The 144,179-nt window shown below is 41.8% G+C and overlaps 3 protein-coding genes and 1 long non-coding RNA gene across 5 annotated transcripts; 3 read left to right on the top strand and 1 right to left on the bottom strand.

The window, feature by feature from the left end:
* Positions 1–2,329: 2,329 nt before the first annotated feature.
* On the bottom strand, positions 2,330–105,650 carry hif3a (hypoxia inducible factor 3 subunit alpha). 2 transcript variants are annotated; one of them, XM_062962447.1, is made up of 15 exons: positions 105,423–105,650; positions 46,068–46,258; positions 44,489–44,634; positions 37,451–37,535; positions 35,584–35,693; positions 34,899–35,113; positions 32,870–32,976; positions 30,823–30,970; positions 28,940–29,100; positions 25,609–25,841; positions 22,950–23,045; positions 20,848–21,230; positions 16,911–17,022; positions 14,907–15,000; positions 2,330–13,394 (listed from the first exon to the last, which is right to left on the bottom strand). In XM_062962447.1, exons 1-15 carry the CDS (start codon positions 105,446–105,448, stop codon positions 13,240–13,242), a joined length of 2,262 nt encoding a protein of 753 aa, XP_062818517.1. In that variant the 5' UTR covers positions 105,449–105,650; the 3' UTR covers positions 2,330–13,239. The 2 variants fall into 2 exon arrangements, with proteins under 2 accessions (XP_062818517.1, XP_062818518.1); XM_062962448.1 differs by lacking the exon at positions 105,423–105,650 and adding an exon at positions 99,764–99,892.
* On the top strand, positions 46,133–54,024 carry LOC134293785 (uncharacterized). Its single transcript, XR_010000747.1, has 2 exons — positions 46,133–46,266; positions 49,750–54,024. It is a non-coding gene; the product is annotated as an uncharacterized LOC134293785 (long non-coding RNA).
* A 22,652-nt stretch (positions 105,651–128,302) lies between the features above and the next one.
* Positions 128,303–131,336, top strand: LOC100565140 (forkhead box protein G1-like). Its single transcript, XM_016997744.2, has one exon. It carries the CDS (start codon positions 128,884–128,886, stop codon positions 129,883–129,885), a length of 1,002 nt encoding a protein of 333 aa, XP_016853233.1. The 5' UTR covers positions 128,303–128,883; the 3' UTR covers positions 129,886–131,336.
* A 5,163-nt stretch (positions 131,337–136,499) lies between these two features.
* snrpd2 (small nuclear ribonucleoprotein D2 polypeptide) lies at positions 136,500–140,951 on the top strand. The gene is made up of 3 exons (XM_003228044.4): positions 136,500–136,656; positions 139,029–139,208; positions 140,524–140,951. Coding segments are annotated over exons 1-3 (357 nt in total). The 5' UTR covers positions 136,500–136,654; the 3' UTR covers positions 140,699–140,951.
* The last annotated feature ends 3,228 nt before the right edge of the window (positions 140,952–144,179 follow it).

A 144,179-nucleotide genomic window follows, 5' to 3' on the forward strand; every position in this document is an offset into this window, starting at 1 on the left:
ATTTTGTTTCACAAAATCACAAGTCGAACACTTCCCAAGTGTCTAGGACTGTGTGATGTATTTTCAGATGATGTGTGCAGATCCCAGTAGGGTGACCTTTTTGTAGTTGGCAGATTGTGATTTTGTCAATGTCTATTGTTTCCAAATGCCGGCTGAGATCTTTTGGCACGGCACCCAATGTGCCCATCACCACCGGGACCACCTGCACTGGTTTCTGCCAGAGTCTTTGAAGTTCAGTCTTGAGGTCCTGATAGCGGCTGAGTTTTTCCTGGTGTTTTTTGTCAATGCGACTGTCACCTGGGATGGCGACATCAATGATCCAAACCTTTTTCTTTTCCACAACTGTGATGTCTGGTGTGTTGTGTTCCAGAACTTTGTCAGTCTGGATTCGGAAGTCCCACAGTATCTTTGCGTGCTCATTTTCCAATATTTTTGCAGGTTTGTGATCCCACCAGTTCTTTCCTGCTGGGAGGTGGTACTTGAGGCATAAGTTCCAATGAATCATTTGGGCCACATAGTTGTGCCTCTGTTTGTAGTCTGTCTGTGCAATTTTCTTACAGCAGCTGAGGATACGATCAATGGTTTCGTCGGTTTCCTTGCACAGTCTGCATTTTGGGTCATCAGCTGATTTTTCGATCTTGGCCTTAATTGCCTTTGTTCTGATGGCTTGCTCCTGGGCTGCAAGGATCAGGCCTTCTGTCTCCTTCTTCAGGGTCCCATTCGTGAGCCAGAGCCAGGTCTTCTCCTTATCAGCTTTTCCTTCAATTTTGTCAAGGAACTTTCCATGCAATGTTTTGTTGTGCCAGCTGCCAGCTCTAGTTTGTAGTGTGGCTTTCTTGTACTGTCTTTTTTTTTTTGTCTGCTGTGCTTTGAGGAGTTTCTGATTTTTGACTTCAATCAAAGCAGGTTATTATTATTATTATTATTATTATTATTATTATTATTATTATTATATAATGCACTATATGGGTCAAATTGTTTTATCTGTCAGTTTAGATCCAGTTGAAGTTCGCTTTTGCACATCTGCAGCTTCCATACGGAACATCTCAAGAGATACTGACATCTTCATAAGTTGATATGCAGCTTCTCTAGCTCCTTTCTTAGTTTGTGCATTGGCTCCTCTGTCACTAGTCGGTGCTCTGAGTCTGGTAAATAATGTGTGATCAAAAGCAGCAATTTTCAGACTGAGAAGGCAAGCATAGGATGGAAGCATATGCCCAACTCCTTCTTCCATCTGAACTTCCATAGAAAGGTATACACAGCTGTGGCTGGATCTATACTGCCATATAATACAGTTTTAAACAGCTTTGTATGATCAGTTTAGACCCATACAATCCTGTTTAACTGCATTAGCCTGCATTATATGGGTCTACTACACTGGCCATATAATGCATTCAGTTGCATTAAATGGATCTACACTGATCCTAGGTCAGTTGAACTGCATTATATGGGTCTACACTGGTCATATAATGCATTCAACTGAATTATATGGGTCTACTCTAACACTAAGTCAGTTAAACTGCATTATATGGGTCTACACTGGTCATATAATGCATTCAGTTGCATTAAATGGATCTACACGGATCCTAGGTCAGTTGAACTGCATTATATGGGCCTACACTGGTCATATAATGCATTCAACTGAATTATATGGGTCTACTCTAACCCTAGGTCAGTTAAACTGCATTATATGGGTCTACTCTAACCCTAGGTCAGTTAAACTGCATTATATGGGTCTACACTGGTCATATAATGCATTCAACTGAATTATATGGGTCTACTATAACCCTAGGTCAGTTAAACTTCATTATATGGGTCTACTCTAACCCTAGGTCAGTTAAACTGCATTATATGGGTCTACACTGGTCATATAATGCATTCAACTGAATTATATGGGTCTACTCTAACCCTAGCTCAGTTGAACTGAGTTCTGTAGGTCTACACTGGCCATATAATGCATTCAACTGCATTATATGGGTCTACTCTAACCCTAGCTCTGCTGAACTGAGTTCTACATGTCTACACTGGCCATATAATGCATTCAAAACTGCATTATGCAGCTTTACATTAATCTTAGTGCCACTGATCTGCATTATATGAGTCTACACTGGCCACACAATGCATTCAACTGCATTATATGAGTCTACACTAGCCATATAATGCAATCAACTGCATTGCATGGGTCTACACTGACCCTAGTTCAGTTAAGCTTCATTATATGGTTTAACACTGACATATAATGCAGTTCCAAACTGCATTATATGGCAGTGTAGGTCCAGACTTTATGTTCTTTTTAAATTAAAAAAAACAAACCACACAGAGAGAGAAGTGATGTTACCAGACGTATTTAATGTTCCACAACAGCGATAGATACATACGCAGCGGGGGCCGACTCTGATCCCGCCATACAGAGAAGGAGAGGAGGAAATTAACCGTACACAAGGGTAGAGGAAACAAGATATATAAAAACGATATCATATAAACAGATGCCCAAAGCCTTGAAAAAGAGACACGGCGACCTCCTGCCACCGGCTCCCCTTTGAAAGAGCCAACCCTCAACCCTTTTGCCATTGCCAGCGAGCCCTTCTTCGGCTGATAGCCCAAAAGTTTGATTTGGTGGCCCACTAAACCCATGGCAGATCGATCATTGAAGCTGCCAGGAAAGAGATCCGTTCTTTCATGGAAAAGCTAAGGCTAGGCCAACGCTGCTATATAATGCATTATATGGTCAGTGTGTAGACCTATATATTGGACTCTGAAACTGCATTATATGGTCGTACACCAGGCATGGGCAACTCTGGCCCTCCAGGTGTTTTGGACTTCAACTCCCACAATTCCTAACAGCCTACCGGCTGTTAGGAATTGTGGGAGTTGAAGTCCAAAACACCTGGAGGGCCAAAGTTTGCCCATGCCTTGCCTACACTGACTATATAATGCAGTTTTAAACTCCATTATATGGCAGCGTTGATCCAGCTGGCATTCTCATCCCGAAAATCAGCTTGAGAGGCACTTAAAGGTGCAGTGGGCTTTCATCTCCAAACCTGTAAGGGCCAGGTTTTGTCGTACCTGAGATCAATGGCTTTCAAACATGTTATTAAAAAGTCTGCCTCCGGTGAATTCTTGCATTGCAAAGAGCTTTGTATCTCGCAGTCCTTGGCACACTGTCACACTGCACAATTATAGCACTATGACTTTGCTTTCACAGCCAGTGCAACATCCAAAATCCCAAGTTTTAGAGCAGGCATGGGCTAACTTCGGTCCTCCAGGTATTTTGGACTGTTAGGAATTGTGGGAGTTGAAGTCCAAAACACCTGGAGGGACGAAGTTTGCCCATGCCTGGTTTAGAGTCTGGGAATGTCAAAGAGATAAACAAACACTATAAAGGTTCAAAACATAAAAATATATATTAACCAATATTATTTTGCAAAGGTTGAATGTGTTTATATTATTTTGGTTGCCAAATTCAACTGATGTTTAAATAGTGGAGACTATTACAGTCTGGAAGATACTACTGTGGATTATAACAGTTGACTGTACTTATTATTTTCATTATTGTTGTTTACTCTCAGGTAATATTTTATGTATATGGTGCTCTGAATTACATAGTGCAACCTATGTTTTGAAACTTTATAGTATTCGCTTATCCTTTTTACATAGAAGATAGCTCTATACTCAGAGAGGCCTGACTATTTCTGTGGCCTTTGCAAGTTGCTCTAATATACACATCTCTTTTTATGTTTTGAACCTTTATAGTGTTTATCTCTTCGACATTGTCTAATATAGACATTTGTGTGTATTTATCATTAGAGTCTGGGAAGGCATTAGAACTCTCTTTCTGGGGATTTTAAGTACCACTCCCTAAACAACAAATCCCAGAGGATGATGAAATAGATGCAGACGTCCATAGGAATATAACTGTGTCAATGCATGAAAATTATGCCTGACTCTAGTCAAATCTGACAGCAAAATCGAACCAAATTTACCACTGACTCAACATTTGAATCTCCAAATGTGTTGGACTCCAGCATCCATAATGGATGGACAGAATTAAGAATTGACGCTCCAAACGAGTGTTAGATAAACCACAATTTTGTAGGAAACACAATTTGACACTGAAAAATAGCCATTCTTAACTTTTGATTATCCAGATGTTTTGGACTCCAACACCTATAATCCAGCACATTTAATGGATAAGGATTCCTGAATCGGAGCCCAAAACAGGGTTAAAAAACTCCAATGCTGTAAGAAATATCCACATAGTCCACATCCTTAACATTTGATTCCAAGATGGTAAATGGACAAGGTTTCTGGGAATCAAAGCCAAAAACAGAGTCAAAAACCTCAATGCTGTAGGAAATGCCCACTATTTGCCATAGAAGCATAGTCCCAAAACTTGGATTCTCCATATGTTTTGGATTCCAACAGCCAGAATCCAGAATAATAAATGGACAAGAGTTCTGGGAACTGAAGCCCAAAACCATGGAGATCAAAAAACCTTAAATGTTGAAAGAAAAACTCATAATTTGCCTTTGAAACACAGTTGTCTCTAACCTTTGATTCTCCAAAAGTTTTAGATGGAACCCCCAGAATCCAGAATGATAAATTGTCAGGGATTTAGCCCAAATGTTGTAGGAAACACACGCAATTTCGTGGATATGTTTTCTCCAGGGGACGGTCAGTAACGGTAACCATATTACCTTTGATAATATCTTATCCATCAATACTGGTGACCATGTTTGGGAAACACTTGTCTAACATTACTGATCCCACCGCCCGAAGATGCCTTTTCTCAAGGGCACAGTCAATAACAGTGACCATATTACCTTTGAGAATGACCTATCCATCAATAATGGTGACCTTATTTGGAAACCAATTGTCAAACATTACGCTTTATCCAAAGACGTCTTTTCTTGGGGGTAAAATCTATAATGGTGCTCATATTACTATCCATCGATAATGACCTTTGAGAATAACTCACATAATGGGTACCCTATTTGGGAACCAATTGCCCACCTTTATTGATCCGGAGGCCTTTTGAAAGCCATTGATCTCACCGTTTTGAGCGCTGGCTGGCATGGCAAACGTTTTGGGGCGAGGGAGCAATGTGCGTGTGTAAGCGTGGCCAGAAAGCGGGAGGGTTGTGTCTCTTTAAAACAACCTGTGCTCCTTCTGGAACGAGATGATGGCATATCCCAGCGTCCACCCAGTACCACCAGTGATAGGCAGCACTGGAAAGAAGGAAGAGATCCGCATCCTCTGTTTGGCCCAGCCGCCCCAGCCGCGAAAGGCAGGGACGGAGCACCGGGGCCTCAATAGCGGCACAGTGATTTGCCACTAGAGACAGAGCGATGGGTTCTTTGGTTGCCGTTGTTCTCTACCCCTCCATAGCTGCCTCTTGAAACAACTGCAGAGCTAAGCGCATTTACCATTTGGGGAAAGGGGGTTAAGGGATTCTGGGAGTCGCAGTCTCCAAAAGTCACTCCTATTGAGTTCTGTGGGGCGAATTCATGCACATGCGCTAACTAGGCTTGCCAGATCTGGACCCCAATGTTGACTAAAGCTGCATCTATACCATTGATCCCCAAACTCCTTTGCACTTTAAACTCCCATCAAGCATTCCTGGGAGATGAAGCCCAAAACGCCCAAGGAGCAGAATTTGGGAAACACCGATCTACACCATTGAATGTAAATGCAGTTTGACACTGCTTGAACTTCCATGGCTCGATACAATGGGATCCTGGGAATTTTCATTTTAAGAGTTTTTCTTTTTAATCCAGTGCCTGCCAAACTCCAACTCCTTTGAGCCATGGAAGTTAAAGTTGTATCGAACTGCATTTGTTCTACAGTATAGATGCACCTTAAGGTTGCTGGAGTGAAAACCGGAGAGGGCTACCTATTCCTTTAATATATAATCTATTATCTAAAGCACATATTTCACAACCAGGTAAAAGACCTGTTGAAATTCCCTTTTAGACTCATAGAGATGGAAGAGACTACAAGGGCTATCAGTGCAGTGGCAGGAATACCCAATCCAAGCCCTGCAGACAGATGGCCATCCAGCCTATGCTTTAAAACCTCGACTTCGAGGCAGCATATTCCTGTTAAATAGCTCTGATCTTCAGGAAGTTATTTCTAATGTTTAGATGGCATATCTTTCCCTGCAATTTGACTCCATTGCTCTACTTATGTCATTTCAAGGGACAGGAGATGTTTCCGGCTTTCGTTCTTGCAACCTTAGGCTAGTTCAACATTGACCATTTATTGGGAGTTTGAACTGCATTATATGCTTAGTGTTGAACCATATAATGCAGCATGAACTGTAATGGACTGCATTATATGTAGAGCCATACAATGAGGTTTGAACTGTATTTAACTGCATTATATGATAAGGGTTGGACCGTATAATGCAGTTAGAACTGCACTGGGCTGCATTAAATTATTCGACACAGACAGCAGAATGCAGTTCAAACTCCCATGATATGGACTGTATTATATGCTTAGTGTCAAACCATATAATACAACTTGAGCTATAATTAACTGCATTATATGCAGATCCATATAATGCAGTTTGAACTGTATTCAACAGCATTGTATGATCAATGTCTAACCATATTATGCAGTTAGAACTCACCGGACAGCATTATATTATTTGACACCGACCGCAGAATGCAGTTCAAACTCCATTATATGGACTGCATTATATGGTTAGTGTCGAACCATATAATGCAGCTTGAACTGTAATAAACTGTATTATAGGTATAGTCATATAATGCAATTTGAACTGCATTTAATAGCATTATATGATCACTATCAAACCCTATAATACAGTTAGAACTGCACTGGACTGCATTATATGGTTCAACACTGACGGCAGAATGCAGCTCAAACTCCATTATATGGACTGCATTATATGCTTAGTGTCAAACCATATAATGCAGCTTGAACTGTAATGAACTGCATTTATATGTAGATTCATATAATGTCATTTGAACTGTATTTAACTGCATTATACAATCAATGTAAAACCATATAATGCCGTTAAAGCTACACTGGATTGCATGATATGGTTCAACATTGACCACAGAATGCAGTTCAAACTCTATTATATGGTCAGCATAGATCCAGCCCCACTGTTGACTCTGCCTGGAGTGTCCATCACTGGCCAGCTATCTAAATTTTCGCCTTTCGAGCAGGAAGAAAGTGGGTCCAACCCTCCACTGGACTAGCACCTCAGCCTCTGGGTGGCCTGACGGTTGCCCTTGGGCATATGTATTCAAGAGAGGGATTAATAATAATAATAATCCTGGCACCTGGGTTAGGGCTACCAAACCACTGACCACCGGAGAGGGCTGAATGAGAATAAAAGGTGGGAGGATTGACTGTCACAGTCTCTTAGGTAAGCTAGCCACCGTTGCAGGTATATTGGGGTTCACGCGGGTGGGTGAGAGCACCATGGCCGTAATGGGGCCATAAAGAAACCACCACAACAAGGGACGAGAGCACCACAACTTGAAGGTAGTTTAGCACCTCATGCTCGATTCGCATGACAACATGGCGGAGTTAGCTGCGGCTCGCAATGCATGCCAAAGCGGCGTGCCCACGAAAGAGTTTTCACCCGGGACACGACAAGCACCAAAATGTGTGCGTTGTTTGTTTTTGTTGGGGGGCAGAGAGAACAAGAGACACAACCCTCCCTTGGAAAATTAGCAGGACTGGTTTAAAAAGGAGAGAGGTGGCACAGCGGCCGCCGTGTCAGGCTTTTTTTTTTTTCTGGGGAGGGGGACGAGACGAGAAATAAACAAGCGAACAACCCTACGATAACAAACATCGACAAGAAAGAAAAGTGCGGAATAATGATTTCAAACCACAGTCTCTGGGAAGAATTAAAACAGAACGAAACCGGATAGGAAAAAGGGAAAAAATATTCAAAACACTGGGGAAGAGGGGCACGGTGGCGATTCCGGGTCCTCCTTCCTTAGAAGAAATAATTCAACAACAAAAAGAAAAAAGAGAGAAAGAGACATTAACATCCCGTGTTCTTCACCTGGCTTGGAGATTTCTATTGTTCTGTGCGTGCGAACAAGTGCGGCTTTTTGACAAAAAAGTAAAAGAGAGAGAGAGCTGCCTCGGGTCGAAGGCGACCCAACCTTTGTGTGTGATTGCACATGCTTCCGTAAGGTTGGTGCATTGGTGCATTGGTGTGTGTGTGTACATGTACATAACGTGTGGTGTGTCAACTAGCCTTGTATATTGGGAGACCTCGGCGCCCAACTAAAGGGACTCCTCCTTCCCTCTCCTCCCTCCGTTACCCCTCTTTTTCCTTCCTTTCTTTTCAAACCGAGTGGCTTGGAAAGTGAAGGCAAGGCAAGGGCCAAAAAAGGGGGAAGAGGAAGCATGTTAGGAAACAGGGAGGTAGTTGTAAAAAAAGGGGGGTGCATATGTTCCCCGCCACCTTCGTCTTCCTCGCTTGCCATACTTTGGGGGAAATGCAGCCTGTTTCTCCCCATTCTCCGGTGCCACTGACAATTTTGCGTTGTCTTCCAACCTGGAAAAGATCGGAAGGGGTTGGGTTTTGGACTTTTCTCTTGAAAGAAAAGAACCATGCTATATTTGGTGCTGGTGACGTTGTCAACGTGAAGGCACAGGTGAATGGCGAAGGAGGCAAAAGTGGTGTTAAGGGCAGCGTCGGTCCCTTCTTGGGCTGCAATACTCAACTTGGCTCATAAAATAAACAAGGAAAAGCAGGGTTGATATGCCCGTTTTCCAAAGGATGTTGGTCCCGGCCAAGTTGTGTTGGTACTTCTGTTTTAAAAGGCAGATGGACAGCCCCAGGTTCGGTTGGAAGCAGGGGCTGAAACCCAACCAAAGTTTGGCATTGTAATCGAACCTTCTGAATTTGCTCTTGCCCTTCGAAACACTTTGGGGGGGAACTGGAGGAAAACAGGGACAAGGGGAACCATTCACACTAAGCAATTAGAGCATAACGATCCTACCTACCACAAGATTAGGGAGAATCATCCAGAACTCTCAGAAACTCCGGGTTTCTGCAGGATCTTAGTAACTGAATTGTACACAGTAAGACTTCCAGCAAACTTCAATCCTCCAGGTGTTCTGGACTTCAACTCCCACAATTCCTAAGAGCCAATTGTGGGAGCTGAAGTCCAAAACATCTGGAGGGCTGAAGTTTGCTCTACAGGAATCTGTATGCATGCTTCTGCCAGAATTCAGCTCATTTAATGGCATTCAGTTGCATCCATGATTTGGCTGGGGATGTAATGCCCAAGTAGCGGAGATCTTACAGTAATTGCATAGTGTGAATAGGCCTCAAGTTCAAAGACCTCCATACAAAGTTCCTCCTTTAATGCCCCAGGATTCCCTTTCTTCTATAGGGTCCCTATTACCTAGTTGCCCCGTTGCTTGGGGAAAGAAGGAAGGTGCCAGCAAAGTGGAAAGCTTAGGATGAACCACTGGGTTTCCTTCTTGCTTCCATTGCTAGCAAGTCTGGCTGAAAAGAAGTTGGGATCGCTCAGCTTCCGATGGTGTCCGGGGCTGGCAATTCCCATATGATTACACATACACACACACACCCAAGGAAAGGGTGAGAAACACTGGCTTCGCTTAGACTGTCTCCTAACACTCTGTTTCGCTCTCTGAGAGCTTTGGACAGTTAAGGGATGGGCGGCGAGTGGAAATGACTTAATGGGTGGAAAAATCCCACCTTTAGCTCCCAAAAGATTTGAAGCTAAAAGCTTCCAAAAATACCAAGGGACTACGTAGATTTAAAAACAAAACCGAAATTTGTTTTTAAACCGAGACTATTGGGAGAAATTCGTGTGTCGTCCCCCTGCCCCCTTTCCAAACAAATGGATTGATAACTTGGGTTACCTGCATCCACGCAGGGAAAGTTACCTATGGTTTTAAATGGTTTATCCAATTATACTTCTCCAGTGTCGGGAGAAGCATCATTGTCCAATTGTCTATTTTCTCGAGAAGCCTTTCCCTCCTAGAATTTGGGGCAACCCTACGATGAGCGTCAACTAATACTACGGTGGCCTCATTTATATCAAAGGATATAAAAGAGGTAAGGCAATTTAATTCTTCGACAACTAGTGCAGGTGTATGCAAGGTTTTTTCTCTTCTTTTTTTTTCTCTTTGGGCAGAATGGAAAGGTAGCTCGTTCTTAAGCGCAAGGATTTGGATACGTTTCCGTCACTTCCAGCAATGATGAGTTTCCTGGCACATGTCTTCACAATGGCTAAGAACGAGATACCTTCCTATGCTGAAAATATTCAAATAAGATGCATCAGAGGTTAAAATTTTTCCTAGGCATGCTGACATGGGATAGATTAATCCCATTGAATGTCACCATACGATGTACTTCAGAGTAAACATGCATAGGATCAATTAAATAAAAGGGAGAGCAATAGGCAAAAAACTTCAAGTTACTTCGAAGTGAGTCTCATTGGGTTGCTGTGAGTTTTCCGGGCTGTATGGCCACGCTCCAGAAGCATTCTCTCCTAACATTTCACCCACATCTATAGCAGGCATCCTCAGAGGTTGTGAGGTCTATTGGAAACTAGGCAAGTGGGGTTTATATATCTGTGAAATGTCCAGGGTGGGAGAAAAAATTCTTGTTTGTTTGAGGAAAATGTGAATGTTGCAAATGGCCAGCTTGATTAGCATTGAATGGCCTTATAGATTCAAAGCCTGGCTGTTGTTGCCTGGAGAATCCTTTTTGGGAGGTGTTAGCTGGTTCTGATTGCTTCCTGCCTGGAATACCCTGTTTACTGAGTGTTGTTCTTTACTTACTGTCATGATTTTAGAATTTTTTAAATACTGCTAGCCAGATTTTTTTTAATTTTCATGGTTTCCTCCTTTCTGTTGAAATTGTCCACATACTTGTGGATTTCAATGGCTTCTCTGCATAGTCTGACATCTGAAAGGCACTAATTCAACCAGTGAAGTTAGCCATAGCAGAACACTTGATGAACCAACCTGGACACAGCATATTATCTGAGAACACAGAAATGCTGGACCACTCTCACAACCACCATGTCAGGCTACTCAGAGAAGCTACTGAAATCCACAAGCATATGGACAATTTCAACAGAAAGGAGGAAACTATGAAGATGAACAAAATGTGGCTGCTAATATTAGAAAAACTCTAAAATCAGGACAGTAAATAAATAACATTTGAAAATCAGTGGAATTCCAGACAAAAAACAATCAGGGCCAGCTAACACCTCCCAACAAAGGATTCTCCCAGGCAGGAAGCAGCTAGGCTTTGCAGCTGCAAGGCCATTAAATGCTAATCAAGTTGCCCCTTTACAACATTCACACTTGCCTCCAACAGACAAAGAGTTCTTTCTCCCACCCTAGATATTATTCCACAGATATATAAACCTCACTTACCCTGTTTCGAACAGACTTCACAACCTCTGAGGATGCCTGCCATAGATGTGGGCAAAACGTCAGGAGAGAATGCTTCTGGAACATGGCCATACAGCCCAGAAAACTCACAGCAACTCAGTGATTCCGGCCATGAAAGCCTTCAACAACACATTAGTCTCATTGGTTTTGGAAGGAAATTTGGGATTGGGGTATAAAAAAACCCAAAGAGTTTTCCTCTTCAAAATGCCATTCTCCCAAAATCAGGGAGGAAAATTGGACTGAAAGATTGACTTACGAAAAACCTATTTTCATATTGATGGTTGACGATTTAAATTTAGCATTAAACCTAAGGGAAGTCCGTCTGTTCGGCAACCAAAAGGGCTTAGCCCACCTTGAATTTTTCAAAAACAAGTCAAGGTTTCCTGAACATTCAGGAAAAGTGCCTTTTTAAGATTGTCTTTTCAAGTTTCAGATTGTAAATAACAGGGCTGTTCCTTAACATTGTCTTCTCAATTGGGATTTTTTTTAAATCACGGTCCATTGTCCACAAAACTTTAATGTTTGGTTCAATCAGGTCCAAACTTGGGTTTTGCTTCTGGAACCCAACGATTGTTATTTGAGACCCTGAAAGAACCAAGTAAAATGTTAATTTAAAAATTAGAATTAAGTTAAACATTAAGAATGACTAGAGGGGACTACTGGAGAAGTGTAAATACGTTCAACGAGGGAGCGATGTTCTTTTCAAGCTTTTAAAAAATGATCAAGCTCCCTTTTCTCCAGTGATGCATTTAGACCTCTTTTGGAACGGTCACCATAAAAAGACCATAAATAGGGTCAAAATACCAATGGTTTTCCTTTCTCTGAGGGAAAGAACTTTTGGCCACTTCAGGGATAATATTAATAATAATTATTATTAATAATAATATTAATAATAATAATAATAATAAATCATAATATTAATAATAGAGCACCGGCTGCAATAGCAGTCTATCCTAGTCAAAACTATATTTTTCAGCTTACCCAATCTGCCATTGCAGCTGAGATCTATTCTGGACGGTTCGTGGAAACCAAGGTGAGATGTTTCCCAAGATGCTGGTTGAGGCAAGCTTGTGAAGGAAGTCTCAGACCCTCCCTATTATATATATATTTAAGAATCTCCCAAGATTGTGTGGTCCCAATTCCTTCAGGAATGGATGCATTCATGCCACAAGCTGGGAACTCAGGGACCTTCTTGGCAAGAGCCAAGGGAGTTTGGCGCTAAAGTGAGGTTTGCATCTCTGGTTTCGAAGGACTTGCGTTGTCCTTCGGCACCTATGGCCAACCCGGGAAAGGATGTCCTAAAGTGACCCCAGCTCTTGGGGAGTCTGTAAGAGAATGGATTCTTGCCACTGATAGGGACTAAGTGCTTAAAATGACCCCCACCCCACCCCAACCCTTTTGTTCCTCTTCTAGGAACCGCAGGAGGGTACGTTAGCACCGAATTGGGGCCGCCGGTCTAACGGGAAACCGAGTCCCAATATGAACCAGACTCCTACGTTTGGTGGGGCTTTCCTCCCTCGCCGTCTCCGTCTCCGGAGGGCAATGGGGAGGGAAGGGACTGAGGTAGGAAGGATTTCTGAGGATGCTGGCGGAGGCTCGGGGGCAAAGAGGGACCGGAGGGAGGAAGAGGAGGAGGAGGAGGAGGAGGAGGAGGAAGAAGGAGGCCCCCTCCCCACAAAGCTCTGCCTCTTGTGGATGATTTGGGGGTTGGATTTGGTTCCGTTTGTCCCGGCTGCGGAGCAGGAGTGTGGGGTGAAGGTGCGGCGATGGCTGCCACCTGGTCGCCCGCCTGGTCGCCCGCCTGCCCGCTCAGGTAGCCTGGTCCAGTTCCACCAGGAGCTCCTCCCCGAGCTGGAAGTGCCCTCCGCTCCGCACCAAGGAGCCCTCGTCCTCCCCGTCGTACAGGGCCAGCTGGGAAAGGGCCGGGCCGTCCACCACGAAGGGCAGCATGTCCCCTAAGAGGCCTGGAGGCGAGGAAGGGGCCAAGAGGGCAAGCCAGAGAGAGGGCGAGAGCGAGAGCAAAATAAAATAGGAGAAGAAAGGAAAATCAAAGAAGAGGAGAAGGGAGCGGAGGGGACGAAGGAAGGAAAGAAAGAAAGGAAAAGGATAAGGAGAAGGGGAGGGAAGATAAGAGGAAGGCAAGGGAACCGAAGGGAAAGAAGGAGAAAAAAGAAAGAAGCAAGGAAAGGAAAGGAAAGGAAAGGAGGAAGGAAGGAAGGAAGGAAGGAAGGAAGGAAGGAAGGAAGGAAGGAGGGAAGGAGGGAAGGAGGGAAGGAAGGGAGGGAGGCAAGAAAATAAAGGGAGGGAGAAAGGGGCAAGGGATGAAGGAAGGAAGGAAGAAGAAAAAGAAAAGGAAGGAAGGAAAGAAAGAAGAAGAGGAATGGCAAGAAGAGAGGAAGGGAAGGAAGGAAAGAAAGAAAGGAAAAGGAGAAGGGGAGGGAAGATAAGAGGAAGGCAAGGGAACAGAAGGGAAAGAAGGAGAAAAAAGAAAAGCAAGGAAAGGAAAGGTGGAAGGAAGGAAGGAAGGAAGGAAGGAAGGAAGGAAGGAAGGAAGGAAGGAAAGAAAGAAGGAAAGAAGGAAGGAAGGAAGGAAGGAAGGAAGGAAAGGAGGGAGGCAAGAAAATAAAGGGAGGGAGAAAGGGGCAAGGGATGAATAAAGGAAGGAAGGAAGAAGAAAAAGAAAGGGAAGGGAAGAAAATAAAGAGGAGAGGGAAGGAAAGACGAGGCCAGGGAGAAAAGCGGGAGGGGAGGAAGGAGAAACAAAAAGAAAAGAAAAGAAAGAAGCAAGGAAATAAAAGGGGAAAGGAAGGAAGGGGCAAGGGATGAAGAAAGGAAGGGAAAGAAGGAGAAAAGGAAAAGGGAAGGGAAGAAGGGGAAAATAAGGGGAAAAGGAGATGAAAGGAAAGGAAGAAAAAAGGGAAGAAGAAAGGAAAAGAAGAAAGGAAAGAAAGAAAGAAAGAAAGAAAGAAAGAAAGAAAGAAAGAAAGAAAGAAAGAAAGAAAGAAAGAAAGAAAGGGAAGAGGAAAGGGAAAAAGAGAGGAAGGGAAGGAAGGAAAGGAAGGAGAAAAGAAAGAAGCGAGGAAAAGAAAGAGGAAAGGAAGGAAGGAACAAGGAAAGAAGAAAGGGAGGGAGGGAGGAAGGAAAGGAAGGTAGGAAGCAAGCAAATAAAATGGAGTAGAGAAAGAAAATGAAAGGAAAGAAAGGCTGTTAGGTCTTTTAAAGTAAGGGGCAAGGAATTTCTGAGTCAAACAGCATGAGAAAGCTGTCACTGGAACAAACATGGCAAGCTAACTCAGGCCATTCCCTGAATCAAGCGAGATCCTTCAGACACGATTAAAACAACATGCTAGTCTTGATCCAGATGCTCTCTTCAGGCATTTGGTTTTCAAGCAAACCCATTGAGAAACATGGACTCCAGGATCTGAGACCTAGGATTCCAGGTGCTGAAGCTAGATTATCTCAGGGGCCATACTCACCCATAGGTTCCTCCAAAGAGAGAAGTTTCTTGCCCAGGGCCATGGCACCTCCGGACCTGGCATCCAAACACTCTTCAACGCTCAGAAGGAAACCCTGATGGGACGGGAAGAAGAAACGAGAAAGATGCAAGCAGGCCCAGAAGACATTGTCAGAAATATGAAAAATTAACTAGGTATTTTTAATAAAAAAAATGTGAGTAAAGCACTGAAAGGGTTAAATAAGCTAGTGTTGCATTGAGGAGAGTGAGTAGGCCGAAGCCTGTTAGAATTAGTGGGTCAAAGCTGGTGTCGTTCTGAGGAGAGTGAGTAGGCCGAAGCCTGTTAGAATTAGTGGGTCAAAGCTGGTGTCGTTCTGAGGAGAGTGAGTAGGCCGAAGCCTGTTAGTGGGCCAAAGCTGTTGTCGTCCTGAGGAGCATGAGAATGCCTCAGTGGGAGAAAGGCCTCAGCGTGAGATGGCCTAGAGTAAGAAGCTTTGGTGAGAGAAGCCCCAGGTTGAAGGCCTTGTGTGTGAAGCTCCAGTGTGAAGCTGCGTGTGTAAAGCTACTGTGTGTGAAGCTCTTGTATAAGTTTGGCGTGAGAGGAGGCTCTGTGAGAGCGAAGCTAGAAGGTGAGAAAGAAGCCCAGCGTGGAAGCAAAGAAGGAAGTATAAAGATCTTTGTGTTATGAAAATCTTGTTTATGTAAATAGTGCAACCATATTATTATTATTATTATTATTATTATTATTATTATTATTATTATTATTATTATTATTATTATTATTATTATTTTATTATGACACAGCAAACAAGATAGATATGCTGGATTTCATATCACAAGTCGAACACTTCCTAAGTGTCTAGGACTGTGTGATGTATTTTCGGATGATGCGCGCAGATCCAAGCAGGTGGCCTTTTGCAGTTGGCAGACCGTAATTTTGTCAATGTCTATTGTTTCCAAATGCCGGCTGAGATCTTTTGGCACGGCACCCAGCGTGCCGATCACCACCGGAACCACCTGCACTGGTTTCTGCCAGAGTCTTTGAAGTTCAATCTTGAGGTCCTGATAGCGGCTGAGTTTTTCCTGTTGTTTTTCGTCAATGCGACTGTCACCTGGGATGGCAACATCAATGATCCAAACCTTTTTCTTTTCCACAACTGTGATGTCTGGTGTGTTGTGTTCCAGAACTTTGTCAGTCTGGATTTAGAAGTCCCACAGTATCTTTGCATGTTCATTTTCCAATACTTTTGCAGGTTTGTGATCCCACCAGTTCTTTGCTGCTGCGAGGTGGTACTTGAGGCATAAGTTCCAATGAATCATTTGGGCCACGTAGTTGTGCCTCTGTTTGTAGTCTGTCTGTGCAATTTTCTTACAGCAGCTGAGGAGATGATCAATGGTTTCGTCGGTTTCCTTGCACAGTCTGCATTTTGGGTCATCAGCTGATTTTTCGATCTTGCCCTTAATTGCCTTTGTTCTGATGGCTTGCTCCTGGGCTGCAAGGATCAGGCCTTCTGTCTCCTTCCTTCTTCAGGGTCCCATTTGTGAGCCAGAGCCAGGTTTTCTCCTTATCAGCTTTTCCTTCAATTTTGTCAAGGAACTTTCCATGCAATGTTTTGTTGTGCCAGCTGTCAGCTCTAGTTTGCAGTGCGGTTTTCTTGTACTGGTTTTTTGTCTGCTATTATTATTATTATTATTATTATTATTATTATTATTATTATTATTATTATCTGCATTTCTATACCACTTTTCTCATTTCTGGGGGACTCAAAGTGGTTTACAACATAATAAATGGCAAAATTCAATGCCTTATTTTGCTACAAAAAAAAGCTTCCAAAGGAAGAGATAACACTGGTCTGTGTGTTTTTGTTCTTTTTATCACTTTTGGCTACTGGTGCTCGATCACGCCTCTGCTAATAAGTTACTCTCTGCTGTACATTTATGGGGAGGGTCTTTTGTTAATAAGCCCACTCACCCAACAGGCTTCAGGGAGCTTTGTGAATGCTGAACAGTGAAATTCAGTACGTACCAGGCTGAGGGAGGGCATCAGAAAGGTGTCAGCCTCGTGGCTATGAGCACGCTTGGCAGGGCTGGCTTCCAGGAAGATATCCCTCTCTTCTTCCAAGCTCAGCTCCCGGGACCTGTGAAGGGAGACCATGGGAAGGTCAAGAAATGTCAAGAGGCCTATGGGCGAGCAAGCAAACACAGGTTCAATACTGTCTAGCATGGTTGGGGTGCAGCTATGAGCCAACACTGTGTTGCGGCAGCTAAACAAGCCAATGCAATTCTAGGCTGTCTCAATAGGAGTATAGTGTCTGGATTAAAGGTGGTCATAATCCCACTCTATTCTGCAATGGTCAGATCTCATCTGGAATAGCTGAGAGAACGTGTTTAAATATCTGAAACACATGTTTAAATATCTGAAAGGATGTCATATTGAGGAGGGAACAAGTTCATTTTCTGCTGCTCTAGAAACCAGGACGTGGAGCCATGGGTTCAAATTGCAGGAAAGGAGATTCCAATGAAACGTTAGGAAGATATTCCTGAGTTATTGCGGTTCAACAGTGGAAAATCTGCTTGGTGTGATGTCTTCCTGCCCCCACCCCCCATCCATCCATCCATCCATCCATCCATCTATCCATCTTTACCTTAGACGGTTGAACTGGATGGCCGTTGGGGTCTCTCCCAACTCTAGGACTCCTATCCATCCACCCATCCATCCATATCTCTATCTGTCTGAATATCTATCCATCCATCTTTATCTTAGGGGGTTGAACCGAATGGTCCTTAAGGTCTCTCCCAACTCTGAGACTCTTATCTATCTACTATCCATCCATCCATGCATCCATGCATATTTAACTTGGGAGGTTGAACTGGATGTCCCTTATGGTCTCTCCCAGCTCTAGGACTCCTATCCATCCATCCATCCATTCATCCATATCTGTCTGTTTCTCTCTCTCTCTCTCTCTCTCTCTCTCTGTATGTATGTCTGTCCATCCGTCCATCTGTCCATCCAACTTTATCTTAGGGCAATGATGAGCAACCTTTTGCACTTGGTGTGTCAAATTTCACCAAAAAAATCTAGCATGACTTGGGTGGTATGTCACTTCGAGAAAAAAACATAATTTCACAATATATATAGTTTAAATAACAAAAATATATAATTGTAATATATAACTGTATTTAATAAATCAAAAACTATTTACTACCATTATTTCCATGTACAACAATCTATGGTAACTCTTGCAGTTTCCACGCTGATTTCTCTCTATTGTAGTTTCAATGTAGTCGTGAATAATGAATAATATAATAGTAATATAATAGTAATAATATCTATATATATAAAAGAGTGATGGCATCACGGCAATTCACAAAACAACAAAAGTACAGGCCCCCCAACCTCAAAATTTGACAACACAACCCATCATCCACGCCTCAAGGTTGATACAACAAAAAGAAAAGAAAAATAAAGTCCTAATTAGAGGGAGAGCAATAATTTTTTTTATCCAATTGCTGCCAGTTTAGAGGGCTAATCTCTGTCCACTTGGTTGCCTAGCAACCAAGGGACAGCCAGGTTTCAGTTAGGGGACAGGCAGATTTAGGCCTCACTTAGACTTCTTCCACAGATTATCTAATTTGCACTGGATTATATGGCAGTGTAGACTCAAGGCCCTTCCACACAGCTATATAACCCATTTATAATCTCATATTATCTGCTTTGCACTGGATTATCTTGACTCCACACTGCCATATAATCCACTTCAGTGTGCATTTTATACAGCTGTGAAGAAGGGGCCTCAGATAATCCAGTTCTGAGCAGATAATATAAGATTAGAAATATACAGTAGAGTCTCACTTATCCAACGTAAACAGGCCGGCAGGATAAGTGAATATGTTGGATAATAAGAAGGGATTCAGGAAAAGCCAATTAAACATCAAATTAGGTAATCGTTATACAAATTAAGCACCAAAACATCATATTATACAACAAATTTGACAGAAAAAGTAGTTCCATGCGCAGTAATGCTATGTAGTATTTACAGTAGAGTCTCACTTATCCAACACTCGCTTATCCAACGTTCTGGATTATCCAACGCATTTTTGTAGTCAATGCTTTCAATATATCGTGATATTTTGGTGCTAAATTCATAAATACAGTAATTACTATATAGCATTACTGTGTACTGAACTACTTTTTCTGACAAATTTGTTGTCTAACATGATGTTTTGGTGCTTAATTTGTAAAATCATAACTTAATTTGATGTTTAATAGGGTTATCCTTAATTCCTCATTATCCAACATATTCGCTTATCCAACGTTCTGCCGGCCCGTTTATGTTGGATAAGTGAAACTCTACTGTACTGTATTTACAAATTTACCACTAAAATATCACAATGAATTTTAATAACACTGACTACAAAAACATTGATTATGAAAAGGCAGACTGCGTTGGATAATCCAGAACATTGTATAAGCGAATGTTGGATAAGTGAGATTCTTCTTTAATATGAAATAATTACTGGGATAGAATAATGCAGAACAATATAATCTCTAAAACCAGGACAGTAAATAAACAGGGGAATTCCACACAGGAAACAATCAGGGCCAGCTAACACCTCCCAACAAAGTATTCCCATCATCAAAGTCTGGAAAATCCTCTGTTTTCTCAGGGCCACAGACAGTAGAAGCACATAAAATATCGCAAACAACACCACTCTGAAAACAAGGGAATTCCAGACAGGAAACAATCAGGGCCAGCTAACACCTCCCAACAAAAAATTCACTCAGGGAAGAAACAGCCAGGCTTTAAAGCTGCAAGGCCATTACATCCTAATCATTTTTCCAAATTGCAGCATTCATACTTGCTTCCAACAAACAAAAAAAAACCAATCAGAAATATTGTATATTCACAACCTTTAGGAAATAATATCCCCTGATGGCGCAGCGTGTTAAAGCGCTGAGCTGCTGAACTTCTGGACTGAAAGGCCACAGGTTTGAATTGGGGGAGCGGAGAGAGCCCCCACTGTTAGCTCCAGCTTCTGCCAACCCAGAAGTTCAAAAACATGCAAATGTGAGTGCATCAATAGATACTGCTCCGGCGGGAAGGTAACGCCGCTCCATGTAGTCATCCCACATGACCTTGGAGGAGTCTACGGACAACGCCGGCTCTTCGGCTTAGAAATGGAGATGAGCACCAACCTCCAGAGTAAGACACAACTGGACTTAATGTCTGGGGAAAACCTTTACCCTTGACCTTAACTACCACCAATTCCTCAATACTTTATTTCCCATACCACCATTCTTCGCCACAGCAACGCGTGGCCGGGCACAGCTAGTTATAATATACTACAATAATAATAGAATAATAGAATGATATCTATATATATAAAAGGGTAATGAAATTTCGGCCTAGGACAAAACTACACATCCCAGAAACACTAAACTTGGCAGCACAACCCCTCATCCATGCCTCTATGTTCATACAACAAAAAGCTCCAGCTACTCCAGAAAACAGCCAGGCTTTGAGACTGCAAGGCTATTCACTGCTATTCCATCTGGCCAACAAAGGATTCCCATAAGCCACAGCAACGCGTGGCCGGGCAAAGCTAGTATATATATATATATATATATATAAATTTAATGTGCATAATTCCCATGGAGTAAACAACAAAACCACTGGACCAAATCACACCAAATTTGGTCACAAAAGACATTAGTCATCCAATCAATCTGCATGCGGCAGCATGTCAGCAAAAATGGCTAGGCGTGTCAGTGCTGACACGCGTGTCATAGGTTGGCCATCACTGTCTTAGGGGGTTGAACTGGATGGCCCTTAGGGTCTCTCCCAACCCTAAGATTCCTATCCATCTATCCATCTCTGTCTGTCTGTCTGTCCATTCATCCATCTCTTAGGGGGTTGGACCGAATGGCCCTTGGGGTCTCTCCCAACTCTATGCTTCCTCACCTCTTCCTGCCCCCAGCGAAGGCTCCCTGGCTGCTTGGATTGGTCCCTTCCGGCACGGCCTGGATCTTGACTGAGGCCACCATCTCCACCACCTGCCCTGCCCCGCACTGCCCTCCTCCTGGTGCCTGGGCCGAACGGACGTGGCTCAAGCTGTTGTCGCTGCCCCAACGGGGGAGACTGGCCGGCTCAGGCGGGCGAGGGGAGACACCGTGGAAACTTCGGGAGCGAGGGCGCGGGGGTGGAGAACCCGGCCGGACCCCTGCCCCAGGGTCTCCAGCACGCTTCTCGGCCAGCCACGGAGGGTGGTCAGTGCTGCTGAGCTGGAAGTCGTCGTCCATCGAGATGTACGGAGCCAGCATTTCCAGGTCCAGGCCTTCGTAATCCTGTAAGGACAGCAGAGTCAGCTGATCTCGCAGCGGTCAAGGAATCTACCCCATAGGTGAGAATATTATTGTAAAAAATATATTTCCAGAACCAGTTTCAGCTTTGGATAGTGACCTTTTTATTAAGATATGTTCTTTGTTTGAGGGTTGGAATGGTTGTCGCTTATTATGTAGGACATGCCCTATTAGAAAGCTTTTCCTTTTATACAAGACAAGATGCCCATCTATCTATCTATCTATCTTTGTGTGTGTGCATCATGTAATTTAGGGGCCCCTGGTGGCATAGTGTGTTAAAGCGCTGAGCTGCTGAACTTGCGGATCAAAAGGTCCCAGGTTCAAATCCCGGAAGCAGAATGAGCACCCGCTGTTAGCCCCAGCTTCTGCCAACCTAGCAGTTCGAAAACATGCCAATGTGAGTAGATGAATAGGTACCGCTCCGGCAGGAAGGTAACAGCGCTCCATGCAGTCATGCTGGCCACATGACCTTGGAGGTGTCTACGGACAACGCCGGCTCTTCGGCTTAGAAATGGAGATGAGCACCAACCCCCAGAGTCGGTCACGACTGGACTTAACATCAGGGGAAACCTTTACCTTTACCTTTTATCATGTAATTTATTGATAAACACAATGTGAATTTGTTAGAATTAAGATCGCATATCGCACTCTGCACTTGCCCTATAAGCCTTATATATCACCTGTCACATTAGCACTTTTAATCTTGTACCCATTACTCTGGCCCGGCCCAGTTCTATTGTATTTTAGCGTATTGTTATTGCTTGTGGTTTATACTGTTTTAATTCTTTTAATTTGCCTTTGTTTGTATTGTTATATTGTGTGTTGAGGCCTTGGCCTTTATAAGCCGCATCAAGTCCTTCAGGAGATGCTAGCGGGGTACAAATAAAGTTTTTTAATAATAATAATAATAATAATAATAATAATAATAATAATAATAATGTGTTAAATGTACAGAGAAATGTATGGCTAGATTATCTGAAATCAATTTTTTTCAGCAGAACACACACTTGGCAATTAGTAAACATCTTGACTGCATGTTATGAATTTTGACTGCCCCTTATTCCTGTTTTCAAAATCTGTCAAACTAGGTTTGATGGGGAAGAAAATCCAAATGCCATTTAGGGATGAACCAAAATAGTTTAAGGCAGTGGTTCTCAATCTGTGGGCCACGGACCAGCAGTGGGCCACGAGAATGAAAATCCAGTCCGCAAACCTCCTTATTTATTTATTTATTTATTTATTTATTTATTTTTCCGCTCCTTTCCACAGAGGTGGCCATTGCATTGGATAGACCACATCAGATCTAGATTATCAAATATGGTTTTCTGTGGGCAAGCAGATGGCGACTACTGAATAGCATATGTTCTGTAACAGAAACTAGAGCTGATGTGGTCTATCTAATGCAATTTTCTGAATCAGCATCCCAAATAACCAAACCGAATCTAAAGTTGACCAAAAACAGATTTGTAATCTTTTTGGTACTAATGTTAGAGAGTGGTCCCTGTTCAAGTGGTCCCTGGTCAAAACAAGGTTGGGAACCACTGATTTAGGGGCTTTGGGTGTTGGATTTAAACTCTAACAGACCTAGGTTCAAATCTCTGGTGAGCCATAAGCACTGTGTGACGATTGGCAAGTCACTCTCTCAGAGCGAGGCACCAAGCTAAACACATGCAAGCCCTTTCCCGACCCATAAGTTAGCATTACCTGCAGTGTGGTCTCCATCGGCTGAGGCTCCTTGTTGGAAGCAAAGAGTTTCTGGACATTTTCCATGTCAAAAAGCAGTTCTTCCGGCAGCTCGGCCTAAGGAGAAGTAAAAGATTGGTGGCAGCATTCATCTATTTTGCAATAGATTTATTTAGCAAGATGGCATTCCATCTCTTTTATCTTCTCTTTCTTGTTGGCAAATTAATAACATTATGTAACACGATTTTTGTTCCTGGGTTTTAAATGTCATTTCTGTTGCAATTCAATCCCACACTTCCCAAGTTTGCAGTCCTCAATGAGGAGTAGTTAGCTTAGAATATTTATTTATTTATTTACAGTATTTATATTCCGCCCTTCTCACCCCAAAGGGGACTCAGGGCAGATCACATTATATACATATAGGGCAAACATTCAATGCCCATAAACACATTGAACCGAGACAGAGACAGACAGACGCAGAGGCAATTTAACCTTCTCCTGAGGGGATGTTCGATTCTGGCCACAGGGGCTTCATCATCCACTCTGACGGCACTTCCTCATTCCAATGTCATAAATTAGTTAAACTTACCTCCCCACTTTTATAAGTGGTACCTTATTTCCTACTTGATAGATGCAACTATCATTCGGGTTGCTAGGTCAGCAACGAGCAGGGGCTATTTTTTATTTTTAACTGACGGGTGCTCACCTCGCCAGGGGCTGGCCTCGAACTCATGACCTCATGGTCAGAGTGATTTATTGCAGCAGACTGCTCTCCAGCCTGTGCCACAGCCCGGCCCCTAAGAATAGCTTAGAACTCCTTAATGACAGTTGGAATGTATCTACTTCTTGGGTTGTTGTGAGTTTTCTGGCTGTATGGCCATGTTGCAGAAGCATTCTCTCCTGATGTTTCACCCACATCTATGGCATGCATCCTCAGAGGTTCTGAGGTTCTGCCATAGATGTGGGTGAAATGTCAGGAGAGAATGCTTCTGGAACATGTCCATATAGCCCAGAAAACTCACAACCCAGTGATTCCAGCCAGGAAAGCCTTCGACAACATACGGTATCTATTTCTTCTCTCTTTTCTGTTTCTGCTCTCATTCTGATTGGTTATGTGGAATGGATACTTTGCAGGTGCATGCCTTTTATCTTTGACTTCTACTTTTTTATCTTAGTGTATGCTGTGTGTTTTGAGATCTCTCTCTGCTTGTGTGTCAGGAGAGATGTGTACTTAGAGATTTTTCCCTCTTTTGAACCCTAGAAGAAATGGAGTTATACAGCAGCTCGGACCCAGTTCCTTATTATTAAGAAATATAGTTATTATTTTTGTAAATAAACCTTTTGCAATCTTTGAGATTGAACTCTGGATCTTTGCCTGCTAAGCTCAAAATTATTTTCCAGCCACAACATTTCATGCTCTGCTTGCTGTGAACTGAATGCTCAACTATAAGTACCGTATATACTCGAGTATAAGCCGACCCAAATATAAGCTGAGGCATCTAATTTTACCACAAAAAACTGGGAAAACCTATTGACTCGAATATAAGCCGAGGGTCGGAAATGAAGCAGCTACTGGTAAATTTCAAAAATAAAAATAAAAATAGATAACAATAAAATTACATCAATTGAGGCATCAGTAGGTTAAATGTTTTTGAATATTTACATAAAACTGTAATTGAAGATGAGACTGTCCAACTCTGATTAAATCATTATTTTAACCTTCTTCAATATACATGTGATTACATATCCATCCAATAGTAATAAATGCACTAAAATAATAAATGTAATAATAATGACAATAATAGAGTAAAATAATAAATGTAATAATAATAATACGTCAAGTCAAATAATAAATGGAATAACAACAATAGAGAAAAAATAATAAATTACGTATATACTCGAGTATAAGCCGACCCAATAAATAGAGTAAAATAATAAATATAATAATAATAAGATCAGAGTGAAATAATAAATGTATTAATAATAATAATAATAATAATAATAATAATAATAATAAAAATAGAGTAAAATAAATGTAATAGTAGCAACAATAATAGAGAAAAATAATAAATGTAACAATACCAATAATAATAGAGAAAAATAAGAAATGTACCCTATATTCTCGAGTATAAGACCCAAATATAAGACAACCAGGACCCTCACTCGAGTATAAGCCGAGGGTGGCTTTTTCAGTCCTAAAAAAGGACTGAAAAACTCGGCTTATACTTGAGTATATACGGTATCCTGTTTGCATATTTTGGAAGCTCTGCTGTATTTTTGGAAGTCTTCCCTAACAAAATCCCAACAATTTCTTAATTGGTTTTATCATTTAAAAAACATGGAAAAAGTTTATTAAACTGCAAAAAACTTTGCTTTTGTGGAACATCCTGCAGCACATTTTGCTCTAGGTTTTCAATGAGTATCTCAATTGCGTCTCAATCAATTCAATATATTTCTGGCAGCCACAAAAAGAAAGTTTCTGGAGTATAACAACTACTTTCAAAGTAAGTATTACACAATTTAAACAGGAAATAACATTTTCAAACCAGGTATTTGAAGGTATTTCAAATGTTGTTACATAGTGTAATAGGCAATGTGGCCCGTGGCCCGTGGCCCGTGCCCCGTCCCTGTGCCAGATACGTCCCAAACTACCCATTACCATTGCCCACAGGGTCCTTACTGGGCTGGTGTTTCCAAAAATCTTCTTGACCACGGATGACGGCTTGAGTGGGGCAGCCAGAGGCTTTGCCCGCCCGGTGCCCCCTCCTTGGTTCTGGACCCCCGGTGGGTCGAAAATGGGTCCCAGCAGTTTCTGTAGGTCTGGGCTGCAGAAGCGCTTGGGGTCCATCTCCAGCTCCTCTTCGGTGATGTTGGCAGGACGGAGGAAGGCCAGAATCTTTGGCCCACGAAGCTCTGGGGGAAGTGGAAAAAGCACAGAAGGAGGGCTTTAGACCAGGGTGGGAATTATGGGGTTCTTGAACATTATATGGGCTCTAATTTCCCCATAATAAAAAGGGTATTGACCAGCTGGAAGGTGTCCAGAGAGAGATAGCCAAAATGGCCCAAGATCTGGAATCTAAGCTTATATCATAAGGCTTCAGGGATGTGATAGTTAAAATATTTGAAAGGATGTCACATTGAGGAGGGGGCAAGCTCATTTTCTGCTGCCCTGGAGACTATGGCCACTTCTACACTGCCATATAATCCAGATTATCAAAGAAGATAATCCACATTATCTGCTTTGAACTGGATTATATGAGTCTACACTGCCTAATAATAATAATAATAATCTGGCAGAATATATAAAGCAAAGTGAAGAACCAGCTTTGATTGAAGTCAAAAATCAGAAACTCCTCAAAGAACAGCAGACAAAAAACCAGTACAAGAAAACTGCACTACAAACTAGAGCTGACAGCTGGCACAACAAAACACTGCATGGAAAGTTCCTTGACAAAATGGAAGGAAAAGCTGATAAGGAGAAGACCTGGCTATGGCTCACGAATGGGACCCTGAAGAAGGAGACAGAAGACCTGATCCTTGCAGCCCAGGAGCAAGCCATCAGAACAAATGCAATTTAGGCCAAGATCGAAAAATCAGCTGATGACCCAAAATGCAGACTGTGCAAGGAAACCGATGAAACCATGGATCATATCCTCAGCTGCTGTAAGAAAATCACACAGACAGACTACAAACAGGCACAACTATGTGGCCCAAATGATTCATTGGAACTTATGCCTCAAGTACCACCTTCCAGCAGTAAAGAACTGGTGGGATCACAAACCTGCAAAGGTTATGGAAAATGAACACGCAAAGATACTGTGGGACTTCCAAATCCAGACTGACAAAGTTCTGGAACACAACACACCAGACATCACAGTTGTGGAAAAGAAAAAGGTTTGGATCATGGATGTTGCCATCCCAGGTGACAGTCGCATTGACGAAAAACAACAGGAAAAACTCAGCCGCTGTCAGGACCTCAAGATTGAACTTCAAAGACTCTGGCAGAAACCAGTGCAGGTGGTCCCAGTGGTGATGGGCACACTGGGTGCCGTGCCAAAAGATCTCAGCCGGAATTTGGAAACAATAGACATTGACAAAATTACGATCTGCCAAATGCAAAAGGCCACCCTACTGGGATCTGCACGCATCATCCGAAAATACATCACACAGTCCTAGACACTTGGGAAGTGTTTGACTTGTGATTTTGTGATATGAAATCCAGCATATCTATCTTGTTTGCTGTGTCATGATAAAATAATGGTTTTATTTCTTGCCCGCCTCTCCTTCCGGCTCAAGGCGGGTTACAGTATTACTAAAACAATCAAACACATAATCATTTTAAAACACTCTGTAAAATACGCATATTAAAACATACCTCCATAAAATACATATCAAAATGCACAAAACCAAAATGAGGCACGCAGTGGAGTTTAAAATTCGTAATTAAAACTGTCTGGGTAGGCCTGCCGGAAGATATAGGTAATATCCATATAATCCAGTTCAAGGCACATAATATGGATTTTATATGGCAGTGTAGAAGGGGCCTAGGACACATTGAGTTAAAGTTGTGGGAGAATGGACTCCACCTAAACATCAGGAAGAACATTTTGACCATAAGAGCTGGTTGATAGTTAGATATGTTCCACTGGAGTCTGCTTCTCTGAAGGTTTTCAAACAGAAACTGCATGGCTATCTGTTGGGAGGGATTGGATTGTGTCTTCCTGCCTGGTAGAAGGGGGCTGGACTGGATGACCCCTGGGGTCTCTTCCAATCCTAGAATCAGAATCATAAGAGTTGGAAAAAGACCCCAAGGGGCATCTAGTCCAACCCCCTTCTTCAGTGCAGGAAAACCACAAAGTACAGTAGAGTCTCACTTATCCAAGCCTCTCGATTATCCAAGCCTCTGGATTATCCAAGCCATTTTTGTAGTCAATGTTTTCAATATATCATGATATTTTGGTGCTAAATTCGTAAATACAGTAATTACTACATAGCATTACTGTGTATTGAACTACTTTTTCCATCAAATTTGTTGTATAACATGATGTTTTGGTGCTTAATTTGTAAAATCATAACCTAATTTGATGTTTAATAGGCTTTTCCTTAATCCCTCCTTATTATCCAAGATATTTGCTTATCCAAGTGTCTGCCAGCCCGTTTAGCTTGGATAAGTGAGACTCTACTGTACTCCTGACTGATGGCCATCCAGCCTCTGTTTAAAAGCTTCCGGGCTGTGCTGCAGGCTGGTGAGCAGTCAGCTGCAGCCAGCTGCAACAAATCACTCTGACCAAGAGGTCATGAGTTCGAGGCCATCTCGGAGCTGCGTTTGTCTCTGTCTTTGTTCTATGTTAAGGCATTGAATGTTTGCCTTATATGTGTAATGTGATCCGCCCTGAGTCCCCTTCGGGTTGAGAAGGGCGGAATATAAATACAGTAGAGTCTCACTTATCCAACACTTGCTTATCCAACGTTCTGGATTATCCAACGCATTTTTGTAGTCAATGTTTTCAATACATCGTGATATTTTGGTGCTAAATTCGTAAATACAGTAATTACTACATAGCATTATTGCATATTGAACTACTTTTTCTGTCAAATTTGTTGTATAACATGATGTTTTGGTGCTTAATTTGTAAAATCATAACCTAATTTGATGTTTAATAGGCTTCTCCTTAATCTCTCCTTATTATCCAACATATTCGCTTATCCAACGTTCTGCTGGCCCGTTTATGTTGGATAAGTGAGACTCTACTGTACTGTAAATAAAAAATAAATAAATAAAGGAAGAAACTTCCACTATACTCCAAAGCAGAGAAACCCCAGGATTCTACGTTTTTATTAATGACTTTATAAATAAGCCATTATACTGTTGTACTCCTGATTCCTTGCAGATCATAATATTAGGATTGATTCCATGATTCTAATCTCCATTACAAAACTCTCCTTGGGAACTCTGGCTTTAGATGCTACCCCATCTTTGGCCCAAAAATCTCCCTGCTGTCACTCCATACCGAAGCTGAGGTTGATAATAGTGTCCCCGCCGTTGGGGTCCAGTTCATCGAGCGCCCCATCAGAGTCCAGCCCTTCGAGGCAGGGCGGGGGCAGCCGGCGATGTTCCCCTTGCCGGTCCGTCTGCTCCAAGGAGAGTACCAGCCCCGTCTCTTCCACTTGGCTGTAAAATAAAGAGTTTTGGTAAGACAATATTATTATTATTATTATTATTATTATTATTATTATTATTATTATTATTATTATTATTATTATTCTGCCAACCTAGCAGTTCAAAAACATGCAAATGTGAGTAGATCAATAGGTACCGCTCCGACGGGAAGGTAACGGCACTCCATGCAGTCATGCCAGTGGCCACATGACCTTAGAGGTGTCTATGGACAACACCGGTTCTTCGACTTAGAAATGGAGATGAGCACCAACCCCCAGAGTCAGACAGGACTGGACAATATCAGGGGAAAACCTTTACCTTTATCTATTATTATTATTAATAATAATATAATCTAAGAGGGAGCCATGAAGAGAGTTCCATCTTGTCTCTTTGCAGCAGCTGGAGGCCCCTCCCCGCAATAACATATGTGTGTGTTTGTGTGTGTGTGTATATATATATATATATATATATATATATATATATATATATGCAATATAATTTACAATAATATATAATAATTATAACATATTGTATATACATATAATATTCATAATATTATATTGATATAATATTATAATGATATAATACTAATAATACAGTATAATAATATTAATTATATATTATATTTTACATGTAATATTACTAATAATATTACAATATATTGATACAGTACAATATAGTAATTTATTACCAGTATTGTACTATGCTAATATAATATTGTACGTAAATTTAATTTGTAAGCCGCTCTGAGTCCCCTTCGGGGTGAGAAGGGCGGCATATAAATGTAGCAAATAAATAATTATTAATCAGCTGATGACCCAAAATGCAGACTGTGCAAGGAAACCGACGAAACCATTGATCATATCCTCAGCTGCTGTAAGAAAATCGCACAGACAGACTACAAACAGAGGCACAACTATGTGGCCCAAATGATTCATTGGAACTTATGCCTCAAGTACCACCTCCCAGCAGCAAAGAACTGGTGGGATCACAAACCTGCAAAAGTATTGGAAAATGAGCACACAAAGATACTGTGGGACTTCCAAATCCAGACTGACAAAGTTCTGGAACACAACACACCAGACATCACAGTTGTGGAGAAGAAAAAGGTTTGGATCATTGATGTTGCCATCCCAGGTGACAGTCGCATTGACGAAAAACAACAGGAAAAACTCAGCCGCTCTCAGGACCTCAAGATTGAACTTCAAAGACTCTGGCAGAAACCAGTGCAGGTGGTCCCGGTGGTGATCGGCACATTGGGTGCCGTGCCAAAAGATCTCAGCCGGCATTTGGAAACAATAGACATTGACAAAATCACAATCTGCCAACTGCAAAAGGCCACCCTACTGGGATCTGCACGCATCATCCGAAAATACATCACACAGTCCTAGACACTTGGGAAGTGTTCGAATTGTGATTTTGTGATACGAAATCCAACATATCGATCTTGTTTGCAGTGTCATAATAATAATAATAATTATTATTATTATTATTACCAACCCACAAACATGTACTTTGGCAAAGCAACTGAAAGAGAGTTGTGCTTTCTACTTACACCCAACTCAGGATCAATTGCTCAACCATTCCTAGCAGATGGAAATGCCATCTCTTTTAGGTCTGCAGTTCCCAAAATCTTCCAGCCAATATGGGATCGGTAGTTACAAATGGCTGTATTTAAAAGCTATGGCCATGCTACAAATCCGTGATGTGAAGAGGCCTGCCCTGCCTCCTTACCTGAGAATGTAGTGGACGCAGACAATGCTCTCCGGCTGGGAGTTCTTGCTGCTGGAGATGACAGTAGCCTGGGTCTGGGTCCAGAGGTAGCCGCCCTTCCTGGCCAGGAAGCGATATTGTCCCGTCACGGCCTGCCCTTTGCTCAGCACTAGCAATAGGGAGGGAAAGACAGACAGTCTAGAACAGACAGACAGGTGGATGAGCCGGAGGATGGGAGGAGACCTGGTCATGGACTGTTATAAAGTCTTGTTGTTGTTGGAAGGAGACCGGGACGGCGGGACAGGATTCGCTCGCTGCCTCACAGCTTCGCTCCCCTCCAAAGTTTCCCAAAACTTGTCTTGCTATACACCAGGCATGGGCCAACTTTGGTCCTCCAGGTGTTTTGCACTTCAACTCCCACAATTCCTTTTTTAAAATAATAATATTCATTATAGTTTTACAATAGTTAAAAACCGGTAAGTTTAAAATCATAAAAAATTGAGAGATGAAACAGGATAAATGGTCGAAGAAAGAGAGAGGTAGTAGATGAGAACTGAGAATAAAAAGAGTGAAGAAAATAAAATAAAGTGTGCACAAAGATAAAAAACATAAGAAATAAAGTAGTTAAGTATATACAAGTAAAAGTAGTGAGAGAGTTTGATTTTGTTTGGTGTTGACTTCCCGAGACTCTTCTACGAGGTTTTGATCCTTTTCCATCTTCCATACTATCTCTTAGCCTTTTCTTCTCTTGTCTTCCTTCTATGTTTTGATTCCTTGGGTCTTGTATTCATCTTCATTATCTTTATACTTATCTAAATACTTAATTTGTTTATAGGAGCCTCCGGTGGCCTAGGGGATAAAAGCCTTGTGACTTGAAGGTTGGGTTGCTGACCTGAAGGCTGCCAGGTTCGAATCCCACCCAGGGAGAGTGCGGATGAGCTCCCTCTGTCAACTCCAGCTCCATGCGGGGACATGAGAGAAACCTCCCACAAGGATGGTAAAACATCAAAACATCTGGGTGTCCCCTGGGCAACGTCCTTGCAGACGGCCAATTCTCTCACTCTAGAAGCTACTCCGGTTGCTCCTGACACGAAAAAAAAAATGTTTATCACTTTTTTTCACCTTATCTTCCTCTTCTTTGTACTTAAATTGTTTTTTTATTATGTGTTTAGATCAGTGTCTTATAATTTTTTCCTCTTAGATATTCTGTAACTTTGCTCCAATCTGTCTCTTTCACTGGGGTTCCCTTACTTTTGGATAATAAGGATGTGAGCCTATCCATGTTCCTTATATCTTGGACTTTTTTCAGCCATGCCTCTTCTTCCGGAGTCTCCCTTTGTTTCCATAGTCTGGCATAACATATTTTTGCTACTGTCGTTAAAAGAAAATTTGTCTTTATTTTTATCAATTTTCAAATCGTGTATGCCTATTTATTTATTTATTTACAGTATTTATATTCCGCCCTTCTCACCCCGAAGGGGACTCAGGGTGGATTACAATGAACACATATATGGCAAACATTCAATGCCAACAGACAAACAACATACAGTATAGACACACACAGAGGCATTTTACATTTTTCCAGCTTCACGATTCCGGCCACAGGGGGAGCTGTTGCTTCACTGTCCACTAGTGGCTGTATTTCCGCATTCCTTTCCTCGTGTTTTGCTGGCAGTTTTATGGTGTTGTAAATTAGTTAAATTAGCCTCCCACATAAAGCGTACCTAAATTTCCCTACTTGACAGGTGCAACTGTCTTTCGGGGCTGCATAGGTCAACAGCAAGCCGGGCAATTTAATGGTCGGGGGCTTAACCCGACCCGGGCTTCGAACGCATGACCTCTCGGTCAGTAGTGATTTATTGCAGCTGGTTACTAACCACCTGCGCCACAGCCCGGCCCAGTAAAAATAGTTCTGATTTTCAATTCAGCCACTTAAGGCAAGAGCATGAGACTGTTAGGAACTGTAGGAATTGAAGTCCAAAATAGCCGGAGAGCCAAAGTTGGCCCATGCCTAGTATAGATGCACCTGGGGAAAGTTTTTTTTTTATTATTTATAAGCATGGCTTACGGGTGTTGATGCTCTTGCTGACGGAATCCGAATCCAGGGCGTGGATGTATTCGTACATGGAGCAGCCCAGCAGGTCTTCAGGGGTGTAGCCAGCCACTTCGGCAATCCTGCCCGGAGAATGAGAGACACCCAGAAAGGAGACAATGATACACATCTCTCATGGGTGAGGCTGTTATTTCAGCCTGAATATACATTTAGAGCAAGGTGCAGCCACACATCTGACCCCAGGGCTGCCTTTGTGACACTTGTCTCAACTCCCCAAACACCTCTTTATCCATGCCCTCCAACAGCCAAGCCTTATGAGAAGAGGCTGAGGGACCTGGAGATGTTTAGTTTAGAGAAGAGAAGGTTGAGAGAAAGAGACACGAGAGCCAGGTTTAAATATTTAAATATTGCCTTCTGCTGCTCCGGAGACACAACGGAGCCATGGATTCAAATGGCAAGGAAAAGAGATTCCACCTAAACATTAGGAAGAACTTAGTTAGTTAGTTGTCTGGCAGTGAATCCAAAGAGTTGGAAGAGACCCGAAATTACATCCACTCCAACCCCCTTCTGCCAGGCAGGAAGACACAATCAAAGCCCTCCCGACAGATGGTCATCTAGGCTCTGCTTATAAAACTTCCAGAGAATGAGACCCAACTGAGCTCCTAGATTGCATATTCCACTGTCAAACATCTTTGGGGATGTGTTGTCGAAAGCTTTCATGGCCATTACAGGGTTGCTGTGAGTTTTCCGGGCTGTCTGGTCATGTTCTAGAAGCATTTTCTCCTGACGTTTCACCCACATCTATGGCAGGCATCCTCAGAGCTTGTGAGCTCTGTTGGAAACTAGACAAGTGGGGTTTTATATACAGTAGAGTCTCACTTATCCAACACTCGCTTATCCAACTTCTGGATTATCCAACGCATTTTTGTAGTCAATGTTTTCAATATTTCATGATATTTTGGCGCTAAATTCGTAAATACAGTAATTACTACGTAGCATTACTGCGTATTGAACTAATTTTTCTGTCAAATTTGTTGTATAACATGGTGCTTAATTTGTAAAATCATAACCTAATTTGATGTTTAATAGGCTTCTCCTTAATCTCTCCTTATTATCCAACATATTCGCTTATCCAATGTCCTGCTGGCCCATTTATGTTGGATAAGTGAGACTCTACTGTACTAGAATCCTATTTGTGCTGTTGCACCTGGGGCTATAACTCTTAGTGAAAGAGGCACGGACGTGACATCTTTCCCCAGGGGATTGTTTCTTGCCCTCCTTTAGGGAAACTGGAACTCCCAAGGACCAAAGCGCTGTAGATAACTCAAAAACTGGTTTTATTGTTCACAAAAGCTGGAGGTTTCAAAGGGGTAAAGGAAAATATACATTACAGTTTTTGGTTGTTTTAAGTCCAAGGAGCTCTGTAGCTGAGAAGCTTTTCCAGGTTCCTCTTTCTCAATGGCTGAGAATGCCGGAGCATACTTCAGCCTCAGTCCAATGGCCTATGTTTGAAGACACAGTCTTCCTCTAATGCCAAAGGACTGATTTGAAGGTGCTTGAGACTCCTCAACGTTGTTCAGGTTGGCCCTGAACATGAAGCGTAAGTCTCAAGGGTAAGAACCTCAGAATTGGTGCTGAGAGGTAACTTAATCAAGGGCTTTTAGAGCCAAGTCTCTTTCTCACGTCCATCTGGTAAAAAGCTTAATGGTGGAATGAAAGAAGGAAACACTGTCCTACTCCAGGAAGAGGTGGAGCCAAACAACTGAGCTGAGTGAGCAATATAACAGGTGCAAACAACATTGATTGACAGATATAAATAACCAATCCAACTACACTTACAGGGTAAGGGCAAAATCAGGCATGATACAATTCAAATCTTACAACTTACAGTTTGACATATAGATGGCGCCACTCGCGCCGTCACACTATTGATGCAGACTAGAATCGCATTGGCCTTTTTTGCCGCTACATCACACTGTTGACCCATGTTCAGCTTGTGATCTACTGAATGAAATTTTAAAATAAATAGTCTCCTTCTGCCAACCTGTCGTCGCAGTAGGTAAACTTCATGTCCATCGTATGGCGGCTGAGGAAGGTGCCGCTGTCCAGCGGGGTCTCAATGTTGGCCGGGTGCGGGATGGCCTCGCAGATCAGCACCAGGCACCGCAAAGGGGGCTCCGTAAAGCCCCCCTCCGTCTCCTTCCCGGCCGCGGGCTTGGCAGGCGCATAGGTGCGCATGTGCCCGGCGCAATGCAGCACCTATGAAGATAAGACAAAAGGAGATGTGAGCAAGCAATGAATGGAAAGCTGTACTGCTTTCCTCCCACAACCAAAATGAGTGTGTCTATACCAGGTATGGTCAAACTTTGGCCCTCCGGGTGTTTTGGACTTCCAGAATTCCTAACAGCCTCGGGCCCCTTCCTTTTCCCCCTCAGCCGCTTAAGCGGCTGAGGGGGAAAAGGAAAGGGCCCGAGGCTGTTAGGAATTCTGGGAGTTGAAGTCCAAAACACCTGGAGGGCCAAAGTTTGACCATTGATACTACTTTGGCTACTATGGTTCAAGGCTATGGAATCATCGAGTTGCAATTTTGCAAAGTCTTGAGCCTTCTCCGCCAAAGAGTGCCGGAGCCGCATCAAACCACATCTCCCAGGATCCCATAGTCATGGCAGTTAAACTGGCACCAAACTGGAGCAATTCCGCATGCAGACGCGCTCTCCTCGGCCACTCACTTTCCAGGTGGCGGACTTGAGGTTGACGGTGCGCCCCCTGGTGGTGAGAGTGCTCTTCATGCGCACCGAAAAACTGCGCTCCGTCTTGACTTCTTTCTTCTTCGAGAAACCTGGAAGGATCAAACACCCATTAGTCCTCCATCGGGATGCCAAACTCATTTCCATACCTCACAACCTCTGAGGATGCCTGCCATAGATGTGGGCGAAACATCAGGAGAGAATACTTCTGGAACATGGCCACACAGCCCAAAAGACATACAACAACCCTGTGATCCCGGCCATGAAAGCCTTCGACAACACATTAAATGACAGTTGCATCTGTCAAGTAGGAAATTTAGGTACCACTTTATGCAGGGAGGCTAGTTTAACTAATATTCGACACCATAAAAACATCCAGCAGTGTGCAGAAGAATGGGGAAGTACTATCATCAAGGACTCGGTGTCACAAGTGGACGGTGAAGCGGCAGCTCCCCCTGTGGCCAGAATCAAGCAACCCTCATGAAGCTGGAAAATGTTAAATTGCCTCTGTGTCTGTCTATACATGTCGTATGTCTAATAGCATCGAATATTTGCCATGTATATGTGTGCTTTGTGATCCGCCCTGAGTCCCCTTTGGGGTGAGAAGGGCGGAATATAAATACTGTAAATAAATAAATCTGGAGGAGGGCTACATAAAAGGACATAGAGGACTGCATTCGGCCCGCAGGCCTTGCGTTGGATGCATACATCATACTTCATCTGCATTTACCTTGTGTGCTGGTACAGCTGTACCAGAAATTTCAACTTTATTTTCTTGTTGCAAATGTTTGCATTCATAGGACAGGCCACCTGTCAATCACCATTAAGTTTGGTTCCGCCCCTTGTTCAGGGCTCTGGGAGGGAAGGAGCCATTTTTAAGTTTTGTTTTTTTTTTCGTGTCAGGAGCAACTGGAGTTGCTTCTGGAGTGAGAGAATTGGCCGTCTGCAAGGACGTTGCCCAGGGAACGCCCGGATGTTTTGATTTTTTACCATCCTTGTGGGAGCCTTCTCTCATGTCCCCGCATGGAGCTGGAGCTGATAGAGGGAGCTCAACCGCACTCTCCCCGGGTGGGATTCGAACCTGGCAGCTTTCAGGTCAGCAACCCAACCTTCAAGTCATGAGGCTTTTATCCCCTTGGCCACCGGAGGCTCAGATTTTTAAGTTAGTCTCACTTATGAAGCTCAGCTATAGGACGTAGACCAGCTCGTCCCGTAAAAAGCTTCATATTTCAAGAATACCAGGGATATTGACTGTCCGAGGATACAGAACAACAGCACAGAAACATCTGCAAGCCTTGGCTGGTAGGTCCACTCGACAACCAGACGCACTTGGGAGTTGGCAGTGGGTCCCAGACCAGCTAGGCCCAGATAATAGATAGCCTGGGAGAGGTTATAAGAGGGTTTCCACAGTTATTCAAAGCCAATCGCCTGTCCTGTGGGGACAAGACTCCTTGAAGATTTATTATTTGTTCGTCAATAAAGACTTTGTTTTTTCTTTAAAGACTTCAAGGCCATCTTTTCAGGGAAATTCCTCAACAACCTTTCTTTAGGCACCCTGGCTTCCCGCTGGGCGTAAAGTGTACGTCCTACATAGTAGACAATCAGTCACAGGCCCAGCGCGTGACAGAACACCTTGCATGACTTCTTTCAACTATTGCAAACCCAGGGGAAATTCTTCTTAATATGGGCACATTAAGTGGCCTTGCCCTGCGCTGTTTTGTTTATGCATTTGATTTACTTTTTTATTATTTTGATCAAGGCAGCGAACTGCAAAGACGGACACCGTGCAATTAAAAACTGCTCCGCAACCCATGAAGACCCAAGAGGAGGACGCAGAACGCCTTCCCACCTTGCCTGGGGCTTAATACGTCTTGCAGCTCCTCCTGGTCACAGGGATGGATGAAGTCAAAGACGCTGTGGCCAATGAGCTCCAGCTAGTAGAGAGAGAGAAAGAAAGACGGAGAAAAAAAGATCAGAAATATCAAAAAGCGTAGGCTGGAAGCAGCGCATAAGCCCTGCATGAGCACAACACCAGATGCTGCAACACGTGCCCTGAAAATAAACCGGATTCTGCCCAGAGCGATCTGATTGGCTAGGACTCCTTGGAGCCAGCCAATCCGGAGCCACCCTGGCCCCTCCTTGTGTTCCCGAGCTTCCCACGTATTGCCATTAAGAAATTCGGAGCCAGCGCTGCTTTTCCTGCAGGTTTTTGACCTCCCCGCATATGAGATATTTCTCTCTTTTGCGCCATCAACTCTGGGTTTGTTTGTTTTTTTTTCTCTCAAGGATTTAAATAGATGCTTACGGCTGGCGGCAAACGGTTCTCGCAATCGGTACATAATCTTAAATTGTCCTTCCCGATTGCCAAGATTTCTACGTGCGTTTCGGCAATAAATCAAACACGTTCGTTCGAAATTGGCTTTCGTCACTCGCAGGAGCAGGTTTTGCTTCAAAAATAAAGAGGACAATGCCAAAAAATTATTTCCTAAATTATGTTGTCGGAAGCTTTTATGGCCGGAATCACTGGGTTGCTGTACGGCCATGCTCCAGAAGCATTCTCTCCTGACGTTTCGCCCACATCTATGGCAGGCATCCTCAGAGGTTGTGAGGTCTGTTGGAAACTAGGCAAATGGGGTTTATATATCTGTGGCGCAGGCTGGAGAGCAGCTGCAATGAATCACTGCAATGAATTACTCTGACCAGGAGGTCATGAGTTCGAGGCCCGCTCGGAGCCTATGTTTGTTTGTCTTTGTTCTATGTTAAAAGGCATTGAATGTTTGCCTATATGTGTAATGTGATCCGCCCTGAGTCCCCTTCGGGGTGAGAAGGGCGGAATATAAATGCTGCAAATAAATAAAATAAATAAATAAACTCTTGTCTGTTGGAGGCAAATGTGAATGCTGCCATTGCCCACCTTGATTAGCACTGAATGGCCTAGCAGCTTCAAAGCCTGGCTGCTTCCTGCCTGGGGGAATCCTTTGTTGGGAGTTGTTAGCTGGCCCTAATTGCTTCCTGTCTGGAATTCCACTGTATTCTGAGTGCTCTTTATTCACTGTCCTAATTTTAAAAGGTAAAGGCTTCCCCTGATGTTAAATCCAGTCATTTCTGACTCTGGGGGGTTGGTGCTCATCTCCATTTCTAAGCCAAAGAGCCAGAGTTGTCCGTAGACACCTCCAAGGTCATGTGGCCGGCATGACTGCATGGAGCGCAGTTACCTTCCCACCGGAGCAGTACCTATTGATCTACTGTATAAAACTATTTGCACTTTTCTGGCCCACTACTCTTTTTAGGAGCCAACCCAGGTTTTTATCAAAGTGTATTTATTGTTTATTGATATATGTGATTTTATTTGTTTATGATTTGTTTTTTTATTGCTGAATTTTATATTGTTTGTTGCTTGGGCTTGGCCCCATGTAAGCCGCCCCAAGTCCCCTTGGGGAGATGGGGTGGGGGTATAAAAATAATAATAATAATAATAATTATTATTATTATTATTATTATTATTATTATTATTATTACTCACATTTGCATGTTTTCGAACTGCTAGGTTGGCAGGAGCTGGGGCTAACAGCAGGTGCTCATTCCACTCCCAGGATTTGAACCTGGGACCTTTCGGTCTGCAAGTTCAGCAGCTCAGCACTTTAACACCCTGTGCCACCAGGGTCCCCTGGGAGTTGTTAGCTGGCCCTAATTGCTTCCTGTCTGGAATTCCACTGTATTCTGAGTGCTCTTTATTCACTGTCCTAATTTTAGAGTTTTTTAATACCGGTAGTCAGATTTTGTTCATGTTCATGGTTTCCTCCTTACTGCTGAAATTGTCCACATGCTTGTGGATTTCAATGGCTTCTCTGTGTCATCTGATTATTATTATTATTATTATTATTATTATTATTATTAAACTTTATTTGTACCCCGCTAGCATCTCCCGAAGGACTCGATGCGGCTTACAAAGGCCAAGGCCTCAACACACAATATAACAATACAAAACAAAAGGCAAATTAAAAACAATTAAAACAGTATAAACAACAAGCAATAAACAATACGCTAAAACACAATAAAACTGGGCCGGGCCAGAGTAATGGGTACAAGATTAAAAGTGCTGATGTGACAGGTGATATATAATATATGGTGATATAATATATATGGTGATATGGTGGTTGTGAGAGTGGTGCAGCATTTCTGTGTTCTCTAATAATATGCCATGTCGAGGTTAGTTCAAAAGGTGCTCTGCTATTGCCGACTTCTCTGGTTGGCTTAGTCTGCAGGGCCTTTCATGTTCATTGATTCGTGTCTGGGCAATGCTTCATTTGATGGTCCCTATGTAGACTTGTCCACAGCTGCATGGTATACGGTAGACCCTTGCAGAGATGAGAGCATCCCTCTTGTCCTTTGCTGAATGTAGCATTTCTTGGATTTCCGTAGTGGGTCTGTAGTTAGTTTATAGGTTGTGTTTCTTCATCAGCTTCCCTATGCATGCCATTTCAAAATGTCCTAGACATCCGCAAACCCAATCAACAATTGGGCCACACAGTTTACAGAAAACCTACACACATGGATAGATACCTACATAAAAACTCCAATCATCACTCAAGTCAAGAAAAGAAGCACAATTAAAGCCCTTGCAGACCGTGCAAAAAGGGTCTGTGAACCCCACCTCCTCCAAAGTGAACTAAACCCCCTAAACTGGGCTCTCCAGGCCAATGGAGATTCCACCACAGACATCAGAAGAGCTGCGAGGCCAAGAACATGCCACAAGAGGAAAGACAAAGATCCATCCAGAGGAAGAGTGTTCTTGCCACACATCAAGGGAAGCACTGACCGCAGAGGGAAGCTGATGAAGAAACACAACCTACAAATTAATCAAGGTGGCCAACTGGAACAACAGACAAGGGTTCTTTTTCCCACCCTGGAAATTATTCCACAGATATAAAAGCCGCAATTGCCCAGTTTCAAACAGACCTCACAACCTTGCCTGCAAAATGTCAGGAGAGAATGCTTCTGGAACATGGCCATAAAACCTGGAAAACTCACAGCAACCCATTTCCTAAATTGTCTCTTCAAGAGAGAAACAGCAGCATATAAATATTTTATTATTATTTACAGTATTTATATTCCGCTCTTCTCACCCCGAAGGGGACTCAGGGCGGATCACATTACACATATAAGGCAAACATTCAATGCCTTAACATAGAACAAAGACAAAGACAAACGCAGGCTCCGAGCTGGCCTCGAACTCATGACCTCTTGGTCAGAGTGATCTGATGCAGCTGGCTGCAGGTGGCTGCTCACCAGCCTGCGCCACAGCCCGGGCCTGTTGTTGTTATTATTATTATTATTATTAATAACAACAACAATAATAAAATGTGTTCAAGAATAATGAATGCACATTCATTCACGATCAACGGTCCTCATTCACAGGAGCACATTTTGGAGAGCAAAATAGGAAACATAAGGTGCATCTACCCTGTCAGGGTCCCCTCGTGGCGCAGCGAGTTAAACCGCTGTGCTGCTGAACGTGCTGACCAAAAGGTTGGTGGTTTGAATTTGGGGAATGGGGTGAGCTCCCGCTGTTAGCCCCAGCTTCTGCCGACCTAGCAGTTCAAAAACATGCAAATGTGAGTAGATCAATAGATACGCGCTCTGGCAGGAAGTTTTTTTTTTTTTTTTTTTGGTGTCAGGAGCAACCGGAGTTGCTTCTGGAGTGAGAGAATTGGCCGTCTGCAAGGACGTTGCCCAGGGGATGCCCGGATGTTTTGATTTTTTACCATCCTTGTGGGAGGCTTCTCTCATGTCCCTGCATGGAGCTGGAGCTGATAGAGGGAGCTCATCCTCGCTCTCCCCAGGTGGGATTCGAACCTGGCAGCCTTCAGGTCAGAAACCCAACCTTCAAGTCACAAGGCTTTAACCCCCTAGGCCACCGGAGGCTCCTGGCGGGAAGGTAACGGAGCTCCATGCAGTCATGCTGGCCACATGACCTTGGAGGTGTCTATGGACAACGCTGGCTCTTCGGTTTAGAAATGGAGATGAGCACCAACCCCCAGAATTGGATATGACTGGACTTAACGTCAGGGGAAACTTTTACCTTTGCTACACTGTGAAATGAATGCAGTTTGACACCATATGAACTGTCACAGCTCTATGCTTTGAAATCCAGGGATTTATAGTTTGGTGAGAAGGCTAAAGGCTTCTACAACACCCATGATTCCATAGTACTGAGCAATGGCATTTGAAGTGGTCTCAAACGGGATTAATTCTACAGTGTAGATCAACCCAATGGCTCCATCTACGCTGCCAGGGGTCTAAGTTGGGCATATTTAATAGCATCTTAAAGCATGCACTAGGGCTTTTACTGATAGTATTTCCCCGTTATCACCAAACCAATTTGCAAGGATGAATGAAGCCAGTAAAGGTAAATGTAAAGGTTTTCCCCTGACATTAAGTCCAGTCGTGTACAACTCTGAGGGTTGGTGCTCATCTCCATTTTTAAACCAAAGAGCCGGCGTTGTCCGTAGACACCTCCAAGGTCATGTGGCCACTGGCATGACTGCATGGAGCGCCGTTACTTTCCCGCCGGAGCAGTACCTATTGATCGACTAAAATAATAATAATAATAATAATAATAATAATAATAATAATAACTTTATTCTTGTATCCCGCCACCATCTCGGAGCGGCTTACAACAGGGAAATGCACAGCATAACAACATAAGATCATAAAAACAGTGATTTAAAACAGTAGTTAACACAATACAGAAATAAAATATGCACATTAAATATTTATTTATTTGTTTACTACATTTATATGCCGCCCTTCTCACCCCAAAGGAACTCAGAGCGGCTTACAAATTACATTCACATAAAATACATTATATTATTAGCATAGTACAATGCTAGAATTAAATTACTATATTGTACTATATCATTACATTGTAATATTATTAGTAATATTACATTTAATATATAATATATAATTAATATTATTAAATTGTATTATTATCAGTATTATATCATAATACATTATCTATATATATAAAAGGGTAATGAAATTTTTGCCTAGGACAAAACAACAAAACTACACATCCCAGAAACACTAAACTTGGCAGTACAACCCCTCATCCATTCCTCTATGTTCGTACAACAAAAAGAAAAGAAAAATAAAGTCCTAATTAGAGGGAGAGGGATAATTGTTTTTATCCAATTGATGCTAGTTAGAAGGCTAAGCTCCGCCCACTTGGTCTCCTAGTAACCCACTCATCCCAGGGGACAGGCAGAGTTAGGCCTCACTTAGGCCTCTTCCACACTGCCTATAAAATACAGATTATCAGATTTTAACTGGATTATAAGGTAGTGTAGACTCAATGCCCTTCCACACAGCTATATAACCCATTTATAATGGACTTAATGTAAGGTAAAACCTTTACCCTTTACCTTAACTACCACCAATTCCTCAATACAGTAGAGTCTCACTAATCCAAGCCTCGCTTATCCAAGCCTCTGGATAATCCAAGCCATTTTTGTAGTCAATATTTTCAATACATCATGATATTTTGGTGCTAAATTCGTAAATACAGTAATTACAACATAACGTTACTGCGTATTGAACTACTTTTTCTGTCAAATTTGTTGTATAACATGAAGTTTTGGTGCTTAATTTGTAAAATCATAACCTAATTTGATGTTTAATAGGCTTTTCCTTAATCCCTCCTTATTATCCAAGATATTCGCTTATCCAAGCTTCTGCCGGCCCGTTTAGCTTGGATAAGTGAGACTCTACTGTATATTGTACTATACCATTACATTGTAATATTATTAGTAATATTACCTTTAATATATAATATATAATTAATATTATTAAATTGTATTATTATCAGTATTATATCGTAATCTATATGCATAAAAGGGTAATGGAATCACGGCACCGAACAAAACAACTAAACTAAACGTCCCACAACCTCGAAAATTGACAGCACAACCTCTCATCCACGTCTCTATGTTCATACAACAAAAAGAAAAGCAAAATTAAGTCCTAGCCACAGCAACGCATGGCCGGGCACAGCTAGTACATTATAATATTATAAATAAATAAATAAACACCTTAAAACTCAACATTTGCATGTTTTCGAACTGCTAGGTTTGCAGAAGCTGGAGCTAGCAGCAGGCGCTCACTCCGCTCCCTGGATTCGAACCTGCAACCTTTCGGTCTGCAAGTTCAGCAAGCAGCTCAGTGCTTTAATAACACGCTGCGCCATAGAGACCACAATAATTAAGCACAATAATCCATTGAGAAATTAAGCTGCAGTTGGTGGAAAATTGGTATTTTCCAAACTCAGCCATGGATGATTGAAAGAGACACGTTGTTTTCTTATTTATTTATTTATTTATTTTTTAAAAATCCAGGCACAAAGCAAGGTCTTTGTTTTTGGGCTGAAAAATTGCCCAATCCGATGAACCAGTTCTGCAAGGAAAACTCCGTCATAAGGGGCCACTGTTTCCCGTTGCAGATAGCGAGAGATAAAGAGCCTGCATTCATCTTTCCATCAGGAGACATGGGTAAAGCATCGGCATGTGATTTTACGCCCAATTTCCTCCTTCAGCAGAGTTATACAATGATCGGAGATGTCTTTTCGCTTCTTTTTAGATTAAGTTTAGTATTTCATCTTAAACGAGTGCACCTACATGTTAGAATTAATGCGGTTTGATACCACTTTAACCGCCATGTCTCAATGCTATGAGCAGGCATGGGCAAACTTCGGCCCTCCGGGTGTTCTGGACTTCAACTCCCACAATTCCTAACAGCCTACCGGCTGTTAGGAATTGTGGGAGTTGAAGTCCAGAACACCCGGAGGGCCGAAGTTTGCCCATGCCTGTTATAGTTGCATGTCTCTTACCTGGCTGAGTCCCAGGTGTTTGTTGACATTCTCCGAAAGGTAGATCATGTCTCCTTCCTCGGTCAGGACCATCAGGAAGCCATCCAAGGCCTTCAGGTAATAAGCATCCACCTGTTCTTCTGCTTCCACTTCGTCCCGCCATTCACCTGTTTTGTACGGAGAGAACAACAGAACTCTTTTAGAACAAAGATGAACTATATTTATTTATTTGCAACATTTTATATTTTGATGTTTAATAAGCTTTTTAATGTTGTAATTACTGTATGTACAAATTTAGCACCAAAATATCACGATATATTGAAAACATTGACTACAAAAATGCGTTGAATAATCCAGAACATTGGATAAGCGAGTGTTGGATAAGTGAGACTCTACTGTATTTACTTTCATTAAATAAGTCAATTTGTCATTATCATAAATTTTGTTCATTTTTTCCAACCAAAATTCTTTTGTTGGAGTTTCTTCTGTTTTCCATTGTCTGGCAAAGGTTAATCTTGCAGCCATAGTTATAAAGTAGAGTCTCACTTATCCAAGCTAAACGGGCCGGCAGAAGCTTGGATAAGTGAATATCTTGGATAATAAGGAGGGATTAAGGAAAAGCCTATTAAACATCAAATTAGGTTATGATTTTACAAATTAAGCACCAAAACATCATGTTTAACAACAAATTTGACAGAAAAAGTAGCTCAATACACAGTAATGCTATGTAGTAATTACTGTATTTACGAATTTAGCACCAAAATATCATGATATATTGAAAACATTGACTACAAAAATGCATTGGATAATCCAGAACGTTGGATAAGCGAGTGTTGGATAAGTGAGACTCTACTTTATTTAAAAGGTAAAGGTTTCCCCTGACGTTAAGTCCAGTCGTGTCCGAATCTGGGGTTGATGCTCATCTCCATTTCTAAGCCGAAGAGCCGGCGTTGTCCGTAGACACCTCCAAGGTCATGTGGCCGGCATGACTGCATGGAGAGCCCTTACCTTCCCGCCGGAGCGGTACCTATTGATTTGCATGTTTTCGAACTGCTAGGTCAGCAGGAGCTGGAGCTAACAGCAGGCACTCAAGCTGCTCCCGGGATTTGAACCTATTTACTTTCATTAAATAAATCTATTTGTCCATATCATAAATTTTGTTTATTTTTTCCAACCAAAATTCTTTTGTTGGAGTTTCTTCTGTTTTCCATTGTCTGGCAAAGGTTAATCTTGCAGCCGTAGTTATATATGTAAAAATTATGTGCCAAACAACGAAATTTTGGAATATGATACATCAAGAAACCCAAAAATATATTTCCAACGTGACCAGAATTTTATCTCCTAGGCTTAACAGAAAATATAACAAACCTTAATAAAAACGATGACATAATTTTTACATAAGGTAAAGGTTTAAGTCCAGTCATTTCTGACTCTGGGGGTTGGTGCTCATCTCCATTTCTAAGCCGAAGAGCCGGCGTTGTCCGTAGACACCTCCAAGGTCATGTGGCCGGCATGACTGCATGGAGCACCGTTTTTTACATATATTGAGTTATTTTCCATCCGGAAAGGAGGCAAGCGGAAGTGGAGACCCGTCACTCACCGGAGTTCAACATTTTGTGCATCCGCAGGTAGCTGATGGTCAAGCGCATGATGGACGCCTTGTCTAGGTGGGCGCTGACCCCCCGGGCAAAGGGCAAGGTGTGTGCCAGCTGGTAGAAGACCTCCGTCTCTTTGCTGCGCCGGCATCGTGCCGCGTCCCGCGACTTCTCCTTCCGGATTTCGGTGGTTGACCTGCAAAGGTAAAAGGAGAATGCGAAATGTTACGCTTTGGCGTCACTGTGACAACACCAGCACGGCTTAATGGCAAAGCAGACCTTGATCTATGGCAGATCTGGGAATTGCACTTTAATTTAACTGCCATGGCTCAATGTTATGGAATCCCAGGAGTTGTAGTTTAACAAGGTCTCACTTTCACCGGCAAAGAGGGCTGGTGCCTCACACAACTACAACTCCCTTAATTCTATAGAATTGAGCAGTGGTGACTAAAGTGGCATCAAACTGCATTAACTCTACAATGTAGATGCTCCTTACGTCCAAAGTGACTTCACAAAATTTGAAAAATGTTCTGCTCCTGGTTTGCAAGTGTCATTTCCTGTTTCATTATGTGGTACTTACTTTGGAAGTAGTTGTTCTACTCCAAAAACGTTATTTCTGTGGTTGCCACAAACCACAGGATGAGACCCTATGATGAGATATTCATTGAAAATCTAGAGCAAAATATGGTGCAAGATGTCCCTCCCACAAAAAACAAAGCTTGGGCAGTTTAATAAACTTTCCCCATGTTTTTATGACAGAACCAATTAGGAAATGACATTTATAACCCAGGAACAAAAACAGTGTTACATAGTGTAATAGCAAATATAATAATGCAGACTGTGCAAGGAAACCGACGAAACCATTGATCATATCCTCAGCTGCTGTAAGAAAACCGCACAGACAGACTACAAACAGAGGCACAACTATGTGGCCCAAATGATTCATTGGAACTTATGCCTCAAGTACCACCTCCCTGCAGCAAAGAACTGGTGGGATCACAAACCTGCAAAAGTATTGGAGAATGAGCACGCAAAGATACTGTGGGACTTCCGAATCCAGACTGATAAAGTTCTGGAACACAACACACCAGACCTCACGGTTGTGGAATAGAAAAAAGTTTGGATTATTGATGTCGCCATCCCAGGTGACAGTCGAATTGACGAAAAACAACAGGAAAAACTCAGCCGCTATCAGGACCTCAAGATTGAACTTCAAAGACTCTGGCAGAAACCAGTGCAGGTGGTCCTGGTGGTGATCGGCACATTGGGTGCCGTGCCAAAAGATCTCAGCTGGCATTTTGAAACAATAGATATTGACAAAATTACGATCTGCCAACTCCTGGGATCTGCACGCATCATCCGAAAATACATCACACAGTCTTAAACGCTTGGGAAGTGTTTGACTTGTGATTTTGTAATACGAAATCCAGCATATCTATCTTATTTGCTGTGTCATACTATGTCTTTATGTCAATAATAATAATAATAATAATAATAATAATAATAATAGATTATCTGCCTCTCCTAGGGTTTTGGAGTTGTGTTCCAAAATGAACACTCTTCCTAGCTTTGCGCCACAGAGAAGTAAACCATAGCTTTACTTATAAAAATATAAAGTAATTGCCACCCAAAATATTATTATTCATGATATGCCTATTAGAAGCTCCTCTGTTGACAGAACCCATTGAAAAACACATGGCATGCTTTTAAAGCAATCTTGACATGGAGCCATGGGTTGCTCAATGGCATACCTACCAGGAGGGGAAAATGCAGGCATTGCCACCCAGATATGAATTCTGCACCCACGCTCATGAAATTTCCTTTATTTCCCAAATTCCTAGCATTGCAAAAAGAGAGTCTGGTAAGCATACACATCCACAACTTTTCTATTTGCTGCGTTCACTTTTCCATGGGTCACTTTGCCTGGTCCTTTCCTGGAGACGCCAAAAGTTTTGTTTGGAAATTATCAAAAACGAAGCTTGAAGTGACCGCAAAGCTAGAAATTTCGGATAAACCCTAAACAGGATTCCAAAAGTTCAAAAACCAGACTTCTCACCCATCAGCCCTATGCCATTTTACTCCATAGCTCTTCCATCTGATGTCCTTTGAGGCTCTGGACTTTATCTTAACTATATATTCTTGATTATGTTGAGTTTTCACAAGTTTGGCAGGACATCCCCGACCCAAAGACACCCCAGAATATAACCTGCAGGAACATGTTCCCATAACTTGCAGGCAACGTTCGGTAAATGATACAATCACACGCTCCATGCTCTGCAGAGAGAACGCCCATAGGTTTCCAGCAAAGGCATTGCCGCCTCCACAACTCAGAGAAAAGACAAAACAAAAAATAGGAAACGATACAGAATGTCTTTGCAGCAACAGTAACCCTACAAAACAGAGAAACTTCCCCACCTCTTGTGACGTGAAAGGCAAGAAATAATGTTGCAAAGTATCCCTTCCTCTGGGTTTATATATCTGTGGAATGTGGTGGGAGAAAGAACTCTTGTTTGTTGGAGGCAAGTGTGAATCAGAGCCAGTCCCAGGCAGGAAGCAGCCAGACTTTGAAGCTCCAGGCTATTCAATGATAATCAAGGTTGATAATTGCTACATTCACACTTGCCCCAAACAGACAAGAGTTCTTTCTCCCACAGAAATATAAACCTCACTTACCTAGTTTCCAACAGACCTCACAACCTCTGAGGATGCCTGCCATAGACGTGGGTGAAACAACAGGAGAGAATGCTTCTAGAACATGACCGTATAGTCCGGAAAACTCAGAGCAACCCAGTGATTCCGGCCATGAAAGCCTTTGACAACATATCCCTTCCTCTGTTCTCGGAACTAGCCTTATTTATTATCATTATTATTATTATTATAAGTATGAGACAGCAAACAAGATAGACATGCTGGATTTCGTTTCACAAAATCACAAGTCGAACACTTCCCAAGTGTCTAGGACTGTGTGATGCATTTTCGGATGATGCGCACAGATCCCAGTCGGGTGGCCTTTTGCAGTTGGCAGATCGTAATTTTGTCAATGTCTATTGTTTCCAAATGCCGGCTGAGTTCTTTTGGCATGGCACCCAATGTGCCGATCACCACCGGGACCACCTGCACTGGTTTCTGCCAGAGTCTTTGAAGTTCAATCTTGAGGTCCTGATAGCGGCTGAGTTTTTCCTTTTGTTTTTCGTCAATGCGACTGTCACCTGGGATGGCAACATCAATGATCCAAACCTTTTTCTTTTCCACAACTGTGATGTCTGGTGTGTTGTGTTCCAGAACTTTGTCAGTCTGGATTCGGAAGTCCCACAGTATCTTTGCGTGCTCATTTTCCAATACTTTTGCAGGTTTGTGATCCCCCCAGTTCTTTGCTGCTGGCAGGTGGTACTTGAGGCATAAGTTCCAATGAATAATTTGGGCCACATAGTTGTGCCTCTGTTTGTAGTCTGTCTGTGCAATTTTCTTACAGCAGCTGAGGATATGATCAATGGTTTCGTCGGTTTCCTTGCACAGTCTGTATTTTGGGTCGTCAGCTGAGCGGCTGAGTTTTTCCTATTGTTTTTCGTCAATGCGAATGTTATTATTATTATTATTATTATTATTATTATTATTATTATTATTATTATTATTATTAATCTTATTATCCTTCCTCCATCTTTCTGTAACATTTAAACACCGGAAAAGGATGCAGGCAATGCTATACAACTTTTAGAGACCACCAGCAACCATAAGACAAAATTGGGAAGCCTTGAGGTTGCAATGCTTTTAAAAACTCATCCAGTGCTATATACAAAGCCCCACAAATATACAAGAAAGATCCAAAAGAAATCTGTGCGTTTTGAAGCAATGAAACACACTAGCAACACAGGAAGGGGCCATTGGACAAAATTGGGAAGCCTTGAGGTTGCAATGCTTTTAAAGACTCATCCAATGCTATAACAAAGCCCCACAAGTTTACAAGAAAGATCCAAAAGAAATCTGTGCGTTTTGAAGCAATGCAACACACTAGCAACACAGGAAGGGGCCATTGGACAAAATTGGGAAGCCTTGAGGTTGCAATGCTTTTAAAGACTCATCCAATGCTATAACAAAGCCCCACAAGTTTACAAGAAAGATCCAAAAGAAATCTGTGCGTTTTGAAGCAATGCAACACACTAGCAACACAGGAAGGGGCCATTGGACAAAATTGGGAAGCCTTGAGGTTGCAATGCTTTTAAAGACTCATCCAATGCTATAACAAAGCCCCACAAGTTTACAAGAAAGATCCAAAAGAAATCTGTGCGTTTTGAAGCAATGCAACACACTAGCAACACAGGAAGGGGCCATTGGACAAAATTGGGAAGCCTTGAGGTTGCAATGCTTTTAAAGACTCATCCAATGCTATAACAAAGCCCCACAAGTTTACAAGAAAGATCCAAAAGAAATCTGTGCATTTTGAAGCAATAAAACAAACTACCAACACAGGAAGGGGCCATTGGACAAAATTGGGAAGCCTTGAGGTTGCAATGCTTTTAAAGACTCATCCAATGCTATAACAAAGCCCCACAAGTTTACAAGAAAGATTCAAAAGAAATCCGTAAGTTCTTAAGTACCGAAACACACCAGATTCTACAAGATCCCGTCTCAAATGTTTCCAGAAAGAACTCCAATGTCTATCCAGATCCAGGCAGATCCCAAATGCTTGCCCCGATCTTGCCTGGATCTAGCTGTTAGGAATTGTGGGAGTTGAAGTCCAAAACACTTGGAGGGCCCAAGTTTGCCCATGCCTGATGCTAGACCCTCCCCAACCCTATATACAATGCCACACAGGTTGAAAAGAAAGATCCAAAAATAAATCCGCATGCTTGGAAGCACCAAAACGCACCAAATTCCAGAAGACACTTTCCTAGAAATGTCTGCGATCTATCGAGATGTTCCAATTCCAAACCCCAAAGCATGCCGGGAGCGCACCTGTAGCACCTCCTGCTCCTCTGCCGCCTCTGTCTCCGTCTCATGCCGGGCACCGAGCTCTCTCTGGGCCCGGAGAGAGCCCCACCAGCCCCCCGAGGGCTCCTTCCCACTGTCCCTCCCTCTCTTCCCGGTCCCGTTACGGGTACAGGCTGTTCCATTTCTGTCCCTTGGCTGCCTGCCCATCTCTCCGGGGCTCCGGGTTGCAGCGTGCCTTTTTGGCCCCGAGGTATGACACGGTTCCTTATCTGCTCTCCATTGACTCCTGGGGAAAAGTTCACCCAGAAGTCATGGCCAAGGTCCAGGTGGGCCACCGGGTCAGCAGACGTGGCTGGCAGAAAAGGAGACGCACTGGGAGCCACGTGCGTGGAGCCAGGGCACATGCGCAAAGGCAGGAGCGCCGCTGTAAACCATCCCACATGAAGAACCGGAGCCACAGAATCCTAGAATCCTACAGCTGGAATCCACCATCCAACCCCTTTGTGCCATGAAGGAGAACATCATCAAATCACTCCCAACTGATGACCATGCACTCCAGAGACTCCAACACAATCAAGTAAGATCCCTTGGCTCATAGATACATAATTAGATGATACAATTGATAGAAACTCATAGATTGAGTTGGAAGGGGACTCTAAAGGTCACCCATTCCAACCCTGAAGACACCGGCAAAACCCTCCCGACAGATGACCATCTAGTCTCTGCTTCTAAACCTCCAGAGATTCCACCACAATCAAGTAAGATCTCTTGGCTCATAGATACATAAATAGATGATACATAAATAGAAGAGCTGAAAAGGAGACTCCAAAGGTCACCCATTCCAACCCTAAAGACACCAGCAAAACCCTCCTGACAGATGACCATCCAGTCTCTGCTTCTAAACCCCCAGAGACTCCACCACAATCAAGTAAGACCCCTTGGCTCATAGGTACATAAATAGATGATACAATTGATAGAAACTCAGATTGAGCTGAAAATGAGACTCCAAAGGTCACCCATTCCAACCCTGAAGACACCGGCAAAACCCTCCCGACAGATGACCATCCACCCTCTGCTTTTAAACCTCCAGAGGAGACTCCACCACAATCAAGTAAGATCCCTTGACTCATAGATACATAAAAAGATGATACAATTGATAGAAACTCAGATTGAGCTGAAAAGGAGACTCCAAAGATCACCCATTCCAACCCTCAAGACACAAGTAAAACCTTCCCAACAGATGGCCATGCAGCCTCTGCTTAAAAACATCCAGAGAAATAGACTCCATTGGACTTGCAGGCGGCATATTCCACTGCCAAACAATGGAAGCCGTTGAGGGCTTTCATGGCCGGAATCACTGGGTTGCTGTGAGTTTTTCGGGTTGTATGGCCATGTTTCAGTAGCATTCTCTCCTGACGTTTTGCCTGCATCTATGGCAGGCATCCTCAGGGGTTTGTGAGAGCAACCCCTTGTGAGAGTAACCAATGTGCGAAAAGGTCAGAAAGACAAATATCCCCCATGGAGTTGTCATAAAGCAATGGCAGCCAGGCAAAAAAGGAGCTCATATTGATCAACATCCCAAAATATGCAGGACTCCAAAACGCACTATGCAACATGATTTTTGTTCCCAAGTTATGCATGTAATTTCCTAATTGGTACTATCATAAAAACATGGGAAAAGTGGATTAAACCGTGAAAACTTTGTTTTTTGTGGGACATCCTACAGCGCATTTTGATCTAGTTTTTCAATGAACTAGTCTCAACCCGTTCAACATACTTTGTGGCCGCCACAAAAAAAAAGTATATGGAATAGAACAACTACTTTCAAAGTAAGTACCGCACAATTAAACAGGAAATAACACTTTCAAACCAGGAACAGAATTTTGTTACATAGTGTTCTACAAAGCCCCATGGTGTCCATTGAACGGATCCTGTCTTTATCTGGAAGAAAGACAGCTCATTATTATATGCATCATTTTCTCAAACTCAGGTTCAAAATGTTTGGGATCAACAGCGTTTGTATTTAATGTGTTGCTGAAGGCTTTCATGGCCGGAATCACTGGGCTGCTGTATGGCTATGTTCCAGAAGCATTCTCTCCTGACGTTTTGCCCACATCTATGGCAGGCATCCTGAGAGGTTGTGAGGTCTGTTGAAAACTAGGCAAGTGGGGTTTATATATCTCTGGAAGGTACAGGGTGGGCGAAAAAACTCTTGTCTGTTTGAGGCAAGTGTTGCAATTGGCCACCTTGAATAGTATTGAATGGCTTTGCAGCTTCAAAGTCTGGCTGTTTCCTGGCTGGGGGAATCCTATCAGTCTGATATAGCTACCAGGTCCATCCCAAGTTACTCTCTCATTGACACTTTAGCCAACTACAGTAGAGTCTCAGTTATCCAACATAAACGGGCCGGCAGAACGTTGGATGAGCGAATATGTTGGATAATAAGGAGAGATTAAGGAGAAGCCTATTAAACATCAAATTAAGTTATGATTTTACAAATTAAGCACCAAAACATCATGTTATACAACAAAACTGGCAGAAAAAGTAGTTCAATACACATTAATGCTATGTAGTAATTACTGTATTTACGAATTTTGCACCAAAATATCATGATATATTGAAAACATTGACTACAAAAATGCGTTGGATAATCCAGAACGTTGGATAAGCGAGTGTTGGATATTGTACCTCCTTTTTACAAAACTCACTCGGTGCAGTTTGCCCAGTTCGTTTTTATGACTTTTACTCAGATGTTGAATTTATGTTTTATCATGGTCACCATTTTAATTTCATTACGTCAATGTGCAAAATTTTATTTTATGTCTGTATTTCTTTGCCCAGCTCATTTTATGTTTTTATTGCTGTGTTTTTCATGTGTTTTATAATTATCGTGATTTTAATGCCTTTTAAATTTACTTGTGTGTTTTTGTAAAACCGTAAACTGTATGCTGGTTTTATATCTGTAAGCCGCCCCGAGTCCCTCTGGGGAGATGCAGGCGGGGTACAAAAATAAAATGATTATTATTATTATTATTTTGATGTGCTTTACCTTGTTTGCTGTTTCATCTGGGCTTGGAGGTAGGTGTACAAGAATAAAGTTGTTGTTGTTCTTGTTGTTGTTATCCTTTGTTGGGAGGTGTTAACTGGCCCTGTCTGGAATTATGTGGCACATATACTTTTTAAAAATATAATTTTAATATAATTATTAAAAATAGTGCATAAATAATAATCTTCAGGTTGTGTGCATATATGTTATGCACACAACCTGAAGATTATTATTATATGCACTATTTTAAATAATGTTGTGCATGGGACAAAATATGTGAAAGCAAAGGTATCACTGTCTCAGCCACCAATGCAGATGATTTGGGAGAAGTCGGATTTTTACATCAGGGATGTTCAGCCTGTATTGTCTGCACTGACTCATGGCAGTGCCTCGGTGCCTTTATCCAGGACTTTCCCAGGGACCTAAATTTAGGCGAAATCTTTTCCTCAAAGCATCTTCGGAGTCAGCGGCTGAGAAAGAAGATGCAGATGAAGTACTTAACCCAATTTCCCCTGACCCAAATTCTTCCTGTGCTTTTCAAGGCCTGATCTTAAAATGAAACTGCAACGTACCTAATAGTAAGGTAAGTGATAAGACACACTCACTGCATACAGTCGGGTTTCGTAGTTAACTCCCATTAAAATCCAAATTCTTGGAAACGGTTTGAGTCATAGAATCCTAGACCCCAAACGCCATCCAGTCCAACCCCAGGCAGGAAGACACCATCAAAGCTCTCCCAACAGATGGCCAGCCAGCGTCTGCTTAAAAACCTCCAGAGAAGGAGACTCGACTACACTCCAAGGCAGCAGCGTTCTTCATGATGTTTAGGTGGGGTCCCTTTTTCTTGCAATTTGTGCAGGAATATTTGTTTCCATTACATTATGAAACAACAATAATTTTGCTTCAGAAAGCAGGCCTTATGAATACAGTATGTTCATATTCATTCATATGGCTTACGGTATGTTTGGTCAATGTGAGTCTCCTTTATAGAGAGAATATAAATAAACATCTCTGCTGTTTCAAAGACTAGAATACAATGGAGCCATGGATTCAAATTGCAGGAAAAGAGAATTCTCCTAAACATTAGGAATAACTTCCTGATAGTAAAGCTGTTTCATAGGAGAATATTCCACCTAGGAGTCCGGTGAAGTTTCCTTTTATGTAGGTTTTTAAACAGAAGCTGGATGGCCATCTGTCAGGAAGGATCAGATGGTATCTTCCTGCTTGGCAGAATGGGGTTGGACTGGATGGCCTTTGGGGTCTCATCCAATGGTAGGATTCCATGCAACGCCCTTGTATTCCACTCTCTATCACCCAATAAATAGTTTTACTATACTGCCATGAAGGGAATGCATGTACCATGATGATGATGATGATGATGATGATGACTATTATTATTATTATCTGTCTGGAGCAGAGGTCCCCAAACTATGGCTCGCGGGCCACATGTAGCCCAGCCATTTATCCGGCCCGCACGGCACAAAGGTAGAAGGGGGTTGGACTCAATGGCCCAAGGTGTCTCTTCCAACCATTATTATTATTATTACTATTATTATTATTATTATTATTATTATTATTATTATTATTAACATTGAGGCTAGGAGGCCATTTGTCAGGGGTGCTTTGCTTGTGCTTTTGGTGCACAAAGGTAGAAGGGGGTTGAACTCAATGGCCCAAGGGGTCTCTTCCAACCCTCTTTATTATTATTATTATTATTATTATTATTATTATTATTATTATTATTATTATTATTAACACTGAGGCTGGGAGGCCATCTGTCAGGGGTGCTTTGCTTGTGCCTTTGGTGCACAAAGGCAGGAGGGGGTTGGACTCAATGGCCCAAGGGGTCTCTTCCAACCATCTTTGTTGTTATTATTATTATTATTATTATTATTATTATTATTATTATTATTATTAACATTGAGGCTGGGTGGCCATCTGCCAGGGGTGCTTTGCTTGTACTTTTGGTGCACAAAGGCAGAAGGGGATTGGACTAAATGGCCCAAGGGATCTCTTCCAACCCTCTTTATATTATTATTATTATTATTATTATTATTATTATTATTATTATTAACATTGAGGCTGGGTGGCCATCTGCCAGGGGTGCTTTGCTTGTACTTTTGGTGCACAGAGGCAGAAGGGGATTGGACTAAATGGCCCAAGGGATCTCTTCCAACCCTCTTTATATTATTATTATTATTAGCCCTAGGGGTCTCTTCCAACCCTCATCATTATTACTATTATTATTAATAATAATAATATTGAGGCTGGGTGGCCATCTGTCAGGGGTGCTTTGCTTGTGCTTTCAGTGCACAAAGGCACAAGGGGATTGGACTCTATGGCCCAAAGGGTCTCTTCCAACACTCTTTGTTGTTGTTGTTGTTGTTGTTGTTGTTGTTTTTATTATTGCTCGGTGGCCAACTATAGTCCGGCCCTTCAATGGTCCAAAGGATCGTGAACTGGCCCCCTGTTTAAAAGGTTTGGGGACCCCTGGTCTGGAGGATGAGGTTGGACTGGGTGGCCCTTTGGGTCTCTTCCAACTCTTAGGATTCTAATCAGAAGAAAGGGAATGCATGTACCATATTGTTATTACTTTTTATTTTAATTATTCAATTTAAGAATAATAAATTATTACCATATTACCAAATCATAAAGATAACTTTGAGGGCGGACAAAGAGAGACCTGTACGGGATATATTGAGCATGGTGATCAGATCATGATATGAATAAACACAACAGTTTAAATGATAAATGTAACAAATCCAAGGCGGGGGGTGGCCGTGTGTGTTCACTCTGTCGCACCGCTCTGATAAGAGCCGACGACGCACAAGCGCACGTGCGCCACCAAGCCTCTTGCTCCGAATCAAGCCTCTCTGACGTCAGTTTCCTTCCTCCACTGAGAATATCTTGGCTCCACACACGCGGCGTGTTACCAGCCGGCGACTTGATGCGACATGCACAAACCGCCCACTTGCTCCCATTGCGAGCGCAAAACTGGGAAGATGCGGCGGGGGCGGCAGTGGCAGAGAGACCGTGGAAAAGGGCCATGCGATTTTCTCTTGCAGCCCTCCGCCATCAGGCAGCTTCATTCAAACTAGCTTGAGTTTCTCAACAAGACTCGGTTATTATGATGTCAAACCCGGGCAAGCCTATTCAACAAGGACAGTGAGAGGTCCTGAAAAAATTCTAGCAAGCATCAGAATATCTGAAGGCAATACCAAAGCCCATCCAGTCCAACCCCCGTCTACCATCTGAATCTTATGTTTCACATTCTAGTCTGCATTCTGTGCTTATCAAACGTTTTGAGTTTGGGACTGGCAATTATTTTTTTTTTTACCAATGTGTTGGAGTCTGGCAACAACTAGCATTTAGAGCAGGGGTCCTCAAACTTTTAAAGCAGAGGGCCGGTCCACAATCCTTCAGACTGTTGAGGGGCCGAATTATCATTTGGAAAAAAAACAAAAGCGAACAAATTCCTATGCACACTGCACATACCTTATTTGTAGTGCAAAACAACAACAATAGCAATGAAAGACCAATACAATATTTAAAAATGAAAATACTTTTTAACCAACATAAACCTATCAGGATTTCAATAGGAAGTGTGGGCCTGCTTCTGGCCAATGAGATAGTCAGGTTAATTAGGATTGTTGTTGTTGTTGTGTGTCTTCAAGTCAATCCAGACTTTGGGCGAGCCTAAGTCCAAAGTTATTTATTTATTCATTTACTACATTTATTTACTACATTTATATCCCACCTTTCTCACCCCAAAGGGAACTCAGAGCAGCTGTATGTACATACAATATATTATATTATTAGCATAGCAAAACATTAGCATTATATATTACTATATTGAACTATACCACTATACTGTAATATTATATGTAATATATAACATATAATTAATATTATTATATGGTATTATTATTAGTATTATATTGTATAAAATGATAATATTATCAGCAATATCATATGTATATACAATATATTATATTATTAAAACTGATATAAAAATATTATATTATAAATGAGGGCGGGGGCCAGGAAAATGACCTTGGAGGGCCGCATCCAGCCCCCGGGCCTTAGTTTGGGGACCCCTGATTTAGAGCAATGATGGGCAACCTTTTGCGCTTGGTGTGTCAAAATTCACCAAAAAAACCTAGCATGACTTGGGTGGTCTGTCACTTTGAGAAAAAAAAAACATAATTGTGCAATATGTATAGTTTAAATAACAAAAATATATAATTGTAATATATAACTGTATTTAATAAATCAAAAACTATTTACTACCATTATTTCCATGTACAACAATCTATGGGACCTCTTGCAATTTCCACACTGATTTCTCTCTATTGTAGTTTCAATGTAGTCATGAATAATGAATAATATAATAATAATAATATTATAGTAATCTATATATATATAAAAGGGTAATAAAATTTCGGCCTAGGACAAAACAACAAAACTACACATCCCAGAAACACTAAACTTGGCAGCATAATCCCTCATCCATGCCTCTACGTACATACAACAAAAAGATAAGAAAAATAAAGTCCTAATTAGAGGGAGAGGAATAATTGTTTTTATCCAATTGCTGCCAGTTAGAAGGCTAAGCTCCGCCCACTTGATCTCCTAGCAACCCACTCAGCCCAGGGGACAGGCAGAGTTAGGCCTCCCTTAGGCCTCTAAGATACATATTATCTGATTTAAACTGGATTATATGGCAGTGTAGACTCAAGGCCCTTCCACACAGCTATATTTATAATGGACTTAATGTCAGGGGAAAACCTTTACCCTTTACCTTAACTACCACCAATTCTTCAATACTTTATTTCCCATACCACCATACTTCGCCACAGCAACGCGTGGCCAGGCACAGCTAGTAATATAATAATATACTGCAATAATAATAGAATAATAATAGAATGATTATATATGTGTGTGTGTGTAATGTGCATAATTCCCATGGAGTAAACAACAAAACCACTGCACCAAATCACACCAAATTTGGCCACAAATGACATTAGTCATCCAATCAATCTGCATGCGGCAGCATGTCAGCAAAAATGACTAGCCGTGTCAGTGCTGACACGCGTGTCATAGGTTGGCCATCACTGATTTAGAGGATCATTGTTCTAGTAAAGGTAAAGGTTTCCCCTGACGTTAAGTCCAGTCATGTCTGACTCTGGGGGTTGGTGCTCATCTCCATTTCTAAGCCAAAGAGCCGGCGTTGTCCGTAGACACCTCCAAGATCATGTGGCTGGCATGACTGCATGGAACGCTGTTACTGTTTCTTTTGGAGCCAACCCAAGATTTTATCATTACATTTTTTTGTATGTGATCTTTTATGACTTGTTTTTATTGTTGATTGACTTGTTTTATTGCTTTGTTTTTATATTGTTGATGTCCGGGCTTGGCCCCATGTAAGCCGCCAACCGTGTCCATTTGGGGAGATGGGGCGGGGTATAAAAATAAAATTATTATATTATTACCTTCCCGACAGAGCGGTACCTATTGATCTACTCACACTTGCATGTTTTCGAACTATTAGGTTGGCAGAAGCTGGAGCTAACAGCGGGCGCTCACTCCGCTCTCGGGATTTGAACCTGGGACCTTTCAGTCAGCAGCTCAGCACTTTAACACACCGAGCCACCGGAGGCTCCAATGTTGTTCTACGTGACAGATATTTAAAGAAGCCTCCCGTATCATCTCTCAATCCCTTAAGACACTAAGTAGCTAATCCATCTTTCTATCTTTCCACAAGGCAAGGTTGGCATAAACTTCAGGGCGTTGACTGACATCTATCCCACTCCACCTATTCGCCGAAAGGTCTGTCACCAAAATGAGGCCAATACAAGGAGGGTTATTTGGATGGCGTATATGGGCCTTCAAATTGTCTGTCGATCTATGGCAACCCCATGAATCCAAAGGGTTTTCTTAAGCAAGGCATCTTCAGAGATGGTTTTGCCAGTTTGTCCTCTGAAATAGAGTCTACAGCACCTGCAATTCGTTGTTGGTCTCCCATCCAAGTACTACCCAGAGTTGATCCTGCTTAGCTTCGGACATCAGACAGGATCTAGTATCTTTAAGTAAAGGTAAAGGTTTCCCTGACATTAAGTCCAGTTGTGTCTACTCTGGGGGTTGGTGCTCATCTCCATTTCTAAGCCAAAGAACCGGCGTTGTCCATAGACACCTCCAAGGTCATGTGGCCAGCATGACTGCATGGAGCGCCGTTACCTTCCTGCAGAAGTGGCACCTATTGATCTACTCACATTTGCATATTTTCGAACTGCTAGGTTGGCAGAAGCTGGAGCTAACAGCAAGAGCTCATTTCGCTCCCCAGATTCAAGCCGGCAACCTTTTGGTCAGCAAGTTCAGCAGCTCAGTGGTTTAAACCACTGTGCCACCGTGGGTATCTTTAGCGGCCTGATAAAACATTGCATGATGCACTCCTCAGTTAGTATCTGGATGATCATACAATGTGGACACTAGGAAAGACTTACTCTTTTTCTGCCCTTTTGTTGGGTATTATTACTGTATTATTATTGTATGACACAGCAAACTAGATAGATATGCTGGATTTCGTATCACAAAATCACAAGTCGAACACTTCCCAAGTGTCTAGGACTGTGTGATGTATTTTCGGATGATGTGTGCAGATCCCAGTCGGATGGCCTTTTACAGTTGGCAGATCGTGATTTTGTCAATGTCTATTGTTTCCAAATGCCGGCTGAGATCTTTTGGCACGGCACCCAATGTGCCCATCACCACCAGGACCAACTGCACTGGTTTCTGCCAGAGTCTTTGAAGTTCAATCTTGAGGTCCTGATAGCGGCTGAGTTTTTCCTGTTGTTTTTCGTCAATACGACTGTCACCTGGGATGGCGACATCAATGATCCAAACCTTTTTCTTTTCCATAACTGTGATGTCTGGTGTGTTGTGTTCCAGAACTTTGTCAGTCTGGATTCGGAAGTCCCACAGTATCTTTGCGTGCTCATTTTCCACAACCTTTGCAGGTTTGTGATCCCACCAGTTCTTTACTGCTGGGAGGTGGTACTTGAGGCATAAGTTCCAATGAATCATTTGGGCCACATAGTTGTGCCTCTGTTTGTAGTCTGTCTGTGAGATTTTCTTACAGCAGCTGAGGAGATGATCCATGGTTTCGTCGGTTTCCTTGCACAGTCTGCATTTTGGGTCATCAGCTGATTTTTCGATCTTGGCCTTGATTGCCTTTGTCCTGATGTCTTGCTCCTGGGCTGCAAGGATCAGTCCTTCTGTCTCCTTCTTCAGGGTCCCATTTGTGAGCCAGAGCCAGGTCTTCTCCTTATCAACTTTTCCTTTAATTTTGTCAAGGAACTTTCCATGCAATGTTTTGTTGTGCCAGCTGTCAGCTCTAGTTTGTAGTGCGGTTTTCTTGCACTGGTTTTTTGTCTGCTGTGCTTTGAGAAGTTTCTGATTTTTGACTTCAATCAAAGCAGGTTCTTCACTTTGCTTTACATCTTCTGCCAGGGCATGTTCTTCTTCTTTGACTGCTTGTTTTACTTGCAAGAGTCCTCTGCCCCCTGATCTTCTAGGCAGATATAGCCGGTCAGCATCACTGCAGGGGTGCAGTGAATGACGAATGGTCATGAGTTTTCTTGTATTTCTGTCCAAATTGTCCAGTTTATTATTATTATTATTATTATTATTATTATTATTATTATTATTATTATTATGTTCTAAAAAGGACGGCAAAGAGGTTAGCTTTTCTAAAAATGCCATGGTCACGCAGTTGGAGTTACTTGAAGTTTTGGGCAACATAAATTCCCCCGGTTCCAGGAACTTTGGGAAGCCACTGAGCCATGTGTTAAATGCCTTTATTTCATTGCGCTTCGGGACTGCCCATGGATAATCTGCAAGTGAAGATAGTGGGGCATTTGGAGGAGAAGGTGTGACCCATCACCAAGTGAGATTAAGCTTTGCAGATGACGTGAGGCCAGTTGTGTACAGTCAGGGTGGGTCTGGGCATTGTTAAGGGGTCCAAAGGATCACCAGTCCAACCCATTGCTGCTTTGTATGTGCAGACGTGCCTTCATGTCTCCTGTTGACTTAAGGCGATGGCCATTAATTTCATAGGTTTTCCTTTGAACCATAGCCAACAGCACCTAGCATTCATTGATGGTCTTCCGTGCAAGTCCTAACAAGGGCTGGCCCTTCCTAACCTCCAAGATATGGTGGGATTTGGTGCCTTTTGGCTAGACATACCGTATAGACAGACTGGGCTGTGGCGCAGGCTGGAAAGCAAGCCAGCTGCAACAAATCAACAAATCACTCTGACCAAGAGGTCATGAGTTCGAGGCCAGCCTTCAGGGTGAGAAGGGCGGAATATAAATGCTGTAAATAAATAAATAAACATACTCGAGTATAAGCCGAGTTTTTCAGACCTTTTTTAGAACTAAAAAAGCCCACCTTGGCTTATGCTCGAGTGAGAGTTCCGGTTGGCTTATATTTGAGTCCGCTTATACTCAAGTATATATGGTACATTTATTATTTTTCTCTATTATTATTGATATTACAGTAGAGTCTCACTTATCCAACATAAATGGGCCGGCAGAACGTTGGATAAGCGAATATGTTGGATAATAAGGGGAGATTAAGGAGAAGCCTATTAAACACCAAATTAGGTTATGATTTTACAAATTAAGCACCAAAACATCATGTTAGACAACAAATTTGACAGAAAAAGTAGCTCAATACGCAGTAATGCTATGTAGTAATTACTGTATTTACGAATTTAGCACCAAAATATCATGATATAGAGTCTCACTTATCCAACATAAACGGGCCAGCAGAACATTGGATAAGCGAATATGTTGGATAATAAGGAAAGATTAAGGAGAAGCCTATTAAACATCAAATTAGGTTATGATTTTATAAATTAAGCACCAAAACATCATGTTATACAACACATTTGACAGAAAAAGTAGTTCAATATGCAGTAATGCTACGTAGTAATTACTGTATTTGCGAATTTAGCACCAAAATATCACGATGTATTGAAAACATTGTCTACAAAAATGCGTTGGATAATCCAGAACGTTGGATAAGCGAATGTTGGATAAGTGAGACTCTACTGTATTGAAAACATTGACTACAAAAAAAAAGGCTCGGGCTGTGGCGCAGGCTGGAGAGCAGCTGCAATGATTCACTGCAATGAATCACTCTGACCAGGAGGTCATGAGTTTGAGGCCCGCTTGGAGCCTATGTTTGTTTGTCTTTGTTCTATGTTAAAAGGCATTGAATGTTTGCCTATATGTGTAATGTGATCCGCCCTGAGTCCCCTTTGGGGTGAGAAGGGCGGAATATAAATGCTGTAAATAAATAAAAAATAAATACAAAAATGCCTTGGATAATCCAGAACCTTGGATAAGCGAGACTCTACTGTAGTAGTAGAACTCGTCAGTTTAAAATGATGGTTCCCCAAAAGCTTGGTAACTCCAATTGCACCAAGATGGCATTTCTCAAAACCTTATTGCCAAATGATTTATTTGCACTCTTAGCACTTTGGCCTAGATTCTTTGAACCTAATCCATGATTTTAACATTTTATCTTGTATGTGGTTTTTATACTTGTTTTATGGTTTGATTATTGGTTACATTGGTTTTCTTGTCTTGTTTTTATTGTTCTGTTCGGGCTTGGCCCCATGTAAGCCGCCCCGAGTCCCTTTGGGGAGATGGGGCGGGGTATAAGAATAAAATTATTATCATCATCATCATCATTATTATTATTATTATTATTATTATTATTATTATTATTATTATTATTATTATCTCTTCTGAAAATATATTCTCTCCCAAGGACCCAGGTTCCCATTGCCACCAACTGCCTGCATTCCCAAGGCATCTCAGCTTGGCACAGCCGGCTTGGCTTCCTTCTCTTCCGGCATCCAGCCCGCCGAGCTCTCCCCGCCTACCCATTCACAGATGGAAACCCCTTCACACTGCTGTTGTGTATGTGTGTGTGTGTGTGTGTGTCACTCTTTCCCCTCCCAAGCAGGAACCGCACGTGCTCCTGGCAATGCCTTTGGCTGTTCCGTCCATCTCCGTCCAGGACACCGTGTACTGTAGACGGGCCCGGTGCCAAGAGCTCATCGCTGGAGGAGAAGGAGGAGGAGGAGGGCGGCCGGGGAAAGGCAAGGCAGAGAAGGAAAAAGGCCTCCGGCTATAGGATCCAGCCTTCCTCAAACCCATCTTTGGCATCGTGCCCCAAAACAAAGGGGGTGCCAACCTTTGAGACTGTCGGGGACGCACTTGCATTCCAATAAATAGTTTTACTGTACCGCTAAGCCCTATCAGGAGCAGGTATTAATTTAGCTTGGAGAAGCAAAGGTTCAGAGAGGACATCTGCAAGGCATGTTTAAAATATTTAGGAGGATTCCTATTGAGGGAGGGGTTGTTCTAGAGCAGGGGTCCCCAAACTACAGCCCGCGGGCCACATGCGGCCCATCGAAGGCATTTATCCGGCCCCCACGGCACAAAGGCAAAAGGCCTAAGGGTCTCTTCCAAACCTCTTTTTTATTACAGTAGAGTCTCACTTATCCAAGCTAAACGGGCCGGCAGAAGCTTGGATAAGTGATTATCTTGGATAATAAGGAGGGATTAAGGAGAAGCCTATTAAACATCTAATTAGGTTATGATTTTACAAATTAAGCACCAAAACATCATGTTTTACAACAAATTTGACAGAAAAAGCAGTTCAATACGAAATAATGTTATGTTGTAATTACTGTACAGTAGAGTCTCACTTATCCAAGCTAAACGGGATGTCAGAAGCTTGGATAAGCGATTATCTTGGATAATAAGGAGGGATTAAGGAGAAGCCTATTAAACATCTAATTAGGTTATGATTTTACAAATTAAGCACCAAAACATCATATTTAACAACAAATTTGACAGAAAAAGCAGTTCAATACGAAATAATGTTATGTTGTAATTACTGTACAGTAGAGTCTCACTTATCCAAGCTAAACGGGATGTCAGAAGCTTGGATAAGCGATTATCTTGGATAATAAGGAGGGATTAAGGAGAAGCCTATTAAACATCTAATTAGGTTATGATTTTACAAATTAAGCACCAAAACATCATATTTAACAACAAATTTGACAGAAAAAGCAGTTCAATACGAAATAATGTTATGTTGTAATTACTGTACAGTAGAGTCTCACTTATCCAAGCTAAACGGGATGTCAGAAGCTTGGATAAGCGATTATCTTGGATAATAAGGAGGGATTAAGGAGAAGCCTATTAAACATCTAATTAGGTTATGATTTTACAAATTAAGCACCAAAACATGTTTTACAACAAATTTGACAGAAAAAGCAGTTCAATACGCAGTAATGTTACGTTGTAATTACTGTATTTACAAATTTAACACCAAAATATCACGATATATTGAAAACATTCACTACAAAAATGGCTTGGATAATCCAGAAACTTGGATAAGCGAGGCTTGGATAAGTGAGACTCTACTGTATTATTATATTGTATGACACGGCAAACAAGATAGATATGATGGATTTCGTATCACAAAATCACAAGTCAAACACTTCCCAAGTGTCTAGGACTGTGTGATGTATTTTCGGATGATGTGCGCAGATCCCAGTAGGGTGGCCTTTTGCAGTTGGCAGATCGTAATTTTGTCAATGCCTATTGTTTCCAAATGCCAGCTGAGATCTTTTGGCACGGCATCCAATGTGCCGATCACCACCGGGACCACCTGCACTGGTTTCTGCCAGAGTCTTTGAAGTTCAATCTTGAGGTCCTGATAGCGGCTGAGTTTTTCCTGTTGTTTTTCGTCAATGCGACTGTCACCTGGGATGGCAACATCAATGATCCAAACCTTTTTCTTTTACACAACTGTGATGTCTGGTGTGTTGTGTTCCAGAACTTTGTCAGTCTGGATTCGGAAGTCCCACAGTATCTTTGCGTGTTCATTTTCCATAACCTTTGCAGGTTTGTGATCCCACCAGTTCTTTACTGCAGGGAGGTGGTACTTGAGGCTTAAGTTCCAATGGATCATTTGGGCCACATAGTTGTGCCTCTGTTTGTAGTCTGTCTGTGCGATTTTCTTACAACAGCTGAGGATATGATCAATGGTTTCATCAGTTTCCTTGCACAGTCTGCATTTTAGGTCATCAGCTGATTTTTCGATCTTGGCCTGAATGGCCATTGTCCTGATGTCTTGCTCCTGGGCTGCAAGGATCCGGCCTTGTTTCTCCTTCTTCAGGGTCCCATTCGTGAGCCAGAGCCAGGTCTTCTCCTTCTCAGCTTTTCCTTCAATTTTGTCAAGGAACTTTCCATGCAATGTTTTGTTGTGCCAGCTGTCAGCTCTAGTTTGTAGTGCTGTTTTCTTGTACTGGTTTTTTTGTCTGCTGTGCTTTGAGGAGTTTCTGATTTTTGACTTCAATCAAAGCAGGTTCTTCACTTTGCTTTACATATTATTATTATTATTGTTATTAATAATAATAATAATTTAATATTATTATTAACTTTAATATTAATTTAATATTTATTACTATTATTATTATTATTACTAGAGATCCCAAGGGCCATCCAATCCAACTCCGTGCAGGAAGACACAATCAAAGCACCCCCGACAGATGGCCATCCACTCTTTCATCCATTGAATTCAATGGGGCTTGACACCAGAATGGAGCCAGGGAAATGGGAGAAACAGGAGAGCAAATGGGGAGCGTCTACCAAGCCAGCCCCATTCTGTTTGCTTCCCTCCCACGCCAGGGCCTCTTTCCCTCTGGGACGGGTGGGAACGCGATGTTCCTGGCCAAGTGCCAGCTTCCCCACCCCATAGCTTTACATCGGTATATTATTTATTGTGTACATAAAGGGGAGGGGCGAGCCACCTTTTTTTCACCTGGTGCACAAAAGCACACCGTTCCTTTCCCCGCTGCTTTTGCAGATCCGCCGGATAGGATTTCAACCCTTGAATCCCAGCATTGACGTTTGCAAAAATCTCACCGTTGCGCCCATTTCACAGGTGGCAAAGGAATAATAATAAATGCAGTCCTAAAACTCAACGGCATAGCAACTACACACAAACTCAAATCGCCTTCCCTTTGAAGGTGCACATCTGCACTTTTTTCATGTGAATTCTCGCTCTGAAAGAGACCCCAAAGTGGTGAACAATAAAAACAATGCAATATATTATTTAAAATCTGGAAAAAAAACATAAATAGGGAGTGCTATTGCCACTAGTTTAGCAATACAGTGCATCTTCCCCAGTGAGTGAAGGTGACGCAATGCATATCCAGCTGTCCTAATTTAGCAGAGAAATGTTCAATGAATCCTCCGTCATCCCGTTATTATTATTATTATTATTATTATTATTATTATTATTGTATGACACTGCAAACAAGATAGATATGCTGGATTTCGTTGTTGTTGTTGTTGTTGTTGTTGTTGTTGTTATTATTATTATTATTATTATTTCCCCTATTTTGCAATGTCTCGGTTTCATTCTCCGGCTTTCCTATTTTAGGTGCATCTACACTCTGGAACGAATGTGGCTTGATACCGCTTTGACTGCTATGGGATCCTGGGAGTTGTAGTTTTCCAAGGATCTTCTCTGCTATAAAACCCTGGTGCCTTGCAAAACTACAACTCTTGTGCTCCCTTAGCATTGAGTCATGGCAGCCAAAGTGGTGTCAAACCCCATTCATTCCACAGTGTAGATGTACCCATTTGACTGCCACGGGATTCTGGGAGTTGTAGTTTTCCAAGGATCTTCTCCGCTATAAAATGCTAGTGTCTTGCCAAATGACCACTCCCAGGATCCCTTAGTGATGAATCATGGCAGTGAAAGTGGTGTCAAACCGCATTCATTCCACAGGGTCCTGGGAATTGTAGTTTTCCAAGGATCTTCTCTGCTATAAAATGCTAGTGTCTTGCCAAATGACAACTCCCAGGATCCCTTAGCATTGAGCCATGGCAGTCAAAGTGGTGTCAGACCGCATTCATTCCACAGTGGAGATGCACCCCTTTGACTGCCATGGGATTCTGGGAGTTGTAGTTTTCCAAGGGTCTTCCCTGCTATAAAACGCTGATGATTCACCAAACGTCTCATAATTCCTTAGCATTGAGCCATGGCAGTCAAAGTGGTGTCAAACCACATTTATTCCACAGTGTAGACGCCCCCCTCTGACTGCCATGGAATCCTGGAAGTTGTAGTTTCCCAAGGGTCTTCTGGTGCCTCACCAAATTACAACTCTCATGTTCCTTTAGCATTGAGCCATGGCAGTCAAAGTGGTGTCAGACCGCATTCATTTCACAGGGTCCTGGGAATTGTAGTTTTCCAAGGATCTTCTCTGCTATAAAATGCTAGTGTCTTGCCAAATGACAACTGCCAGGATCCTTTAGCATTGAGCCGTGGCAGTCAAAGTGGTGTCAAACCACATTCATTCCACAGTGTAGACACCCCCCTCTGACTGCCATGGAATCCTGGAAGTTGTAGTTTCCCAAGGGTCTTCTGGTGCCTCACCAAATTACAACTCTCATGTCCCCTTGGCATTGAGCCGTGGCAGTCAAAGTGGTGTCAGACCACATTCATTCCACAGGGTCCTGGGAATTGTAGTTTTCCAAGGATCTTCTCTGCTATAAAATGCTAGTGTCTTGCCAAATGACAACTCCCAGGATCCTTTAGCATTGAGCCATGGCAGTCAAAGTGGTGTCAAACCACATTCATTCCACAGTGTAGACACCCCCCTCTGACTGCCATGGAATCCTGGGAGCTGTAGTTTCCCAAGGGTCTTCTGGTGCCTCACCAAATTACAACTCTCATGTCCCCTTGGCATTGAGCCGTGGCAGTCAAAGTGGTGTCAGACCACATTCATTCCACAGGGTCCTGGGAATTGTAGTTTTCCAAGGATCTTCTCTGCTATAAAATGCTAGTGTCTTGCCAAATGACAACTCCCAGGATCCTTTAGCATTGAGCCATGGCAGTCAAAGTGGTGTCAAACCACATTCATTCCACAGTGTAGACACCCCCCTCTGACTGCCATGGAATCCTGGGAGCTGTAGTTTCCCAAGGGTCTTCTGGTGCCTCACCAAATTACAACTCTCATGTTCCCTTAGCATTGAGCCATGGCAGTCAAAGTGGTGTCAAACCACATTCATTCCACAGTGTAGACACCCCCCTCTGACTGCCATGGAATCCTGGAAGTTGTAGTTTCCCAAGGGTCTTCTGGTGCCTCACCAAATTACAACTCTCATGTCCCCTTGGCATTGAGCCGTGGCAGTCAAAGTGGTGTCAGACCACATTCATTCCACAGGGTCCTGGGAATTGTAGTTTTCCAAGGATCTTCTCTGCTATAAAATGCTAGTGTCTTGCCAAATGACAACTCCCAGGATCCTTTAGCATTGAGCCATGGCAGTCAAAGTGGTGTCAAACCACATTCATTCCACAGTGTAGACACCCCCCTCTGACTGCCATGGAATCCTGGGAGCTGTAGTTTCCCAAGGGTCTTCTGGTGCCTCACCAAATTACAACTCTCATGTTCCCTTAGCATTGAGCCATGGCAGTCAAAGTGGTGTCAAACCACATTCATTCCACAGTGTAGACACCCCCCTCTGACTGCCATGGAATCCTGGGAGCTGTAGTTTCCCAAGGGTCTTCTGGTGCCTCACCAAATTACAACTCTCATGTTCCCTTAGCATTGAGCCATGGCAGTCAAAGTGGTGTCAAACCACATTCATTCCACAGTGTAGACACCCCCCTCTGACTGCCATGGAATCCTGGGAGCTGTAGTTTCCCAAGGGTCTTCTGGTGCCTCACCAAATTACAACTCTCATGTTCCCTTAGCATTGAGCCGTGGCAGTCAAAGTGGTGTCAGACCGCATTCATTCCACATTGGAGATGCACCCCTGCTATGGGATCCTGGGAATTGTAGTTTTCCAAGGCTCTTCCCTGCTATAAAACGCTCATAATTCCTTAGTATTGAGCCATGGCAGTCAAAGTCGTATCAAACCACATTCATTCCACAGTGTAGATGCCCCCCTCTGACTACCATGGAATCCTGGGAGTTGTAGTTTCCCAAGGGTCTTCTGGTGCCTCACCAAATCACAACTCTCATGTTCCCTTGGCATTGAGCTGTGGCAGTCAAAGTGGTGTCAAACCGCATTCATTCCACAGTGTAGACGCCCCCCTCTGACTGCCATGGAATCCTGGGAGTTGTAGTTTCCCAAGGATCTTCTGGTGCCTTCACATTTCAACTCTCATGTTCCCTTAGCATTGAGCCGTGGCAAAGTGGTGTCAAACTGCATTCATTCCACAGTGTAGACGCCCCCCTCTGGCTGCCATGGAATCCTGGGAGCTGTAGTTTCCCAAAGGTCTTCTGGTGCCTCACCACATTACAACTCTCATGTCCCCTTGGCATTGAGCCGTGGCAGTCAAAGTGGTGTCAGACCGCATTCATTCCACAGTGGAGATGCACCCCTGCTATGGGATCCTGGGAATTGTAGTTTTCCAAGGGTCTTCCCTGCTATAAAACGCTCATAATTCCTTAGCATTGAGCCATGGCAGTCAAAGTGGTGTCAAACCACATTCATTCCACAGTGTAGATGCACCCCTGTGACTGCCGTGTCTCCGTGCTAAGAGTTGTAGTATGGCGAGGCAATAGAAGACCACTGGAAAATGACAACTCCCAGGATCCCATGGCAGTCAAAAGTGGTGCCAAACTGCATTCATTCCACAGTGTAGATGCAATCCCTGATGTTGCTTGACCTCATGTGTCCCGGTGGGTACGGATGAGTGTGTAATGGAAAGAAAGATGCATTGCATAGCCTGAAGGATCTGCGACCCATTAGCGGCTGCATTCCCAAAACAGACGGAGCGCCTCTCTGGCATTCCTCGGGAGGGAGCGAGGATGCTAAATCCGGCCTGCCTTTGGCCCCTTTCCACGGCCTGTTCTCGGGCCGCGCCAAGGGACGGAGCCAAGAACATACATAGCGTGTGAATAAACACAGGGAGTCGGAACAAACCTCCGAGCAGCGGACGGAGACGTTCCTCGCAAGCGGCGCCAAGGTTGCCGACTCTCACCCACTGCCCTATAAAACCGAGACGGGACCCAAGGATCCGGACAGCTGGCTGCAAACCAGGCCTGGGCAAACTTTGGCCCTCCAGGTGTTTTGGACTTCAACTCACACAATTCCTAACAGCCGGTAGGCTGTTAGGAATTGTGTGAGTTGAAGTCCAAAACACCTGGAGGGCCAAAGTTTGCCCAGGGCTGCTGTAAGAATTCAATGATTGCAAGTTTCTTCGATGGCAAAGACACAATCGATTGCAAGAGGCACAATCATTTCAGTCCCAACAACAAGATATAGGTATCATTTAAAGCCATATAATATAATATATATATATATATGGAGCCCCGGTGGCGAAGTGTGTTAAAGCACTGAGCTGCCGAACTTGCAGACCGAAAGGTCCCAGGTTCAAACACCGGCGATATTGCCATATAAAATCCATATTGTCTGCTTTGAACTGGATTATATGAGTCTACACTATCATATAGGAGCCCCTGTAGCGCAGCGTGTGAAAGCTGAGCTGCTGAATTTGTGGACCGAAAGGTCGCAGGTTCGAATCCAGGGAGTGGAGTGAGCTCCTGCTGTTAGCCCCAGCTTCTGCCAACCTAGCAGTTCAAAAAACATGCCAATGTGAGTAGATCAATAGGTACCGCTCCGGCGGGAAGGTGCCGGCCACATGACCTTGGAGGTGTCTACGGACAACGCTGGCTCTTCGGCTTAGAAATGGAGTTGAGCACCAACCCCCAGAGTCAGACATGCCTGGACTTAACGTCAGGGGAAACCTTTACGTATATATATATATATATGTATATATACAGTAGAGTCTCACTTATCCAACATAAACGGGCCGGCAGAATGTTGGATAAACAAATATGTTGGATAATAAGGAGGCATTAAGGAAAAGCCTATTAAATATCAAATTAGGTTATGATTTTACATATGAAGCACCAAAACATCATGTCAGACAACAAATTTGGCAGAAAAAGTAGTTCAATACGCAGTAATGCTATATAGTAATTACTGTATTTATGAATTTAGCACCAAAATATCACGATAAATTGAAAACATTGACTACAAAAATGCATTGGATAATCCAGAACGCTGGATAAGTGAGTGTTGGATAAGTGAGACTCTACTGTGTGTGTGTGTGTGTGTGTGTGTGTGTGTGTGTGTGTATATATATATATATATATATATATATATATATATATATATATAGTATAATATATACTGGCATATAATGCAATTTGAACTGGATTATCAGTGCAGACCTTGGTCCCTTCTACACTGCCATATAAAATCCATCTTATCTGCTTTGAACTGGATTATATGGCTGTGTAAAGGTAAAGGTTTCCCCTGACGTTAAGTACAGTCGAGTCCGACTCTGGGGGTTGGTGCTCATCTCCATTTCTAAGCCGAAGAGCCAGCGTTGTCCGTAGACACCTCCAAGGTCATGTGGCTGGCATGACTGCATGGAGCGCCCTTACCTTCCCACTGGAGCAATATCTATTGATCTAATCACATTTGCATGTTTTCGAACCGCTAGGTTGGCAGAAGCTGGGGCTAACAGCAGGAGCTCTCTCCACTCCCCAGATTCGAACCTGCGACCTTTCAGTCCACAAGTTCAGCAGCTCAGTGCTTTCACACACTGCGCCACTGGGAGCTCCTATATGACAGTGTAGACTCATATAATCCAGTTCAAAGCAGACAATATGGATTTTATATGGCAATATCCTCCCCTTCTACACTGCCATATAAAATCCCGATTATCTACCTTGAACTGGATTATATGGCAGTGTAAACTCATACAATCCAGTGCAAATCGGATAATCTGGATTCAGAAACTGGATTATACGGCAGTGTAGATCCAGCCTAAGGTCCTTTGTACACTGCCATATAATCCAGACTATCAAATCCAGACTATTAACACACTATGGCACCGGGGGCTCTCTGCTTTGATAGTCTGGATTATATGAATCTAGATTATCTGCTTTGAACTGGATTGTATGAGTCTAAAGGTAAGGTAAAGGTTTCCCCCTGATGTTAAATCCAGTCGAGTCCGACTCTGGGGGTTGTTGCTCATCTCCATTTCTAAGCCGAAGAGCCGGCGTTGTCCGTAGACACCTCCAGGTCATGTGGCCGGCATGACTGCATGGAGCGCCGTTACCTTCCCGCCGGAGCTGTACCTATTTATCTACTCACATTTGCATGTTTTCGAACTGCTAGGTTGGCAGAAGCTGAAGCTAACAGCGGGCACTCACTCCGCTCCCGGGATTTGAACCTGGCACCTTTTGGTCCGCAATTCAGCAGCTCAGCGCTTTAACACACTGTGCCACCAGGGGCCCCTTGTATGAGTCTACACTGCCCTATAATCCAGTTCAATGCAGATAATCTGGATTTTATATGGCAGTATTGAGAAAATCCAGCACACATCCCTAGCTCAATCTACGCACTTTAATAGTGTTCTGCATGAAGCAAATTTTGTACGCAACGAACAACCAGTAAGTAAAGTTGTCACTCTCTAATGAATCCATATGGGCAATTTTGGATTTTGGAGTATTTTGGAGCTTTAGATCAGGGATGCCCACCCTGCGTTGTACGGCTTGGCTCCAAATCTAATCCGAAAGTGAGAAAACAGCACAGATGTCCGGATTCCTCCGTCGTTCCACTCTTCTCTTGGCAGGAAACCAAGCGTGCCTTCCAACACACACACACAAACACCTTGTGCCACATTCATTCCATTCATCTCCATAGAAGCACAAATACATATTTTAACTATGCACAAAAAGAATAATAATTTGAGCTCTTGCAGAACAGAGGTTCAAAGCATGGAATTGCAAAGAGGCAGGTTCTTCTCTGCTCTGTTTAAAGGTATTTGGCAGGGAAGCAACCGGGCTTTGAATCTGCAAGGCTAATCAATACTAATCAAGCTGGCCACACTCATACTTGCCTCCAAGAGACAAGAATTCCTTCTCTCACCCTGGACATTAGTCCACAGATATATAAACCCCACTTGCCTAGTTTCCAACAGACCTCACAACCTCTGAGGATGCCTGCCATAGATGCGGGCAAAATGACAGGAGAGAATGCTTCTGGAACATGGCCATGGGTGGAAAACTCACAGCAACCTAGTGATTCCGGCCATGAAAGCCTTCAACAACACAACAATAATAATAAAAAATAATAATAATTGTTAATAATAATAATAATAATTGTTAATAACAATAATAATAATACTCGAGTATAGGTAAAGGTAAAGGTTTCCCCTGACGTTAAGTCCAGTCATGTCTGATTCTGGGGGTTGATGCTCATCTCCATTTCTAAGCCGAAGAGCTGGCGTTGTCCGTAGACACCTCCAAGGTCATGACTGCATGGAGCGCTGTTACCTTCCCGCCGGAGCAGTACCTATTGATCTACTCACATTGGCATTTTTCGAACTGCTAAGTTGGCAGGAGCTGGAGCTAACAGCAGGCGCTCACGCCGCTCCCGGGATTTGAACCTGGGACCTTTCGGTCTGCAAGTTCAACAGCTCAGTGTTTGAACACACTTCACCACTGGGGCTCCTATACTCGAGTATAGGTAAGGTAAAGGTTTCCCCTGACGTTAAGTCCAGTTGTGTCCGACTCTAGGGGTTGGTGCTCATCTCCATTTCTAAGCTAAAGAGCTGGCGTTGTCCGTAGACACCTCCAAGGTCATGTGGCCGGCATGACTGCATATACCAGGGGTCCCCAAACTAAGGCCCGGGGGCCAGATGCGGACCATCGAAGCTATTTATCCGGCCCCCACGGCACAAGGGCAGAAGGGGGTTGGGCTAAATGACCCAAGGGGTCTCTTCTTCTCTTACAACCCTTATTATTATTATTATTATTATTAGTAGTAGTAGTAGTAGTAGTAGTAGTAGTAGTATTATTAAACATTGAGGCTGGGTGGCCATCTGTCAGGGGTGCTTTGCTTGTGCTTTCGGTGCACAAGGGCAGAAGGGGATTGGACTAAATGGCCCAAGGGTTGTCTTCCAGCCCTCTTTTTATTATTATTATTATTATTATTATTATTATTATTATTATTATTTATTATTATTAACATTGAGGCTGGGAGGCCATCTGTCAGGGGTGCTTTGCTTGTGCTTTTGGCGCGCAAAGGCAGAAGGGGATTGGACTCAATGGCCCAAAGGGTCTCTTCCAACCCTCTTTATTATTGTTGTTGTTGTTGTTGTTATTAATTATTATTGCTCGGTGGCCAACTATAGTCCGGCCCTCCAACGGTCCGAAGGATCGTGAACCGGCCTCCTGTTTAAAAAGTTTGGGGACCCCTGGCATATACGGTAAATAATAACAGTGTAAAAACATTATTAAAATACAGCAAATACATTAATCCGCTTGCCTAATTTACAGCAGACTTCACAACCTCTGAGGATACCTGCCAAAACGTCACGAGATAATGCTTCTGGAACATGGCTATACACCCCAGAAAACTCACAGCAAACTAGTGATTCTGGCCATGAAAGCCTTCAACAACACCTATCATACAGCTTGGCAACAGATGTGGGTTTGGATGCCCCTGTTTGCCCTTTACGGGGTGCCATGTATATGGTGTCCAAACCAAGGAATGTAGTGTTTATAGCAGGGGTCCTCAAACTTTTTAAGTGGAGGGCTGGTTCATGGTCCCTCAAGCTGTTGAGGGGCCGAATTATCTTTTGAAAAAAAAATATGAACAAATTCCTATGCACACTGCACATGTCTTATTTGTAGTGCAAAAAAACAAAACAAAACCAACAACTATTTATTTACTACATTTATACCCCACCCTCTCTCACTCCGAAGAGGACTCAGAGTGGTTTACAAGTTGTATGTACATCTATATATATATAAAAGAGTGATGGCATCACGGCAACCCACAAAACAACAAAACTACAGGCCCCCCAACCTCGAAATTTGACAACACAACCCATCATCCACACCTCTAGGTTGTTACAACAAAAAGAAAAGAAAAATAAAGTCGTAATTAGAGAGAGAGGAATAATTGCTTTTATCCAATTGCTGCCATTTAGAAGGCTCTAAGCTCTGCCCACTTGGTCTCCTAGCACCCCAATAATAAATAATAAAAAACACTAAAAAATTAATACAATAAAATACTATAATAACAGAAAATAACTAAAAATGATACAAGAAAATAATAAAATATAATAAATAAAAATATAACTTACAATAAAATTAATTAAAAAATGCAAATAACGTCAAATAAAAATTACACAACAATTTTTAACCAATACCACCACCATTTTGCCACAGCAACGCGTGGCCGGGCACAGCTAGTACAATATATTATATTATTGGCATAGCACAATATTAGCATTATATATTACTATATTGTCCTATACTACTACCATAATATTATTAGTAATATTACATTTAATATACAATGTATAATTAATATTATTATATTGTACAGTTATTAGTATTGTATTGCATTATAATATTAGTATCAATATTATATGTATACACAATATATTCAATTATTACCATAGCACAATATTAGTAAATGACAGAATACAATATTTAAAAATAAAAACAATTTTAACCAACATAAACCTATCAGGATTTCAGTGGGAAGTATGGTCCTGCTTCTGGCCAATGAAATAGTCAAGTTAAGTAGGATTGTTGGTATTGTGTGCCTTCAAGTCATTTCAGACTTTGGGCGACGCGAAGTCTAAAACTGAGGGCGGGGGCCAGGTAAATGACCTTGGAGGGCCGCATCCGGCCCCCGGGCCTTAGTTTGGGGACCCCTGGTTTATAGACTTGGGCCACATCTCCAGGACGTGTCACTTCTGTATACGCAAGTATTGCGAAACCCAGAAATAAAAATACAAAAGACTGTGGGTCCCATGCAAGACTTTGGCAAGAGATGTGGGTCTGGATGCCCCTTTCCCGGTGCGAACCCCATGCCCCCTGAAGGAGCCCTTAGGACAGGGGTCCCCAAATATTTAAAGAGGGAGCCAGTTTATGATCCTTCGGACTGTTGGAGGGCCGGACTATAGTTGGCCACCGAGCAATAATAATTAATAATAGTAATAATAATAACAAAATAATAATAACAACAATAATAATAATAAAAAGAGGGTTGGAAGAGACCCTTTGGGCCATTCAGTCCAATCTCTTTCTGCCTTTGTGCACCAAAAGTACAAGCAAAGCACCCCTGACAGATGACCACCCAGCCTCAATGTTAATAATAATAATAATAATAATAATAATAATAATAATAAAAAGAGGGTTGGAAGAGACCCTTTGGGCCATTCAGTCCAATCTCTTTCTGCCTTTGTGCACCAAAAGTACAAGCAAAGCACCCCTGACAGATGACCACCCAGCCTCAATGTTAATAATAATAATAATAATAATAATAATAATAATAATAATAAAAAGAGGGTTGGAAGAGACCCCTTGGGCCATTCAGTCCAATCTCTTTCTGCCTTTGTGCACCAAAAGTACAAGCAAAGCACCCCTGACAGATGACCACCCAGCCTCAATGTTAATAATAATAATAATAATAATAATAATAATAATAATAATAATAATAATAAAAAGAGGGTTGGAAGAGACCCCTTGGGCCATTCAGTCCAATCTCTTTCTGCCTTTGTGCACCAAAAGTACAAGCAAAGCACCCCTGACAGATGACCACCCAGCCTCAATGTTAATAATAATAATAATAATAATAATAATAATAATAATAATAATAATAATAATAAAAAAAGAGGGTTGGAAGAGACCCTTTGGGCCATTCAGTCCAATCTCTTTCTGCCTTTGTGCACCAAAAGTACAAGCAAAGCACCCCTGACAGATGACCACCCAGCCTCAATGTTAATAATAATAATAATAATAATAATAATAATAATAATAATAATAAAAAGAGGGTTGGAAGAGACCCTTTGGGCCATTCAGTCCAATCTCTTTCTGCCTTTGTGCACCAAAAGTACAAGCAAAGCACCCCTGACAGATGACCACCCAGCCTCAATGTTAATAATAATAATAATAATAATAATAATAATAATAATAAAAAGAGGGTTGGAAGAGACCCTTTGGGCCATTCAGTCCAATCTCTTTCTGCCTTTGTGCACCAAAAGTACAAGCAAAGCACCCCTGACAGATGACCACCCAGCCTCAATGTTAATAATAATAATAATAATAATAATAATAATAATAATAATAAAAAGAGGGTTGGAAGAGACCCTTTGGGCCATTCAGTCCAATCTCTTTCTGCCTTTGTGCACCAAAAGTACAAGCAAAGCACCCCTGACAGATGACCACCCAGCCTCAATGTTAATAATAATAATAATAATAATAATAATAATAATAATAAAAAGAGGGTTGGAAGAGACCCCTTGGGCCATTCAGTCCAATCTCTTTCTGCCTTTGTGCACCAAAAGTACAAGCAAAGCACCCCTGACAGATGACCACCCAGCCTCAATGTTAATAATAATAATAATAATAATAATAATAATAATAATAATAATAATAATAAAAAGAGGGTTGGAAGAGACCCCTTGGGCCATTCAGTCCAATCTCTTTCTGCCTTTGTGCACCAAAAGTACAAGCAAAGCACCCCTGACAGATGACCACCCAGCCTCAATGTTAATAATAATAATAATAATAATAATAATAATAATAATAATAATAATAATAATAAAAAAAGAGGGTTGGAAGAGACCCTTTGGGCCATTCAGTCCAATCTCTTTCTGCCTTTGTGCACCAAAAGTACAAGCAAAGCACCCCTGACAGATGACCACCCAGCCTCAATGTTAATAATAATAATAATAATAATAATAATAATAATAATAATAATAATAATAAAAAGAGGGTTGGAAGAGACCCTTTGGGCCATTCAGTCCAATCTCTTTCTGCCTTTGTGCACCAAAAGTACAAGCAAAGCACCCCTGACAGATGACCACCCAGCCTCAATGTTAATAATAATAATAATAATAATAATAATAATAATAATAAAAAGAGGGTTGGAAGAGACCCTTTGGGCCATTCAGTCCAATCTCTTTCTGCCTTTGTGCACCAAAAGTACAAGCAAAGCACCCCTGACAGATGACCACCCAGCCTCAATGTTAATAATAATAATAATAATAATAATAATAATAATAATAATAAAAAGAGGGTTGGAAGAGACCCTTTGGGCCATTCAGTCCAATCTCTTTCTGCCTTTGTGCACCAAAAGTACAAGCAAAGCACCCCTGACAGATGACCACCCAGCCTCAATGTTAATAATAATAATAATAATAATAATAATAATAATAATAAAAAGAGGGTTGGAAGAGACCCCTTGGGCCATTCAGTCCAATCTCTTTCTGCCTTTGTGCACCAAAAGTACAAGCAAAGCACCCCTGACAGATGACCACCCAGCCTCAATGTTAATAATAATAATAATAATAATAATAATAATAATAATAAAAAGAGGGTTGGAAGAAACCCCTTGGGCCATTGAGTCCAATCCCCTTCTGCCTTTGTGCACCAAAAGCACAAGCAAAGCACCCCTGACAGAAGACCACCCAGCCTCAATGTTAATAATAATAACAACAACAACAACAACAACAACAACAACAACAACAAAGAGGGTTGGAAGAGACCCCTTGGGCCATTTAGTCCAATCCCCTTCTGCCTTTGTGCACCAAAAGCCGTTAGTATTACCCCTGACAGATATCCACCCAGCCTCAATGTTAATAGTAATAATAATAATAATAATAATAATGGTTGTAAGAGGCCCCTTGGGTCATTTAGTCCAACCCCCTTCTGCTCTTGTGCCATGGGGGCCGGATAAATGGCTTCGATGGGCCGCATTCGGCCCCCGGGCCTTAGTTTGGGGACCCCTGCCTTAGGACTCTGGATGGTTTTCCAACCTCCTTGCAAAGCGGCAGCAAAGCAGCGCCGTCTGCTCCCTCCCTGCCCCACGGCTTGCCTGCTTCCTCCCACGGCCCCCCTTCCCGAAACCCTTGGCTTGGAAGGCAGCCCAGAGGCCCCTTGGCTCAGGCCGGGCTACGTGAGCCCCACGACGGGAGGGGGCTGCGCAGAGGCCCCAGCAGCCAACCAGCGGCCGGCCTTTTTCCTGTTTGCCTGGCTAATTTCAGCTGGGAACACTGCGCTGCCATTGGGCGCCGGGCTCTCCGTGCGCAATGCTCGGCCCCTCGCCAGATGGGCAGGCGTTGGCAGCAGATCTCCACGCTGCTCATGGGCCGAGGGGCACTGAGGACACCGTGGAGGGCGGGAAAGAAGATCCGGCCCAGTGGGCTCCGTGCAAAGGCAAACACAAAGCGACATTTTGAAAGTCAAAGGCAGGGGTCCTCAAACTTTTAAAGCAGAGGGCCGGTCCACAATCCTTCAGACCAGGGGTCCCCAAACTTTTTAAACGAGGGGCCAGTTCACGGTCTCTCAGACCGGTGGAGGGCCAGACTATAGTTGAAAAAAAAAACTATAAACAAATTCCTATGCACACTGCACATCTCTTATTTTGAAGTAAAAAAACCCAAACGGGAACAAATACAGTCTCAATGTTAATAATCATAATAAAAATAATAAAGAGGGTTGGAAGAGACCCCTTGGGCCACTTAGTCCACCCCCTTCTGCCTTTGTGCATCAAAAGCACAAGCAAAGCACCCCTGACAGATGGCCACCCAGCCATAATAATAATAATAATAATAATAATAATAATAATAATAATAATAAAAAAAAATAATAATAATAAAACCGCACTACAAACTAGAGCTGACAGCTGGCACAACAAAACACTGCATGGAAAGTTCCTTGACAAAATTGAAGGAAAAGCTGATAAGGAGAAGACCTGGCTATGGCTCATGAATGGGACCCTGAAGAAGGAGACAGAAGGCCTGATCCTTGCAGCCCAGGAGCAAGACATCAGAACAAATGCAATTAAGGCCAAGATTGAAAAATCAGCTGATGACCCAAAATGCAGACTGTGCAAGGAAACCGACGAAACCATTGATCATATCCTCAGCTGCTGTAAGAAAATCGCACAGACAGACTACAAACAGAGGCACAACTATGTGGCCCAAATGATTCATTGGAACTTATGCCTCAAGTACCACCTCCCAGCAGGAAAGAACTGGTGGGATCACAAACCTGCAAAAGTATTGGAAAATGAACATGCAAAGATACTGTGGGACTTCCAAATCCAGACTGACAAAGTTCTGGAACACAACACACCAGACATCACAGTTGTGGAAAAGAACAAGGTTTGGATCATTGATGTTGCCATCCCAGGTGACAGTCGCATAGATGAAAAACAACAGGAAAAACTCAGCCGCTATCAGGACCTCAAGATCGAACTGCAAAGACTCTGGCAGAAACCAGTACAGGTGGTCCCGGTGGTGATGGGCACACTGGGTGCTGTGCCAAAAGATCTCAGCCGGCATTTGGAAACAATAGACATTGACAAAATCACCATCTGCCAACTGCAAAAGGCCACCCTACTGGGATCTGCACACATCATCAGAAAATACATCACACAGTCCTAGACACTTGGGAAGTGTTCGACTTGTGGTTTTGCGAAACGAAATCCAGCATATCTATCTTGTTTGCTGTGCCATACAACGTCGTTGTGTTGATAATAATAATAATAATAATAATAATAATAATAATAATAATAATAAATCACACAGCCCTAAACGCTTAGGAGCTTGTGATTTTGTGATACGAAATCCAGCATATCTATCTTGTTTGCTGTGCTATACTGTGCCTTTGTGTCAATAAGAAGAAGAAGAAGAATAAAGAGGATTGGAAGAGACCCCTTGGACCATTTAGTCCAGCTCCCTTCTGCCTTTGTGCACCAAAAGCACTAGCAAAGCATCCCCTTGATAATTAATTATTAATGAAATAATAATTAAAATGCCATTATAAACAAACAAAGCTCTGGAAGCTCTGGAAGGTGAGGCAGGAGGCAGGAAAGGCATGCGCTGCAGGGGCCGAATAAATGGCTTTGATGGGCCACATGTGGCCCCCGGGCCTTAGTTTGGGGACCCTTGCTTCAGACTGTGGAGGGGCTGAATTATCATTTGGGAAAAAAAACGAACAAATTCCTATGCACACTGCACATGTCTTATTTGTAGTGCAAAACAACAACAACAACAATGAAAGTACAATACAATATTTAAAAATGAAAACAATTGTAACCAACATAAACCTATCAGGATTTCAATGGGAAGTGTGGGCCTGCTTCTGGCCAATGAGATAGTCAAGTTAATTAGGATTGTTGTTGTTGTTGTGTGCCTTCAAGTCATTTCAGACTTTGGCCGAGCCTAAGTCTAAATTTATTTATTCATTTACTGCATTTATTTATTACATTTATATCGCGCCCTTCTCACCCTGAAGGGGACTCTGAGCAGCTGTATGCACATACAGTATATTATATTATTAGCATAGCACAATATTAGCATTATATATTACTATATTGAACTATTCCACTATACTGTAATATTATATGTATTATATATCATATAATTAATATTATTATATGGTATTATTAGTATTATATTGTATAACATTATATTATTATAATATTATATGTATATACAATATATTATATTATTTAAAATGATATAAAAATATTATATTATAAAACTGAGGGCGGGGGCCAGGTAAATGACCTTGGAGGGCCGCATCCGGCCCCCGGGCCTTAGTTTGGGGACCCCTGGTCAAAGGCAATGGAAAAACCTCCCCGAGATAAATATACATTCTCCACTCTCTGAACAATCAAAATGCAATCTGCAAACCACTTTGGAGATGTGGGCGAAACATCAGGAGAGAATACTTCTAGAACATGGCCATACAGCCCGCAAAAACATACAACAACATGATCCCGGCCATGAAAGCCTTCGACAAGACTTTGGAGATGATCCCCCAAAAAATAAATATTTCATGAATTTTAGACTTGAAGGGTGTGTCTTAGGCCCCTTCTAACTGCCATATACAATCCAGATTATCTGCTTTGAACTGGATTATATGAGTCTAAGGAGCCCCGGTGGCGAAGTGTGTTAAAGCACTGAGCTGCTGAACTTGCAGACCGAAAGGTCCCAGGTTCAAATCCAGGGAGCGGAGTGAGCAGCCGCTGTTAGCTCCAGCTTCTGCCAACCTAGCAGTTCAAAAACATGCCAATGTGAGTAGATCAATAGGTACTGCTCCAGCAGGAAGGTAACGGCGCTCCATGCAGTCATGCCAGTGGCCACATGACCTTGGAGGTGTCTATGGACAACGCTGGCTCTTTGGCTTAGAAATGGAGATGAGCACCAACAACTAGACTTAATGTCAGGGGAAAACCTTTACCTTTACCTAGACTCATATAATCCAGTTCAAAGCAGATAATCTGGATTGTATATGGCAGTGTTGAAGGGGCTTATACTGCCATATAAAATCCATTTTGCCTGCTTTGTGTCCCCGATGGCGAGCTGCTGCACTTGCTGACCGAAAGGTCGGCAGTTCGAATCCAAAGTGTGGGGTGAGCTTCTGCTTTTAGCCCCAGCTTCTTCCAACCCAGTAGTTCGAAAACATGCCAATGTGAGTAGATCAATATGTACCGCTCCGGTGGGAAGGTAACAGCGCTCCATGCAATCATGCCAGCCACATGACCTTGGAGGTGTCTATGGACAACGCCGGCTCTTCGGCTTAGAATTGGAGATGAGCACCAACCCCCAGAGTCGGACACGACTGGACTTAACGTCAAGGGAAACCTTTACCTTACCTTTAGACTTGAAGGGTGTGTCTTAGGCCCCTTCTAACTGCCATATACAATCCAGATTATCTGCTTTGAACTGGATTATATGAGTCCAGGTAAAGGTTCTCCCCTGACATTAAGTCTAGTTGTTGGTGCTCATCTCCATTTCTAAGCTGAAGAGCCGGCGTTGTCCGTAGACACCTCCATGGTCATGTGGCCATTGCCATGACTGCATGGAGCGCCGTTACCTTCCCACCGGTGCAGTACCTATTGATCTACTCACATATGCATATTTTCAAACTGCTAGGTTGGCAGAAGCTGGGGCTAACAGCAGGAGCTCACCCCACACTTTGGATTCAAACCGCCGACCTTTCGGTCAGCAAGTGCAGCAGCTCGCCATCAGGGACACAAAGCAGGCAAGATGGATTTTATATGGCAGTATAAGCCCCTTCAACACTGCCATATACAATCCAGATTATCTGCTTTGAACTGGATTATATGAGTCTAGGTAAAGGTTTTCCCCTGACATTAAGTCTAGTTGTTAGAGCTCATCTCCATTTTTAAGCTGAAGAGCCGGCGTTGTCCATAGACACCTCCATGGCCATGTGGCCACTGGCATGACTGCATGGGACGCAGTTACCTTCCCATCGGTGCAGTACCTACTGATCTACTCACATTTGAATATTTTCAAACTGCTAGGTTGGCAGAAGCTGGGGCTAACAGCAGGAGCTCACCCCACACTTTGGATTCGAACCGCCAACCTTTCGGTCAGCAAGTGCAGCAGCTCGGCGGTTTAACCCATTGTGCCATCAGAGACACAAAACAGGCAATATGGATTTTATCTGGCAGTATAGGCCCCTTCAGCACTGCCATATACAATCCAGATTATCCGATTTGGATTATATGGCAGTGTTGACTCATATAATCCAGTTCAAAGCAGACAATATGGATTTTATATGGCAGTGTACACTGTCATATAAAATCCAGATTATCTGTTCTGAACTGGATTATATGGCATTGTAGACACATATAATCCAGTTCCAAACAAATAATCTGGATTTTATATGGCAGTATAGAAGGGGCCACTGTCTGCTCAAGAGTGAGCAAACTACAAGATCCTGCTTTCGAAGATAATGCGAATATATATATGATTCAGAGCCATTCGTCGAAGGGCGTAACATGACATAACACACACAAAAGAGAGGCAAAATGTAGAGCAAACATAAAAAGGCTTTCACATCAAGAAGAGATGAGGAAATAGGGTGGAAAAAAGGACTTTCCCACTGCATGTGCTTTGGCCCATCCCAAAAGTTATTTTGAGAACACTGCTGCACATTTATACATGAATGCACTATCTCTTTTAATTTCTGCCACATCTACAATGTTGCAGCCATATACTCTCTTTTTTCTTTCGTAATCATCACAGTGTTTTATCCAAGACCACACATTGAGAACATTTTATTTTCAAAGCATGCAACTCAAAGGAAAAGCAACCAACCAACTTTATACTATTATCATTATTATTGTTATTATGTGTATTTATATCCCGCTTCCTCCTTTTCAAAGGAGACCCAAAGAAGCAGCTATATTATTATTATTATTATTATTATTATTATTATTATTTTATTGTATGACACAGCAAACAAGATAGACATGCTGGATTTCATATCACAAAATCACAAGTCGAACACTTCCCAAGTGTCTAGGAGTGTGTGATGTATTATTATTATTATTATTATTATTATTATTATTATTATTATATTATTATTATTATTAATTATGACACCGCAAACAAGATAGATATGCTGGATTTCGTATCACAAAATCACTAGTCGAACACTTCCCAAGTGTCCAGGACTGTGTGATGTATTTTCGGATGATGCGTGCAGATCCCAGTAGGGTGGCCTTTTGCAGTTGGCAGATCGTGATTTTTGTCAATATCTATTGTTTCCAAATGCCGGCTGAGATCTTTTGGCACAGCACCCAATGTGCCAATCACCACCGGGACCACCTGCACTGGTTTCTACCAGGGTCTTTGAAGTTCAATCTTGAGGTCCTGATAGCGGCTGAGTTTTTTCTGTTGTTTTTCGTCTATTATTATTATTATTATTATTATTATTATTATTATTATTATTATTATTATTATTATTATTAGCATTTGAATTGTGTTACAAATGTTAAGCAGTATTATAAGTGCCACTGAGCACCTTACCCATAACACAATGATTTTATTCTACAGATTTTAATATTTGTGTATCTTTTGTATATTTTAAAATTGTATTGAAATGTTTTACAATGTAAGCCGCTTTGAATATCTTTGTGGAGAGAAAAAGCGGGATATTATTATTATTAATAATAATAATAATAGATCAGAAACTGAACATACTGGAGGAGCTTGGGGAAAATTCACCATAATTTATAGGAGTTGTAGGTACTGGGATGTATAGTTCATCTGCAATATTAGAGCACTCTGAGGTCCATCAAAGATGGAATTGGACCACACTTGGCACACAGAGCCTCCATGACCAGCAAAAAATACTGGAAGTCTTTGGGGAAAATTCACTTGATTTGTGGGAGTTGTAGTTCACCCACATCCAGAGAGCACTGTGAATCCAAACACCGATGGATCTGAACCAAACTTGGCACACAGACCTGATATGCCGTAATTTGATTACTGGAGGGGTTTGGAGGAAACTGACCTTCCTTTCTGGGAGTTGTAGTTCACTCACAACCAGGGAAACTGTGACCTCTACCGATGATAGACATGGACTAAACTTGGCACACAGAACCCCCAGGACTAACTCAACCTACTGGAGGTGTTTAAGGGGACTGACTCACCATTGTGGGAGTTGTAGTTTACCCTGCAGTTAGACAGAACACTGAACCCCACTGATGTTGCATCTAGAGCAAACTTGCCCAACATAACAAACTTTAAGTACTGGTGGAGTTTCTCCTGGCATGATGTGAGTTGTAATTCACCCACCACCTTATGCATTTTGGACAAGTTTAAAAAATGACTTTTTCAAATAACCCGGGAAACGCCAGGTACCCAAGCTAGTGTGAATTAAAACCCAGAGCCTACAAACATTGAAACAGTATTATTTTATTGTATTGTATGACACAGCAAACAAGATAGATATGCTGGATTTCGTTTCACAAAATCACAAGTCGAACACGTCCCAAGTGTCTAGGACTGTGTGACGTATTTTCGGATGATGCGTGCAGATCCCAGCAGGGTGGCCTTTTGCAGTTGACAGATTGTAATTTTGTCAATGTCTATTGTTTCCAAATGCTGACTGAGATCTTTGGGCACGGCACCCAGTGTGCCCATCACCACCGGGACCACCTGCACTGGTTTCTGCCAGAGTCTTTGAAGTTCATTACAGTAGAGCCTCACTTATCCAACACTCGCTTATCCAATGTTCTGGATTATCCAACACATTTTTGTAGTCAATGTTTTCAATACATCATGATATTTTGGTGCTAAATTCATAAATACAGTAATTACTACATAGCATTATTGTGTATTGAACTACTTTTTCTGTCAAATTTGTTGTATAACATCATGTTTTGGTGCTTAATTTGTAAAATCATAACCTAATTTGATGTTTAATAGGCTTTTCCTTAATCTCTCCTTATTATCCAACATATTCGCTTATCCAACGTTCTGCCGGCCCGTTTACGTTGGATAAGTGAGACTCTACTGTGTTGTTGTTGTTGTTGTTGTTGTTGTTATTATTATTATTATTATTATTATTATTATTATTATTATTATTATATTTATACCCCACTTTATCTCCCCAAAGGGGACTCAAACAGCTGAAAAACAGGATGTATAAAAAATAACCAATAAAACTATTTAAAAACTGTAACTTTTTAAAAGCATATAATAGGACAGCGATATAAATAATCTGCTTTTATGGTGAAATAATAACATAGCATTGCAGATATTTTTCCTGGCCTTTATGTATATCAAACCATTGGGTCTCAGTAAGCCATTTCCCTTAAGCATCATTGGACTCCATGCCCCAGAATCTCCAAGCAGCATGACCAAGATTGGGGGCAATGGGAGTTGATGTACTAAATAAATGCCAACCCAAAATTTGGCAACTCATTGCCTTTGGAAATGGACCTGTTTGGCTGTGTTTTCGACATGCCAAAAACCCAAAGGTGCTCGCACTCTCTTGGGTATCATCCCTGATCACGCGTTTCTAAACCTACAAATTGGCAGCTTCGTGCGGGTCAAGGATAAGACTAAGTCTCCTCTCCGTTTTCAAGATGAGACAAGCGATATTTCCAGCCGGTTTTTTGTGTCACTGGATGGGAACGCTGCCAACGTCAAGGGCACGGCTAAAGAACCACGCATGCCTTCGCCTCCAGAAACATGCCTCATCATAATCACATTTAATACCTGTTCCCTGGGCGCATTTTAAAACAAAACTTGGCCACGTTTAGCCAGCCACTAAAGCTGCGCCTTACATCTTCCCTTAGAAAAATACACATGCCATAGGGTCTGCTTATGTGCAAGGTTTCCAGAATATTACTGCCAATGCGGAATTGGTGCACTTTTGACACTGCTTTAAAGGGAAGCATGGGACTTGCACTTTGGTGAAGACTAAAGACCTTGCAATACTACAATGGTTAGGATTCCATACAGTTAAAAAGTGGGGAAGTACTGCATTGATCCTGCAGTGTAGATACACCCTTGGTGTGTAGCCATTAGCGGAGGGGTCCCCAAACTACAGCCCGCGGGCCACATGCGGCCCATCGAAGCCATTTATCCGGCCCCTGCAGTGGTGGCTCCCTCCTTCTCTTCTGAGGAAGGCGCATGCTTTTCCCGTCTCCTCGCTCGCCCGATGCGTGCCTTCCAAAGCTTTGCTTGTGCTTATAACAGTATTTTAATTATTATTTAATTAATAATTAAATATTAAGGTGTGCTTTGCTAGTGGTTTTGGTGCACAAAGGCAAAAGGGGGTTGGACTAAATGGCCCAAGGGGTCTCTTCCAATCTTCATTATTATTGTTATTATTATTAACATTGAGGCTGAGTGGCCATCTGTCAGGGGTGCTTTGCTTGTGCTTTTGGTGCACAAGGGCAGAAGGGGGTTGGACTAAATGGCCAAAGGGGTCTCTTCCAATCTTCATTATTATTATTATTATTATTATTATTATTATTATTATTATTATTATTTTATTATGACACAGCAAACAAGATAGACATGTTGGATTTCGTATCACAAAACCACAAGTCGAACACTTCCCAAGTGTCTAGGACTGTGTGATGTATTTTCGGATGATGCGTGCAGATCCCAGTCAGGTGGCCTTTTGCATTTGGCAGATCGTAGTTTTGTAAACGTCTATTTATTTATGTATTTATTTATTTACAACATTTATACCCCGCCCTTCTCACCCGAGGGGACTCAGGGCGGCTTACAAAAATTGGCAAAATTTAATGCCCAAAATGCAATCATAAAAACAAAACAATATAGACAAATCCATTAATAACATTGTTAAAACACATTATAAAAATCTTAAAAATGTATATATAATTAATTCCATTTGTCCGAGATCCTCATGCTTCATCCTTAAATCAGGCCATGTCAACTTTGTCATTTACTCATCAAAAGCTTGAGCACATAACCATGTCTATTATTTCCAAATGCCGGCTGAGACCTTTTGGCACGGCACCCAATGTGCCCATCACCACCGGGACCACCTGCACTGGTTTCTGCCAGAGTCTTTGAAGTTCAATCTTGAGGTCCCAATAGCGGCTGAGTTTCTCCTATTGCTTTTCGTCAATGCGACTGTCATTATTATTATTATTATTATTATTATTAACATTGAGGCTGGGTGGCCAACTGTCAGGGGTGCTTTGCTAGTGGTTTTGGTGCACAAAGGCAGAAGGGGGTTGGACTAAATGGCCCAAGGGGTCTCTTCCAATCTTTATTATTATTATTGTTATTATTATTACAGTACAGTCTCACTTATCCAACATAAATGGGCTGGCAGAACGTTGGATAAGCGAATATGTTGGATAATAAGGAGAGATTAAGAAGCCTATTAAGCATCAAATTAGGTTATTATTTTACAAATTAAGCACCAAAACATGATGTTATACAACAAATTTGACAGAAAAAGTAGACTCATATAATCCAGTTCAAGGAGGGATAATATGGATTATTTGATAATTTGGATTATATGGCAGTGTAGAAGGGGCCTATGATTCTGGAAGCCAAGGAAGGTCCCAAACCAGCTGAGTTATGAAAAGGGTGACTTTGGAGCAAGTCACACTCTCTCAGCCTCAAAGGAAGACTTCTGAACACAACTTGCCAGGTTTGTCTTAGGCCCCTTCTACACTGCCATATAATCCAGATTAGATGACCCACATTGTCTGCTTTGAACTGGATTATTTGAGTCTACACTGATGTAGTTCAAAACAGGCAATCTGGATTTTATATGGCAGTCTAGAAGAGCTTCCGAGTGTAGCCTTAATAACTTTTAATAATAACTTTATTTTTATACCCCGCCCCATCTCCCCGAAGGGACTCGGGGCGGCTTACATGGGGCCAGGCCCGATAAAACAAACAAAACAGTAACAAAGCAATAAAACAATTATCCCAGTAAAAAACATCAATATCAATAAAAACAATCATTAAAATCAACAAGCAGGATACAGTGTTAAAAACAGGAGACTAATTCGTAGATCCCAGGCGAAATGCAGAGTGATACGAAATGGGAAAAGGAAATTTCACAGTTGGACAATAAACAACAGCCTTAACAACAAGAAGGCAGGGAACTGATTTCCATTCGGAGAAAATTCTAAAAACACATCTGGATTCTATAGCATTGAGCCATAGCAGTTAAGAGGTGCAAACTGCATTAATTAGACAGTGTAGATACAACCAAACACAAATGTGGATAAATAAGCACAGATCATGACATGGGTCAAGGAGGCAACATGGAAGGCCAACTCTAATTTCAAGACCATAGTAAACTAAAACATCTCAGCCTAATTCCGATTTAGCATAAAGTCACAGTTTGACATTATATGAATTGGGAATGAAGAGTTTCTGACTTATGGGTGCCTTACGTAGGAAAGAAATTTGTTGTTGTTATTGTTATAATTATTTTCATCATCTCTCTGCACACATACGCAACACTCTCCATCTTTTATTCTGAAACATCTAAACCAGTGATTCCCAACCTGTGGGTCCCCAGATGTTTTGGCCTTCAACTCCCAGAAATACTAACAACTGGTAAACTGGCTGGGATTTCTGGGAGTTGTAGGTCACCTGGGGACCCACAGGTTGAGAACCACTGGGTTAAACCTTTCATCATCAAACCAGTTTGTACAGAAAGAACAAATCCTTGTTTGTCAGTAGAGTAGAAACAAACATTATTATTATTATTATTATTATTATTATTATTATTATTATTATTACACAGCAAACAAGATAGATATGCTGGATTTCATATCACAAAATCACAAGTCGAACACTTCCCAAGTGTCTAGGACTGTGTGATGTATTTTCGGATGATGTGTGCAGATCCCAGTAGGGTGGCCTTTTGCAGTTGGCAGATCGTAATTTTGTCAATGTCTATTGTTTCCAAATGCCGGCTGAGATCTTTTGGCACGGCACCCAATGTGCCCATCACCACCGGGACCACCTGCACTGGTTTCTGCCAGAGTCTTTGAAGTTCAATCTTGAGGTCCTGATAGCGGCTGAGTTTTTCCTGTTGTCTTTCGTCAATGCGACTGTCCCCTGGGATGGCGACATCAATGATCCAAACCTTTTTCTTTTCCACAACTGTGATGTCTGGTGTGTTGTGTTCCAGAACTTTGTCAGTCTGGATTCGGAAGTCCCACAGTATCTTTGCGTGTTCATTTTCCACAACCTTTGCAGGTTTGTGATCCTACCAGTTTTTTGCTGCTGGGAGGTGGTACTTGAGGCATAAGTTCCAATGAATAATTTGGGCCACATAGTTGTGCCTCTGTTTGTAGTGTGTCTGTGCGATTTTCTTACAGCAGCTGAGGAGATGATCAATGGTTTCGTCGGTTTCCTTGCACAGTCTGCATTTTGGGTCATCAGCTGATTTTTCGATCTTGGCCTTAATTGCATTTGTTCTGATGGCTTGCAAGGATTATTATTATTATTATTATTATTATTATTATTATTATTATTATTATTATTATTATTATTATTAGTTTGGGTACCTAGCGTTGCCAGGGTTATTTGAAAAAGTCTATTTTGTAATTGTACAAAATGAATAAGGTTGTGGGTGAACTACAATTGACATCATGCCAGGTTAACTCCGAAAAAAAACTCCATCAGTACTTCAAATCTGCTGTTTGTTATCTTTGTTATGTTGGGCAAGTTTGCTCTAGATGCATCATTGGAGGGGTTCAGTGTGCTCTCTGGCAGTAGGATAAACTACAACTCCCACTATGGTGACTCAATCCCCTCAAACCCCTCCAGTAGGTTGGGTTAGTCATGGGGGTTCTATGTGCCAAGTTTGGTTCAGGTCCATCATTGGTAAGGTCACAGTTTCCTGGTTGTGGATGAACTACAACTCCCAGAAAGGAAGGTCAGTTCTCCCCAAACCCCTCCAGTAATCAAATTGTGGCATATCAGGTATGTGTGCCCAGTTTGGTCCAGATCCATCGGTGTTTGGGTTCACAGTGCTCTTTGGATGTAGGTGGACTACAACTCCCCCAAATGAAGGTGAATTTCCCCCCAAAGACCTGCAGTATGATTTGCTGGTCATGGGAACTCTGTGTGCCAAGTGGGGTCCAATTCCATCTTTGGCGGAGTTCGGAGTGCTCATTGATTGCAGGTGAACTATACATGTATGTATAACTGCAAAATGTCCACGCCAATTCCGCTCAAAACCCACCAGGATTCAGATGTGGGCATATCGGGTATGCATGCCAAGTTTGGTCCAGATCCATCATTGTTTGGGTTCCTAGTGAGCTCTGGATGTAGGTGAACTACAACTCCTATAAATCCCACCAAAGCCTTCCAATATTTTTTGCTAGTCATGGGGGTTCTGTGTGCCAAGAGTTCCAGGTCCATCATTGGTGGAGTTCAGAGTGCTCTTAGATTGCAGGTGAACTATACATCCCAGTACCATGGTGAATTCTCCCCAGCCCCCGCCATTATAATGTTCAATTACCGATCAATTCCTCTGTTTGCTCTGTGCCGTAGAAAATAATAGGAAAGGGTTAAGGGACAGGGAGTAGGCGGGGTTATGCAAATTCCACACCAATGGGGAGAAGAACACTGGGGTGTCTGTGGTGGAGGAAAAACAAAAATCTAGTCTGAAATTGTCCCTGTATGAAAACCTTCACTTGGGTGGTGGGCAGTGTGGTTGGCAAGGCTCTTGAGCCTGTTCATGGTGCTCACTATAACCTGCAATGTCATTGGAAGGAGGGCCTTTGGTGACTCCTAAGCCGTGGGAACAACAACAATAATAATAATAATAATAATAATAATACTTTATTTATACCCCGCCACCATCTCCCCAACGGGGACGCGGGGCGGCTTACATGGGGCCATGCCCAGAACAATACAATATAACAAAATATAAAAGAACAACACATCATAACACATTGAACAATACAATAAATAATAATATACATTACAATGCAAAATCAGGGAAACAATAAAAACAATAGCTGTTTGTGAAGGCAGGAGCTTGTCTGTGTAAGTGGACACCTCAGGCACACACACACACACTTTTACTTTTATTGTGTGGATAAATTAGTGATAAAGTCTCCTTATCTGAAGGTTTTCAAGCAGTGATCGGATGGCTATCTGTCGGGAGTGCTTTAATTGTGTCTTCCGACACGACAGAACAGGGTTGGATTGAATGACCTTTGGAGTTCCCTTCCAACTCTATGATTCTATAATTCAATCCACTGCTAAGAAAAGAATCTGGGGCACTTCCTTTGTGTCAACAAAAACGAAGCAAAACACGAATACATGAAATACTGACACCGTGCCTATTCCAACAGTGCCCTTCTTCCCCTTTAAAAGCAGGGAAGGGAGTTTAGCAAACTATAAAGGGATGGTGGTGTTGAAAGATTCGTAGTTAATCTTCACGACTGCAAGTACACTATATCAGTTACCGGCTGACCTGCCTAATTTTAAATCCATGCGAAAGAAGGAGAGTCATGCGCAAGGCGTATTTGCTGATTCTGGAAAGCAAGCAAACCCAGGCGAAAAAAATGTGCAATTTCCGCTCCAAATACTGTATATACTCGAGTATAAGTCTAGTTTTTCAGCCCTTTTTTTAAGACTGAAAAAGCCCCCCTCGGCTTATACTCGGGGTGAGGGTCCTGGTTGGCTTATATTTGGGTCAGTTTATACTCGAGAATATATGGTACATTTATTATTTTTCTCTATTATTATTGGTATTATTACATGTATTATTTTACTCTATTTATTATTACATGTATTGTTTTCCTATACAGTAGAGTCTCACTTATCCAACATAAATGGGCCGGCAGAATGTTGGATAAGCGAATATCTTGGATAATAAGGAGGCATTAAGGAAAAGCCTATTAAACATCAAATTAGGGTATGATTTTACAAATGAAGCACCAAAACATCATGTTAGACAACAAATTTGGCAGAAAAAGTAGCTCAATACGCAGTAATGTTATGTAGTACAGTAGAGTCTCACTTATCCAAGCTAAACGGGCCGGCAGAACCTTGGATAAGCGAATATCTTGGATAATAAGGAGGGATTAAGGAAAAGCCTATTAAACATCAAATGAGGTTATGATTTTACAAATTAAGCACCAACACATCATGTTATACAACAAATTTGACAGAAAAAGTAGTTCAATACGCAGTAATGTTATGTTGTAATTACTGCATTTATGAATTTAGCACCAAAATATCACGATATATTGAAAACATTGACTACAAAAATGGCTTGGATTATCCAGAGGCTTGGATAAGCGAGGCTTGGATTAGTGAGACTCTACTGTAATTACTGTATTTATGAATTTAGCACCAAAATATCACAATATATTGAAAACATTGACTATAAAAATGCGTTGGATAATCCAGAACGTTGGATAAGCGAGTGTTGGATAAGTGAGACTCTACTGTATTTATGATTATTATTACATGTATTATTTTACTCTATCATTATTAAAAGGATACATAAGCACATTTACATTGAAGAAGATGAGAATAATGATTTGATCAGAGTTGGACTGTCTTACCTTAAATTTGAGCTTTATGTAAATATTCAAAAATATTTAACCTACTGATGCCTCAATTAATGTAATTTTATTGGTATCTATTTTTATTTCTGAAATTTCCCAAACTCGGCTTATACTCGAGTCAATGTTTTCCCAGGTTTTTTGTGGTAAAATTAGCTGCCTCGGCTTATATTTGAGTCGGCTTATACTCGAGTATATATGGTACATTGAAAACCATCACCATCATTCACAGGTGATAGCAGATGCAGGCTGAATCTGAACTGCAATATAATGTGGATTGAAACTGAATTAAATTATTAACGCAAACTGCACCAAATGGCAGTGTAGACCCTTCCACACAGCCATATAACCCAGAATATCAAGACAGACAAATCCCACATTATCTGCTTTGAACTGGATTGTGAGAGTCTACACACTGCCATATAATCCCATTCAAAGCAGATAATCTGGATTTTAGATGATAATGTAGAATAGGCCTCAATCAAGAAATAAAAGCATAAACACAATGATAGGAATAATAATCATAGGATCTAAAGTTTTCCCAGACTTTGATTTAGGAGGACTAGAAACTTGGCTCAACTTAAAAGCATGCATTAAAAGAATAGCAAATAAACATTAACTCCCGGGCCTCCCTGCTTTGAAGTACAAAAAAAGGGAGCAAAGTCCTAAGGAGCAACATATACAGCTTTATAAAGATCCTTTATTGGACTATGGATGCTTCTACACTGTAGAATTAAAGCAGTTTGATACCACTTTGACTGCCATGGCTCAACGCTAGGGAATTACAGGAGTTTTACAAAGTCTCTCGCCTTTTCATCCAAAGACTGTTGGTGCCTCACCAAACTGCAACTCCCAGGATTCAACAATGTTGAGCCATGGCAGTCAAAATGGTATCAAACTGCATTAATTCTACAGTGTAGATGGCCTCTGTGACAAAAATGGATATTTCCAAAACTTCCATGAAAATTATTAATACAGACTGGGAGCCCCTTATCACTATATCACTAGATGACACTATGGTTTATTGGCACTGTTCTGAATTCAAATTGACTACAGTAGAGTCTCACTTATCCAAGTCTCGCTTATCCAAGCCTCTGGATAATCCAAGCCATTTTTGTAGTCAATGTTTTCAATATATCGTGATATTTTGGTGCTAAATTCGTAAATACAGTAATTACAATATAACATTACTGCGTCTTGAACTACTTTTTCTGTCAAATTTGTTGTATAACATGAAGTTTTGGTGCTTAATTTGTAAAATCATAACCTAATTTGATGTTTAATAGGCTTTTCCTTAACCCCTTCTTATTATCCAAGATATTCACTTATCCAAGCTTCTGCCAGCCCGTTTAGCTTGGATAAGTGAGACTCTACTGTAGTAGTTTTATTTTGTATTTTACTGTGTGTTTATTTTATGCGTATTGTACTGTGTTATTATTTTATTTTTAGGCACCTCGTGCCATATGTAAGCCGCCCCAAGTCCCTTCGGGGAGATGGAGGCGGGCTACAAAAATAAAATTGTAGTTATTATTATTATTATTATTATCATCATCATCATCATCATCCAGAATGCTTGGCACCAGAATACCTGTATTCGCGTAAACTTATGTAATGAGATATGTTGGAGATGGGACCCAAGTCTAAACACGAAGTTTATTCATGTTTAATATATACCTTAGACACATCGCCTGAAGGTGATTTTATACAATATTTTAAATAATTTGGGGCATGAAACAGAGCCTGTGTTCATCAAACCATGAGAAAGCAAAGGTGTTTGTATATTAGCCACCTCTGTGGACAATTCTGGATTTATGATCTTTTCAGATTGTAGAATTCTAGATAAGTGATACTCTACAGTTATTATTATTAGTAATAGTAGTAGTAGTGCAGAGGATTAAACCGCTGAGCTGTTGAACTTGTTGACCGAAAGGTCAGCAGTTCGAATTTGGGGAGGAGGGTGAGCTCCTGCTGTTAGCCCCAGCTTCTGCCAACCTAGCAGTTCGAAAACATGCAAATGTGAGTAGATCAATAGGTACTGCACCAGCAGGAAGGTAACAACGCTCCATGCAGTCATGCCGGCCACATGACCTTGGAGGTGTCTGTGGACAACGCTGGCTCTTTGGCTTAGAAATGGAGATGAGCACCAATCCCCAGAGTCGGACACGACGACTTAATGTCAGGGGAAACCTTTACCTTTACCTATTCTTAAGACAGTATGCTTGTATTAAAAAGTATTTTCTTTACAGTCCCAACTTAACGTCAGGGGAAACCTTTACCTTTACTAGAACAACGTTCCTCTAAATGCTGGTTGTTGAGCCGTTGGCTGCCAGACTGGTAAAAAAAAAAAAACTGCAAGTCCCAAACTCAAAATGTTTGATAAGCATAGAATGCAGACTAGAATTAACGTCAGGGGAAACTTTTACCTAGTAGTAGTAGTAGTAGTATTACTATCAGTCTCAGTCAAGAGATAAAATAGTAAATAACAACAACAGTCCTGCAGGCTGGGCAGAATATTTTCTTTCATGGCTGCTCAATTTGGCTTGGCCTACCTTGCAAGGCTGTTGTCAGGACAAAACCAAACAAACTCATCCCAAATTGCTGGGGGGAAAAGTGAGGAATTCTCAATGAGAGACTGAGATGAAGATGGAAAAACAATGCCTTTGAAACAGAACATGTAGTACCATTTTTTATGCATCTGATCAATATAATTTCCAAGTTAAGGAAGGCATTGCTTAGAGACGTAGACTGAATATGTTATTCCTAAAGCTTCTTGCAAGATATAAAATACAGTAGAGTCTCACTTATCCAACACTCGCTTATCCAACGTTCTGGATTATCCAACGCATTTTTGTAGTCAATGTTTTCAATACATCGTGATATTTTGGTGCTAAATTCGTAAATACAATAATTATTACATAGCATTACTGTGTATTGAACTACTTATTCTGTCACATTTGTTGTATAACACGATGTTTGGGTGCTTAATTTGCAAAATCATAACCTAATTTGATGTGTAATAGGCTGTTCCTTAATCTCTCCTTATTATCCAACATATTCGCTTATCCAACGTTCTGCCGGCCCGTTTATGTTGGATAAGTGAGACTCTACTGTACCACTGTTTCTCTTAATGCGCTGAATACGGGCCTCATTCATATTGACCCAGCCCTGGGATACACAATTCCATGATAATAATGCATCTGAGCATGTACAGATAACATGAGCAATCACATTCAGCCGCTATCCAGACAAACACCTGGAACACAAGATTAGAGAGGATGGTCCTTTTTAAGGTTAGAACGACACCAGATATTATTGCTGAAAAATAAACACTGACCGTCCAATAATAACAAGGTTGGAAAGATCTTGAAAACAGCAAGAATTTCTGTACAATGAGAATATACTTTCTTTCACTATTGGACTTGCTAATTTAAGGCACTTCTGGCCCTGTTTGCTCAATCCGGATTTTGTCTGATGAAGCCGATCGCAATGCAAAAGGCGCAATTCTTACGTCCAAAAGAACTAAAAAGCCACATTTGTCCCAGTACCTTCCATCACCAATTCCCAGTACAAGACCGAACTAGAAATCTCCAACATTGCTAATACAGAAACATGTGCAAAATTAAGAAATGCAAAACTGCATCCAGTTAATGTCCGTGGTTCAATTTACGGGAGGGTAAAATGAGGCACGTTTTCAACACTGTGAAACTCAGGAAGAAAAATCGAGAAGCGGGAGAATATCTCAAATGCCGGACACAACTATTTTTTCAGGCCCAGAAATTCCAGGAAGTCTGAACCCATCCTCCAGGACAATATAATCCGCCAAATAAAGAATATATTTAACTCTTTGTCCACCTTCCCAAATTATTGCCTGACCGTCTCCATCGCCGCAAACAAAAAAAATCCTGTAATAACAACACCACTCCACACACAACATGTTTCGCACATGGATTAGCAAAAGGCGACTCAGAGAGAAGGTAATAAACTCACTCACCCCAAAGTTTTGCATCCAAAACCATCAACCAAGCAGTTTTACATGTTCAGTTTTACATGTTTTACTCCAGGAAAGTTTGGGTAAGCTGGGCCTGGATGTTCCAGATCTTGAAACAAACCCTCATAGTTGGAAAAGAAAAGTCAATTCACTATGGCATAGTGGTTGAGAAAAAAGACAGTACGGAGCCAGACCAAATGCAAAATATTCAGAATTCTGAGAGATTCTGAGTCGGAATGAAAGGGCTGAAATTATCCAAAGTGCAAATTTTCCAAAGATATACCGTAGATGAGCAAACACGTAGAGAGTGACACCAAGCATGTGCTAAAGGGAGGATTTGTGAAAAGGAAAGGAAAGGAATAAACTATTGTGGGTACGTAAGTATGGAGGAAAGAGAAAACAAGAACGGACAAAACGGGTTACGTGGAAATGGGAAAACATTTAGAAAAGAAAAGGAGAGGAAAGGGAAAACCACAAAGATAGGAAAGTAACGGAACAGAGAAAAGGATAAAGTCAAGAGCGGCCGAGAGAGAGAGAGAAAGAGAGATCCTATCAAGAGAAAAGGGCAGCCAAGTGCCGAGGCGAGAGAAGAACGTGAACGAGAGAGAAAGGAGATGGTTTGAAAAAGGGAAAGAACCAAGGACAGAAAGAAAGAGATAACTGGGAGGGGAGCCAATGCAAGAATGCAGCTGCTCCAGCTGCAGTGCCCACACTTACCACCGTCAAGGGGCTTTCCACGGGCATCGTGCCCACGGGGCCTGCTTCCTGCCCAGTCACCCTGCGGGCCCCCATCTTCCTTCGGCACCCAACTGGCTGCCAACTCCAAGCCGAGAAGGCTCCTCTCCATATAGGAACTGCCCCCTACCTCCGCCCCCCGCGTCACGGCCTGGCACGGGCCCGGGAACACGTGATGTACACAAGACCCGTCATGTGTTCGTCCTCCGGCACACGAGGGCCACCGGCTTCCCTGCCTGGAGGAAAACAGTCCACAGCGAAGGCTGAGGAGGAGGAAGGAGGACACGTGCGAGGAGAAGGAGGCTGGGTTGGGAGAGGTGCCAGTCCGTCCGTCTGTACAGGGAGAAACGCCGGAGCAGAAAGCGGAGAGTGAGCAGGATCCGGGAGTGCCGCGAGAGGGTGCTGCTGGCAAGCCGGGGAAGCGACGCCCGAGCGGGACACCCAACTCCGGAAGAGTTTGCCGGGCATCCAGGATCCGTGCCAGGTACCCACATCTTGCCAGCCAGAAATGGGTGGACCAAGATAAAAAGTCACACAAACATAAGCAGTTTTTGTAAGGCATAACCAAAGGTTGTACATTCCCAATGGACACCACAAAGACCTGGTACACAGAATCAACAAGGGACGGACAGGTTTAGCACTTAATGATCTGACACAAAGTGTGCTTCCTTTGCAAAAAGTTTGATCGTGACAGAGTAAGTTTGAACAACGACTGGTGGTGCTGCTTTACAGACTTACAGCATGAGCTTTCGTGGATGACAGCCCACTTTGTCAGATGCAGAGTTAGCTTGCAATTCACTATGTAACCCGATTTTTGTTCCTGACTTATAAATGTCACTTCCTAATTGGTTCTATCATAAAAACATAGACAAAGTATATTAAACTGTGAAAAATTTACTTTTGCACATATTTTCATTAAGAAAAATTACAAAATTTTGAGTTTCAGATGATAGAAGGGAAAAACCCGAAGGTTCTGGAGTATAACAACGACTTTTAAAGATAGTACAGCACAATTAATTGGGAAATAACACCTTCAAACCAGAAACTATTTCTTTCAAACGTTGTTACATAGTGATTTGATTCTAAATGTGGTATCTTTTAAAAAGAAGAAATGGACAACCTCAACCCCAGCCGGCAGTGCCGAGGAATCAAGAAAGGCAAGGCATAAAATTGGAACCGGAATCTGACATACTAAACTTCTGGATTTAATAATGAGCAAAGATTTCACAGATCACAGAAACTGCTTTTTGAGTACTGGCAAGGAACCAAGGCACTAAAAACTGCAAATAAGAATTTAAGATCTTAGGCTTATTTCTCTGACTTTTTAGAAGTGACAACAGTTTGAAGCATTTCAAAATTGAGGTTCCTAGGGACAGAAAGAATATTCACAAAAAATTTGGAAAAGGGTCAGAAAATGTGTTTCTCAAGTGTCGTAGAAATCCCCATAGGAAGAATCCCAAAAGAACTAGAATTTTCAGAGTTTGGGACATACTTGGGTCAAATTTGCATTTGGCAACTGTATGCAGAAAACAGCATTTTCTGCACAATTTTCTGTGCAGAAAATGCTGTTTCCTGCATTAAAATACCACATGTGAATTTTGTGCAGAATAAATCCCGAATTGCAAATAGTTTACAAAATCTGTAGTTTTCAAAACTTTTTCACAGTGGGAATAGTTAAACGCAATGAAAAACGTCATCCCTGGTCTTTTCTTCCAGAACACTGCTGTTTCAAAGGACCCTTCTTTTAGAATACCAAACTTTCCCCTTATTGGGTTGTTGTATGTCTTTCGGGCTGTGTGGCCATGTTCCAGAAGCATTCTCTCCTGACGTTTCGCCCACATCTATGGCAGGCATCCTCAGAGGTTGTGAGGCACAACCTCTGAGGATGCCTGCCATAGATGTGGGCGAAACGTCAGGAGAGAATGCTTCTGGAACATGGCCACACAGCCCAAAAGACATACAACAACCCTGTGATCCCGGTCATGAAAGCCTTCGACAACACATTTCCCCTTATTGTTGACATTTAAAGAAGACATTTCTAATTTGGGGGGGGGGGTGTGGAGAGACCTAGCTAAGACCTAGAGACCTAGATCAATACTTGTTATCATAACTGCAGGCTGCAAAGTAAAAAAATAATAGAAATTTAAAAGTAGCCAGTTGAAGGTCTTTTGTTGGCCTCATGCCCTTGTTACTGGTGGAACAATGCCAGTTTTATTATACCCAGCAACAGACTCTGAGGTCCTCCATAGGGACATCCGGCGTGGCATATTCCGCAGCCCAAAAACCAAGGAGAGCTACGAAACAACACACCCACCTGAGCACACTGGCACCGCGATGTCCGCCCACCTTGTCCTCTCCAGTTAAAACACACCGCAATGAGCGACCCATCTCCCAGAACTCATGTCAGCTCCACTTAGAAACCACGCACCACGAAACCCTATGCCTGGTTCCTCCTCATCCATACCTTTCCATCTCTCCCAAAAGCTCTGTCACTCTGCTCCTGGTTGTCCTGACCCAATTCTGGGACGCTCCCGGCAGATTTGACCTACATCCCAATCGGTTCTTGCCTGCCTGCCGCCAGAGCTGGAGCAGCGGTTCTGTGCCAGGATCTCCCGTCTCTACTTTTAAAATCCCTTTCAAGCGCAAAAGCTTCCCATGCCTATTCTGATCAACCAAATAAACGACCCATCGGTTCCTTAAAACTCCCATTCAGAAAGAAATGGCAAACCACCTCTGAGTATTCCTAGCCTATAAAATTCATGTTGTCACTGTAAGTCAACTGGCAACTTATCTATATATATAAAAGGGTAATGGAATCACGGCACCGGACAAAACAACTAAATGCCCCACAACCTCGAAAATGGACAGCACAACCTCTCATCCACGCCTCTACGTTCATACAACAAAAAGAAAAGAAAAATTAAGTCCTAGCCACAGCAACGTGTGGCTGGGCACAGCTAGTATACATATAGACAGATGGAAAGACAAGCACAAACAGCCCCACTACTGTTCCCAAATTTTTCTTGCTCCAACAAAGTATTTGGGACTTTAATGATTATTTTTAAAATAAATCTGAATCCTCCGCCTCCGTTGCCAACATTTTTATCCCCAAGAGGCTGAAATGCCCTTGGCTGCCCACTTCTCCGCCCCACATTTCCCTTCCCAAGCTTCCTCCCCTCCGCTACTGTACAAAAATTCCTGCCAACTTGCTTGTGCCAAAAGCGTACGGATCAGCAAACACCGAACCGTAGGCACTTGTCCGGGTCTTTTTTTCCTCCTTCTTTGCAAGTGGCTTTTAAATAGCGCTAGAAAGAAAACCAGGGAATGCTGCAAAAGGATGAAAGTAGAGCAAAGGTGGTTCGGAAATGCAGAATATTTGGACAACTTTCCCTCGTTTCCCTGAAGTTATTCTTCCCCCCCACCATTTCCCCCCACCCCCCTCTAATCCATAAGATTAGATTACCCAGCCAGGGTCTAAAGGCATGCAAGAGGAAGAGGCCATGATAGAAGATTTCAGCTCTGTAAACAAGGTTATGCGGAGAGCTTAAGATGCATCTACACCATTTGGGGAGAAAAGATGTCCCTTAGGGGCCTGTTCCAGATCCTATGCTTCGACTGCTCTGTCTGGCAAGCGGTTTGTGTGGCAAGTGGCCAAACCAGGATTAAACTCTCCCTTTTCCTCCCTGCCCCACTGCCTCTCCATCCCTGCAACACTCTAATTCCCAATTTGCATTTGGCACAGATCCCCACTGTAATCTACTGGCTCTTCTGTACAATCAAAGAGGGCATTTCTTTGCTGTGCTCTGCAGGGAAACCAACTCCAGGCAGGCAAGACATGGATGCGATCCTTTCCCTGTGACATTGGCACAACCTGGCCACTATATTATTAAAAAAAAAATAGAATCTATTTTTTCCCTCCAAACAAAGCAAACACAGGGTTGCTGTGAGTTTTCCGGGCTGTATAGCCATGTTTCAGAAGCATTCTCTCCTGACGTTTCGCCTGCAACTATGGCAGGCATCCTTAGAGGTTGTGAGGTCTGTTAAAAACTAGGCAAGAGGAGTTTATATATCTGTGGAAAGTCCAGGGTGGGAGAAAGAACTATTGACTGTTTGAGGCAAGTGTGAATGTAGCAGTTGGCCACCTTAGTTAGCATTTAATGGCCTTGCAGCTTCAAGGGATGGCGACTTCCTGCCTGGGGGAATACAGTAGAGTCTCACTTATCCATGCTAAATGGGCCGGCAGAAGCTTGGATAAGCGAATATCTTGGATAATAAGGAGACATTAAGGAAAAGCCTATTAAGCATCAAATTAGGTTATGATTTTACAAATTAAGCACCAAAACATCATGTTATACAACAAATTTGATATAAAAAGTAGTTCAATATGCAGTAATGTTATGTTTTAATTACCGTATTTACGAATTTAGCACCAAAATATCATGATATATTGAAAACATTGACTACAAAAATGGCTTGGATAATCCAGAGGCTTGGATAAGCGAGGCTTGGATAAGTGAGCCTCTACTGTACTTTGTTAGGAGGTGTTAGCTGGCCCTGATTTGTTTCCTGTCTGGAATTCTCCTGTTTTCTGAGTGTCGTTCTTTATTTACACCTCCTAAGAAAGGATTTCCTCAGGCAGTAAGCAGCCAGTCCTTGAAGCTGCAAGGCCATTCAATGCTAATCAAGGTGGCCAACTGCTACATTCACACTTGCCTCCAACAGACAAGAGTTCTTTTTCCCACCCTGGCCATTATTCTACAGATATATAAACCCCACTTGCCTAGTTTCCACCAGCCCTCCCAACCTCTGAGGGTGCCTGCCACAGATGCAGGCGAAACGTCAGGAGAGAATGCTTATGGAACATAGCCATACAGCCCGGGGAAACAGCAACCCAGTGATTCCGGCCATGAAAGCCTTCGACAACACAAGGCAAACACAGTCCTTCCAACACACCACAAACAAACACAAGGCTTTTCAAAATGGTGCACAGCAGATGGAAGAAGATCCTTAGAAATCTAGTACTGGGGGAAGAAGGGGCAAGTGTCCTTTCTCTGCACAAACCGACAGGCGTGACATCTTTTTTGTGGAGATGGGACAAACAGTTTGCAAAATATGGCCAGCTCCCTTCCAGTGGGAAGAAGACAGTTTGGGGGATTTTTGCTGAGGTTGCAAACTTTCCCCATTCACAAGAAAAAATAGCCCCAGGAGATGGCATTGCAGGAGGAAACCCAAGAGGGGTTTCTCTGCAATCTTTTCTTTGCAAGTCCCTTTTCCCATAAAGTGAATCTATCTGGGCACCTTTTGCACCTGGTTTTGGAGGCGAGAAAAAAAGCCCTGTGCAGAACAAACCCCAAGGGAGACAATCCTCATTTTGGTGGTCTTTGCATGACCCCCATTCTATGCTTTTGCACCCCAAATATTTCTATACAGACACGCTGAGAGCAAGCCTTGCTTGGTTTGGCCACTGCAGAAGGCGCAAAATCGAGGTGCGCCTTTTGCGCGCAAAGGCAAAGCAAGGGGTCTTTTTGATGCCCAAAAAGGTACCCTATGGAAGGCTTTCTGGGGCATTTAAAGAAGCCATAACAATCCCCAATCGTCCCCAAATTAAAGCACCACAGATGAGTCTTCGCCAGGCATTTACCTTGGGCATTGCAACCCATTCTCCATGGCTTGGGTGGCTCTCCTCCTTGCCTCCTCTTTGCGCAAGCCTTGGGCGGTGCGTGCGCTCTGCTCGCCTGCTGCCCTTCTCCTTCTCGCTCCTTCCCTTCTTCGCTCCTTCTCTCTCCCTCTCCGCCTGCGATCCGTCCGAGGGCCCCCTCCCTGCGAAGCCCACTCCCCTCCGGGGCGACTGCCACCGCCCTCCCCCTCCTCGCGCCCTCGCAGCCCCCGCCCACCCCGCCGAGGTAAGGTCCCCCCCCCCCCCCACGTCTCCAAAGCGCACTGGCTGCCCCTTTGGCACGCCTCCCGTCCCTTTGCGTGCGCGCCCATTGGGCGGAGGGGCGTCACTCCAAGACCCTGGTTGGGGGGGATCATGAAGTCTCCTCCTCTGCAACCCCCCCTCTGCAACCCCCACCCCCAACTCAAATCTATTGGCTGTGGGAAAGGAGGAAAAAGAGGGGAAGGGGATTGGCCTGAGTTTGGAGATCCTTAGTGCAAGAAATAGATGGAGAGTGAGGGCGCATTCAGCCCAGGTTTAGGGCAAAATCCGGAGTCAAAGCAGGCAAGCTTTGAAGCTGCGAGGCTATTCAGTGTTGATCAAGGTGACCAATTGCAACAGTCACACTTGCCTCCAACAGACAAGAGTTCTTTCTCCCACCCTGTACCTTCCAGAGATATAGAAACTCCACTTGCCTAGTTTCCAAGAGACCTCACAACCTCTGAGGATGCCTGTCCTAGATCTGGGTGAAACGTCAGGAGAGAAAGCTTCTGGAACATACCCCGTGTTTTCCCGAAAATAAGACAGTGTCTTATACAGTAGAGTCTCGCTTATCCAACGTAAATGGGCTGACAGAAGGTTGGATAAGCGATTACAGTAGAGTCTCACTTATCCAACACTCGTTTATCCAACATTCTGGATTATCCAACGCATTTTTGTAGTCAATGTTTTCAATATATCGTGATATTTTGGTGCTAAATTCATAAATACAGTAATTACTACATAGAATTACTGCATATTGAACTACTTTTTCTGCCAAATTTGTTGTCTAACATGATGTTTTGGTGCTTAATTTGTAAAATCATAACCTAATTTGATGTTTAATAGGCTTTTCCTTAATGCCTCCTTATTATCCAACATATTCGCTTATCCAACATTCTACCGGCCCGTTTATGTTGGATAAGTGAGACTCTACTGTATGTTGGATAATAAGGAGAGATTAAGGAAAAGCCTATTAAACATCAAATTAGGTTATGATTTTACAAATTAAGCACCAGAACATCATGTTATACAACAAATTTTACAGAAAAAGTAATTCAATACACAGTAATGCTATGTAGTAATTACTGTATTTACGAATTTAGCACCAAAATATCATGATACCCTGTTTCCCCGAAAATAAGACAGCGTCTTATATTAATTTTTGCTCCCAAAGATGCACTAGGTCTTATTTTCAGGGGATGTCTTATTTTTCCACAAAGACGAATTCACAGAATGGTTGAATTTTTTAAAAAATGAAAATTTGTTATCTACTGTACAGTAGTTGTCATCTCAAACCAGTACAACCAAACTGTGAATCCTTTCAAGAATTTCTATATTATATTTTATTGCTATACTGTTTTTAAATTACTGTTTTAAATTTCTGTTCGTATGTAAATTTATGTTGTTGTTGGGCTTGTCCATGTGTAAGCTGCCCTGAGTCCTTTCTGGGAGATGGAGGTGGGATACAGGAATAAAGTTATTATAATATTATTATTATTTCTTGTTACTACCTTTATTTCCATGTACAACGATCTATGGTATGTACATTTACCGATCCTGCATGCTTCCACACAAAAACTTTACTAGGTCTTACTTTCGAGGGAGGCCTTATATTTAGCAATTCAGCAAAACCTCTACTAGGTCTTATTTTCTGGGGATGTCTTATTTTCAGGGAAACAGGGTATATTGAAAACATTGACTACAAAAATGCGTTGGATAATCCAGAACGTTGGATAAGTGAGACTCTACTGTATTAATTTTTGCTCCCAAAGATGCTCTAGGTCTTATTTTCAGGGGATGTCTTATTTTTCCATGAAGAAAAATTGACATTTATTGTTGAACAAAAAAATGAACATTTATTATATACTGGTGGCACAGTGTGTTAAAAGCACTGAGCTGCTGAACTTGCAGACCGAAAGATCCCAGATTCAAATCCGGAGTGAGCACCCGCTGTTGCTCCAGCTTCTGCCAACCTAGCAGTTCGAAAACATGCTAATGTGAGTAGATCAATAGGTACTGCTCCTGCGGGAAGGTAACGGCATTCCATGCAGTGATGCCTATGGCCACATGACCTTGGAGGTGTCTACGGACAACGCCGGCTCTTTGGCTTAGAAATGGAGATGAGCACCAACCCCCAGAGTCAGACATGACTGGACTTAACGTCAGGGGAAAACCTTTACCTTTGCTTCTATTAGCAAGGATAGATAAATTGGCTTAAAAGCGTCATAGTGCTTCAGAGTTGGAAGCCATGGTGAAGGGTACATGGGTGTGGGGAAGGGGTTTTATTTTGTGTGGGGCACGTGCAGGGTCTGTTGTGTGTAGTACGTTGTATGTCTTTGTTTGAATGTTAGGGTGAACTCTTATATTTAATTTTTTAAAAAATGAGTAGAAACCTGCCATGTAATGCAGTTTGAATCCATATAGTGTGGTCAGTGTAGACCCATATAATTCAGTGACACGGACCATATAATGCAGATTAATAGAATCATAGAATCATAGAGTTGGAAGAGACCACGTGGGCCATTCAGTCCAACCCACTGCCTTGCAGAAAAAGCACAAAGGAGCTCTGACAGATTCAAACTGCATTATATGAGAGTGTACATCCAGATCAAGTTGTTTATGACTTTTGCTGACCCTTCGACCCGCTGGCAAAGTGCGTTAAAGCACTGAGCTGCTGAACTTGCAGACCGAAAGGTCCCAGGTTCAAACTCCGGGAGCGGCATAAGCAGCCGCTGTTAGCTCCAGCTCCTGCCAACCTAGCAGTTCGAAAACATGCCAATGTGAGTAGATCAATAGGTACCACTCCGGCGGGAAGGTAACGGTGCTCCATGCAGTCATGCCAGTGGCCACATGACCTTGGAGGTGTCTATGGACAACACCGGCTCTTTGGCTTAGAAATGGAGATCAGCACCAACCCCCAGAGTCGGACACAACTGGACTTAACGTCAGGGGAAACCTTTACCTCTACCTATTAACAAGGATAGATAAATTGGCTTAAAGGCTTCATAGTGCTTCAGAGTTGGAAGTCATGGTGAAGGGTGCACGGGTGTGGGGAAGGGGTTTTATTTTGTGTGGAGCCCCGGTGGCGAAGTGTGTTAAAGCACTGAGCTGCTGAACTTGCAGACTGAAAGATTCCAAGCTACATCTACACTGTAGGAATGGTACAGCTTGACATCACTTTAGCTGCCATGGCTTAATGCTATGAAATCCTAGGAATTGTAGTTTGGTAAAGCACCTGCACACTTTGGTGGAGAAGGCTGAAGACCTTGTAAAACTACAGCTCCCATTATTCCATGGCATTTAGCCATCGCAGTTATAATGTAGATATATATTATATATACCCCCACCTGGACATGAAAAGCGCCTTAAATGTATATTTAAATGTATAATTATGTAGGTTTTTAATGTATATTTTAATTTTGAAAGACTTTTAATCTGATGTAAACTGTTTTTCTGATATATATGTTTATATTGTAAGCTGCCCTGAGTCCCCTGATGGGTGAGAAGGGCGGGGTAGAAGTGATGTAAAAAATAAATAAAGGTCCCAGGTTCAAATCCCGGGAGCAGAATGAGCGCCTGCTGTTAGCTCCAGCTTCTGCCAACCTAGCAGTTCAAAAGCATGCCAATGTGAGTAGATCAATAGGTACCTTTCCGGCGGGAAGGTAACGGTGCTCCATGCAGTCATGCCTGTGGCCACATGACCTTGGAGGTGTCTACGGACAACGCTGGCTCTTTGGCTTAGAAATGGAGATGAGCACCAACCCCCAGAGTCGGACACGACTGGACTTAACGTCAGGGGAAAACCTTTACCTTTTTAAGGGTTTGTGGTGCGTGCAGGGTCTGTTGTGTGTAATACATTGTATGTCTTTGTTTGAATGTTAGGGTGAACTCTTATATATTTTTTTTAATGAATAGAAACCTAGATTGAAAATAGTAGATAACATGTAAAAAGAGCAATTCTATATGTTTTGAGTTACTGATAATAATATGTAATCAATGGTAGAATTAACCGGTTGATTGACTAGTGTAGATATGCATGTACATTTCAAAAGGATTGTTATCTGACTTTATCTGCTATAATTTGTTGTTTTGTTATATAACATATCACTAATAAACTGTTTACCCACCAAAAGAGAGAGAGAGAGAGAGAGAGAGAGAGAGAGAGAGAGAGACTGAGGGTGCATTCTTCCCAGGTTTAGGGGCAAAATCTGGAGTCAAAGCAGGCAAGCTTTGAAGCTGCAAGGCTATTCAATGCTGATCAAGGTGGCCAATTGCGACATTCACACCTGCCTCCAACAGACAAGAGTTCTTTCTCCCACCCTGGACTTTCCACAGATATATAAACCCCACTTGCCTAGTTTCCAACAGACCTCACAACCTCTGAGGATGCCTGCCATAGATGTGGGTGAAACGTCAAGAGAGAAAACTTCTGGAATGTGGCCAGACAGCCCGGAAAACTCAGAGCAACCCAGTCACACCTATTTGGCTTTTTTGGGGGAGGGGGTGAATGGCTATCTGTCGGGAGTGCTTTGATTGGGTGTTCCTGAATGGCAGAGAACTGGATAATCCTTGGGGTGTCTTCCAACTCTAGGATTCTATTCATGATCCATCTTGTACAGTTAATGTCTTTTGGCACTACCTTAACTGCCATAGAATCCTGGCTGTTGTAGTTTTCCAAGGTCTTCAAACTACTCTGCCCAAGAGTTCTGGTACCACACAGGTGCATCTACACCGTGGAATGAATGCAGATATTTGGCAGCACTTTCACTGCCATGGCTGAGTCCTATGGGATCCTGGGAGTTGTAGTTTCCAAGATCTTCAGCATCCTCTGCCCAAGAGTTCTTGTGCCGCACCAAACTAGAGGTGCATCTACACTGCATAATGAACAGAGTTTGGCAGCATTTTCGTTGCCATGGTTCAATGCTATGGGATCCTGGGAGTTGTAGTTTTCCAAGGTCTTTAGCATCCTTTACCCAAAAGTTCTAGTGCCCCACAAACTACAGGTGCATCTACACTGCCAGAATGAATGCAGTTTTTTGGCAATATTTTTGCTGCCAGGGCTCAATGCTATGGGATCCTGGGAGTTGTAGTTTTCCAAGGTCTTCAGCATCCTTTGCCCAAAAGTTCTAGTGCCCCACAAACTAGAGATGCATCTACACTGCCAGAATGAATGCAGTTTTTTGGCAGCACTTTCGCTGCCAGGGCTCAATGCTATGGGATCCTAGGAGTTGTAGTTTTCCAAGGTCTTTGGCCTTCTCTGCCAAAGAGTGCAAGCAACAACTCTCCAAATTCCATTACATGGTTGTTAAAGTGCTGTCCAACTGCATCCATTCTGCTGTAAAGATGCAACCTAGTTGATCCAGGAATGATGGAAGTTGCATCTAGAATAGAACCCTCCTCCCAGGTAAGTTAATGGAGCGGCTCTAAAAGCTCTGCTTTAGGGGACGCATTGGTTGTGTCAATGCGCTCCCAAGTGGTCAGACAATGTTACCACGACCATCTTACGTTCTATTTTAATCACTGCAGCTATATTATTATAGTGATTATTCCGACAATTAGAATTATTAGTAAAGGTAAATGTTTCCCTTGACGTTAAGTCCAGTCATGTCTGACTCTGGAAGTTGGTGCTCATCTCCATTTCTAAGCCGAAGAGCCGGCATTGTCCGTAGACACCTCCAAGGTCATGTGGCCATAGGCATGACTGCATGGAGCGCCGTTACCTTCCCGCCGGAGTGGTACCTATTGATCTACTCACATTGGCATGTTTTCGAACTGCTAGGTTGGCAGAAGCTAGGGCTAACAATGGGAGCTCACCCCACTCCCCAGATTAGAACCACCGACATTTTGGTCAGCAAGTTCAGGAGCTCAACAGTTTAACCCGCTGGGCCACCGGTGGCTCCAGCCCCCCCCCCCCCCCCAAACTTCACTTCACTTCACTTTATTTCAAAATTAGTTGCTCTCCACCAGAGTGCTCAGAGCGACTTACAATTTAAAATATCATTCCACAACATAAAAACATTCAACATAAAAACATTCAACCTAAAAATATTCAACAGTGACTATTTGGCAACTTAGATCTGATTTACTTAAACGCACAGCCAAACAGGCAAGTCTTGAGCGCTTTTCCAAAAGGTCGCAACTCCGACATTGCTCTAAGATATGGAGGCAATGAGTTCCACAGAATTGGAGCATAGATCGAAAAGGCTCTCCGCCTTGTAGCTTCCAGGTGTACCTCCCTAGGGCCCAGTATGTATAGGAGGTTTTCCTGGGAGGATCAAGGTGACCACTGATGGAAAAAAGGAATGAGGCGGTCCCCAAGTTATAATGGTCCTTGGCTATTTCGAGCTCTAAATGTCAGGATCAGTATCTTGTAAGAGAGCCAATGTTCTATTGGTAGCCAATGCAGTTGTTTCAGAATCGGTGTAATATGGGATCTTATAAATGATCCCGCTAGCAGCCTAGCCGCTGCATTTTGGACCATTCGGATCTTCTGGGTTTTTGTCTTCGGAAGGCCAGTGTATAAGGCGTTACAATAATCCAACCTAGTGGTGACTGTTGCATGGATTACCGTTGCCAATGCTTCTGTCGAAAGGTAGGATGCCAATTTCCTTGCCTGACGAAGATGAAAAAAGGCCTGCTTACTTATGGCAGTGATCTGGGCCTCCATCGTCAGAGATGAGTCCAACACAACCCCAAGGCTTTGAACAGTAGCAGACGGAACCAGAACTTCCCCATCAAAGTCAAACTACAGTAGAGTCTCACTTATCCAACATTCGCTTATCTAACGTTCTGGATTATCCAACGCATTTTTGTAGTCAATGTTTTCAATATATTGTGATTTTTTGGTGCTAAATTCATAAATACAGTAATTGCTACATAGCATTACTGCGTATTGAACTACTTTTTCTGCCAAATTTGTTGTATAACATAATGTTTTGGTGCTTAATTTGTAAAATCATAACCTAATTTAATGTTTAATAGGCTTCTCCTTCATCTCTCCTTATTATCCAACATATTCGCTTATCCAACGTTCTGCCGGCCAGTTTATGTTGGATAAGTGAGACTCTACTGTACTCCAATAAACAAATTTTGGCATATCATGTGTGCCAAATTTGGTCCAGATCCATCAATGTTTGGGTTCACAGTGCTCTTTGGGTGTAGGTGGACTACAACTCCCCCAAATGAAGGTGAATTTTCCCCAAACATGTCCTATATTTTTTGCTGGTCGTGGGGGCTCTGTGTGCAAAGTTTGGTCCAATTCTGTTTTTGGTGGAGTTCAGAGTGCTCATTGATGGCAGGTGAGCTATACATCCCAGTACCTAGGTTAAGGTAAAGTCCTGACGTTAAGTCCAGTCATGTCTGACTCTGGGGGTTGGTGCTCATCTCCATTTCTAAATCAAAGAGCCGGCGTTGTCTGTAGACACCTCCAAGATCATGTGGCTGGCATGACTGCATGGAGCGCCGTTACCTTCCTGCTGGAGCGGTACCTATTGCTCTACTCACATTGGCATGTTTTCAAACTGCTAGGTTGGCAGAAGCTGGGGTTAACAGCGGGCGCTCACTCCACTCCCGGGGTTTGAACCTGGGACCTTTCAGTCTGCAAGTTCAGCAGCTTTAACACACTTCGCCACCAGGGCGAAGGATCAGCAAAAGTCATAAACAACTTGAGCTGGATCTACACTCGCATATAATGCTATTTGAATCTGTCAGAGTTACTTTGTGCTTTTTCTGCAAGGCAGTGGGTTGGACTGAATGGCCCACGTGGTCTCTTCCGTTATTCTATGATTCTATTAATCTGCATTATATGGTCCATGTCACTGCATTATATGGGTCTACACTTATTTATTTATTTCGTGTCAAAAGCACTGCATAATAAATAAGTTTAAAAGTGATAAAATAAAGGAATCACAAACAGCTAAATAGTTTTGGACCAAAAGCGGGCAACAGCAATTGCACTGTCCGTAGCTATACGGACACTATACGGATTCAAATGGCATTACATGGCAGTGTAGATCCAGCCTTGAAGGCACCCAACCAATATCATCCAGGGATGGTATTGCTTGGTGGACCCTTGCCCGCCAGAGGGCACTCCTGCTTCACTCTTTTCCCCAATCTCAAAATGGGTTGGACTACAAATCCCTCCTTAGCAAGGACTGTGTCTCCACCTGTGTCTGATGTGAGGAGTCCATTCAATGGGTAACTCACAATTAAGAATATTTTTTCTTACACAGCCTTGCAAATAACACAATATTGTCTCTGCGTGAGCCTTCAAGTCATGTTATGTTAATCCAGAGGGGATCTGCCTTTGCCTCCCTCGAAGGCTGAGAGAGTGTGACTTGCCCATAGTCGGCCACTGCATTGCCACAGTTAAACAGGATTCAAACCCAGGTCTTCTAGTCTCAGGCCCCTTTGACACTACCATATAAAAACCACATGATCTGCTTTGAACTGGATTCAGATAATCCAATTCAAAGCAGATAATGTTGATTATCGGTTTGGATAATCTGGATTTTATGACACTGTAGAAGGGTCCTAAGGCTGGATCTACACTGCCATATAAAATATGGGTTATCTGCTTTGAACTGGGTTATAAAGCAGTGTAGACTCATATAATCCAGTTCAAAGAAGATAATCTGGATTGTTTTAGTAAAACTGGATTATATGGCAGTGTAGAACTCTGGAAAGAAGAATCCAATTCAACATCTAAGGCCTCTTCTAAACTGCCATATAATCCAGATTATCAAAGCAGATAATCCACATTATCAACTTTGAACTGGATTATGAGTCTGCACTGCCATATAATCCAGTTCAAAGTAGATAATCTAGATTTTATATAGCAGTATAGAAGGCGCCTAAGAATATATCCCTCCCCCCCAATTGGTTATACATGTGGAACTCTGCTTAAGCAATTTAGATTGTATCTACACGGTAGAATTAATGCAGTTTGACACCACTTTTACTGCTATGGCGCCAAGCTATGGGATCGTGGGAGATGTAGTTTTACAAGGTCTTTCGCCTTCCCTGCCAAAGAGGGCTGGTGCCTCACCAAACAATAAATTTCAGGATTCCATAGCATTGAACCATAGCAGTTAAAGTGGTGTTAAATCGTATTTATTCTACAGTACAGGTGAATCTCTCATCTTGATATTTCATACCATGGAAGGCCTGCAAGCATTTTGTTTTCTGCTTCGAATCTGGTGCTGAGATGTTCATCTTGAGCTACCCTGCAGCCCGGCTACATTTTTGTCGCTCTTACGGGATTGATTTTGTGGATGGGAAAACCTTATCTGTCCGCACCAGGCGGGAATAAGGCAGCTGGACCCTCTCTTGCTTCAGCTGCTGTTGAAAGCAGGCGATGAAAGCAATGTCTGGATGGCCCTTGGGGTCTCTTCCAACTCTATAGCTCTATTTCTCCATAAACCTGGTATTGTTTATAAGGCTGAATGGCCATCCGTCGGGAGGGCTTTGATTGAGCCTTCCTTTGTGGCAGAAGGGGGTTGGACTGGATGGCCTTTGGGGAGCTCTTCCAACTCTAGGATTCCAAGCTTTTATGAAATCTATCTACCAGATGCGATTGTCTAAGGAAATATACTTTCCTGAGCTTTGCTATCTATGATTGGATCTATACTGCCATATAATGGCTTGTCAAACGACAGCTCCCAGGATTCCATAGCATTGAGCCATGGCAGTTAAAGCACAAGGGAGAAGTTGTTTGCAGTGCCTTATTTATTTTTTATTTACAGTATTTATATTCCGCCCTTCTCACCCCGAAGGGGACTCACATCACACATATGAGGCAAACATTCAATGCCTTAACATAGAACAAAGACAGAGACAAACGCAGCTCCGAGCTGGCCTCGAACTCATGACCTCTTGGTCAAGAGTGATTTGTTGCAGCTGACTGCTTTATCAGCCTGTGCCACAGCCCAGGCTTTCATGTTCCATGCTTCCTGTCGGGCAATGCTGGGCTTGGTGGTCCCTGTATCAAACTGCAGTATCAAATGCAGTATCAAACTGCATTCATTCTCATAAAAGAATGCACATATACTCACAAAAGGTAGTATAATTATACTCAATAAAGCTAATATAATATAATTTAAGCTAATACACCATCAGAGAAATTATACTGTTTAGCCGGTATTGCACCACCTGATATCTGTTGGGAAGTAGCAACCAGTAAAGAAAGGACCAAGGCATTGACATCTCCAGCCCATCCTCTGTTTGGATATCAGCCAGCAAGCCAATGCCTTAAATCAAGAAATAGCTTGATCTACAGAGATACTCACAGGAACACCTCAGCAAGCGAGAGTCCAAAAGTGGCAGGCTAAAACCTGGAACCTCAATCAGTGGCTGACACCAGATGAGAAACTCCCCCCTGGGCATACAGAAGACTGGGCAACTTGGAAGGTACTGAACAGACTGCGCTCTGGCAGCACGAGATGCAGAGCCAATCTCCAGAAATGGGCTATAAAGTGGAGTCTGTGGAGAAAAGCAAACCACAGACTGCCTACTACAATGCAGCCTGAGCCCTGCCACATGCACAAGGGAGGACTTTCTAACAGCCACACCAGAGGCAGTCCAAGTGGACAGCTTCTGGTCAAAGAAAATGTAATATAATGCCAAGTTTTTAATGTTGTCTGTAGTTTTTCTATACATTATAACTGTATTCTCTCTCTTTTTTTAAAAAAAAAACACTTAGTTGGGTCTTATTTAATACAGTACTAAATTTATCAAAACAAACTGCAAGTTCAGTTTACTATGCTGATGCCTTTATCATTGTCTTCTAGTATATTAGTTTTTATCTCAAGGCTCAGTTCCTGCATTAGTTTGGAAACTGAATCTTCTCCGTCTCCTGCTGCAGCACTTCCCACTGTTCCTTCAGTTGTGACACCAAGCTGTTCAGAAGGCTTAAAAATAGTCATTGTTACTGTGGATATGATTGTTTTTCATCCTTAACTTTGGAGAAGGAACTACCTTAATGTTAATCCCACCAAGACTACCACGTGAGGAGTCAATAGTTCTAAAGTTGTTGCAGTGATGAATTTTATTACCCTCCAAAATAGCTGAGCTTCCTGGATATAACTCAACTCCAGCACCCTGTGCTCCAGTAATCTCACTGTTTATAACTGTCAAAGAAGCTCCAATAAGTACACAGATGCCAGTTCCTTCACATTTCAGAACACAATTCTCCAAAATTGTGTGTCCGGATTCAACTACAACAATACCATCAACAGTCTCTTCCTTTAGTAAGGTAATATTCATTAATTGCACATTTTGGGCCCTGGATACTACAAAGCTCTAGTGGGCAGGCTCTGAAACAATTACTGTTTCCTCTGGTCTTCCAACTCCTTTAATAATGCTATCTTCAGTTAGCATTGAAAGGTTTTCAATTATAACTGTATTCTCAATTTGCTTCGGACACAATAAATAAAATCATCGTCATCATCTCTGGGCCATGGTGGTGGACAATTATGGTTCGGATCTCATCCAGCGACGAGTCTGAGAATCCATCCATCCATCTATCCATCCATCCAAGAATGGAATGGTGATCACATTACCCTCAAAACAGAAATAGGGTTGAATATCCGGACTTAGTCATAACACTCCGGCCCGCTTGTCTCTCTTTGTCTGGGCAAATAAAAACACATGCCCTCTCCCGTCTCGCATACCAGCCTTGCTGTCTCCTTGCCACCTTTGTCCACGTCAATCCCTTGTCTTTTAGGGCCCATTTTCCCCCTTCCAGACCTTGGAAACATTATTCGTTGGGACTACCACTGCCACAATCCCCTATGTAGCCTATGAGTTGGGGTTATGGGACTTGCAGTCCTCCCCAAGGAACATCTCTAAGCTTTGCCACTTGTATCCCAGCTTCAGTTGGACCCAAACCAACTTGTATGGACGGGTGATGTTTTTGGAAGTCTCTGAAACAGTTTTCCATATGGAGAACGGTAAGGGAGGCAGGTGCAGCTACACTGCAAAGTTAATGCAGGTTAACGGCACTTTGACTGACATGGCTTCAACACAATCGAATCGTGGGAGTTGTAGTTTGGCAAAGCATCCTCAGAGAAGGACAATCCTTGCAAAATGACAACTCCCGCAATTCCATCACATTGAGCCAGGGCAGTGCAAGTGGTGCCAAACTGCATTAATTCAACAGTGTAGAGGCACCCATAGCATTCTCTTTCAGAAAGGTCTAACAGATGGCATTTGAGACTTCTAAGAACCTGCCACAGCTATAGAAATCAGGACTGTGTACAAAGCAATTAAAGTGGTGTCGAAGCGTTACAATTGTGCAATGTAGCCATAGCAATTAAAGTGGAGTTGAACTGCTAGAATTGTGCAGCATAACCACAATGAATAAAGTGGTATAGAAGTGCTAGAATTATGCAATGTAGCCATAGTAACAAAACTGATATCGAAGTACAGTAGTCTTGCTTATCCAACGTTCTGGATTATCCAACACATTTTTGTAGTCAATGTTTTCAATACATCGTGATATTTTGGTGCTAAATTTGTAAATACAGTAATTACTACATAGCATTACTGTGTATTGAATTACCTTTTCTGTCAAATTTGTTATATAACATGATGTTTTGGTGCTTAATTTGTAAAATCATAACCTAATTTAATGTTTAATAGGCTTTTGCTTAATCTCTCCTTATTATCCAACATATTCGCTTATCCAACGTTCTGCCGGCCCGTTTACGTTGGATAAGTGAGACTCTACTGTACTAGTATTGTGCAACGTAGTCATAGCAACTAAAGTGGCATCGAAGTGCTAGAACTGTGCAATGCAGCTATAGCGATTAAACTGGTATCAAAGGGCTAGCATTCTGCAATGTAGCCATAGTAACTAAACTGGCATCGAAGCCCTAGTATTGTGCAACGTAATAGCAACTAAACTGGAAGTGAAGTGTTACAATTGTACAACGTAGCCATACCAATTATACTGGCATTTAAGTCTTAGTATTGTGCAACGTAATAGCAACTAAACTGGAGGTGAAGTGTTACAATTGTACAACGTAGCCATACCAATTAAACTGGCATTGAAGTCCTAATATTGTGCAACGTAATAGCAACTAAACTGGAAGTGAAGTGTTACAATTGTGCAACGTAGCCATACCAATTAAACTGGTATTGAAGTCTTAGTATTGTGCAACGTAATAGCAACTAAACTGGAGGTGAAGCGTTACAATTGTGCAACGTAGCCATACCAATTAAACTGGTATTGAAGCCCTAGTATTGTGCAACGTAATAGCAACTAAACTGGAAGTGAAGTGTTACAATTGTGCAACGTAGCCATACCAATTAAACTAGCATTGAAGCCCTAGTATTGTGCAACGTAATAGCAACTAAACTGGAAGTGAAGTGTTACAATTGTGCAATGTAGCCATACCAATTAAACTGGCATTGAAGCCCTAGTATTGTGCAACATAATAGCAACTAAACTGGAAGTATTACAATTGTGCAATGTAGCCATACCAATTAAACTGGTATTGAAGTCCTAGTATTGTGCAACGTAATAGCAACTAAACTGGAAGTGAAGTGTTACAATTGTGCAACGTAGCCATACCAATTAAACTGGCATTGAAGCCCTAGTATTGTGCAACGTAATAGCAACTAAACTGGAAGTGAAGTGTTACAATTGTGCAACGTAGCCATACCAATTAAACTGGTATTGAAGCCTTAGTACTGTGCAACGTAATAGCAACTAAACTGGAAGTGAAGCGTTACAATTGTGCAACTTAGCCATACCAATTAAACTGGTATTGAAGTCTTAGTATTGTGCAACATAATAGCAACTAAACTGGAAGTGAAGTGTTACAATTGTGCAACGTAGCCATACCAATTAAACTGGTATTGAAGCCTTAGTACTGTGCAACGTAATAGCAACTAAACTGGAAGTGAAGCGTTACAATTGTGCAACTTAGCCATACCAATTAAACTGGTATTGAAGCCTTAGTACTGTGCAACGTAATAGCAACTAAACTGGAAGTGAAGCGTTACAATTGTGCAACGTAGCCATACCAATTAAACTGGTATTGAAGTCTTAGTATTGTGCAACATAATAGCAACTAAACTGGAAGTGAAGTGTTACAATTGTGCAACGTAGCCATACCAATTAAACTGGTATTGAAGTCTTAGTATTGTGCAACGTAATAGCAACTAAACTGGAAGTGAAGTGTTACAATTGTGTAACGTAGCCATACCAATTAAACTGGTATTGAAGTCTTAGTATTGTGCAACATAATAGCAACTAAACTGGAAGTGAAGTGTTACAATTGTGCAACTTAGCCATACCAATTAAACTGGTATTGAAGTCTTAGTATTGTGCAACGTAATAGCAACTAAACTGGAAGTGAAGTGTTACAATTGTGCAACGTAGCCATACCAATTAAACTGGTATTGAAGCCCTAGTATTGTGCAACATAATAGCAACTAAACTGGAAGTATTACAATTGTGCAACTTAGCCATACCAATTAAACTGGTATTGAAGCCCTAGAATTGTGCAACATAGTCATAGCAAATAAACTGGTACAGTAGAGTCTCGCTTATCCAACATAAACGGGCCGGCAGAACGTTAGATAATCGAAAATGTTGGATAATAAGGAGGGATTAAGGAAAAGCCTATTAAACGTCAAATTACATTATGATTTTACAAATTAAGCACCAAAACATCACGTTATACAACAAACTGACAGAAAAAGCAGTTCAATACACAGTAACGTTATGCAGTAATTTCTGTATTTATGAATTTAGCACCAAAACATCGCAATGTATTGAAAACATTGATTACAAAAACACTGACTACTAAAAGGCAGACGACGTTCGATAATACAGAACGTTGGATAAGCGAAGGTTGGATAAGCAAGACTCTACTGTATAGAAGGAGCTAGAATTGTGCGATGTAGACATAGTAACTATGCTGGTATTGAAGCCCTAGTATTGTGCAACGTAAACGCAACTAAACTGGTAGTGAAGTGCTATAATTGTGAAATGTTGCTACCCTGTTTCCCCTAAAATAAGACATCTCCAGAAAATAATACCTAGTAGAGGTTTTGCTGAATTGCTAAATATAAGGCCTCACCTGAAAGTAAGACCTAGCAAAGTTTGTATTTGAAAGCATGCCCGCTGAACAGAACACCAGAGCATGCAGGATCGGTAAATGTACGTACCATAGAGTGTTGTACATGGAAATAATGGTAGTAACAAGAAATTCTTGATAGGATTCACAGTTTGTCTGGTTATGCTGGTTTGTGATGACAACTACTGTACAGTATCTAATGTTGATTTTTTTGTTCAACAATAAATGTGAATTCTTCTTCATGGAAAAATAAGACATCCCCTGAAAATAAGACCTAGAGCATCTTTGGGAGCAAAAATTAATATAAGACACTGTCTTATTTTCAGGGAAACATGGTATAGCAGTTAAAGTGGTGTCAAAGCACTAGAATTGTGCAATGTAGCCATAGCAATTAAAGTGGTATCGAAAGATTGTGTGACATTTTCCAAAACTTCTCCAGCTGCTTTAATGCTGAGAGATGGGACGGAAAGGGCAAAGGGGTTATGGCCGAGTGCAGAGAGATGGCCAAGGTCTGGAGCAGGGAATGGAGGGGCCAAAAGAAAGAAAGAAAGAAAGAAAGAAAGAAAGAAAGAAAGAAAGAAAGAAGCGCAAAGGGAGCAATTAGACAAGTGACAAAGTGGATCCCTTCCTGGAAGTGAAAGGAGATGACAAAACAAGATGATGGATGAATATCGGTCTCAAGACTGGCATCGCACCCATCGCTTGCCAAAATATAATATCATTATAATAATAATTACACCATGTAACAAAATTTGAAAAATGTTCTGTTCCTGATTTGAAAGTGTTCTTTCCTGCTTAATGTTCCTGTTCCTTACTTTGAAAGTACAGTAGAGTCTCACTTATCCAACATAAACGGGCCAGCAGAACGTTGGATAAGCAGATATCTTGGATAATAAGGAGGGATTAAGGAAAAGCCTATTAAACATCAAATTAGGTTATGATTTTACAAATTAAGCACCAAAACATCATACAACAAATTTGACAGAAAAAGTAGTTCAATACACAGTAATGCTATGTAGTAATTACTGTATTTACGAATTTAGCACCAAAATATCATGATGTATTGAAAACATTGACTACAAAAATGCGTTGGATAATCCAGAACGTTGGATAAGTGAAACTCTACTGTAATTGCTTTACTCCAGAAACTTTGTTTTTGTGGCTGCCACAAACTCTATTGAAACAAATGCAATTAGTTGCCTTGTATTGTTCAAAGTATTGTTCCAAACAGCCAAAATCTGAAGAAACATTGAAGACACATAAATAAAAATACGTTTTGCAAAAAAAAACCAACAACAACAACCCCAGATTATCAAAGCAAATAATCGAGACTATCTACTTTGAACTGGATTATATGAGAATTCACGATCATACAATCCAGTTCAAAGCAGATAATCTGGATTTTACATGGCAGTGCCGATGGGGTTAGATTAATCACATTTGCCTGGTTTTATTTCTAGAAAATAGAAATAAATTAATAGATTTAAGTTGTTCTATCAAAAGGTATTGTTATTAGCAATTGGTCATTATCTTCTTCTTCTATACACATAATAAAAGTGAAATTCTGTATGTGTGTATGTGGCTGGGGTGCCCACTTACACAGACAAGCTCCTGCCTCCACAAACAGCTATTGCTCCCACTACTCAGGAGACACCAATGATCCTCCTTCCAGTGACATTGCAGGTTATAGTGAGCACCATGAATATGTCCAAGAGCCCTGCCAATGTCCTCCACAAACACCATCCTGCCCACCACCCAAGAGAAGGCTTTCATATAGGGATAATTTCCTCCTAGAGTGTATGTGTTTCCTCCACCACAGACATCCCAGTGCTTCTTCCTCTCTCCATTGGTGTGGAATTTGCATAACCCTGCCCATTGCCTCTCCCATAACCCTTTCCTACTCTTTTCTATGGCACACGGCAAACAGAGGAATTGATCAGCAACTGAACATACTGGAGAGTTTTGGGGAGAATTCACTATGATTCATAGCAGTTGTAGGTACTGGGATGTATAGTTCACTACAATCTAAGAGCACTCTGAACTCCACCAACAATGGACCTGGGACTCACTTGGCACACAGAACCCCCATGAACAACAAAAATACTGGAGGTCTTTGGAGGGATTTATAAGAGTTGTAGTTCACCTACATCCAGAGCACACTTGTTACGCCCAAGCACCGAAAACCAACACAAAGACCTATAACAATATAATATCTTTATTAAAGCAAATAAAGTTCCAAAAGGAAATAAGCAGCAAAGTTGTAGACGCAATTGACCTTTCAGGAAAGATCAGTTTTTGTCCAATAAGTATGAGCCTTATGTCCAGTATTAGAGTTTAAAATCCAGAAACCGAAACACACTCAAACTCCACCTGAGTTTTGAGTGGGGAAAAGAGCAAGTAGCAAGAAGAGTTCTCTCGAATAAATGTCCAAAAACAGGATTTCAGGGCAAGACAGGAACTAGATGTTCTGGATCTGAAACTCAGTCCAAACTTGGCAAGGAGGTAGACCAGCGCCTGGTCTACTCAAGAGTAAGCGCACCATCAGGCCGCTTGGAAACCAGGATCTGGAGATGATTATGTTTCTCAGTGAGATGTAAAGTTGTCACCGCAAAGGCAAGTTCTCAACACAACACTTTTATTGAAGTTCATAAGCTCCCCCAAACCAGGTGCCTAACTCCCTAAAACTTCCCAAGAGAACTGAACTTGTTACAGTTATTACACCAGGTGTCTAACTCCCCAATTCTTCCCAAGAGAACTGGGCTTAACCATAGTCACCACGCTCCGCTAATCTGGCGCTTCTCCGGAGGCTCTGTCTGTTTGATCTGTCTGTATTTACAAATGCCCTATGATCAAACGCTAAGTTTTCCAGAGAATCTGGGAGAGCCGGCATTGTTTCAAGGGCATCCTTAATTGGCTCTGGTTTGGAAATGTCAACATGAGGCATCTGGAAGGGTGTCGAATCTTGCTGGCTTGGAAGAAAACCCAAATCTTCTTCATCCGGGTCCAGAAAGGGCACAGGGTCCAGGGTCAAAGGTGCCCTAGGCATCACAACACTAGGAACCCAAACAATGATGGATCTGGGCCAAACTTGGCATGCATACCCAATATGCCCACACTTGAATAGTGGTGGGTTTCGAGGGGACCTGTCCTGGACATTTTGGAGTTGTAGGTACTGGGATGTATAGTTCACCTGCAATCAACAAGCACTCTCAACTCCACCAAAGATGGAATTGTCACAAAGTGCTCCCATGACCAGCCAAAAATACTGGATGTCTTTGGGGAAATTCACCTTGATTTGGGGGAGGTCTAGTTCACATACATCCAGGGAGCACTGTGAACCCAAACACCAATAAATCTGGACCAAACCTGGCACATAGACCTGATATGCTGAAATTTGATTACTGGAGGGGTTTTGGGGGGACTGACCTTCCTTTCTGGGAGTTGTAGTTCACCCACAATCAGAGAAACTGTGACCTCCACTGATAATGGACCTGGACCAAACTTGGCACACAGAACCCCATGATTAACTCAACCTACTGGAGGGATTTGAGGGGACTGGTTTACCATAGTGGGAATTGTAGTTTACCCTGCAGCTAGAGAGCATAGTGAATCCCACTGAGCAAACCTGTCCAACATAACAAACTTTAAGCTCTGATGGAGTTTCTTGGGGTTCACCTGGCATGATGTCAGTTGTAGTTAATCCACAACCTTAAGCATTTTGTACAAAATACTGACTTTTTCAAATAACCTAGGCAAAGTCGATTACCCAAGCTAGTATATAGATACAGTAGAGTCTCACTTATACAACATAAACGGGCCGGCAGAATGTTGGAAAAGCGAATATGTTGGATAATAAGGAGGCATTAAGGAAAAGCCTATTAAACATCAAATTAGGTTATGATTTTACAAATTAAGCATCAAAACATCATGTTATACAACAAATTTGACAGAAAAAGTAGTTCAATACGCAGTAATTCTATGTAGTAATTCCTGTATTTACGAATTTAGCACCAAAATATCATGATGTATTGAAAACATTAACTACAAAAATGCATTGGATAATCCAGAACGTTGGATAAGCGAATGTTGGATAAGTGAGATTCTACTGTATATTGCCAGCATATGGCCAGATGGGTATCTTCTTGCATCATATAGGAAGTGCATGAAAAGGAGCCATCCCGAATCCCTTAAGGAATATCCATCGCCTCTCCTCTTTCACTCTTTGCTCTTTCTTTTCTCATCCATTTCTCCTCTATTTTGTTGTCCAGCCAATGCAATTCTCCCCGAATATATCTATATCCCTTTTCTTTCAAGCAGTTTTTCTTCAGCTGCTGATAGGAGATTGTCATCGAAATAATGGGACCGATTTGTAATGGAATTCTTCACTCTTCATTTGAGTCGAAAACGGGACTTTTTTATAATGTCATTTGATACCAACGAGCAATTAATCCTCGTTAACAAGATTATTCCTTTATCCGTCTTGTTACTCGTTGATAACAGGTATTACAAATTGTCATTTAAAATGTGTTATAAAAATAACTTATAATATGAAATTATACTTTTTAAAAAGTTACTTTAAAACAAATGTTGTTGTTCTTATTATTATATTTGTTCAGTCCTATTTCTTTTTGGAAAAATATATTTTATAAAGGTATTACAATAGCTGAATAAAGGCTATATAACTTCCAAAAAGTCTATTATATACCTGTAATCAATTTTAAATGCTGTTTATGTCCCTTGAAATAACATAAAAAATATACTTGCAGTATTTTTTAAACGTAACTTTGGAAGTAATGCTGTTCAATAGTTGCTTTTTAAATAGCACTTTTAGAAAAAAAATATATTGCCATTAATTATTGACTATCTGCACAATTGATTCAATCGGACCCTTGAGACTTGGTTTGAAGAAATGATGAAACATTTTCTAAAAAATGTGATTTGTTCCCCATTATGTAACTTACAAAATATTACCATTTTGTATGCAGATATATTTCTATGTATGTTTAATTATGACATTAAGCTTCGAACCAAAGTAATTGTATTGTATATATTCATATGCCTTTTGAGCTTTTTGATTTGGAAGGTACTATTCTAATGAAATCTCTTGTTTATCCCAAGTTGCATTTAAAATGTCCTGGTTTCTCCTTCCAAATTGTAATTTTAGGTGTTTTATGTAGATTTTTTAAATGGTTTCATTGGTTTCAACTATGTATTTTTAATAAGTCCTGTGTTTAATTCTATTTTGATGTTTATATGCTTTAGGATTGACTTTACGTATTGCATGATTTTTAGTATGAGCTGCTTTGAGTCTCCTTTGAGAGACAAAAAGGAGGATATAAATACTACTAATAATGCTAATAATTTATTTATTTATCTATTATTTACTATATTTATACCCTGTTCTTCTCACCTTGAAGGGGGCTCAGAGCAGCTTACATTATGGCAAAATTCAATGCTGCATTATACATACAATACACAAATATAACATTTCGAATTATAAAACAGTCAAAACATATGAATACAATAAAATATATATATAGATACAATAATGCTAATAATAATCTTCAATTCTCCTATTGGTTTATGGCAAGCCATGAAAGGGTTTCCTTAGGGAAGGAATACTCAGAGGTGGTTTTGCCATTTCTGGTGCCTTTAGGTTTGGATTCAAAAAGGAAATGCTTATGTTGGGGAGACCTTGATTTTAAATCTCCGTCCAGCCTAGAATTTCAGAATTGTAAGGTGGGAAAAAATGTATTGGGTGCATCCATATACTGTGGAATTAATATAGCGACACGGAGTCGCCGTCTTACAAGTCTTTTGCCTTTTAAACGATGAAAGTTTTGAAGATTGAGCCGGGGTTGCTGTGAAGGGCTTTAGGCATGAATTGACTGGAATATTTTAGTTGTTTATTTTTAATAGTGTCAGCATTTAATTCTGTTTTAATGTTTGCATGTTTCCTGGCTTTAAAATTATATGTCGCTTGCTTGGTTACCTGCTTGCGGTCTCTTTTTAAGACAGATGAAGCAGGATGGAAATAAAGATGATGATAATAATCATCAATCAAATGCTACCAGTGTCTTCCAACTCCCATTACTTCATATTCCCATTACTACAACTCCCGTTACTTCCCATTCCTACAATTCCCGTTACTTCCTATTTCCATTAATACAACTCCCGTTACTTCCTATTCCCATTACTATAACTCCAGTTACTTCATATTCCCATTACTACAAGTCCCATTACTTCCTATTTCTATAACTACAACTCCTATCACTTCCTGTTCCCATTACTACAATTCCCATTACTTCCTATTTCCATAACTACAACTCCCGTTACATCCTATTCCCATTACTACAACTCCCATTACTTTATATTCCCATTACTACAACTCCCATTACTTCCTATTTCCATAACTACAACTCCTGTCACTTCCTATTCCCATTACTGTAACTCCCGTTATTTCCTATTCCCATTACTACAATTCTCGTTACTTCCTATTCCCACTACTACAACTCGCGTTACTTCCTATCCCATTACTACAACTCCTGTCACTTCCTATTCCCACTACTACAACTCCCGTTACTTCCTATCCTCACTACCGCAACTCCTGTCACTTCCTATTCCCACTACTACAACTCCCATTACTTCCTATCCCCACTACTACAACTCCTGTCACTTCCTATTCCCATTACTACAACTCCCATTACTTCCTAATCCCACTACCGCAACTCCTGTCACTTCCTATTCCCACTACTACAACTCCCATTACTTCCTATCCCCACTACTACAACTCCTGTCACTTCCTATTCCCACTACTACAACTCCCGTTACTTCCTATCCCCACTACCGCAACTCCTGTCACTTCCTATTCCCACTACTACAGCTCCCATTACTTCCTATCCCCACTACTACAACTCCTGTCACTTCCTATTCCCACTACTACAACGCCCATTACTTCCTATCCCCACTACTACAACTCCTGTCATTTCCTATTCCCATTACTACAACTCCCATTACTTCCTATTCCCATTACTACAACTCCCATTACTTCCTATTCCCATTACTACAACTCCCATTACTGTATATTCCCATTACTACAACTCCCATTACTTCCTATTTCTACAACTACAACTCCTGTCACTTCCTATTCCCATTACTACAACTCCCGTTACTTCGTATTTCCATAACTACAACTCCTGCCACTTCCTATTCCCATTACTACAACTGTTAGTTCCTATTTCCATTACTACAACTCCCGTTACTTCCAATTCCCATTACTACAACTCCCATTACTTCATAGCATTGAGCCACTACAGTTAAAGTGGTATCAAAGTGTGTTGATTCCACAGTACAGATGCACCTGTCGTTACCATAAACCAATAGTGTTCCAGAGATGGCATTCAATTGTAATATACTTTTGGGGTTCCCAAGAAGGATAGATGCCCATCTCCATTATGTCAAAGTCTGGTTTGCACACTTCACCCTGAATTAGGTCTAATAATAATAATTTTTAAAAAACTTTATTTATACCCCGCCACCATCTCCCCAACGGGAACTCGGGGCGGCTTACATGGGGCCATGCCCAAAACCATACAATATGACAGAATATAAAACAACATATCATAAACAATTTAACAATACAATAAATAATAACATACATTACAACCCAAAATTCAGAAAAAGCAATAAAAACCAGGGCAGGCCACATGAACACTAAGTTAAAACTCGGTGAGAAAGACATATGAATAAAACCACGGGGAGCAGGGACATAAAATAGTGGAAACAGTCTAGAGGATAGATGTCTATGTTAATGTCGCCCGAATGCGATGTTCTCCTTGGCCAGAGAGCAATGCGCTCCATGCCATGACTCCTGAACAAATATGAAGAAAAGAAGGCGTGGATAAGGATAGGATTGGCTAGACAGCGAGACGGCCGACCAGTTTATTGGCTATACAGAGAGGGAACCTCATAGTGGAAATAGCTGTGGCCTGTCCCAAAAAAGTATATCTCTAGTGGATCTGCTGGACAGCTTAGCTGCGACGATTGAGTCTTGCCCTGACCCACGACGACGCAGCTCCATACGTCCTCTGTCGTCAGCGATGGAAGGGTTAAACGCCAACAGCTGGGTCCTGAAATCTCCTTTCAGCATCACCAACCTCCTCCAAGATGTGGCCTCAAGCGATGTTCCCCGGGGACCTCTATCCTCCTCCTCATCATCATCACCTTCGTCAATGGGGGACGAGGCCGTTGAAGGACACCCGAAGACGAGACCGGGGGAACGGCGTCAAGGGAAAGAGGAAAAGCCACCGTTCAGTTACAACGCCTTGATCATGATGGCCATCCGCCAGAGCCCTGGGAAGCGGCTCACGCTCAACGGCATCTACGAGTTCATCATGAGGAGCTTCCCCTACTACAAGGAGAACAAGCAAGGCTGGCAGAACTCCATCCGGCACAACCTCAGCCTCAACAAGTGCTTCGTCAAGGTGCCCCGGCACTACGACGACCCCGGCAAAGGCAACTACTGGATGCTGGACCCTTCCAGCGAAGAGGACGTCTTCATCGGAGGGGCCACCGGCAAGCTGAGGAGGAGGTCCCCAAGCTCTCAGGCCAAGCTGGCATTCAGGAGAGGACAAAGGTTATCCTCAGCCGGGGTGACCCTCTCAGGGTCCTTCTACTGGCCCTTCCCCCCTTTTTATGGGACATCCTCAGCTTTCCTGGGTCACCACCAACCTGGTTCCTTCTCGTCTACGTTCCCCCATCAGGTCCCAACTCCTTCGGGGATCCAGAGACAAATGGACGGAGCAGAAGACCCTTACGGGAGTCACCAACACGTCGCCGCAACCATGTTGGCCTCGGCCGTACCCCGCTGCCTCTCTGCAGCCGAACCTTTGGACTCCTATTCAGTGAACTTTGTGGCCGGCCAAACGAGTTACGTTTTGTCTCCGAGGCACACTTTGCCATTCGGGTTTCAAGCCGGCCTTCTGTCAAAATCCACTGGAAGTGTCTTCCACGGTGGTCCTCTGGCTTTCCCTGGACAACTTTCCCCCGAAGCCCCAAGCTATTTCCCTTTTCAGAACCACGGCGCTCCATTTCATCCTTGATTATATTGCCTTCCTTTAGAGCCGCCCGGCAGTCTTCAAATCTATGCGTTGAAAATCAGAACAACCAGACTATATTGATGAGAATCCTCTTGAGAAATTTGGACTCGTGCATAATCCTATCTTTTTTCTATATTTTTTTAGGATGGAAGCAGAGCATCATTCTTTGTGTGCTTCTTCTTCTAATTCAGCTTCGGGATCACAAAGAAGTCAGCAACCTTCTCACTTGGATTCAGTACCCACTTTCCCATTTTTTTTTTTTGGACTGGTGCTATTTGGTTAAAGGGAGACAGAATTGCCCCAGCAGAATTATTTCCGTACTTTCTTCAAATTTTCCTTTCTAGCACTATTGATTAGCAATCTGATTGGTAAACCATCCCTTTTACAGGCACAAATTTACAGTGGAGAGGAAGTTTGTTGTATCGCTCTGTCTATTGAATATTTGCTTTTTTATCATTTTGGATGCAGGTTGGTGGGATTGGAACATGAAATGCTTAAATCATCATCCTGTAAAATGTTAATTTTGCTTGGTTGTGCTGTGAAGTTATTCTTCGTAAAAGGATTTCCGCTGCTTGGTTTGTAATCCGAAGAGTTCTGAGTTTGCCGCTCAACCTTCAAGCGAGGCTCGTATCGAAATCAACTGGAAATCTCTCCCTCAAATTGCATCCTCCATTCATGTTGGACTATAACTTTTGTAAGATCTCTGAGTTCTTAGAAGTCCCATTTGTTCTTCCAGTCTGCCCAGTCAAGAAGTTGAGGCTAAGCCATGGCTAGGAAGGTGAGCCCAAATTCTGATTTTAGCTTTACAAGAACGACCAACGGGAAAGATGTCATCCTAGGAAAAGGCCATCAAACATATAACAATAGCACTCTAGGAAATTGAGATGTCTTCATTCCTCAAAACAATCCCTGCTTATAGTGTAGGGACCGGAACTCAGAGCGTGGGTTGGTCTACAAATCCCAACAACTGGCCTCAAAAGGAAGAATCATATTATCATGAATATTATTTTGTTATGGATTATCTGGCAATGAGAACCAGCCAGACTTTGCTTGGTCCATTGGATCAAACATTTCGTCTACATCAACAGTCATAGGGAGCTGCGGTGGAGCAATGGGTTAAACCCTTGTGCTGGCTGAACTACTGACCTCAAAGTCAGTGTTTCGAATCCGTGAGACGGGGTTAGCTCCCATCTGTCAGCCCCAGCTTCCCATGCAGGACATGAGAGAAGCCTCCCAGTAGGATGGTAACACATCTGGGCGTCCTCTAGGCAACATCCTTGCAGACAGCCGATTTTCTCACACCAGAAGTGACTTGCACTATGTTCACTTCTGACACAATTAAAAAAAAACAGTCATATTCAAGATACTCCAAGGAAGCTCACAACGTAATAATACAAAGTGATCTACAATATCCCATAATCAAAGGGATGCTTTTTTATATAAGAAAGAACATGTTATGGTTAATGTGTCTATTGAATAGAGTTATCCTTGAATTTAACTAGCAATCATTTAAATCCAACACAGCGGGTGGCTGTTGCTGTAACTTGCATCAATGAATAGTTTCTTTTGTCATGAATCTGCCAAACAACTTTCACAGGAAGAGCCTGAAATCTTGTGTTTCAACAAAAGGATAATTGTTCTTTATTCACCGGCCGAAAAACAGTTCATTTAGCCCAAAGTGTAAGAACTGATGCATGAAAGTCTGCAAAGCATCAGAAAGCAAGTTCTATCAAACTGGTTCAACGGGATTGATTTTATAAAAACAAACGAATTGGCTTAACTGATTTGTGACTCCACCGATTTCTGATGGGACTTCTTTCGGAGTAAGCATGCTTTCCATCGTTTTGTTTTTCCAATATGCCAAATTTGAATTTAAGTTCAATTGAGTATGTTTGGGATTGAGAAGCAGTTGACATATACCGTATTTATACCCAGTTTTTTTTTTTTTTTGCAGTGAGAATTTTTTAGTCTTGCCTTTCATGAATTGCTATGGAGTGCGATTGCGTGCGTTTGTGTGTCGATTGTGTGACTTTGATCTCATTTGGAGAAAGAAAAAGCCATTTTAACTTGGAGTCCAAATATAAGCCGATATAAAAATTGAGATATAAAATATTCTTGATATTTGGGAAACAATGCTTTGAGGGATCAAAGTGCAATTTGTATTAGTCAACCGTTCTTATTAAATGTGTATTTTTGTTCAAGAATTGTCTGAGAGAATAGTGCATGACATATCCAAGAAAGGAAATTCTCTGTATTGCTGATACCTGAATGGGAAATCTCAACTGTTTTGGCTAAATATTACGATGCTATATTACAGCAGAGTCTCACTTATCCAACGTAAACGGGCCGGCAGAATGTTGGATAAGCGAATATGTTGGATAATAAGGAGAGATTAAGGAAAAGCCTATTAAACATTAAAACATCATGTTATACAACAAATTTGACAGAAAAAGTAGTTCAATACGCAGTAATGCTATGTAGTAATTACTGTATTTACAAATTTAGCACCAAAATATCACGATGTATTGAAAACATAGACTACAAAAATGTGTTGGATAATCCAGAACGTTGGATAAGTGAGACTCTACTGTATTTCCAAATTCCAATTGTAAACATAAAACTAAAGAAGCAAACAAAATCAAATATGCATCCAACACAAAATAAGTATCAATATTTACGGCATAGGAACCATTTTGACATGAATTATATTTGAAATGAATCACAAAACTCTGCTAACATAAACGTTGTATTAAATTTTGCCGTGCGAATAGTTTCCAGTTAAATAAAGGTACTTTACTGACCTTTTTGACATAATTGGTGTTGAGTTTTTTTTCAAACTAGCTCAGGTACACGGCGTTTCACGGGTTATTTGAAAAAGTCAATTTTAATTGTACAAAATGCAACTGACATCATGCCAAGTTAACCCTGAAAAACTCCATCTGCATAATCCGTGGGGCTCTGTGTGCTCTCTGGCTGTAGGTTAAACTACAACTCCCACTATTATGAGTCAGTAAGTTGGGTTAATCATGGGGGTTCTGTGTGCCAAGTTTGGTCCAGGTCCATTATCAGTGGAGGTCACAGTTTATCTGGTTGTGGGTGAACTACAACTCCCAGAAAAGAAAGTCAGTTCCCTCCAAACCCCTACAGTAATCAAATTTAGGCACATCAGGTATGTGTGCCAAGTTTGGTCCAGATCCATCATTGTTTGGGTTCACAGTGCTCTCTGGATGTAGGTGAACTACAACTCCTATAAATCCCTCTAAAACCCTTCAGTATTTTTTGTTGGTCATGGGTGTTCTGTGTGCCAAATTAGTTTCAGGTCCTTAATTGGTGGAGTTCAGAGTGCTCTTAGATTGCAGGTGAACTATACACCCCAATACCTACAACTCCTATAAATCATAGTGAATTCTCCCCAAAGATAGAAGATATATAATGATGATTATGCCATGACATGAATCATGAACTGATGATAATTATGATGGTGACTCGATGACAGCATTAGTAAGTACTAATGCATTCATTTACATGAATAAATATCTTACCTATTTGAAACTTCCAAGGCAAAATATATGAAATCACCATCAAATAAAAATCTCTGTAATGTGAAAAATAATAACTTGCTATGTATGATTCACAATATTAAATGGTATAGGTTTTTATTATGCTTTCGAGCTCAAAGAGTCATTACCACAAGGATATGTGATAGTGACTCTTTGGCTCCATTCACAGTTACAGTAGAGTCTCACTTATCCAAGCTAAACGGGTCGGCAGGAGCTTGGATAAGCAAATATCTTGGATAATAAGGAGGGATTAAGGAAAAGCCTATTAAGCATCAAATTTAGAAAATTAAGCACCAAAACATCATGTTTTACAACATGACAGAAAAAGCAGTTCAATACGCAGTAATGTTATGTTGCAATTACTGTATTTACGAATTTAGCACCAAAATATCACGATATATTGAAAGCATTGACTACAAAAATGGCTTGAATAACCCAGAAACTTGGATAAGTGAGGCTTGGATAAGTGAGACTCTACTGTATATAATGCAGTTTGAAACTACATTATATGGTCAGTGTAGACGCATATACAGTAGAGTCTCACTTATCCAACATAAACGGGCCGGCAGAATGTTGGATAAGCGAATATGTTGGATAATAATGAGGGATTAAGGAAAAGCCTATTACACCTCAAATTAGGTTATGATTTTACAAATTAAGCACCAAAACATCATGTTATACAACAAATTTGACAGAAAAAGTAGTTCAATACGCAGTAATGCTATGTTTTAATTACTATATTTACGAATTTAGCACCAAAATATCACGATGTATTGAAAACATTGACTACAAAAATGCGTTGGATAATCCAGAACGTTGGATAAGCAAGTGTTGGATAAGTGAGACTCTATTGTAATGCAGTTTAATTGCATTGAAGTTTAAAAGATGAAGGTTTTTAAGATCAAGTCAGGGGGTGCTATGGTTTTAATTAGAATACGTTTTTATGGTTTTTAACTGTGAATTTTTAAATACTGTTTATATTTAATTCTGTTTTAATGTTTGCATATTTGTGTATTTTAAACTGTGTGATGATGCTTTTATGTTAAGCTGCTTTGAGAATCCTTCGGGAAAGATAAAGCGGGATTGAAATAAATATAATAATAATACAGTCATAATAATAATTGAACTGCATTATATGAGGCTACATTGAGTATATAGCACTGTCTGAAACAGCATTATATGGCAATGTAGATAGGGACTTTGAGCCTTCTTTGGCAGAGATATATATAAATAATAATAATAATAATAATAATAATAATAATAATAATAATAATCATAACAATAAATGATTGCAGTGATATAGAATTTTCTGTCCGGGATCCGCACAGGACAACCAAACTCCAGAAGACAAAATAATAATTATGATGATGATGATGGAGCAGACAAACAAAACAGAAGCAACTGGAAGCTAATTATTTTCTTATAAGAAGAGGCACTTCAATAGGGAATCTTTCTTTTTCTGATGGTTCACTGTACCCACATTTCATTTCATGAGCAAAATGACTTAAAATTTATATAATTCAGGCCCTGTATAATAGATGCATGAGAAATAGCCATGAATCCAGTGGTTTAAGTCCCACCTCCAAGATATTTCATTAAATATAAGCATATATATCACACACACACATATATATAATATCAGACACTATTGGGTCTTGGCTTAATTAATACTAGTAATAATAATAATAATAATAATAATAATAATAATAATAATAATTCAAGATAATAATTCTAGACTATAAAAGTAATAATATAATAATGTTCAAGGAAGTTATTATTAAGTTATTCTCCCCATAGGGATTCAAGGTGGTGAAAAACCACACAATCAAATTACAAAATTTAAAACAAATACAAATACAAATAAAAATAATTAATTATTAATGCATGGCTATACATGCATGATTATGGCTGAAATGAATTGATACTGAATGGAATTTTTAATTTACTGAATGTTTGTGTTCTTTTGTTAGTCGCTAATTACATTGATGTCGGTTTTTCTAATTTTTATTAGATATGTCTGTGTTGATGATAGTAATGTCTACTTTTATTGATAGAAATAAATAAAAATAATACAGTAGCGTCTCGCTTATCCAACATAAACGGGCCGGCAGAATGTTGGATAAGCGAATATGTTGGATAATAAGGAGAGATTAAGGAAAAGCCTATTAAACATTAAATTAGGTTATGATTTTACAAATTAAGCACCAAAACATCATGTTATACAACAATTTGAGAGAAAAAGTAGTTCAATACACAGTAATGCTATGTAGTAATTACTGTATTTACGAATTAAGCACCAAAATATCATGATATATTGAAAACATTGACTACAAAAATGCGTTGGATAATCCAGAATGTTGGATAAGTGAGACTCTACTGTACATAAAGTTAAAATGCAATAAAATACAATAAAATTACTTTTAAAACTCACCATGCAAACCATGAACTCTTATTCCAGTTTGGCTGCATCTACACTGCCGAATTAACGCAGTTTGACACCACTTTTAACTGCCATGAAGCTCAATGCTATGAGATGTTGGGATTTGTAGTTTGGGGAGCACTCTTTGGTAGAGAGAAAAGACTTTGTAAAACTACAACTCCTTGGATTCAACAGCCTTTAAGCCTTGGCAGTTAAAGTGGGATCAAACTGCATTAATCCTGCATCTACACCAGGCATGGGCCAACTTTGGTCCTCCAGGTGTTTTGAACTTCAACTCCCACAATTCCTAATAGTCGGTAGGATATGAGGAATTGTGGGAGTTGAAGTCCAAAACACCTGGAGGGCCCCAAGTTGGCTCAGGCCTTATCTACACTGTAGGATTAATGCAGCTCGATCCCACTTTAACTGTCATTGCTTTAAAACGATGGGATCCAGGGAGGTGTAGTTTTACATGTGATCGAGGAAATCCTGAATTCATTTTTTTGGGGAGGATCTGGAATGCCCAATGCATTTAAAACCAATGGAAGTCAAAAAGAAGAGAGAGAGCAAGGCAAAGAGAGGTAGAAAACGCGTCGCGAAGTCTTTTGACTCCTCCCGCTCTCCGTAGCCTTGGAAAGCGAAATGCGGGAGGCTGTGCGCGCTCTTCTCAAATGGGAAAATACGGGCACGACGCATGCGCGGCGCGTATCACCCGGAAGTGGAAGGCGACCATTTTTTTTCGACGCCGCTGAGGAGAAGTTCTCCACGCTGGTCTCCGGTGTCTTGAGAAATCATGTAAGAAAGCAAACTTTTTTTTTTTGGGTGGTGGTGGTTTTAAGTAAGGGAGGCTTCACTCCATTTGTCGCATGCATATCCCTATGGAAAAGGCCTTGGCTTCCGGGTCCTTTCTTTGAATAGTTGACTTGGGTTAATGAATGGAAAAGAGAACAGGGTTTCTGGGTTGCTATGAGTTTTCCGGGCTGTTTGGCCATGTTCCAGAAGCATTCTCTCCTGACGTTTCGCCCGCATCTATGGAAGGCATCCTCAGAGGTTGTGAGGTCTATTGGAAACTAGGCAAGTAGACTGTATATATATCTGGAATAATGTCCAGAGTGGGAGAAAGAACTCTTGTCAGAGGCAAGTGTGAATGTTGGAATTAGCCACCTTTATTACCCTGTTTCCCTGAAAATAAGACATCCCCTGAAAATAAGACCTAGCAAAGTTTTTATTTGGAAGCATGCCCGCCAAACAGAACACCAGAGCATGCAGAATTAGTAAATGTACATACCATAGAGTGTTGTACATGGAAATAATGGTAGTAACAAGAAATTCTTGATAGGATTCACAGTTTGTCTGGTTATGCTGGTTTGTGATGACAACTACTGTACAGTATATAATAAATGTTCATTTTTTGTTCAGCAATAAACGTGAATTCTTCTTCATAGAAAAATAAGACATCCTCTGAAAATAAGACCTAGCACACAATGCCCCTATTAAAGCAGCTCCACTGGCTGCCGATAAACTGCCGGGCCCAATTCAAGGTGCAGGTTTTGGCCTATAAAGCCCTATACGGCTCAGGCCCTACCTATCTCCATGATCGCATCTCCTCCTATGAGCCAGTGCAGACCTTGAGATCATCCGGGGAGGCTCTTCTCGCGCTCCCACCACCGTCTCAAGTACGGCTGGTGGGGACGAGGGAACGAGCCTTCTCGGCAGTGGCCCTCCGGCTCTGGAATGCATTGCCAAAAGAGATCAGGCAATCCCCTACATTATCCAATTTCCGTAAGGAACTGAAGACCTGGTGGTGTCGGCAGGTTTTTCAGTAATTACATTGGAATACCGCCTATTTCTGGGCCTGAATATATTGCACAAGATTTCTCTAACTTAAAATGATATATTTTAATATATTGGGTTTATGGTTCCCGTCCCCTTGATCAGGTCATGTAAGTGTTATTTATTTCTATAATTGTATTTTTACTTTGCTTAATAATGTGTTATTATGTTTGTTATGTAATGTTTGTGTTGTTTTTATGATTGGAAACCGCCCTGAGTCCCATCCGGGAGATAGGGTGGTATATAAATAAAGTTTTATTATTGTTATTATTATCTTTGGGAGCAAAAATTAATATAAGACATTGTCTTATTTTCGGGGAAACACGATAACACTGAAATAGCCTGGCAGCTAGAAAGCCTGGTTACTTCCTTCCTGGGGGAATCCTTTGTTGGGAGGTGTTTGCTGGCTCCGATTGTTTCATGCCTGGAATTCCCCTGTTTCACCAAACGCAGTGTTGGCCAGACACGAATCAAAGAACATGAACAGCACTGCAGACTAATCCAACCAGAGAAGCCAGCCACAGCTGAGCACTTGATGAACCAACCTGGACACAGACATTATTTGAGAACACAGAAATGCTGGATCACTCCCAACAACCACCATGTCAGACTACACAGAGAAGCCATTGAAATCCACAAGCATTTGAACAATTTCAACAGAAAGGAGGAAACCATGAAAATGAAAAAAATCTGGCTAACAGTGTCAGAAAATTCTAAAATCATGACAGTAAATAAAGAGCAACACTCTGAAAATAGGGGAATAGAGACAAACAATTACAGAAAATGCAATAACTATCAAAACACACATTATAATATCCTAACAAACCCTTTCCCTCCTTTTTCTCACTTCTGTCACTACTCCCTGTGAATCTTAGACCTAATGAAACCTACCCTTATAACTTCTTTAATAAATTTCTCTTGTTTCTACTTTAAAATCTACATTTTTCTTTCTTTCTAGATATACCTATACCAGCCTCCATTTTTTGTTGAACTTCATTATTTCCTCCTCATATACCATTATATAGCTAGGCCATTTGTATATAATCTAATAACTTTTCTCTCCAGTTCTTTTTAGATAATTCTTTTCCCCCTTCCAAGATTTTGCTGTTATCAGTCTGGCTGCTATAAAGCTGTACTGACAAATTTCTTCATCTCATTTTCTAATTTCCTCCCTAAATAATCCTAAAAGACTCATTTCTGGGTTTTTCTTTATTTTCTTATTTTATTGGTAATTGTGTAATTTTCATTAATTCTCCAGTGTAGTTGCAATTAGCTGAGGGTCTGTTGTCTTGTGTTCGATACCTGTAGAATAATTCTGCCTTCCTGTTTTCCAGGAGTCTCTTAAACAAACCCAAGAGTGAAATGACCCCAGAGGAGCTGCAGAAGCGAGAAGAAGAGGAGTTCAACACCGGGCCCCTCTCTGTCCTCACGCAGTCTGTCAAAAACAACACTCAGGTGCTGATCAATTGTCGCAACAACAAGAAGCTCTTGGGGCGAGTCAAGGCCTTTGACAGGTAGGAGCTCACCTATGGTTTCCTCAGTTGTCCTGTGTTGTTGAGTTACATTGGCCAACACACATTTTGGTGCTTCAAATGTTAGCCCTGTTTTTGTGTATATTTGAACTGCTGGTTTCAAAAATAGAATAGAACAGCTTTGTTGTTGTTGTACATTGTACAATGAAATTAAATGCTATCCCCAGCACACATCACAAAACAACACACCCATCCCTCCACACTCCCACCACCACCGCATAGCCCACAATGCCACGTCAATGTGAAGCCATGGAGTTCAATATAGTTACAGCTGTCTCTCAGTCTGTTTGTCCTTGCCTTTGCCACCCTGTACCATCTGCCAGATGGTAATAATTCAAAAAAGATCGAGGTATCCCTAAGAATGCCCTGAGGTTTCCTAAGGCTGTGGGACCTATAAAGTTCTTGCCTTATACCAGTCATCATCTGCTCATCCATTGAAAAACATGATAACCCTGTCTGAGAAACTAGAGCTGATACAGTCTATCCAATGCAGTTTTCTGAATCAGTGCTCCAAATAATCCCAGGAACAGGCCTAAAGATCTACACATCAGGAAAAATGTTTGTTTGTTTTTTTTGTTGGGCAATGTGTTGAATCGCCTGAATGGCCCGTGTGCTCTCTTACAGCTCTATTATTTTATAATTCTAAGTTTTCTTGCATGGATCCCAGTATTGAGCTTTTTTTTTTGCTTTTTTTTCTTTTTCTTTTTCTTTTTTTCTTTTTGAGAAGAGGATTCCATCCGTAGGTTTGTGAATATTTTTCTGGAGTCCTCCAAACAGATATACTTCAATTAATCAACTAGATAAGTTCATGGGCATTATTTCTGTAACAGAAAATTTGAAACCGGAGGCAGAGATAAATCACATGGAAATAATAAGGATAGTTACTCCATCACAACAGGAGGAGGAATTGAACTTGTTTCAGCAATTTCGTTATTCAAAACTAACAATCCGCACATTGGCACAATTGGTCATATAAGTAAACAAGGACATTTTGAACTTTCTAGAGATCATTCATGGTTCAGGAGAATATTTTAATTATCACAAATGTCTATTTTTCATTGGTGTCCATTTTTGTTGGTCACGTAGAGAGTTGTGATTTTAAAACATGTTGGGTGAGGTACGCTTATCTGGGCTCACTTTTCGTCTCTTGTTTTCCTAAGCAAACAGCTCCATAAGGGATTCAAGAGGCAGCTGCTGCTCACCCTGCTATTGTAATATGGAGGCATTCTCTTTCCTCTCTGTTTGTCAATATCAGGAAGAGGAGCCTCCCACTTACATAACATCCTTTTCCCATTAGGCATTGCAACATGGTGTTGGAAAATGTCAAAGAGATGTGGACGGAAGTGCCCAAGAGCGGAAAAGGCAAGAAGAAGTCGAAGCCTGTCAACAAGGATCGTTACATCTCTAAAATGTTTCTTCGTGGTGATTCAGTCATTGTGGTGCTGAGGAACCCTCTTATTGCTGGGAAGTAAAGGGCTGTCAGATTGAGGAAGGCCCCAGAGCCTGGTCCAGAAAAGGTATAGTTTACAAAGTTCCATAAATCATAAACAGACTCATACAGCATCAGCATCTCCTTGTGAGCTGCCTGCAGATGATCTCCAGATACAAAGTTCCCTGTTTGATGAATTTTCTGTTGTTCTCCTGAAACTCCCTGCTATATACTTGTATATGGTCTGCTGACCTCTTTGGGGTGCTTTTTTTGTAATAAATTTTTTGTTAAATTTCTGGATTGCTTATTTTCTGGCATAGACTGTTTTGATTGGTGACATTTTGATGGAACTAGAGGTGATAAGAGACTTATGGCGAGAAGAGTTGCTGGGGTCTCGCCAACTCTTAAATGTTATGTTTGGGTCAAGATCTAAGATACATGTTCACTGTATTCTAAAGTTGTTCTTCACCTGTCTTTCCTGTAACCCTATATGCCATCTTAAAACGAACTGGAGGGCTGGCATAGTCTTAGGGGCAGGTTTAGTGGATAGCAGTGATGGTTGGAAAGAGCCCTATTCCACTGACATTAGTTGCCAAAAAACACAATTGAATCTTGATCTTCAGATCATAAAAATCCTTTGTGGTTAAAGACAAAATAAAGCAGGGGAAAAACAAACCATATCTCCCATCTTCTTCTGTCTCTATTATGCATCTGACCTGTTATTTCTAGCATCCATTTTTTGTTTGATAGTCAAGCAGTGCTTCTTGTAAATAAGAGCACAGTCCAGGGTAACTCTCAGGTATTTTGGTGTGCTGCAATGCTTCAGTGGGATTCCTTCCCAGGTAATCCTCAGAGCTCGAGATGCTTGTCTGTTCTTAAGGTGAAAGGCACACATCTGTGTTTTAGATGGATTAGGAATTTGCTGGTTTGCCCTGTAATATACAGTAAGAGCACCTAAAGCTTCTGAGAGCTTCTGCTCAGCCATTTCGAAACTCCCTGCTTGAGCAATGATGGCACCATAGTCAGCATAGATGAAACTTTCTGTCCCTTCTGGCAGTGGCTGATCATTTGTGTAAACGTTAAAAATTGATGGAGCAAGCACGTTGCCCTCAGGCAGACTGTTCTTCCGTTTCCGCCATCTGCTTCTCTGGCCCAGTCATTCGAAAGCGGACTGGCACAACCTGGGGATCACAACCAGACACAGTGAAGACATCCGCCCTTGCGCTTTGCTACTCTGCTGCTGAATACGCATGCCCAGTGTGGAATACATCTCACCACGTTAAAACAGTGGATGTGGCTCTTAATGAGACATGCCGCATTATCACAGGATGTCTACGCCCCACACCGCTGGAGAAATTATACTGTTTAGCTGGTATTGCACCACCTGACATTCGCTGGGATGTAGCAGCCAACAATGAAAGGACCAAGGCAGTGACATTTCTGGCCCATCCCCTGTTCGGATATCAGCCAGCACACCAATGCTTTAAACCAAGAAATAGTTTTCTAAGATTTACAGAGATACTCGCAGGAACACCTCAGCAAGTGAGAGTCCAAAAGTGGCAGACTAAAACCTGGAACATCAATCAGTGGCTAAGGCCGGAGGAGAGACTCCCTCCTGGGCACACAGAAAACTGGGTGATTTTGAAGGCGCTGAGCAGGCTGTGCTCTGGCACCACAACATGCAGAGCTAACCTTAAGAAATGGGGCCACAAAGTGGAGTCCACGTCACGTGAGTGTGGAGAACCACAGATCACTGACTACCATGCAGCCTGATCCCTGCCACATGCACAATGGAGGACCTTCTTACACCAACACCAGAGGCACTCCAAGTGGTCAGCTACTGGTCAAAGGACATTTAGTGTAATGCCAAGTTTGTGTTTTTAAATACATTACAACTCTACCCTTGGTTCGCTTCTGACATGATAAATAAATCTGAACCTCTTATTTACTACAACAGCAGAACCTTCTTTTATATTTGGATCCAGCAAATAATACAGTGCCAAAGGGCTTTGGTTCCCACAGTTATTCCTGAGAGGTCCTGAATAAATACGTTGGTGATAGATATTTCTTGAGCCAGCATGGTATTGTGATTTGAGTGCTGAACTATGACTCTTAAAACCAGCTTTCAAATCCCTCCTTGGCCATGAAAGCCCACTGGATGACCCTGGGCTAATCACACACTCTCAGCCCCAGATAATGCTATGATAGGATTGCTTTAGGGTCACAGTCAGAAATGACTTGAAGGCACACTGTAGCAACTACAAAGATGTTTCTTGATAGATTAGCTCAAAGGCAATGGTGTGTTTAGTTTTTTCCCCTTCCTAGTTTTCCTAAAAAGAATCTTCAGATACTTAAAAACTTCCACTATCCTGTTGAAAATTCAGGAGCAAAATTAAAAGAAATTGTGCTTGTACCTCTGACAAAAACACATATGAACTTGAAATGTTCAGGATTTTCTCTCTTTAGATCTTTTAAGATAACCATATGTGTTTCATTCTATTTTATTAGTCAAGTAGCTTTCTTAATGAAGAATAAGAATTTCTCCCACTTTTGCATATTGAACAATTCTGCACTCATTTGAAATGGAAACAGTAACTTATATTTTAATTTTGGGGCACTCTCCATAATTTTATGTTTTCCAGTCTGTTTTTACTCCTGTGAGGAGCAATATGCCTTGTGTCTATTCTTCCTTGTTGGTTTTGCCCATCACCATGAGCTCATTCTTCAATCCCAACTGACTTTCTCTCTTCTGTTGTTCCCACTGAAACCCTAATCCTCCCCAGCTTGTGAAAGTGACTTTGTGTTGCTTTGATACCAGGACAAACCTTTTACTGCCTCGTGAGTCTGAACAGTTATGTTTTACGGAGCTGCAGCTTTGCTCAAAAACAAATTTACTTGAAGTATCAATTACTCCCAAGGGGGCAATCAGTTTACACTGCCCGTTGTGGGGGAAATTTTATATGGGGACAGATGGATATGTCAAAAGATTCCTACCAGGGGAAAGTACCAGGCTTCATGGGGTACCCCAAGGTGTTTTAATTTCAGTAGAAATAAGGACAAGTTTTTATCTACCTTCCCTGGAACTCAAGGTGACATAGCCAAGGTTGCAAGGTTTCAACCGTATTTCATCCTGGCCTTTGAAGATGTGGCCCTTGGATCTTGAAGGCAAACCAAGTGTAATCGCTATCAATTGAGACTGCAAGCAGTCCATGAAGAGATCCGGAATGACACCAAATTCAAAGTAACCCTTGGGAAAACCTAGTTAAGTTAATCGTTGTACAAAGGGACACATGTGAATTAGAATCGGGAAATTCAAAGGAATCAATAAAGGCCATCTAATATAGTCAGGCAATACATAACAAAAGCACTTCTGAAAGATGGTCATCCAACCCCTTGCTTAGAAACCTCCAAAGGAGGTCTTCATTTACAGTCTCTAATCATGTTTCTCCTTACTTGCTTTTTCTCACTCTGCAGCAGCAGAAAACAAACTGGCTTCATCTTCCATAAGGACATCCTTCTCAATA

Source organism: Anolis carolinensis, unplaced genomic scaffold (assembly GCF_035594765.1).
Source record: "Anolis carolinensis isolate JA03-04 unplaced genomic scaffold, rAnoCar3.1.pri scaffold_10, whole genome shotgun sequence".
NCBI lineage: Eukaryota > Metazoa > Chordata > Lepidosauria > Squamata > Dactyloidae > Anolis > Anolis carolinensis.

What these genes read in the sequence shown, in the direction of transcription:
- LOC100565140 (XM_016997744.2), top strand. Translation starts at nt 128,884, where the DNA reads ATGGAAGGGTTAAACGCCAACAGCTGGGTCCTGAAATCTCCTTTCAGC.
- hif3a (XM_062962447.1), bottom strand. Translation starts at nt 105,448, where the DNA reads ATGGAGAATGGGTTGCAATGCCCAAG. An exon ending in CGTATTAAGCCCCAGGCAAG is followed by an intron (nt 35,694 to 37,450) that starts GTGGGAAGGCGT and finishes TGATCCTTCCAG; the next exon opens with GTTTCTCGAAGAAGAAAGAA. An exon ending in TTTACCTACTGCGACGACAG is followed by an intron (nt 32,977 to 34,898) that starts GTTGGCAGAAGG and finishes TTCTCCGGGCAG; the next exon opens with GATTGCCGAAGTGGCTGGCT.
- snrpd2 (XM_003228044.4), top strand. An exon ending in CGAGTCAAGGCCTTTGACAG is followed by an intron (nt 139,209 to 140,523) that starts GTAGGAGCTCAC and finishes TTTTCCCATTAG; the next exon opens with GCATTGCAACATGGTGTTGG.